The 144179-nt window shown below is 40.5% G+C and overlaps 1 long non-coding RNA gene across 1 annotated transcript; it reads right to left on the bottom strand.

Annotated features, from left to right (window-relative positions):
• Positions 1–26291: 26291 nt before the first annotated feature.
• Positions 26292–115699, bottom strand: LOC109285369 (uncharacterized). Its single transcript, XR_002093107.2, has 4 exons — positions 115508–115699; positions 45801–45909; positions 34023–34144; positions 26292–27503 (listed from the first exon to the last, which is right to left on the bottom strand). It is a non-coding gene; the product is annotated as an uncharacterized LOC109285369 (long non-coding RNA).
• Between the last annotated feature and the right edge of the window lie 28480 nt (positions 115700–144179).

Below are 144179 nucleotides of genomic sequence, written 5' to 3' on the forward strand. Positions count from 1 at the left end.
TAGAATTGTACAATATAAGTGTATAATTACAAAAGAGGAAAAAAACTACAACTCATCTGGTTATATTCTCATTTTTCCCTGGGCAAGAATGCATCTCTGACTTCCCACAATAACTGATATTTTTCATCAGTTAATCCCCTATGAATTAAGACATCTATAAGTGCATTACATGTTAGGATAAAACAGTGATTGAAGGTAGGTTGCAAATAATTAGTGTTGTGCATATCTCTATAACCCTTTAATTTCACCCTTACCTCTTTTCAATGTATTCTTAATTTATTCAGAAGTTAACTCTGGGTTATATTAGTCAAGGACATGTCTTTTGTAGTCATATGTGATGAGCCTGGATATCATCCCCCACACAGAACAAAGGTGACATCAGAGGTAAAAGTAAAAAATTCATAAAATCAAAGAATCATCCTAAAGCAGGGCTGGAGAGGATATCAGGAGGTCATCTAGTCCAACTCTCTGCTCAGGGCTGGATCACCTCTACCATTCTTTATTATATAAGTGCAGTTGAACTTATTCTTAAAACTGCATGAACAGCCCTCTTGCACAACTATTAAGTGCAATGTCCTCCAAACACCAAGAGCATCCTAGCTTGCCCCAGATAAAGCACTGTCAATGCCTGCTTCTGCCAGAGGAGCAGGTTGACATTGGAGAGGGAAGTTGACATTGTATACCTGCATACCTTGACTTCCAAAAGGCCTTTGATCTAGTATCCCATGATGTTCTTGTGAAAAAATTGGATGATTGTGGGCTTAAATGTGAGACAGTTAGGTTGGTAGGGAGCTTGTTGTGGGGTAGGACCCAGAGAGTTCCAATGAACAGATCTTTGTCATCTTGGCGAGAAGTGGCCAGCAGTGTCCCTCAGGGGTCGATGCTTGGTCCAGTGCTTTTCAACATCTTTATCAATGATTTGGATGTGGGGGTAAAGAGTTCACTGGACAAATTCACAGACAACACCATGCTATGGGGAAGCATGGGCATGCTTGAAGATAAGCTGCAGATATAGGTGGACCTAAACAGGCTAGCAAGTTGGGTGGATCGGAATCAGATGAAATTCAACATCGAGCAATGTAAAGTGCTCCACCTGGGGACAAAAAAACCCTACACACCTACAGGCTTGGCAACACCAAACTGACCACCACCGTGAATGAAAGGGGCCTGGAGGTAATAATAGACCACAGTATGAATATAAGCTGGCAGTGCAATGCTGTAGCCAACAGAGCAAATAATATCCTGGCATGCATCAATCAGTACATCTCCAGCAAAACTAAGGAAGCAATTTTTCCACTCTACTCAACATTGGTGAGACCGCAGCTGGAGTACTGCATCCAGTACTAGGCACCACACTCCAGCAAGGATGTGGTAAAGCTTGAGAGAGTCCAAAGAAGAGTCACCTGTATGATCAGAGACTTCCATGCGAGGAAAGGCTGAGGGACTTGGGCCTCTTCAGCCTAAAAAAGAGAAGGCTGAGAGGGGACTTGGTAGCAGCTTACTGCTACATCAGGGGAATACATCAAGGGCTCAGTGAACAACTGTTCACAAGGGCACCCTTGTGGAAAACCAGGAGTAATGGCCACAAACTTCTGGAAAACCTTTTTAGGCTTAACACTAGGAAAAATTTCTTCATGGTTAGGGTGTCTAGACTGTGTAATAAGCTCCCTCCAGAGGTGGTGCAATCACCCATCCTGGAAATCTTCAAGAAGAGACTGGACAGTCACCTTGCTGGGGTCACCTGACTCCCTGTTGTCTTTCCTGCCTAGTGCAGGGCAGCTGGATGCAACGATCTCCCAAGGTCCCTTCCAGCCTCTTACAATCTATGATTCTATGAAAGTATTTTGTTAAAATACTTCAGAGATCCAAAGAAGAGAACTATGGCATCTGCTGCAGAGGAAGGCAAAAATCCCCACAGTCCATGCCAATCTGTCCCTGTTGTAAACTTCCTTCCTAATCCCAAATGCGGCAATCAGTCTAACCTTGAATAGAAGAGTAAAACCCTCTAAACAATAACCTCTAGGTTTTTTAGTTCTAGAATACTATTGGCACACCTTGATCAAAGTCCCCAATCTTGGCTACAGCCAGCACTCAATGCTTCTGAAGAAGGCAGAAAAAAAAAAAAAGCCCTTGACACATGTACCAACAGAAGGGAATACAAAGCCCAGAAGCATGGGAAAACTAAACATCCTTCAAGCTGCGCCATAACATGATGGCTCCAAACAATTCCATGCATCACACACCCTGAGTAGAGAGCCAGAACTTCTCTTTCTGTCATTCTATCTCCTCCATAAATTTCTGCCAACTCTTTGATCACATTTCATACCCAAACTGACAATGAAGATGTGATCTCCTAGTGATGCTTATATGTGGGTCAGGGGGAAGATCAACAGGGCTTCTGCATGTTTGTTTTTCACTGCACTCTCCAGGGATTACTACTTTTGAATCATCCTTGACCATCCTCTTCTTGATAAGCCTTACTTCACTATTCAGTGAGGCAATTCCACAACTTCCCTAGGAAGTCTATTTCACTGATACACTGTTCTCATGAAGACTGCTCTCATGAAAAATTTGCCATTTCATTTAATAGATTTATCATGAGTCATCATGAATTCATATTAATATCTATTTTGCACAGATATGAGTGGACTCGTTTCTTAGAGATACTATATTTCTGTAAATTCCATGTTTTAGTGACTACCTGTATCTTTTTTGCTTAACTACTAATAATTAAAATACCATATGGTGATCATTTCACTGTGGATAAATGGGTGTAAAATACTGAGGAAATATAGAATTTGTATATTATTTCTCAATAAAAATAATTCAGTCATGACTGAGATGATGTCCAGGAAAAATCATACGTACCACAATAAATGGTGCAACAATGGATATATCTACATGAGTTGCTTTACTGACTAATTAGCTCCACAGTAAAGTGTCACCATCTACATGTGTGGTATTGTTAGGCTACAGTAAACTAATTAAGTCCACAGCTCTACATGAGTACTATCCTATAGTGGCATAGTTACATGTGGTGAACACATGTGTAGATGGTTATGGGGCTGGCTGGGGCAAGAGGGTGCTACAGTGTGGGGCTGCCTGCCCCACTCATGACCCAGCCTGCTCCTCCGCAGCACATTGAGCCAGGCTGGTGCAGCCCAAGGCTGGCAGGCTGACTACTGGGGCCCCTGCCAGCTGGGATTGCTATGCCCGGAATCAACACACAGCAGTCCAGGGCACATGTGCAAACAGTGCATCCAAGAGCAATAAACTCCAGCACAAACTGTGCTGAAGTTTATTGTGCTGGATTAATAACATGTGTGGATACACCCAGTATGAGAGAACTAGAGAAATGTAAGCATTTAGGGGAAAAAATGGAAAATGATATGCGGTGGTAAAATAAGATTGGAAGAGGCAGAGATTAAAATAGGAGAAAGGAGGGATCAGTGGACCAGAGTTAGAAGAATGAAAGTGGGATATAGAAGATGACTGGATATAGGAAAGAAAAAGGAAAAAAAATCACATGTGCGGTATATTAATTTGGTTTTTATTCCTATATATCTTATGGTATAGTCTTTAAAATACATAAAAGGAAAAGCATTATTCTTGTGCTTTAGACCTGGTAGATGAGGAATTCATTGTGCTCTGGAGAGAAAGAGGCTAACTGGGAGAGACAAGTAGAGGTTGTGGTGTCTAGATTGAGAGAGGGACAGGGGATCACAACTGAGCTCTGCAATATTTTTGAAGAGTTACTAAACTCTAGCTATTCTGTGTTACCTCATGATTCTACTGTGCATCTCACTAAGAATCTTCAATACTTCTCTTTTTTACTTCAGCACTTCTCTTTTTCTAATCTAAAGTATTGTAGCTAAGGTATGAATAGTATAGGTACTGATCTGATATCCATTAATGTCAATAGAAACAGTTTAAGTCACTTAAATGGGTAAGCAATTAGAGCAGATAATGTATAGTTATTCATTTCCTAACATATAGACAGACAGAGCCAATCGATCAATTGATTGATCAATCTATTGTTCTTTTTCCCCCTCTCCCTTAAAAACAAGAGATCCTCTCCCCTTCCAGTATCTGCTGTAAATAACTTTCAACAATCTAAACAAAAGTTCAGGCTGACAAAAGGCACATTTGAATTTCACATACTAGAACTTAACAACTCTCAGCTCTCATATATTTTCAACCTCAAGGCTAAAATGACAGCTGAAGGAATAAAAATTATATGTATTTTTGGCCAGAGTGTTACTGGGGATGGGTATTATGACAGATAAAGATATACTGGGTGTATCTATATTGATATGTATAGATAATCTTAGGTCATCTCAAAAAGTCTGTCATCTACCTCCAGGGTTGCAAACTGCCTTAAATTTACAGACAGTCCCTTAAAAAAAAAAAAAGACTAAAATACTCATTTATAAAGTCCATTGAAATAATGTATCTATCCTTAAAAAACTAAGAAACAGTGAGATTGATTGAAGATCCATCATTGGAATGAGGCTGGATGCAAGTGTTGATGGACAGGCAGAGCAGAGCAGCACCACCTTTTATCTGAGCTGGTGTGTAGCTCAGCACCCTTCTGGGATTTTTGGTCCATGGGGACCTCTGTAGCCTCTCCCCCAGCCACATGTTGCTGCTGTGTCCCATCTACCTGTAATGGCTGCTCACCTCAAAGGTAGGCAGGGCTACATAGCCTTGGGCAATCTGAGACACCAGGCAGAACAAGAAAGGGGTGATGTGGCTGGGATGGAGCTGCAGGCCTGGGAGGGCAAAGAAATGGTGAATGGGTGTCCATTCCAGGATGTGGGGGGCATGGCCAGTGGAGATAATGTTGGGGGTAGGTTGATGGGAACAGCCCAGTGTGTGCTGCAGTTTGGGCTATCCAGGTGTGGGGCTGAATTTTGTTCACTTTAGAGCACCGAGTTAAAATTCGTTTTCCCAGGTTTCTGGGTGGGGGCTTGAGCCAGATTTAGAAAGTTGATGTTAAATCTCTAAATTTGAATCCAGCTCTTGTTATAGCCATCCAGGGCCTGGCACAAAAGTGACATTTATGTCATGTTATATCATGAAACATATGTCACTAAAAAGTTACGTTGCCACTAAAAAAATTGCAGGGTTTCAGTAAAAAAAATTCTTGGGAAGTAAGAAATGCTGATAATGGTACAGGGCAATGGCCTCAAGTGCTACATGGTATTTTTTTTTTGTTTATTTTTGCTTCTTTAAATACTCCATTTCACAGTAAAATGAAATGCATTCTCATCCGGCTACCAGGTAAGGATCTTCACATTTTGTCAGGCATTTTTTCTTTGCCCTTGATATGGGAAATCCCTCTCCCCCGCCTCCCCCACCTCTCCCAATTCACGTAACATTTTTCTTCATCTTCCCAGGCATCCTTGTCCCAGACATACTGAGACTGTCCTCTGCATAATAACTTGAATAGGGATGAAATAACTTGAATAGGGGCAATACACTGGACACATATACGTGAGCATTAATGTGCTGTAGTTACTCCACATTAAGTTTAGTACCTGTAATAACAGATAGTAACTTAATGTGCAGTAACCGGTGCTACAGCACAGTAGTGCTGGTGCATGCCTTTTTTACTGGTGCTAATGCACAGGAGACTATGTATTAGCATATTAGCACATCTTTTGCCATGACACCCTAATGCACAGCAGAATTAGTCTACTGCGAATTTAGCATTTTGTGTTGATATTTGGGTAACTTCGCTCACTGTGAAGGGTCGTTAGAATGGTTTCTCATTAAATTCCAAGTCAGTAAAAACATGCTAAAAGTATTTCAGATATCTATTCCTTTCTTAATTCCCCACTGAGATTATGGTGTAGGTAAGTAAGAACTCCTTTCTTTATCCATTTACATCTGGAGTTAATTTGTTTGGTGGACCTGATAAACAATATATAACTCAAATGTAGAGCCTGAGAAGCTATTGCAACTTAGTGGTGTACTTTACAGAGCACCTTTGTTTCCAACAGTTTTGCAGCCACATTGTACAAAATCTTCTGGACAATTAATTTGGATGCAGAAGGCAGGGCTGACATGTCTCCACCTTCCTGTCTTATTTAGCTTTTACTGGGTCTTTCCTAGATATGGTAAAATTTCCCCTTTGCCTCTGACTTATGCCTTAAATTTCTAAGACATGGGAACAAGCCTTGAAGAACTCTGGGCAGAAGGGGTCCCAGGCATTCTCCAATTTCTTTTTTTCCCCCTGTTCAGTCAGCATTGCTTTATTGTAGGTAGTGCTGAAGAAGGTGGATGGTACTAGTCCCCAGAAGGTTTTTGAAAGAACTGCTTGTTAATTACTGGCCATGATGGCTTCCCAAAGAAACAGCTTTTAAGTTATTTATGCCATGACCCAGAAAACTATTGAAAGTATCCTGTGAGTACTTGAAATATGGATTGGATATTTAACCTGTAAATATAAAAAAGGTATCCTTCTTAATTGGATCTGATCATAATCAATCCACAAGGTCCGTTACTATCTGTTCCCTTATTCAAATTATTGCCATAAAAATCCCCACACTATACTGTCTTGGACCAAAGAAACCTGATAAATTTCAAAATAATTGCACTCAGGTAGCAGCACTAGGAAGAAAGACCCGAGGCATAGACTACGGAAAAATGATTTGCAGGTGGGCTAAAGTATTTCTAGAATTTGAGTTCACCATCTAGCACAGGAAGCTGAGGGTGTGAAAACATTAATGCTGACACACTATCCAGATGGCTAGTTAACCATGCGCAAGAAGAAAGTACAGCAGCAATTGTGAGAGAGAGAGAGCCAGAAATTACATGTGAAGAAGCACACACTCCATAAAGTCAAACTTTTAAATATGGGAAAGAATTCCAAGCCACAGATTCCTTTAAGCAGATACACTCACCTCTGAAAATGTTGAATATTCCTGATGGAATGTTAAATAGTGGATATTCTTAGATCACTTAGCATTACAGCCCTTCCATCATAGCTTCTGCTGTGAATAACTTCTTTAGGATCCTGTACCAGTTGGCAAACTTAAAAAAAAGCTTAAAAAATGAGATCCATACAACAATGAGCATTTGCACAGTTTGGGCTGATTATCATGACATCTGCAATGCTAAAAAGTAAAAGCCACAATGGTGTCACTTGGTCCTTTGATAATAATTTAGTGAAAATCCTCTAGGAACTGGCAGCAGTTGATACAATAGAAGTTCCAACATCAAGAAAAGGGAACACCTGCAGGTGTTTGTTGTTACACAACTCTAAGCAGCACTCTAAGTAGTTAGAAGTAATATGATTCCAGACTAAAAATCAGATCACTCCGTATCATAACACATCTTAGTAGTAGCCCTTGATACTTTGATTAGATTTGGGATAAACTTTGAAAAGTATGTCACAGCATAGATTTTGCAAATCTTTCAAATTTAACAAATCGTTAATTTCTATAAATTAGCTCCAATGAGAGAGATGCGTGGAACATCTAAGCATTAGAGGCTAAGAGGTTTTTAATACAAATGACTTATTTGGAGTAGGACCTCTGTTTTTGTTTTGTTTGTTATTTTGAGCTTGTACAATTATTTAGCACAATGAGCTTGCATCCCTAAATTACTGCAATGGGATTCTGAGAACTAACATGGGTGAAAGCACTAAGAGAGGCATAGTAGTTCAGTGAATAAAACTGGTTTAGGGTTCATACCTCCTGGCTCTGCTGCATGACCTTAGGCAAGTTGTTTCACTTATCTGTGGCTCTTTTTCCCTTCTCACCTTTTAGCCCTTGCCCATTCAGGTGATAAGTTAATTGATTCACATGTATCTATAGCAATTATTATACAGGAACTCCGGTTTCATTTGGGGCCTACAGCACTTATGATAAATAAATAAATAAATTATTTCCCTATTAAAACAAACACAAAACAAAAAAACCCCACCAGTACAAACCAAGGGAAACATTTACAAGACTTACTCCATTTTTGCTAATGTCCAAGAAAAATATATGGTAGCTTTCTGCGATCAAGCTCTAAATAAGGGAATTTCAAGCTTGAACATGGTCATCTCTGAAGTACAGTGCTTCCAGGCAGTGGCTGAACTGAGAGTATTTGTAAGTACAATATTCATGGTATATTGCTAACTAATGGAAAGGGGTGATTTGCAGAAAGAGATACAGAATGTGCACAAGGGGAGAGGAGATTTGATTTGCTTATATATTTGTGTATTACTGGAAATGTGAATGAATAGCCTGAATTTTGCAAGAACTTTATAGACACCTATCTGAATGTACACAGCAAGCTTATTTACCTAACCAAAAAAACCACAACACCTTCTTCAGAACAGCAATGTAGAAACTAGCCTGCAATCATAACAATGAGAACCCAGTAAACAGGGCAGTGGCGCAAATTCCTTCGGTGCAGGTTCACTTTCAGTTCTAAAAAAATTGCACAGTGCACAAAATGGACAGTGCTCATTAATGCAAAGCAATTCAAAAATTTGTTCTCTCCTTATTGCTCAGTGTGTGGGCCTAAGCCTTATTTATGGCACATTATTCATACCCTAGTATGAAGACAGGATTAGGCATTTCTTCCTGGCACTTTTAACAGAGATCAACACCACTAGGGTATGTGAATGATTCACAAACAGGACTTTATTTTCACAACATCCTTATGAAATGAAGATGTGTTGTTCTTCCTATTTTACAGATGTGAAATAAGGCACAAAGAGATTAGGTAAAAAATATCCAATAATCCGTACCACCCATTTTAAAGACAACAAGGACTTGATTTTTTCAGTATGATTTAGTACTTTTGGGCATTTATACACATGCTTCAGAAGTGGGGGGTGGGGTGTGTTTTAATTAGAGGGCTCCAAGAGCCATTCTAATTTTAAAGTGCTTGGAGCATCTCGTGTATTAGTGTTTCCGCACTTCAAAACAGCAGCAGGGGCGCTTTAACTAAAGCTCATTCAACAAGCTTTAGTTAAAGTGCCCCTGCTGCCATTTTGAAGTGTGGAGACACTAATACACAAAACGTTGGAGTCTGCCGGAGCATGGTAATTACCATGCTCCGGCAGACTCGTTTAATTGAGTCTGCTCTGACATGCTTCAATTACAGCATGTTGGAGCAGCCTCACTACTCATGTATAGGTGCTTTATATGTTCAAAACACAGCTCTCAATTATTTCAGTTGCAGCTGTCAATGCTCAGCACTCCCACAAATAGACCAGCAGTCTCAAGTCCAGCACCTAGAAAATAAAGAACACACAATAAATGTGAAAAATAAAATTACTTGCATGCCTACAGTAGAACCTTTGCTGTGGCAGAGAAAAAGGAAGAATTCAAATCTCCAGGGCAGATGTTAACTGCGTTAACTCTGAGGCCCACCAATTCTCTTCCTACAATCTCTGTCTCATCCAGGGGGCTCCTTTCAGTTTTTACAATAACTGAAAAAGTTCCTAGAGAAAAATTCTTCTGGTGTTTGACTTTGCAACCTTAAAAAATCTTTTTTAACACGGTATCATTAAGTAAAACTTCCTATGCTTTGAACCGAAAAAAATTCATCATGTTACATCATATTGATAGCTAAATAATTTGTCAGTATGTTTGAAATCTGTTGATGCACTGCACAGACCTCTGACACTTTTGCTAACCAAGCCACTGATAGAGAATGACAACTATTGCTATCTGGAAAAGCACCAGAAGGTGGTAAGAGACACCATTTATCAGAGAGTTTCACTGATATTTACTAACACCACAGAAATGATAGAATTTAACAATTTGTGTGTGGTTCTGGAGGCAATTGTGTATTCATGAACTCAGACCCCCACAGGCCTCCATTCCCCACAGACTTTTTTTTTTTCTTGGCCCCTTCCTCCTGAACTTATCCTAGTCCTTGCTTATCATTGCTTCTGTCATTTACTTTGTTTCTTCCCACCTACCTAATATCTATCTGCACTCAGCCTCCTCATACCAATTCAAGCCTTTTTACCAGGCAAGCTGGCTTCCTGACGTCTTGCTTAGCTAATCTCAGCAGCCCCTCCCCTTTGATTTTGTACCCAGTTGTATCTATCTAGCATCCTAGCCCTAAGTTGCATTACACCTGATTTTCTTCTGACTACTTAAGACTCTCAGGGTGCACCTGCATGAGACATTTATTGTGACGTCGCCTAATTAGTTCTGCAGTAAAATGCCAGCATCTACACATGCTGCTCTATTAGGCTGCAGTAAACTAATAAATGCCACTGTAGGATACTACTGCCCAACACAAGTATTATCCTATGGTGATATAATTTAGTGTGCCTCAATGCAAGTGTAGATGCTGACAGGGCTGGCTGGAGCATGAGGATGCTTCAGTGTGGAGACTACCTGCCAGCTACTCCCTCACTGAAGCACCCTTGTGCCCTAGCCAGTACCTCCATAGCATGTTGAGCTGGGCCAGAGCAGCCCCAGACTGGCAGGTTGACCACTGGGGCCCCCTGCCAGCCGGGGCTGCTCCACCCTGGCTCAAAATGCTGTGGTCCCAGGTGCACGTGTAAACAGTGCACCCAGGAGCAATAAACCCCAATGTGAATGCACCAGAGTTTATTCAGTCAAAATAATTTCACATGTACCCTCAGTTGCCTATTCTGAGTTGTCTTTCTCCGAAGTCCGTCCTTTGCCCCGCAGTACCTCTTCTCTTCCACAGATTCACCTCCCCTGCTTCTTACCCATTTCTTACCCATCACCTATTCATTCGTAATCCCAGTCTCCTCCCCTGTCCCTAGATCCAGTCTCTAACACCCCATTTCCTTTCTTCCTTTTCCAAGGAAAAACTCAACAGAGGTTTTACCAGAGGATTCTTTCTGCAAAGCTTCTAAAAGATTTACCCTTTCCTATCCAACCACACAGCCAAAACATTTGTCCCGACTCCTGTAGCCTCATGCATCCCTTACTGTAATGCCCTTTTCCTGGGTTTGGTAATACAATCTTGCCTCACTCATATCCTTGTACATTGCTACTCCTAGTCCCCAGTGCTCTGATCCCATCACTCCATTCTTTGAAGCATGCTCCTGCCTCCCATTTCTGTGTTGAATCAAACATAAATTACTTGTCTTCATTTTCAAGACAGTCCCTACCTATTTCTTATTTAGAATCAGAAGGTCAGATATTACCTCTGGTGAGCCTATAATGCCAGCCAATGTCATTACATTAAAAGAAAACCCTTTTGTTTTTACCCCATGTTGGTCCTTGCACTTGAAAGACGCATCCTATAAACACCTACAAAGTTGCCTCATTATGCTTCTTCAAATCCCTCCATATAACGCTCTTTTGCCTTGATGCCTTCAAGAAGCCTGTGAGCAATACAGTTGCTTTTGTACTTACACTACTTGGCAGTAAAATAACCAGGGTTGTCTCATCATTTCTTCATGCTCCTTCAGCTGTCTCTGTCTGTTGTTTCTTGCCTCATACTTAGGCTGTAAATTCTCAGCAGCAGGTATTGCCAGTCCCTAGTATGGTGAGGTCCTGGGGCATGACTGGGGCTCCTGGGCATAAACAATAGTATAAATAATCATTCATATTTTTGTAGTCACTTTCTTGGAAATATCTTCTTTTGTTCATGTTTTGAAAATCATCCGGTTAGATGCAGAATCTTTCAAAGTAGTAAATAGTTGAAAATACTGGGAAATATCAGGGACTTTAATAAGCACCCCATGTACAGTAAATGGAATGCTATCACCCTTTTTACAGTAAGATGCAAAAAAGAGCTTTTGCACACCAGTTAGGTGTATATAAGTTTAGACCAACATCTCCTCCCAAAGCCTCCCCTCCACCCAAAAAAAGGACCTATGCGTTTTCCAGAAAGATTGTTTTGTGGTTAAGGGTCCTGAACTAAGTGTCTGGAGGTCTAGGTTCTGTTCTTGATTTTGCCACAGACCTATTCAGCTAGATTATCTTTGGCTTTATGGAGCAACCAGATTTCCTCAGTTAATTCAGAGCAGCTTTCAGAACAGATCTCTGACTGTGCCTTCTGCATGGGTTCCCAAAGCATGTTGCATTTTTCATTGGTAGTTTCCCTAGAAGGACCTCCTGTTGAACAAGGCACTGACATTCAGTTTTTATTGCTAAATCTTAGCAGAGCTTTTCAGAATCTCCATTAAAAATGTCTCTCTAAGAAGCAGAAGTGAGGTCCAAATGAGCCAGCTAGGTTCAGACTCAAAAAAGCGCCTGGGCTAAAGTATCTGGATCACTTTGGTAGGAAGAACAGGGTGTTCGATGACCTGAAAACAGTAGGGGGAGCTCTAGAGACACAAGAGCTATCCTACAGTATTGTTTGGTAACAGGTTGGTTGTTTGAAATGTAAAGATGGTTAATTTGCATGAAGAGAATGTGATCAGACACTTCGCTGGTCTATGTTATATATTAGAAATACCATAGAAGGATTTATTTGGGGGTTTTAGATTTTCTTTTACTTAATGGAGGCATCCAGTGAACCTTTTCTTCTGTCATTCAGACCTAGCATCCTGCCCAAAAACACAAGCTGTATACATACTGCATAATGTTGATCATACAGAGCTACACAGTCTATGTTAAGGTATTTTATATCTGTAGTCACCATTAAAATGCCAACATTAACCAAAATCTACTACCCTGAAATTTTTAGTTTTACAGTATTTCTCTGTACTTTTGAAAGGAAAAAGATGCAGTTTTTTACCTCCTAAAGTGAGGCAGTTTCTGTTAGGTGCTGACTCTTTAATGGGGACATTTTTATGGATACAAATCTCTCTATCAGGAAGAAAGAGGTTATCCAAATGGAGCTGACATTGCAGTGCATTGCACTTCTTATTTAATCTTTTTTTTCGGAGTAACTGCTGAAGTAGACCATTTTTGCTTGCTCGTGAAGCTGGCATGTCATAAGTTAAGATTTTTTTTTTTCCAGATCAGTGTACACATTCACTACACTAACAGATCATAAAGATGACCTCATTGTCTCAGTATGGTGGAGCACCAATGTGCTAAATATAAAAGGATGCTCTTCTTCATTACTGAGCTGTCTCCTCCTTTTGGCCACTCCTTCACAGTTCCCTTTCCTGTTTGGTGTGCTGATAGATCTGTCTCCTATTCCAAGAAAGCATAGTTGCTCATTTGGTTTCATATTATATATTTCAGGGATCAGTGAGCACAAATGATCAATGTGACCACAGTAGTCACTCAACTGTGTAGGGACAAACAGTACCAACTGTGCCTTTAACAATATTTTATCACACATATTTTAGCTCATATAAAATATTAGAACCTCTTGCATATTGAGGGATTTTTGGTCAAGGAATAAATTTAACTAAGAAAAAATAAAACAAGTGTGCCTTGACTTTAGCATAGTGAATTTGACAGTAAAAGTTGACAATACATTTTCAGTGAATGTTATGCCAGTGTGTGGAAACATCATAAAGCCCTGTGTATCACTTAATTGCAGCAGTGGGGGAACTACAGCAAGGGGGACAGATGCCATAAAGGCTGAGAAAGAGCTATCTCTGGTGGCCCAAAAAAGACCAGTGTGGGGTGGGCTTTTGGCAGGACTAATGAGTTGATCCACACTATCTAGATCCAGTGGCCTTAAGTCTATGTAGGAGGTAGGAATGGAGTATTGGTTGCTAACCAGCTGCAAGACTTGGAATAGCCACTGCCAGTGGGTTGAAGGGGTGAATTCCACACACCTGCCATGGAGTTTGTCATAGAAATTCCATTGTAAAGCATTTTGAAAATTGAAATAACCCTGGTAATAAATATGCTTTATGACTCCACGTGAATTAAATTAAGCACTAGGGAGGACATAACACTGACAGTTCATATTGACAATTCATATTTCTTTACTTCATATATGCTTAGTAATAGCCTATATGTAAGTAGCAATACTGATTTTAAATCTATCAAGTAAATGGAGACAACAAGCCTAAATAAAAGCACCATGTGGATATGAAGATCTGTCATTTATATTCACTTTACTTTCTGTGTAGCCAATTTTACATAAGTATTGAGAAAGCTAAACTGAATTAGACCTCTTGACCTCAGTAGTCTTACACGTAGTTAAATATTTATGAAACATCAGAACATGATAGTGGCTATTACAGCTCCTCAATTTCAGCAATTAATTTTATTGACAGAACAATAAGGAATGCTTTTCTGTAAGAATGGCAACATAATAATTCACTTCCATTTGTTTAAAAAAAGTTGCATCCTGCTTAAGTGTGATGGGAAAAACTTCACTTCTGATGCAACTACACTAAAGCCAATGTAGTTAACCCAAGTATGAATTTGATTATTGTGGGTCAAATTGGCCCATTTTCATGCAACTCATATGTTCAGCTTTTATTCAGAATCCCATTCAAGTTAATCAATATTTTTTTAAAAATCCACACAATTGTCCCCTAAATCAACAAAGAATCTTTTTGATGCCATTTAATTTACATAATGTAACTCTTTCCAGCCAGTCTACAGTTATGTTTTGCTTTTACATAGCGGATTGAATGCCATGTTTTGTTTTCAACAGATGTGACTTTGAGTGCACTGGAGAACAATTTATGCATTAGACTCAGAATTTTAAATGAACATGCCCTCTAATGATTTCCTCAGCCTAAGCTGACACTTAAAAAGTGACACTGAAACCAAGAAAAATTACTTAAGGGATCAGTTACATCTAAAATGATGAAATCAATAACAATATTTTCTCTGGGATTCTTTCTCTCTGATAAGCAAAATCTTTACTTAAGTTAAAAGCCCCATTAAAATTTAATCACAATCTGTGTGCTTTAGCAATTGATAATTTCTGGACATCTGTCTTCTGCTTTGTTTAAGTCTTGTATTCCTTCTGTTTAAGTCTTGTGTTTTAATAGCAAGACTAGGTGTATGTGTTGTTTAAAAAACCCTTGATAATATGCTAATATTTAGTGACTTGAAAATTATATATCCAGTAGATTGTCACCCCCCCTTATACATATAAAACTGTCAAATGAAAAAAGTCAAAAAGCATATTACAACTGCAGGAAAAAAAATAACAGAGCTGCAAGAGAACAGATATATTTGCTTTAATATGATCCCAAACAAACAAGTGAGGATTATTTTTTTCAAATTATTTGTATCGATTCTATTGATTCCAAATCAAAGGAAGTCACATTACAGCTAGTTTATATGAGTTATTTTGTCTTAAGTGATTTTCTTTTACACTGTAGGTGTTTTTCACCTAGTTTGGGCTTAAAGTAGTTGTAAAAAGCTCTGCATTGATGTTAATTACATTTATACATGTTTCTGAAAACTTCTGCCTTTGAAAGGATAAATGCTAAATTGTTAAGATTTGATACTTCATAATTTAAGCACAGATTTTGTAGAAGCAACTACAGCAATTACTGGTATCCCTTGGTTCCTCTCTATCCATGTCTCAGAGGAGGAGAATAAAGAAAGATTATCTTTCCCAGAACTTCCTCTGATTACACTCCATTCTCCGATCACCTAACACGACTGCAGAGACTTGCAGTGATAATGTAGTATTTATTATAGAAGGACTATTTAGGAAAATCAATATGGTCAATGTTAGGCTGTGCATTTAAGTTTTGAAGGCTGAAATAGCTGACATAGTGGTCATACTATAGTGTCTTGTGGTAAAACATTTTTCACTCTATTTCAATGTGCTCAAGTAAATCAATAAGGTTAACTATACTTGCTAGGATTAGGGTCAATAAAATTTGTAGTTGTTCAATATCAGAAGTAACGTAAGTGCTTGTATTTACTTTTGTCTTATTTTGCATCAGCTATTAATTAATTAAACTACTGAAATTAATAAGTAATAATTAGATACACACATTAAAAAACATAACGCAAAAAGAAGCAGATTGCAGTTTCTTGAGAATATAAGTATCCATATAGTATGTCAATTAAGAGAAAAACTGAAATATTCCAAATATGTCCACAATATGTCCAAATATGTCTGCAATATGTCCAAATGTATGCACAATATTACAAAATTCAGACTATTGCATATTTTAGCATATATAGCATTTAGAACATTCACAATTAGGATGGTTATTCTGAAGTGACTAAAATAATCTGTATTGGGTTAAGAAAATACATTTAGGGATTTTTTATTATTATTTATGCCCTAAATAGCCCGACAACATAACAGGAATTTGTAACACATGCATGCAATTTATAATAATTTTGTGTATTATCTATAGATATTAAGTTATAAAAAATGTTTTTAGTATTCTTTATATTCTTTTGCTTTGATTTTACATACCTTCAAGCTGTCTCAAGATGTTTAGAATGATGGAGTTATTTGCATGGTAACATGTTTTATATATATTAAATTGTTTTTCAAATCATTTTTAAGAATAACATATATTCCTCACCAACATTGCTATTCTTTTCTGCAATGAATATATTTTGGGGCTTGAGGGGAACTATTTCTTACTATTTCTTCTTACTGTGGGTTTTTTTTTTCTCACTAAGCTGCACAGTTTTCTAGCTATCAGAGTAGAATTTGGAGAGACAGCGTCTGCTTTAGAAACAAACTTAGTACATTATTATCAATATTGACCATGCATTAAATGTTGAAAAGATGAAAACTTGGTTTCATCATGTGCTTTTTGTCAGTCTGCTATTTCACATAAACATTTTTTGCAAGATCTATGTGATAAAATGTAAATTGCAATCTTGTTAGGTATTCTTGCTTCTGAAACCTTTTTCTAATACTTCGTCTCAAGTTGTTACCTTCTATATTCTGCTGAGTTGCTTCCCACATAATAAATGTAAAGACTTTGATGACATGCAAGATCTTTGCTTTTTTAATACATCTAAATTATGCTATTGGTTAATATTTTCAAACAAACATACATGCATATAATCTAAATGATTTAGAAAAATAAATACCATCCACTTCTTGTCCTTTATAAAGAGTTAAGTAAACTAACTGCTTCAAATGAATACACAAAAGTCTGCTTTTCTGCAAGCAAAAGCCAAGTGACTAGTTAAAAATTTTGCAAGTTTGAAAAATGCAAATGGTGTTATCCAAATATGCAGCCATATGTCTACAAGACACTCATTTTTTGGAAAAAAATATAAAGCTATATACCAGAGGAATATATTTAAAGATGATGCAGACTTATTTTGTATTATATTTGTAAGGGATAACTGCTGAAGCAAAATTTCAGTGCATTCAATGGTGAATTTATATTTTGTTAATATTATATATTTTTCATGAATTAATAACAAAATGACTATACATTACATCTAATGCTTGGTAAGGAATATGCCACAAAATTCTATAATATGAAGCAGACTCTGCTTATTACAGCATCTTTCTTTTCTTAAGGGAGTTCTTAAAACCACAGATTTAGTGCATTCCTCCAGACAAGAAGTACACCAAACATTAACATAAATTAGTTCATGTAATTTATGCTGCAAAGTTTGTCTAACCTTTAAGCAACTTTGCTCTGCTGATCACAGCATCAATAACAATAGGGAATAGAAGGCCAAATCCAAATGGTTAAACCCCTAACAGGAAAATATCAATTAATCTTTTTCAATAGAGTTGAAGTATGGGTAATCCTCTCATTAAATAGTCTGAACTTTTCTCCCAGTAAACAAAAGAGGGATAATGAGTGATGTGGTCTGACTTGTTTACATGGAGAATCTTCAAGAGGCTTAGGCTCAACTTCTCAACATAGGGTCCTTCTTAGTCAATTGTCACTAATTACCCTTTTTAAAGACATTTGTGTCAGCTCAGAAATTCTAAAAAGAAAATATTTTCTATTTTTATGAGAAAAAAGGATGGCAATATCTTCATTTCAATATAAATTATTTTTTATTATGTGGAAGTATAATTATACTAATAAACTATTGCTTAATTGGTTGCTAACTTTAATAAGAATATTGCACTGTATTCTAGTGACTGCCCAAGATGCTGTAACAGTGACAGCTATAGTGACAGTGTTTTGTACCATTAGTACAGAATGTCTTCAACTGTTTTTATTGTGGAAACAGTTGATTTTTTAGATTATTGTGGATTATAAATCTAGCACAGGAGTCTGTAATCATTTGAGATTCTGATTGAGTGAACAAAGTATGGTCAGTCCATTCTTCTTTGAGTAACTCTGAAGTACACTACTAAATATTAATTTCCCTACTTAAGTTTGTATAAATAATAAATATATAATATAAATTATAAATAAATTATTATAAATTATAAATTATATAATATTATATAATATTATAATTATAATATATATATTATAATTATATATTATATATAATTATATATATATATAATTTGTACATACTTACATATGTATGTATGTACTTATGTATGTATGTATAGGTGTATGTATCATATATAATATAATAATATATACATATATTATTATATAGTGCTATAGATATATTGCAACACTATTTTCATTTACAAGTATTACTGTATTTACTTACTTAAGCTTTTCAAAATGAATGTTTCGAAAGAGTGCTCAAATGGGAAAAAATGAAGCTCATGCTGCTTTTAAAAAAGGCTCTTATTTTTCTTATTTTTTTATTCAAATCCAAGCAAAACCAGGATGCTTGTAGTTTCATGTCCACTAATTATATTTGAACAAGACACAATAAAAAGAATCAATTAAAAATGAAAATGCATTGTCACATTAGATTGTTTCTTTAGCTGTGTTATAATGGAAACTCCAATATGGAAGGAGTAATTAAGAGAAATCGTCACCTTCCCTTGTAAACTTTAAGAATAATAATGGGCCAATTTCTGCCCTAGGTCATAGAAACTTTTATAACAAGAATACCACTGAGATTTCCTGCATGAGGGAGTCATTTATAGAGAGACCTATGAACACTAATGTCCATAGTATGAGGTTATTTCAGAAAGTAATGTCAATTTTGAAATAAAACCTTTTTATGTGCAATGATCATTTACTGGACCACATCACTTCTCTACATAGTTGTAAATGATAAGTGTTTTCAACAATGCTGTCATTAGTGTTCCCCACTGCTGTGTAGTTTCCTAGTTGCTACATTCAAAATGAATTGATTTCAAAACTGCCATTACTTTTGAAAAGACCCTCAAACAAAGAGTAGGATAAGCTTGATTAATTAACTTTCATGAAAGTAGCAGTGGGCACATCTACACATGCATATTAATGCTCTCAAATAAACGAACAAAGTAAAAATAAATAATAAAGCTTATTGCACTGGAGTTTATTGCTCCCAGGCACCACATTTACACATGTTCCCAGGACTGCAACACATTAAGCCATGTCAGAGCATCCCTGGCTGGCAGGAAGCTCAGGGGGTCAGCCTGCCAGCCCAGGGCTACTCTTCCTAGCTCAATACACTTCAGAGGGGCTAGCTGGAAGTTTTGACTCCACAACAGGATAGTACCTGTATTTAAAAGTGCTATCCTGTGGAGTTAATGAATTTACTCCAGCATAATAGGGGTGCACGTGTAGACATGCAACATTTACTGTGCAGCTAATTAGTCTACTGTGCAGAAAACATCCTGTGCAGACACGCTTAGAGAAGACAAGGTTATTGGCCTTGGAACTGGGAACCAGGTATTGAACTCAAGCTACTAACTGGAATTAAACCCCAGGTTACCTGGTCTTCACTGCTGTTAACCCTAGTTAAGAAAGCATCTTTTTTTCCAATAGTTTTCAATGGTTCTTACCTAGTTAACCCTAATTTCTCTACACAGAAAAAGCATACCCTAGGTTTTAGAGGTGCTTTATGCCTAAACTAGTTTATTTGGGTAGAGGTTTAATTTGGACTTGGGCTATCCATATGTCAGCAAAAAATGAAGGTAAGATCAGCCAGATGAAGAGTCCTCCAATATGTCTCACAGTTGCCCCAAAGAACACAAAATCCCTTTCCCACTTGACTGAGTGGGAATTCCAGTACAGTCCAGAATGAAGACCCAGAGACTATGCCCTGTAACACATGTGGACAATTATAGACATGTGAGCTTTGCTGTAGGAACTGGATTTTGAACCTTCATTAGACCCAGATACCCTGTGGAAGCACCTCAGTTTCTCCCTAGGGCTCGATCTCAAGATTTTAAGGTTCTATCCCTGTAAAGATTTAAGCCCTCTGCCCTAATCCGATAAGCACCAATGCACTTGAACACTGCTTGCTTGGGACAACTCTTGTCCTTAAGTGATTTGTTGGATTTAGCTAAGAGAACTCAGCAACATACAGAACTGAAACCTGAATATAGTACTGGTTGGAATCAACCTCATAGGGAGGGTATTTGGGTCCAAGAAAATTGTGTGGAAACTGTTGGATTCATGGTTCTCAACCTTTATGACTCAAGGCATGCCTCATTAGACTGAAAACACATTTTGGAAAATGCCAGCTCTTAACTTTGACTCATTTTTTACTACAGAAAAACAATAAAGGAATTTTTTAGTTGCAAAGAATTTAGGAAGACCACAGCAGGTTAGGATGTTTTTGACACTGGATTTCTATTGTAAATCTCCAGGATTATCTTGTGAATCACGTGCCGTTATTTCAACACCTAACAGTACTAACATTGTGTGGCACCTTTAAAAGGATCTCATAGCACCTTGGTTGAAAATTAGTCTTCAATGTTAGACTTGGGCTTCCCTTATCTGATACTTTATAGCAGCATGATTTCAGGCCAAAAAAAAATATGCTCTGACAAACATCCAGTCAAAAAAAAAAAATGTTGTAGTATACCTATTAAAAGAATTTATTTTCTTATTTTTTTCATATGAAGAAGATAACTTGGTAAGGGGACAGTTCAATTTTAAGTGATTTTTCCACATATTCTGACATTTTTCATGTGGGAATAATTTTGGGTTCAATATACTTTGTGGTTTCCAGTTAAAAAATATCATTAGGCTAGTCTTTCTCAAAGCAGAGTACAATGGGTACACTCACAAATACTGTGTTAAGATACACAGATCAGGTAATTAAGCATTTAACTTGCCATCTGTACCTTTGCTTGTACAAATGCACAAGTGAATGCTTATTTATTTGTTTAAATTAGGGCTGTTTCAGGATCAGCACATACACATACATTCACTTTTTAAGCCTTTCCCACAAGACTCTGTGGTAAAAGAGGGAGGATAGAAATCTCTCTCAAAGGTGTAAATTACACATTTATAGAACAAAAGTGGGATAGAAATTAAGAATTCAGACATGCTCTTTTAAGATGATTTGGCAGTTGTCCTATGAGAAACAAGGTTGATCCAATTCACCACGATAATCTGAAAATCACTTTCCTTGAACCTGTTTCCCAAGGCCTGTTGTTACAATACGTACCCATGCAACTGAAAGTTGCCAGACTACTTCTGGACTCCATGGCAGAACTCCTAAATCTTGGCTAACGTAGCGTAATTATTATCTAGAGCTCTTTCTATCTTCTGCATGCTCTTCTCATAGAAATTCTAAAATGCATTTCTTTCTGGTAGCAGGTTGTGTCTTTGCATGACTTGTGAGCTGGCCAAATTAGCCATTCTTACATGGAATGTGTTATATTGCATAATCAGTTTGGACACTTGAACCATATTCCATATGCCCTGATATGAGTACAATAAATCTTTTACTGAAAAAAAAATCACAAGTGAAAACAAAGCCAAAGAATAATTTATTTAACTATTTTTGTTAAATGATTTCATGATTTCATGATTTCATGTTCAGAACACTGAAGCAGACTAAATTAAATTATTTGTCTAAAGAAGGAACTGCTTTTGGTGGAGGGGTTTTAATGTTAGATAACAGGAAGCTTAATAGACACATTAAAATTAAAATGCTATTATAATTTGTTTATTATTTTACACTTTATAAACAAGGACAAAAATCCTTTAGCTCTTATCTGAGATGGGGCACAAATATTGCTGTAAAGAGGGAAGACCTATCATAGACAACAGAAGAACTTTACTGTGTGAAACATTGTATTGTGAAAGAGAGTCAAATTCTCTCTGAGTTCTCGCTGAATGAAGTTTAGACACTCTAAAATGAGCTGCAGTTACACTTCTCTTCATTCTGTAGCTAGAGAAGATCCTCTTCTATGCTAGGTACAGAGATTCAAAAAATTCCAAGGCAGAATCAATCTAAGTTACATGGTTTTCTGTAAGCGACATAGATTAGATCAGTAGCTTCTTTCATACGACAAAAGATACGACACATTTTTGTCGTATCTTTATCTTTGTGTGCTTTGGCATTTTTGTTGATTCGTGAGCTCTTGGCCATCAGAATCATTACCTGGGATCACTACACAGAAATGGCTTTTGGTCGATCCCCAGATTGGTAGCGAACAGAACATATATTTGCCCTTTAGTAGGGGGCGCAAATCTTAGATCAGGTTTCACCATTTTTAACAAGTCTGTGTGTGCCAAACTTCTGTTCTGTCATAGGTATGGACTGGTTTCCAATCACTTATAGCAGTAAAAGTGTAATGTCCATACCTAGGACTCCCCAAGTCAAGAGCACTAGTTCCGCTGAGCCTGGATCTCCAGTCTGTACTAATGTGTTAGTGGCAGCCCTGATCCAAAAGCTGAACTGACAGGTTGATTTCTACATCTTCAATTTCCCACATATACGTGACTCCCTGCCTCCCCCCCAAATCCTGGGCTTATTCAGAGTAAACATGATTCATTTGTAAAGTTGGTAGAAGAATCAGGAGCACAATACATATTTTCAGAGTGCCAGTACTATGCCTTAACTACAAGTATCCTGGATGAGAGAATGTTGGACTCTCTATCCTGAATGCAACATTATGATGTAAATGTATAAGCATGACATGTAAATAGGAATATTTAAAATAATTTAAATACATGTTCATTAAACATAACATCCCATTCACAAGAATTTGTTTAATAATTTTAAGTTGTCAGTCATCAGCCAAGTGCCATACCATTCAGCAGGTGCCAGTAGATTCACACACTTTGTCTCCTTCAACCAGTCACAGAGGTTGAAAATATGTTACAACAGAAAGCAGTGAATTCTTCTCTTATAACATCAGATCCATCATTCATTTTCACAATTACTGTACTTAGGGAAGAATCATGTAACTGCCATTTTTGGCACATGTGCACAGTGGGCAATTCTACTTCATGGGCAGGGTAGACATATAAGCATGTACATGCAGCTACTGCTTTCTGTCTGAGTAGGTATATATATGGCTTCATAAATACATGCCTTAGTGTAAATCCTGAAATTCTGGCTCAGTAAAAACTGGTAGGGAAGTGAGAATGGCTTTTCATGTTTTAGCTCAATATCCTATTGGTTAGGGTATTTATCCAGGAAGTAGATGACAGAGGTTCTAGGCCCCTGTCACCCAGAGGGTTTTTAAATCTACATTTCTCTGACTTCCCAGTGCAGTTCTCTAATTACCAGGCCACAGGTTAGGCATTAAATAATATGTTATTCTGCTTCTCTGCTTTCTATTATCTTTTATTATAAGTTACCCTAACCCTCCCTGGGAAGGATTAGCATATCAATCTAATAAACAATCCAGCCCTTCTTTTGAAGCTAAGGCACCGTACTTAGGAAAAAGCTGATGGGGGGGGCCAGAAGGGAGGGGCGGGCAATGAAGACATTTCCTGCCAAACTGGAGTAGAAATTGCCAGGTACAATTTCATGACTTACAGTATGCTCACCATGGGTAAGCATGAACAGAGCTGCCTACCTGCCTGGCCAGCCTATTTACTATACTCGCTTAGCAATAGTATGGACATTAAGGCATCCACACTGCATAGGAAGTAAATTGAAAACTGTGTGTGTGCCAAAAATAGCAATTATGCATATTCAATGTATGCATTTGGGTGCATACGTTGAAATAGGATTCTGCTCTAAGTGCTCAATGTAAAAAAAAATCAGCATCTAAGAAACAGAAAAGAAAAGAAAAGACTTGTGCCATTATAATGACTGGTATTCTTATGAAGACAGAAAAGTGGCTGGGAATCAGGGTTCTTGGTGACTGGATATCAAATCTTGAAGAAACCAGTGAACTTCTTCATTCATTCTTCTATGAGATGAGTATACTACTACTTGACAGGATGCTTTATGAAGATGTTATATTAGCATTGTTATATAAGCCCTAATTTTTAAAGGTTTTAGGCCTGTAATGATGAGCAGACAGGGGTTTACTGGGGTTTTCAAAAAGGCTTAAGCAGGTTAGGTACATAACTGTCATTGAACTTAATGCAACCTCTGACCTGCACTTTTGGAAATCCAACTAGTCATTTATCAGGATCAGTCGTAACCCTAAAAAAGCTGGCTTTTAGACAGCTGTCACTGGATATTTTGTTGGCTGGGCATACAATTTTCATAAAGCACCTAAGTGACTTAGAACCACAAATTTTATTGATTTTTATTGTGACCTCAGTCATACACACTTTTAACATGGAACTAAGAGCCTCATGTAAGGTTCACAGGGAAGCTAAAATTCATCTCTCAAGCCAAAACAAATCTCCTAGCACATTGAAAGAGACCATAAAGCAACCTTAAAGAAACATTTTCTTATATGATTAGGCCACGTAGGAAATAGTCCAGTTAGGAAAGTGGGATCTGACCAGATACAAAACCACCTTCAGAGAAGCACTATGAACTTTGCCATACAAGTAATACTCTCCCACTTATGCCCAGTTGCTGTGGATACATTTACATAGTAGGGTAATGGGCAAGGTAAAAGAAAATAAACATTAATGAAAAAAACTGCAGCTGAGTCCCTGCCATTTCTTGTCTCAAATGATATTGCCTGAGGGAAGAGTAGAATGGGTCTGAAGAATCTCACAATAGCTTGTTTAGAGGGTATCTTTGGGTGTTTCTGCATCTTGTTCCTGGGGAGTAACACTCTCAAGCATACCCCACCTCTCCACTTCTGGTTGCATACACCAAACCTGGAAATGTAGTTATTAAACCACTTGGAGGGCAACTCCCACGGCCCCTGCCCCTCTTTGCCATCATCACTAACTAAAGACAGCAGCCTTGAGTGTGGCCAAAAAGAACATCCCCAGAGTGACTTCACCACCACATCTCCAGGTTTAGCAAGTGCCACCAGAAGTGACTGGGTGGGACATGTTCCTGACTGTCCTTCCCCAGAAGACAGGAGGATGGAGGTAGAAAATGTCTATAAGGTAGGTACAGATATTCAAAAAGCCTAAGGCAGCATCAATCTAAGTTACATTTTTCTGTAAGCAGCATAGTTTAGATCAGTAGTTAACAAAACACACATTTGCTCTTGGGGGGGAGGGAGGATCTTAGACCAGGTACCTCCATTTTTAACTGGTCTGTGTGTGCTGGACTTCAATTATATTACAAGTATAGATCAGTTTCCAATCACTTATACTGGTAAAAGTGTAATGTCTGGCCATAAGCTCTTCCTGGAGTCATAAAAAGGAGACGGAAGATTGAAACCTTGAATGCAGATTATCAACTTGCTCAGGTACTGAACTAGAAATCAAAAGCCCCGAGTTCAATTCTTCCATAATTTTTCTAACAAATTTTGGGATTCTTCTGCCTTCTCAGTGCCTTTTTTTTTTTTTTACGTTTATCTAAAGTTGGATTCATAATATTTACCTGACTTGTAAGTAGGCTTAATGCAATAATGGTTGCAAAGTGCTTAAAATCTTCAAATAGAAGTACAAAATATTATTGCTGAATGGACAGTAAGGAGTGGCATTTGGGGTAACAAAAGGTTGGTACTGGAATTATTTTAATATAGGGGGCTGGATTTGCAAACTGTCTCTGTGAAAGCTTTAGCTTACTTTATGGCCTATACTGCTTCAATTCTGTTCTAGGACAACATGCCTCTTCTTTCAGTATTTTTAGCATTTCAGGATGTTGGTAGACTGGATATTTCATACTTCTCTTTGTGTTGTTAGGATTTTCTCTACCCTGAATTCGAGTTCCTCACTCCCTGCTTACCATGGTATATACTATATAATAGGCCTGTGCGAAGTGGCTTGTATTCGATTCGGATTTGGCCGATTAAGGGGACAGTGATTCAATTTGGTGATTTAAATCTTTGAGTAGACTGTTCCAAACTGATTTGGCTGAATCCAATTCAGACGATTTGGCTGCCGTCTAGTTGTCTGAATCTCTGAATCGGCCCCATCCCCAGCGCGCTCTCCCAGCCCCATCAATGTCTGTCTTGCCCGGCCCAGCTCCTGCGGCTCTTTGAAAAGAAAAAGCCCGGCACTCACCAGCTGCTTACAGGTGGGGGCGGGAGAGGGTGATCCTGGCTGCCTCCCACTGCCCCGTGCTGCATGGGGGGGGGGGGGGGATTCTGTCACAAGCCCCCATCCCCCACCTGCTCTCCTAGCTCCAGCTCCCAGCTCTTTAAAAGAAAAAAAAAAAGCCCCCACTCATGTGGTGCTGCCTGGCAGGGGGGCAATCCTCACTGTTCCCTGCTGCATGGGAGGCTCTGCTATGAGCCTCTTGACCTCTGCCCACTCTCCCAGCTGCCCTCCATGCCTCCACTCCCCGCATGGCTGCAGTGCCTGCCCCAGCTCCTGGTTCTTTAAAAATAAAAAAAAGCCCTGCACTCACCGGCTCCTGCCAGGCAGGGAGCGCAATCCCCACTGCCCCACGCTATGTGGGGGGCTCTGTCATAAGCCCCCAGAAGCCCCAAGGCCTCTGTAGCAGCCAGTAAGTGGGTACTTTTTTCTTTTCTTTTTTTTTTTTTTTTAAAGAGCCGGGAGCTGTGACCAGGCGGGTCAGCCATGGAGTGGGCTGGGAGAGTGGGCAGAGGTTTGGGGGCTCATGGAAGAGCCCCCCATGCAGTGTGGGGCAGTGAGGATTGCCCCCCTGCCTGGCAGCAGCTGGTTAGTATGGGCTTTTTTAAAAAGAGCCGGGAGCTTGGGCCAGGCGGGGCAGCCATGGTGGGGGGCTGGGAGAGCAAGCAGGGGATGAGGCCTAGCAGGGGTCCCCAAATGGTCCCTTCCCCCCTTTCCAGGCCCCCCTCCCTCACCTCCTACTTGCCAGCATAGAGTCCGGGTCCAGCTCCCAGTGGCAGCCAGCAGGAACTGACTGAATCTGCAGAGCTCTCTGAAGCTTTTACGAATCGAATTGTAGAGCTTTGAATTGATTCAGACCTTTTAACTGGTCTCTTGATTCAATTCAGATTCAGAGATTCGGCCAATGAATCTGACCGAATCTCCTCCAAATCAAATCAGCACCCAAAGCTTCACACAGCCCTACTATATAAAGGTCTCCTGAAGGGCTTTGTAGAACTGTAGGCTTCCAATATAGATTGAACTTTAGGGTGGGCTGATTTTTTTTGCTTTATCAAGATTTTGACTGTAGCCATTGCTGATCAGCTGCTTGAAAACTGTACAGGGAAAGAAGACAGTCACCTGGCAGTCCCTGTAATCATTGGGATATAATGTGCCCATATACATAACACTGTACATTGGAATCACACTGAAGATATGGAAGATGGTGAATTTCTATGGCAATCGTGGAGGTTTTCCTGGGATTTGAGCCCAAGTAGTTGAGCAAAGTTGAATGGCTACCCATGACCATGTCCTGCAAAAAAAGAAAATCTGAGTCATTTGAACAATTAATGGGCTTGACTATAACTTTAATCGACTAAAAGGATAACTTATATTCCAAACTAGAAGCAGTGCAGAGTAACCCTATACTGAAAGGGAAGCATTTCCCATCTTCAAAGAACTTTATAGTCAAACAGGTAAAAATGTATATAATGACTACACAACATATGTCATGTAGTATTGATTTGTGCAAGATGAAGTTATGTAATTTTGAAAAACACATGGAAATGTTTTAAGATGATCTAGATGTGAATAATAACAAGGTGTTGACACCATATATGTCAGATAACAGTGGGAATTAAAGAAAAGCACACCAGCAAGCTTTTGAGATCATGACAGAAAGAGACCTTCATCTTGCAGGGTTACATAATTCGGAAAGTTTTATAACCCTTGCTATACTTCACTGCATTTATTACTTACCATGAGCCCAATTCACTCCTCATCAGCCCACTGCTTGAGTCGTGAAATAGTAATGGGAAAAAAAAATCATACGAAAAGCATGTATAATCAATGAGGAGTTTTGGAAGTGTGGACTGGAAAGAAATTACAAACACCCTGCTCTATTTTCTTGGTCCTTTAGGGTTTTGTGGGTTTATCTTCCTAATTCCTAATGGACAGTGATTTACATCATAAAACCACCATTTTTGGTATGTAATTCAGCATTATTGACTATTTCTGCCCCAGAATGGGCTGTCGGTAGAATAAGAGGGATGTCTCAGTACACACTAAAAGAGCTGCATTTTCTAGTGTTTAGTACTCACCATTGACCTAAGAGTGTCATAAATGTTCAGATCAAGCACCTAAATAAAGGAAATATATCAAGAGTGCCTAGCAGCCCCCATTATTTTATGCTGTCTAGAGTTTCATAAGTTTGGTTTATCATGATGAATTCTCCTGAAAATCTAAATCTAATGTTGGGGGCTAAGTACTTCAGAAAACTGCCCAGTGCCAATTCTTACTATGTCAATCTTTTAGGGTTGTGCAAAAATGTGTGTAGAATTGCAAATAAATTAAGTTTTACACTGGGTTTCAGTGCAATGATTAACATTAGCCACAATTTATAGAAGTCCCACATGTCTGACTCCTAAAGTTTGCAGTGCATAAGGTTGATATACACATCTGGAATTCCTACTTTTCCTGCATTAAATCCGTCTCCTTGTCTCCAAACCTTGAGAATGCTGTGCCAACTACTGAGCTCTTCAGAGAAACTGGTATCCTTAATGCTGTAGAATGAGAAGACCTGGGCACTAGTAAGATACATGGTTCTCTCAAATCCAAGCAAGCAGCTCCATATGGTATTTTTTTCCCTTCTGTGGAAGTCCAGCATCTGCTGGATACATTTTGGCTGCACAAAATCCTGTGGGATACATAGATATTCCTGGCAGCCCATAAAGCTAGAAGATGGAGCTACTCTGAATCTTGAAAAAGAGGTAGCAACCCCAGACACTGCAAGACATTCAGTCTTTCCTCACAGTGGCACAAAAAGGATGATGTGACCAGGGAAGCACCCCTGGACGGTAACTTGGCTGGGGAAGGGAGGGGGAGAGGCAAAAAAATAAATGCATTAGCAGTATGGCAGCAACTGGAAGTCACCACTGCCTATGTCTGTGACAGCTACTCCCAGAGCAGAGACATATCATTATGCCTCAGTTTTCTCACAATCTTTCCTTCCTGTTTCCTCAAAATCTAAAATTATTAAATGGAGATCCAGGCTATGTTGGTGAAGATTAATTGACATCCAGCAGGTTGTTTGTAAGTTTCACGAAGTTCTCTAATCACAGGAGCCAAACTTCCAAGTGAACCAACCGTTAGGTAAATCTTGTTTATGCAGCTCTCCTGAACTCAATCCTGGAGTGTGCCTGCAACCCTAGCAATTAGAGCTGCTGATTAATACCTCACATTCACAGCACTTGCATAAACATAAAAATCGTAAGTGACAGCAACACAGAGTGTCATTAGGACAAACTTAACAACAAAATACCTGTCACCTACCTGCTCTAGCGAGTGGGTCTGATTTTGTGAGGTGATGAAGTGTGAGTGGATGATAATATTTTTGGAGCTGGCTTTTGCTCATAATAGTACAGTAGTGGGGAAGATTTTTCATTTTTTCCTTGTGTCTGATCAGTTTTTTCTCATTCTATGAACTTGCCCATTGACAAGCTAGGCAGCAAAGAGTAGTTTCACCTCCTCACTCCCTTCTGTGGGTGAGACAGGACCACCTCAGCCTCCATCCCTCACTTCTGGCCACCACAAGAGAGAAGCTGAGGTGGAGAGGCATTTACCGCTGGGCAGCAAGAACCTGTCTGGGAAGCAGGATAGGTGCTTCAAGGGGGACACCTAACAGAAACAGGTGGGCAGAAAGAAAGAGGGACATCTGTGAGCAGAGAAAAAAAAACAACCTATAGGCTAAGTGAGTAGTGACCCAGGGAGAGGTGAAATGGGATGACAGGGGGCCCATTTTGTTGCTGGAAAGGGGAACATTAGTTACTTTTTAGTTAATAGATGGTGTGGTAAAAAGATCAGTTACATGAGGACAGAGGATCGGTTGGTTGTTTAGGCCTGGGGCAGATGGGCAGTGGAGGATTCCTACAGTGGGCTCAGACATTTGGGGTAGGGAGAAGAAAATGAGCAGGCTAAGAGGAAAATGAAGCATGGCAACAGAGATTGGCTAAGTTGCTAGTTAAGAAAAGACATATTCATGTTAACAAAAATATTTGGAACAGAATCTGTAGTGTTGTTATAGTCTGAGAACTGTTTATTTCCCGATTCAAACATACCTTTATTTATTTTTTTATCCCTGTAGATCTTCAGTCTCTATAAATGAAGCCACTGACAATGTAACATAATAGTGTATTTTATCCAGGGACCTCAAAGTGCACTATAAATTTAGCAAAATCTCACTACATGCCTGCAAAGTACCTAAGTAGTGTTACGCCCATTCTAAAGGCAGGTATATAGAGGCGGAGATATTTGTCAACCATGGAAATCCTTGGAGTTCTTCCTTCCAGGCATGTATACCAATTACTGGTTTTTACTCTCTGCATTTCCAAGAAATAACATGCATGGAAGAATGAATATATATGTTCTATATCACCTTCCTAGCTATATTGATTCCCAACCCCACAAACCTATGGGCAGCTCTACACATGATGGTAGAGCCATGTACATGTTACAAAAAGTGATGAGAAATTGTCATTTGTCTAACATAATGGCATCACTGTGTACACATGCACAATTTTGTTTGTGTTACAATTATTTGAGTATGGCAACCTAGACCACCTCAGACATATTTTAGTTTGATTGGGGCAAATTGTCCTATTGTGGATAAAAAAATTGTGCATGTATACATGTCTGGAGGCCAGAGAAGGCAGCAGGGATGGTGCACGGGCTGCTGGAAACCTAGGCAGGCTCACAGAAGCTCAGGTGTGGCATGTTTCCAGCACCCTGTGTACTGTCCCTGCTACCTTTCTGGCCACCAACACACTCAGCTGCCCTCCTGCCACTTTCCTGCATTGCACCAGGGGCAAGCCAGCCCCTTCCCAGGCAGTCTCAGGCAGCGAGAAGGTGGCAGGGACAGCATATGGGGCATTGCAAGCCCACCAAGCCCGAGCTTCCCTGAGCACACCTGGGCTTCTAGTGCACCGTGCACTCCTGGATTGGGCCTGGTGTTGCCTGAGAGCTGGGGCAGCACCCACCCATCTAGCACCCTGCCTGGGAGGCCGTGGGGGGGGACACCGCTGCTATGGAGGGAAGCACCAGGGGCCACCACAGCCCAGAGGTTGCACAGTCCAGTGGCAGCCTGCATGGGCATGGTCTGCCAAGACAAAAAAAAGAAAGCAGTGAGCCTGATCCCTTTTTCCCTTGTGGAGCCTGCCTGGCTCTCCCACAGCCAGGGGCCAAGCTGTGGGGGCCCTGGACCTTCCCTCCACGGGGGCAGCACCCACCCCCCCAGGGCCACCCAGGTGGGCTACTAGTTGGCGGGTACCCACCTGGGGGGAACTGCCACCATGAAGGGAAAGGACCGAGTGCCCCTGCAGCTCAGGGGCCACCGCAGCTCATCGCCTGGTCATGGGAAAGGCAAGAAAGCTCCATGAGGAAAAGAAAAAAAAGGATCAGACCCCTTGTGGCTTTTTTTCTTCCTGGGTGGAGTCTGCCCATGGCGGCAGGGGGGCAGTGAGCTGATGGCAGGCCATCACTGCTCCGTCACAGTGATGGAAACATCTAGGTGGAAATGGTGGGCCACAATTAAAAACTCACAAATTAAAAACCCACCATTTCAACTAAACCCCCCTCACATGTACAAGCACCCTAAGAGAACTTTTGAATCCCTTTTTAGGCAAATATGGCAACAGGCATATTGGAAAATTATTATGCTTACATGAAAGAATACAATTGGGAGAACTTGCAAGGAGACTGAATGATCTGTAAAATAATACTACTAACTATATATAAGATTTTCTCATAGTATATGCTGTTTACATATAATACCTAATAAACATATTCCATCACAAGTTAATATGTCCCCATGGTATAATTACTTAAAACAGACATGTAATCAACCTACTATAATGGAAAATGGGAATGATACAAAGGAGAGAAAAATGACACCGTTTAGCACAAGCTGTCTCATTTTCTAAAGTGTATAATATTTTCCTATTTTCCTATGCAAAAACTACTTTACAAATACCTTTAGAAATACTGATGGAACCAGTGATAATATTGTCTGATTTGTAAAGTTACAGCCCATAGTTTGTGTAGGACATTTGTAGTTTTAGTTATAAATCCAGTTCCTAATGATATCTGAAATAGTAATGAGTATGTTGCTCCAATAATATTGACTCAATCAGATCATATGGCAAAACATTTCCAGACATATTGATAAATTCATTGATTCCTCCCATTCTTGTAGTCACTGGACTAGAGAAGAAAGGATCAGTAGCCATTTGACCTTCATTGTGTATTAAATAAACACCAGATGGCAAGGATTCATTCAGTAAATCTATTCTTTCTTCTTCATAGTCATGTTCACACTGTTGCTTCCCACTGAGTCTTTATCTTTATTTGTCATGGTGCCAAAGCTGCCTCTATAGCACCTTTCATGCATCACAGCTTTCAAATCTTGTCCCATTAGTTTCATTTTGTTTCTATCATAAATAATCTACTACTTTCTCATACACTCTTCCATTACCTAATAATGTTCAGTCTTTGTACAAAAGGATAAAGTATTAAAAGGTTAGTGAGTACAGTTTGTCTGCTTAGTCTCTATGACACTATTTATTAAAGGGAAAAATGTAATCCGCAGGTAATAATCCATGAACTCCAAAGAACACCGGTAACTTCAAGCAACATAAACATTTTAATGTTGCATTTAAAATAAAAAGAGATGCATGTGTTTTAAGATTGACCCTACCCAGCAAAACGTACTGCCACAATATGAGCTTTTCAGGGTAGATTTTAAAATGCACAAATAGCTGTTAGGTGCCAGCTGTATTTAAGGGGGTGGGGGGTTGAAAATCCCTTATATTCATATTTTGAAAACTCTGGACATCAGGTATGTCTGGTCAGTCATAAGGGTAGGAACTATTTGCATCCAGGTTCAGTGTTCTAAAACACTGAAAGTTCAGGATTCGGGTTTTTTGTTCAGACTTGCACCTAAAATTATATATGCCCTAACAAACATGCCATCACAAATGTATTCTGCTTCTATATGCAGATGTCCATAAAACTGCCCTCTTTGTCTACCATAGTTGGGAGTTATAGGCATTTACCAATCATCTCACAAGTTTTAACTTATTGTTTCATAATTAAATGTCAATTATAGAAAAAAATATTTTAAGAGAATTCTTAAATGGGAAAATCTCAATTATAAAAGCCAAAAAGAACATCATTTTATTAAAAATATAATTCCAAAACACAAAACAGGGCAAAGTAAACAAACATATATAATTGTTGAAAATGTGTTGGTTATTGAACTCTCTAATGACTGGGACTTTCATAATGGTACAGTTTCATCAAGAAATTAAGTATCAAATTTTAGGTACTGCAGTGCGGATGCCCTGAAGGCTTTCTCCCTTTCTGTTGCTTCTACATCATAATCAACAGTTACATGGCTATATGTATTCCCTGAGCACAAGGGGATATTAATGCTGTCAGAAGAACAAACAATTGGCATCCCTGAGTGAGATAGGCTGTTCTGCTAATTGGAGTAGTTGCTTCAACACACCTTTCCTAAAGGGGATGGCAACAATTGTGACTGATCCCTTGCCCCATTATTGGTGCATTTTTTGACATTATGAAATAGATGCCAATTTTAACCTGACCACTCATCAGAAGAATTAGGACAAAAAAACAAAACTATGCATTGGGAAGGGAAAGGACTTATTGCCTCCCTGATTATTCTAACCTTCGGGTTGATTCTATAATGAGCCAAAATTACCAGCCAGATAGGGAGAAGAAAAAAAAAAAGCATTCGCCCACTTGTTCATCTTATTACCTGTATCCCATCATCAAGGTGACACAGTGGTTTGATCATCCATCTCAAGTGACGTGTCTGGTCAGTTCATCTGGTTCATCTGGACCAGTCTGTACTTGTCATCCTCAGCCAAGCCAATCTTCCTGAATAGGGCAGGAAAAGACAGAGTTAAATTTGAGACATCGCACTCCCAGAAACGTATAGTAAACACAGGGACTTGGGTGAAGCCAAAAAGAGAAGCTGTGTTCTGTGGAAGAAAAAAAAAAATCAAATATAAATCTCTCTCTCACTGCCAGAGGAAAAAATTTGAGTAGCATAAATAAATTTTAGATTTTAAGTACCATAAATAGATTTTTATTAGATAATTTTCTTACATAAAAGCTTGGCCAAAATAGAAGTTCTTCCAGTTAAAAAGGAAAAATATGTAAGAATCCTCCCCTACTGCATATATATTTTCAAATACAACTTCCCAAGCTTTTTCTTTAATGTAGCCCACATTAAGAAGTCCTGAGGTCACTAGACATCAGGCTAAATGTAACAAAGTAAAACAAAACACTTGGAGAAACGGATGACCTCTGTGTCATGCTTTTAACATGGGTGTTTTCTGGGGGGAGACCTGACTAGAGAGATTCAGAAGTTTTGTTCTCTTCCCAACTCTAACATACAGAGCTAGCAATGCAGCAGTTTGTTCTGTTTATTGTGACCTCTGTGATGATTACTAGTTCTAAATCTGTTTACTCTCAGGGGGAGTGATTTTAGTCATTCTGCTTACATTTTATTTTTAAATCACTAACAATGATACCGTGTATTTAAATCAGCCCGTTTATCCTAGGGACAGTCTCTCCAAGATTATATTTAGTGTGTACAAAGTATCCAATATAAATGCAGCATCAAAATCGTAGTTTAATTTAATCTCTTGGTTTTTTTGCAGTTATGATAATTGCAAAGGTTGAGTATCATGGCTGGGTCAGGGTTATTTCCTCTCCTTAGAGCTCAGAGTAAAAATATTTGCTGGAGGAGGGATGATGTCATTTTAAACCTGCTATTTATCTCTGGGAGCTGAAAAAGACAGAGTGTAACCCCCTCATGCATAAAAATATCACCTTAAGTTTATATTTCACTACTTTTTAGAAGTACTGAAGAATATGCCACAATATGTCTTGTTCTAGCAGCTGAAAAATTATGCTATGACTAAAATGACATCATTCTGCCTCCCACAGAATGTTTTGGCTCTGAGAGCTCAGGGAGCAGATGTAATTAACAGGAAATGTCACTGTCACACAGTTAGGAGGAAAAATATTAACATCTCCTGTGTTTCTTGGGCATCACCTTGACAAGTCTGAGAGGTCACTATAAAGCATCTCATAAGAACCTATAGAGAGTAAAATATCCATCCCCCCATTGCTGAGGGCCAGCATAAGGCATATGAATCACACACGTCTTTAAAATAAGGATTAAATGGGATCCAAACTGGTTTGTAAAATGTGTGTTGGGCTTTTCCACCAGGGTTTGCAAAGGTGCCACCATCTTCCTTCTTAGGACAGCCAGTGGCTAAATTTTGACTTAGTGCAAGTTAAAGTAATCAGCATTTGACATGTACATCAATTTATTTCTAATCCCCTTGTTCGGGTGTCGATACAACTTTTTCTGCAGTGTATTAGGTGCCTGGCAAGCCTAGGCTTTGGGTTTTGCTGGTCAGTTGGAGGGGCAGGAATGTTTTTTTTTCCTCTTGTGAATGCTGTATTTGCTTTTCTTTCCTCTGGGGGACTGGGCATTGGGCAAAACTAAGACTAAGATCACTGGTACTCCTGCCAGTGTTTACATACCTCCTATGTTCCTGGCTAGGTTTTGCTCTTCCAGTCAGGTAGGTTCTCGATGAGGAAGAGTGTAGCACCCACGTCTCCCACTCTCTGAGCAAGTTCTCTAGCCACTAGACTCATCCAGCATCCAACACAGGCTAATTGGTTTTACTGGTTCCCCCCTAACCCCCCGAGACCAAAGCTTTGGGACTTCTTACCCAACATTATGCACAAGCTTAAGTGATTCTGTTTTTCCCTAGGGGAACTTGATGGAGGGTTGTCTAAAATGAATTTTGACAGGGAAACTGAGGCCTTGATAGTGCATTATGTAAAAAAAGATAGAGTTAGCAACTTATTCAGAATTAATAATTATTCAGTGGTCACAGAATTAAATCACAAATTTATTGAAAGCTATGAAGAGGAAGAGTAGATATCTTTTCCAGAAACTAATAAAAGCATGAGTTATGGTCAGAGAGTGAAGAAAGTTCAAAGAACAATTACCCCCCTCCCGGTTCATTCATCATTCAGCTGTGGAAAATACTCAGGAAGCAATGGGCTGCTATTTTAGAATGGGTTCTACTAATACACGCTCCTCTACCACACACACAGAAGTACATTTACTCTGGTGGTAACAGCCTACCTAAAATATCAAATAAAAAGCCTTTGATATTAAAAACTGAAGTATGGGTAGTGACTAATATATAAACAGTTAGCAATGGAACGTCATTTAGTAAAATAGGAATGAGACATACCATGGGGGAAACGAATTGATGACATCTATGGATAAAGCACAAAATCAATTTTGAAATATGTTCCAGCTATCAAAAACATTTTCATTTGGTATTGCATTCCTTGGGGTTGCTTTACTGTGTTATTTTAAAGATGTACTTTTACAAGTAGCAGAGTTCCTGACAATTACTCAAACAGGGATCCTGTTTTTTTCCAAGCAATGCTTAGAAATGCTTTTTTAATCGACATTTTTTTGGCATCATATTATTTTTACTTTTCCAATGTCATTATAGTTTTATCATTATAAAACCTTAAAACAGGCAGTTATAGTTTGAACTTGGCATTAACTGGTGAGGATAAACCCTAGTGGAAAAACAAAGGATTGCTTTGATCAGGTAACATGTTCTAACTAGATTTTACCAGTTTACACTATGATTTTATCATAAGATAGTTATCACAGTGAGCAACTCAATATTTGATTGTATTTGCCACAGTAGGCAATATCGTCTTCCTAAAGCAGACTTGATCATGAAATGTTGATGCTCTGTGCTAAGTCACAGTGGAAGACCTTTAAATAAGGAATTAGTTCATTCCTCTCATTATGGATGATACATCTGCAGGACCTACTCAGAGTCCACCAAATATAGCAGTAGTATGCATGGCCTTGATCTCTTGTGGCTTGACATGTATGGTATGTGACCATTGGATATGCACAATCACATGACTATTGGCCATGTCCTTACCACGCCCTACCAGCATGCTACCAAGTTCCACTAAACTGTCTTCCATGAGCCAAACCATATAACAAGCAGGAGACTCTAGTATTTATTATATTATCATTTTTGGTCCTTGTCCATGAATAGGACTGTTATACCATGAACCATACAGAAATGGAACAACAAATGGAACCCAACCCAAAAAACCTTACAATATAAGTATAAGACAAGACAAAATAGAGTCAGAGGAGTACAAGGAAACAACGAAATGATGCTTACCAATATGATAGGCAGTGAAACCAACAGTTTAGTACAGGGACAAGCAATTATTTTGGCTGGAGGGCTGTTTAATTAGCTTTGGTGTGCTGTTGAGGGCTGCAAGAGTAGCTCCGTCCCTCCACAGGTACCCCTCCCCCTGGTTGCCATCTTGAGAACGGAAGTCCCTGCCCTACCCCCTGACCTTTGCCACTGGAAGTCCCTCCCCTTGCCCCCCAGAAGTACTCTTTTTGGGAGGGGAGAATTGCCATCTTGGAACCCACACCCCCCACCCCCCATCATATACTAAAAGTCAAACACCTACTATAACATATTTAAATTTTATTACAAAAAATATTTGTCATGATTTGTGTTTGGGTAGTGTATATAGAGGTGATTGCATAATAACTAAAAAATAAAGTTACTTTTGCATGCTGTGCATGGGGGGGTTGGGGTGGATGTGTGTGTATGGTGCGGTGTGGTGGGTTTGTGTGTGGGTGTGGCTGTGTATGGGAGGCAATAGGTTATGTTGGGGGGTGTATATGTGAAGGAGTTGAGGGGGCAGAGTGTGGGCGTGTGGTATTTGTGGGGCATGAAGGAAAGTAGGGATGTCCATAGTGCACAGCACCCACCACTGGTATAGCAGATATGGAGAATAATGTAAAGAGATGGGTTACATGGTCAAAGTGTTCCTGGAGAATAAGAGCTGTTTTTTAACAAAGTTGAGGTTAGGAGGACAGCTTAGAAAGGAGGAACTATCAAAGACAAGCTTGGTATGTCTACACAGGATGCTAAATGTGCAGTAGACTAATTCTACTGCATACTAGGGTAGCAGGCAAGAACTGTGCTAATGCGCTAATGTGCAGTAGAATTCATAGTTGGTAGGGTCGGAAGGGACCTGAGCAGATCATCAAGTCCGACCTCCAGCCATGGCAGGAAAAAGTACTGGGGTCAAATGACCCCAGCAAGGTGTTCGTCTAACCTCCTCTTAAAGACCCCCACGGTAGGAGCCAGCGCCACTTTGCTTGGAAGTTTGTTCCAGATCCTAGCCGCCCTGACTGTGAAGTAGCGCCTCCTGATGTCTAGTCTGAATCTACCCTCTGCCAGCTTGTGACCGTTATTTCTAGTCACTCCTGGTAGTGCTCGGGGGAACAGGGACTCCCTCAATGCCTGCCGGTTCCCTCTGACTAGTTTGTAACAGGCCACTAGATCCCCCCTCAGCCTTCTCTTGTGGAGGCTGAACAGGTTCAGGTCCCTTAGCCTCTCCTCATAGGGCCTGCCCTGCTGCCCCCTGATCATGCGAGTGGCCCTCCTCTGGACCCACTCCAAGTTGTCCACATCCCTCCTGAAGTGCGGTGCCCAGAACTGGATGCAGCACTCCAACTGCGGTCTGACCAGTGTCGCATAGAGGGGCAGGATCACCTCCTTAGACCTGCTCGAGATGCATCTGTGGATGCATGACAAGGTGTGGTTGGCCTTCCTGACTGTGTCCCCACACTGCAAGCCCATATTCATTTTGGCATCAATAATGACCCCAAGATCCTTTTCTGCCTCTGAACTGATGAGAAGGAAGTTCCCCTGCTTGTAGGTATGCTGCTGGTTCTTCCTCCCCAGGTGCAGCACCTTGCACTTGTAAGTGTTGAAACCCATCCTGTTCTCATCCGCCCACCCCTGTAACCTGTCTAGGTCCAATTGTAGCCTATTCCTCCCTCCTAGTGTGCCCACATCCCCCCGCATCTTAGTGTTATCAGCAAATTTGAATAGCATGCTTTTTACCCCCTCATCCAAGTCACTGATGAAGATGTTGAACAGCATGGGTCCAAGGACTGAGCCTTGGAGGACCCCACATCCCTCCAGGTTGAAAATGACCCATCCACCACCACTCTCTGGGTGCGACCCTCCAGCCAGTTAGCGACCCATTTGATTGTGTAGGTGTCGACACCACAGTCCCCAAGTTTTTTAATGAGAATGGGGTGAAATACAGTGTCAAAGGCCTTCCTGAAGTCCAGAAAGACTATATCCACTGCTATCCCTGTGTCTAAGGATTTTGTGACCTGGTCATGGAAGGCCACCAGGTTGGTGTGACAGGACCTGCCTCTAATGAACCCATGTTGGTTGCCCCTAAGCATAATCTCCCCTGCTGGCCCCTCGTGGACATGGGCCAGGATAATTCTCTCAAAAAGCTTACCCAGGATTGAGGTGAGACTGACTGGCCTATAGTTTCCTGGGTCCTCCTTCCTCCCTTTTTTGAAAATGGGGACCACATTGGCCCTTTTCCAGTCATCTGGCACCGCACCAGAGCACGAGTGCTCGTAAAGCCGTGCCAGACACCCCACAATGACCTCTGCCAATTACCTCAGCACTCTGGGGTGGAGATCGTCAGGACCAGCTGATTTAAATATGTCCAGTCCCTCCAGAAGTTCCCTGACTAGATCCTCACTGACCCTGGGCCTGGGTGCACCTTCCCTGGGTGCTATTAGTCTACTGCATGTTAGCATCTACTGCACATTAGTATCACAAAAAAAGCATGCACCAGCACTACTCTGCAGTAGTGCTAATTATGGCACATTACAATTAGTACCTATAACAACAGGTACTAAACTTTATGTGCCATGATACGTCACATTAATGAACATGTAGATGCGCCCACGGAGACTTTTATTTGGACAAGGGAAAAAGGTGTGGAGTAGAAAGGTAGATCCATGAACTGCCTACATAGAGATGGTGTTTGAATGTGTGTTTGCAGATGAGATTACCCAGGAAAAAGTGTGGAGACAGACGGCAAGGGACCAAGAGCAGAGCTATATAGGATGTCCTCATGAAGAGTTGGAGGCAGGATGAAGAGGGTACTCAAGGACTTGGTGAAGGGGTAATTATAAAGGGAGTGGAAGAACCAAACAAGGACATAGTTATGGAAGCCAACTGAGGACAACATTTCAAAAACATAATTGACTGGTACATCAAAGAGGAATTTCAGAGTACTGGTTTTGAGCTGTGCCTAGGGGGAGGCCATGAGGAAAGTTATTCAAACTAGTCTAATCTCTTCAGTTAGGATATAAGGGCACATTTAAACATGACAGACCTCCTCTTCTGAATAGCAGGCATTGGAGCAGACTCAATTAATCAAGTCTGCTGTAAGTCTGCTCCAGCAGACTCTGCATCACATGTATTCAGCATTCCCATGTTTCAAAATGGCAGCAGGGGTGGCTTTAACTAAAGGGGTGCTTTAGCTAAAGTGACCCTGCCACCATTTTGAAACACGGGATGCTGAATGCATGTGACACTGTGGACACTTTAATTAGAGAAGCTTCCAGAGCTGCTCTAATTAAAATGCCTCCACTCCATCATAGAGCATGTCTATAGATGCCCTAAGATCCTACATAGCATCCTGCACACATTTGCAGTAGGAATAGTTCATACTAGAGCCTTTAGATTGCTATAATACTGTTGTTCAATAAGGTGGATATGTATATGGTACTTCCTTCTGCTGAAATGCAAGGGTTTCTAATTAGGTTTCTTCCTAGTAAACCAGTAAGAAAATAAAAGTCCTATGTGCGGGCTGGGCTGTGGCCAGCAGCCCAGGCACGCGGGGTCGGAGAAGACCGGAGGAGAGCTAGAATTAGTCACGGACGCGTAGTGGTTGATTTAAAGATTGTTTACTTACACCAAAGATGGTCGTGGTGTAGGCTGGACAGTTTTCCAGGCACAGCTCTGCTTAAATCCTCATTTGAGGATTACGACAAATTCGCTCTCTCCAACGGAGTTGTTGAAGCTCCGTGGGTTCGCTTCTTTTGTTCCAGGAAGGGATACGTCTAGGAATCTATCGGCGATGGGGAGAGGCCAGAGGCTGTTCAGGCCTCTGTTGCCTTTTAAGAAATATGTTGGGTCCGTAAGGATCTGCAGAGCTTAGAGATCTTCACACAAGGTGAAGGTTTTTCTCTCTCTAACTCCAATTTCTCTCCCTCTCGAACTCCAATTTCTCTCCAGCTTGGGTGGAAACTACCCAAGCTCTTTATACGGCTAGCAAGCCAATTGCTAGCCGCCACGTGTGCATAATTTCACGTGAACCAATAATGTGGTTCGAATTTGAATACAAATGGTGGGAACTCTTTGCACCGAGCATTTCTTAGATGCAAAAAGAAATGCACCATGCAAAGAAAGCTACAAATTGGCGGGAAATTCTCCGTTGCACCGGGGTTCTCTTCTGCAGCAGAAAACTCCACCGTGCAAAGAAGCTGCAATTTAGTGGGAAAATAATTTAGCAGTGCCAAAGCACTCACAAAACAAAAATCACAACTTTGGGTTGTGACATCCTAATGCTGCTTCAACTAATAGAAATTTCTCTGTAGTTCAAGGGATTGGGGTCCTGTAATTTTTAGATCAGAACACCTTGATCTTTCCTTGCTAATGAACATGAAATCTATGCACACGCAGAATCACTGCATTATCCATAGCAATAACTGATTAACGGATGCAGACCCAGATACTGTGGTACCTCTGTTAGATGGTTAATGGGAATCTTCAGTCAGCCTGTGTCCCAAAGCACAATCTAGAGCAGCCTGAGTGCAGTTCTAAATTTCAATGGTTTGTAACAGCCCTAAAGGTTATTAGTAGCCAGATACTACTGGCATATATTTCCCTCTTTTCTGGTGGCAGTTATGGAAGCTATGCAGCTCTAGAATACTGTCCAATTTTAGGTTAATGCCCTGGCTGAATTGACAGTTTTAGGGCAGTTTCCTAGATTTCCCCAAGGGGATCTGAGTTATGATTTCTGCTGGGGTGTTTAGACAATGCCTAAATGGTGTAATTTAAATCTCTATGGGCTCGTCTATTACACAAGACGCTACTACACAGTGGTTACCATGCCTTGATTTAGTATTGGTATAATCAAGTACTAAATAAATGTGCAGTAACCAGAGTTACTGTGCAGTAGCTCTGTCTAACACCTTTTTATGATGCTACTGCACAGTATCCTAATAATACTACACAGTAGTGTATTCGCACTGTTTGTGCCGTGATGCACTACTGCACAGTATTATTCAGCTACTGCACAGTTAGCATCTCATGTAGATGTGCACAGTGGGTGCACCTACACATGCCCTTTGATGCCGAGCTGACTATCCAGGTCTGCAGTAAAGCACCAGTCTACATGTGCACCGGTATTAGGGCACAGTAAATTAATTAATTACTGTTGAGGACAGTACTATCCTACAGCAGAGTAACTTACTCCACTGAAATGTATACATAGGTGGTGAGAGGGGCTGGCTGGGGCACAAGGGTGCTAAAGTAGCCCCACACTTTAGTACGCTGGTGCCCCACCTGCCACTGCCAGCCGGAGCCTGGGTCTGAAACCCGCCCCATCTCCCCCAGGCCTCTTACCAGCCCAAGGCTGCTCCACCCAGGCTCAAAGTGCTGCGGTCCTGGGCCCATGTGTAAACGCTGAGCCCAGAAGCAGCTTTCCCTCACACAAACTGCTTTGGAGTTTATCACATCACCTTAATGGCACGTATAGATGCACTCTATGATTACCACTATATTAGCCAAAAGCTGCGAGTAATTTACCGTGCCCTTTATAACATCTCTTAATGATTTCTGTGTTACTTTATTAGACTGCCAAATCCCATGGTGCCCAGGGAAGAGAGCACCTAAACAGAAAAGAACAGTTTTCACCTGCAAGCTTTCTGAGCACACTGTCAGCTAATTGTTTAAACTATATATCTTGGCTCTGAAAGTGATCAGAGCATAATATTTCTCCGTAGAAACTTACCCTAGAATGGTTTAAACATGTGACGAGTTCAATCTTTACATTGTCAATGCCTGTGACACACAAATGTAGTAACTTTTCTGAAAATTTAAAATTAAGATGAAAGAGACTGTTTTGCTGTACGTAGACAAATAAAATTAGTCTTTAAAAAATCTGGCAAAATTCCATTTACATACCTGCATCTCACCTATTCCAAATGGATTTGACTGCACAAATATGCAGACAGTTCTTAAGCAAAGGTGGCAAGATTCTGATCGAATTACAGCGGTGTAAATCCACATAAATTTGCTACAGTTTAGATATTTTCCTCTGTAAGTGAGGTCAGAATCTAGCTCCAGAGTGTTTTATGATAATTGCAGCAGTACTGTTATGCCTTTTGATCTCTTAGTAGTGTTTTGAATCATGCTTCAAATTGCATCAGTTCTAACTTTCACTATGCATTATCCTTATGTCTCAGATGTGGAATAATTGAATTAAATACAATGTTTTAGGATCTGGAGAGCAGAATTTTCCAGTTTTATCATGAAAAGCAAATGATGCTGATTTTTAAATGTATTTAATGTAATTAATTATTTCAATCTTGCCATCCTTACCCAATAAACAACAAGAGTCTTACCTGAGTAAAGGCTTCAGGGTTTGGATGCTCATTTACATTTGAGTAGCATGCATATTCTTTAAGATACGTAAATTCAAGTACTTAATATAATGCTATTACACTGAGTCTTAATGTGCAAGTAGTAGGTTTTTAGCCTTACAGCTGCATTCAGAATGCAATGCAAATTAACAAAAGGCTTGTTTAAGTTCCTATTCTTAACTTATTCACACACATGTATATTTTACACATTCTATAATGCAGATCTATATTCTGAGTGTTAGAAGCCCTCTTATGTGGTTTGTCTCACAGCCAGATTTATCTTACTATTTCCCATTATAGCCTGAAAGAACAGCATTAAGGAAGCCTTTCTTTTCAGTTCCCGGTTGTGACTGCTAACATATCAAATTTATTCCTCTGTAATCCAGATCATTTTCCAGAAGCTTTGAGAACTGTATGTAGTAGTTTGTTAGAGAGCTCATAGAAACTCTATACTGACAGACCAAAAAGCCCTTCGACTGTCACTTTATGTCATTAACAATTTTCTAAAGCCATTACAGATGGGATGGACTGATTAGAACAGAGGAGGGAGGATCTTTTTCCCAGCCAGAAATATCCCTTGAGACTTTTCCTGCGTGTGAAGTTTCTAGTGATTAATGGGAGAAAAATAGGGCCGCCTGTCCCACAGTTGCCACACACTTTATTTGGGAAAGAGCTTATTTATATTTGGTGATCTGCCTGTATTGGATGTCCTTAGGAGCGAAACATTAACTGGGTATTTTTAAAAAAAGATCTGGAAAAATGCATAACAAGCTCTACAATCAAATTGCTTTCAGTTTTTCATGCTTTTTAACATTCACTTTTTAGTAGCTCCACTATAATTTGTATAAACGTTGCTAAAAGACTAAAATGTTTATCTTCTCCCCCCGCCCCCTTTCCATTCTGCTGTTTTATTTCTGTAAATGAAAGCTACAGCTGGAATATTGTTTTACTGCAAATCTCACACCAGCACTGTCAGTTGTGATGTGACACCAGAGATTCTTATCTGTAGGCTGGGTTGGAATTATTAAACATTCTCACATTGTGCAAAGTGTTGAGGATGAACAGCAGTGCAGTGAGGTGCATCCAACACTTCTGTCTTTCCCACCTGATCCTGGAAATATGACTCCTTTAAAAGGCTAATATTTGCTTTATAGAGAAGTGACAGTATTCAAGAACTAACATGTACTGGAAATATTGCTGAATTATATGTTCTTCTAAATAAATGTTTGCAAAAAAAAATTCTTTGGGGGGGGGGGGAAGGAGGATCAGGCATGAGCATAAATGAGAAAAACATACTTGACTATTTGTGGTAAAATGTACCAAAAGCAGGATCTACTGGGAGATGAGTTACCAACTAAGCAAGTAATTTGTTTTCTTTGGGCTGACATAATATTATAGTATATCATCTTTAAAAATGGGGAGCTAAAAAGGAAGCAAAAATACCTTTTTGAGTGTCTAGAGTTTTTAGATGAGAATGGCAATAGAAATATTGTATTATACCTTGCTTGTCTTCATTTTCCTGATAACACTTAAAATAAAAACACAGCACAACACAATTCAAGAGTTACCTAAATGTTTGAAGAAAAAATCAGTACTGTTTTTATGGAAACATCAACATGAGGTGTAGAGGGGGTGACAATAAACTGGTGTTTGTGCTATAATTACATATGCCTGAAATGCATGAACTAAACTTAGTGCAGTAGACTAATGCTGCTTATAACTGCATAAATTACACAATTCAGAACTCTCAACTGTAGCTGCTTCTAAGCAAAAGGCTACAATAGTGTAGCTATCAATGGCATGAAAGACTGCAGAGCACCTAAATGCTATGTTGATGGGTGCTATGCAAATGATTGAAATCATACTGCCCTATAAAGGTTGATCCTTGATAGAGTGTTTTACCTGAGGAAGTAGAAGGCTTGGAGAGTCCTTTTGTCTTGCCTACCCTGTTTGGGAGATAGGTTAGAACAAGCTCTTTTGGTTCTTTGAGTGCTACTTAGATTCAAGGTTCCTGAAAGAGAGGAAGGAAGGTTAATAAAAAAGAGAAAGAGCATAGGTACGACTTTGGATGCAAAAACAGAACTATGATTTTAGTGTATAATATCTGCCTTTCTAACCATTTATTGGAATTGCTATCTAACCCCCCCAAAAAGTAAAAGTCATAAGGTTAGCTCCACAAAATTTGGGAAATGATTCATTATATACATAAATTAACTAGCATTTCATATATAATACAAAAATACTTTTATCAGAATTTTTTTCCTCTTCTATATATGGGATATAATTATATCAGACTAAATATAAAGTAATGATCACACAGTTCCTAAGACTGTGGCATCAGATGCAGTAATAAAGCTCTAAGAAACTAGCTGTCAAAGTCAAAATCTCAGGAGCTAGGAGGATATTTTTCTTTCCAGTGTTTGATGTGGGTCAGAAATGTAAGGAAAAATGGCTTCTGCAGAGCTAGACTGATTTCTCTGTTCAAATGGAACAGTGAACCAATTAGAGACAGAAGAGAAACAAACAGCACGTGACTTCCACCTTGTTACCCACCCAACGTGATAAATCCCAGCAAAGCAATATCAAACTTCAATTATGCAGCTGTGTGAATTGATCAATACTGGAGAGCGAAAACATCACAAAAATCTTCTCTGGGCAGCTTGTGAAACAAACAGTATGTCATCAAACCTCTGCTGATTGATGGAATGATTTCAATTCGAACTGAAGTTGAGTTCAGATAATCCTAAAGGTCAAGTCAAAGAGTTCCTGGGTTGTTGGGTGTAGCCATATTGGTCTAAGGACATAGGCAGGCAAGGTTCTTTGGGTAGATGTGATATCTTTTATTAGACCAGCTGAATAGTTGGAAAACAATGATCTTTGTAAGCTTTTGAGCATAAACACCCTCATCAGGCATAGTTTCCCTATGCCTGAAGAAGGGCGTTTGTGCCTGAAAGCTTGCAAAGAACATTGTTTTCCAATTGTTGGAAAATTCTGGGCATTTTCTTTTTTGCCATGACAACTTCCAAACTAACCTACTACAGTAAAAGCTCTGTTATCCAGCATCCATGGGGAATGGGGGTGCTGGTTAATCAAATATGCTGGTTGTCTGAGAGGTTATCTCCAGTGGGTTGGAGGTGTCTTTGCCAGTGCACCAGGGTTTTCACTCCCTGGCATCAGTGTGCTGGGGGACAGGGATGGGGGGCCCATGCAGGCTGCTTTGCCCCAGGCCATGGTTCTCAAGGAAGAAGTGGGACTTGGCAAAATCGGAAGTGCCATGGTGGGATTTCTGGTTTCACTTTTGCTGTGTCAATCCACTGACGTAAACAACAGATGCCGTCTGTGACAGATGCCGGTTAATGGAGCATTCCGGATGGTAAAGTGCCGGATAACACAGCTTTTACTGTATTACTGAATTAATCTATTTTTCAGTATCATCCAAAAGACTCAAAAGATATATATCAGTGTAAAATAGACTCCTATTTCCACAACATAAGTCAATCTTCTTGCCCTTTAAAAAAAAAAAATTAACAGGCTTTTTCCAATGATTCCAGAATATGCTAAATATAGATTTATTTAGAATTAATTCTGCAGTCCATACTCATGCTAAACACACTCTAATTCCTACTTTGAAAACATGTGAAGATAGAAACAGGTATATGTCCTAACCAAATCCCCATGTCCCCAGATCCAAACTTTGGGGAAGTTCAGATGGATTGTCATTTGATGTTTACTGTTGGTTCCTAATGTCATATCTACGCTCTGCTGGACTGTAGTAAAAAAAAGTTCTATCATGAAAACATGCCAGACTAACCACTCCTCTTCAATGCATCCCAAATACTGAAAAAAAAAAAATCATGTTACTGCTATTAGGCTAGTGCTGGGCCCATCCAGTGCTGCTCTAATAAAAATACCCGATACTGAGACTGGACGTGCACCAAAAAACATTGCTATATTTGGTGTACTAGCAAGTGAACAGGACATGTCTTCGTGATTGCATTCCCATATATATTCGATGCAATATAGATATGTCTGATAATAATTATTCCAGTATGAATGAAGCATTTTGGGAGGGTTTTTAAAAACACTCAGCAAATAGACGGTCAATGGGAGCTGGGTTAGTTTGATGCTGCATGTACACTAGAAAATTCAAGTATTTTTATTTATTCCATGAGCCCCCTGTATGAACAGCTTTAATCTTGGGGGAATCTATCCTGGTTCTAAATTTTTGCATTTCTGGATCTGCTATACTCATGTTGTCTTTGACTATATGTGCACTTGGACTGTGGCCTCAAGGAATTTAATTCTATCCCTATCCCACTACATGCTTCAAAAGCATGATCTAAAGTCAATAACTTGTTCCACTCCTTAATGACATTGCTGTGGTTCTCCACTCCAGATCTGTGTTTCTGTTTTTTAATGAAGTAGCTAATGCAATACAGATAGTAGAATGGGAGGTGCCTTGTGGCAGACATAACTAGCAGACAAAGAGAATCAACTAAAGTAAATATGTAACAGTAAGAACAGAGAAAGATACAAACAAAAAGGGCAATATGCTACTAAGGTTTAATTTCACATATACTTCATTCTATTATTCTTGGCATATCAAGTTCCACTTTGGTATAATATTAGGAAAAAATCAGGACTGGATGGATAAGGATCATGCACCTTTGAAGTTAACTCTGTGAGATGTAAGCCATGAGACATACATCTAAAAGTTCAATTTCCTATTTAATCAAGCCTTTTAAAGTCAGCCTTGCAAAACTGTATTTATGTATGGCATGTTAAAATATCCTGGTTTTTTTTTTCTTTTTTTTTTCCATTACTGTTATTTTCGAAAAGTTAAGGGTTTCATTTTCAAAGGTGCTGACCAGTTAGAGTCAATGAGAACTGCAGGTGCTCAACACCTTTGGAAATCCAGGCTGAGGACTGCTGGAATTTGTGGTAAGCTTTTATGAGAAGCCTGAGCTAAGTGTATGAACAAATGTAGACCCTCAACCTATGGTTTTCTTCAGCTTCTGAGCTTTATAGAGATTTCATTTGCAGAAAACATTATAACCATTTTCTTTTGCAATGCATGATCTGATTTATATTCCTGGGTGGGTGGAAGGGTTCAATTTGTGCACTGCACTACTATCAATATGGCTGTTTGAGCATGCTTTTGTCAGCTTAATAGTTTTGTTTTTATAAACAGTTGGTGTCATTATACTACAATTGGTCCTGTTGAACTAATTTGTCCATGTAAATTAGGAATAGTTTAAGCATTTTTTATGGTGTGGTGAGGGAAAGTTAAAGTATCTTGTGTCCATTAATTTAATTTTTGCTAACACCCGAAGGAAGAACAATGTCTTAAAACTCATTTTTTAAACTAATATATAATCATGTTCTCTCTTCTAATTTAGCTTTAGAAGTATATCCTTTAAGGAGGTATTTACTGTGCATACTCACTAATATATATAGCAGTGCAATCAAAGACGACAAAAGGAGTATGTATGGCAAGCTAGTCTTTTGATGTTGTCACAAATCCATGCCTGTTGTTCTGTTACAAACATGTGAGAATGTTTCAAGAAAAATGGTTGAAACTTATAAATTAAAGGTTCTTCAATATTGCATCTGGCTGTAACATCTAATTAACATTTTAAAGGCTACAGTTTAATTTAAATGAATGGCAGGCCTTTGACTATACAAGACAGCTCATGAACATGATTACAACAAAGTAATTTCCCTTTGTCAGATACAGACTTTCAGTAATAGTGTTCTTTTGGCTTAATAAAGTTAAGCACCACTTACAATCGGCACTTCATTTTGCTTCTTTCTATTATATAGCACGGTGGTTGTTCAGTTCTTATAGCAGCCATCTGCGTAGGTGTTCATTTGTACTCTCCTACTGTGTGGGTACTCTGTCTAATTCCCAAGCTTCTAGCTTTATAATAGTTTCACAAAATGCTGTTTGAATTTTTATAAGCTAGTTTTCATTATCATTAGTTGAATGTTCCAAAGCTTTATACTGCCCAATATGGTTCTATTTTGACTTATGTTTGTATGCATTGATAAAGTCTCTGGGCTGTAATGCTAGTGTTACAATAACTACTGAAAAAACTTAAATTAAAATGTAAAACATCATAATCTATGCAATAAGACATGACACAAATGTTAAATAAAAATGCATGTGTTTCAGTATTATGATATCAGTTATTAAAAATATGATTCACTAAGTGTTTAGCTTAAAAAGTTGTACTGGTTAAAGATATCCTAACGGTACTACATAATACAATCCTATATAATTTTGTACTGCATTATCTTTATATAGACCCCTTGTTACTGATACCTTTTATATTTCCTCTGCTTAAGAAAGGAGACTCAGATGGAAAGATGTACCATGAGAAGATATTCTATAATTTAAATGTACAGAAAAAAGTAGAGTAATTGTATTAGAGTTGGACCAAATAACTAATATTAATATGGGCACCATCAGTCTAGGATGCTGAAATGCTTTACAAATATTAATTAGTCTCACATAATTTTGGGCATATACTTTCTGTTTATTAATTAGACTCGTGTTTCAGATAGATCCAACTGAGGCACAAAAAGGACAAGTGAAAATTACTTATGTAGGATCAAAAAGCAAATTAGTGGTAGACATAAGACAACATGGCTCCTAATCCCCTCCTCCACTTCATAAATCCATTATGATTTGGATTTATGTTTCTTGTACGGTTCATTCCTGGGGAAATGATTGTGCAAAATACATAGAAAAATGCAGTGACATCATTTTTAAACATGTCCAAACACTAGAAAATTCATGTAAGTTTCATTTTATCCTTTGAATAAGTTCTGTCTTGATCTGATTGCAAGATAGGTTACCTTTCCAAGGAAAATGTTCCAGTTTTCTGAAAATTTTCTCTGTTGAATTGAGACAAGAGTAAAAAAAAAATCTGAAATTTTTTGATAAAATCAGAAATCTGGAAAAATATTGAATGGAATCAATTGAAATATTTCTTTCAATGTAGACTTTTTCACAATATATGAACTTAAACTTAGAGTAAAAAGTCATTTCAACTGAAAAAGGAGCTTTTAGAAATGTGGAAACTGGTTGCTTTAACAAATTCAAAATGCTTTTTGAAAAAAATGTTCTGAAATAAGATAATTCATGGATACTGTCCTTTTCTAGGGAAATATTTGTTTTGAAAAGCTTTCATTTTCTGATGAAAAAGAATGTTGTCAAATAATTTTCCAGCTACTCTAGTTTTTATATTAGGCATTTAATCGTCCAATAACATACCAAAGAACTATACATTGTACTGAAATAAATTGACAATTAAAGTATAAGCCTCATCTTTAACATACAGCATAAATGACTTTTGGTTTTCCACACAAATGCTGAAATATTAGCAAGTGAAACTTATTTTCCCCATAGCTCATAAACTAACCAGTCTCAGAGATCTATATCTATATCTAATGTCCCCTTCCCCCATTGTCCTCTTTGCCTTACCTCTGTCTGACTAGGTTGGGACTGGGCCACATCCCCTTCCTCTCGCAGGACTGGGTCCCACCCCCTCCCCCTGCATAGCTGGTTTGGGGCCAGGCTATGCCTCCTCCCTGCCTCCTCACCCCACTTGGGGCCAGCCCATATCTCCTTCCCTCCATCCAGCCAGGGTGTAGCTGGGCGATACACCCTTCCTTCTGCAGGGCCAGGCCATGCTCCCTCCCCACTACATGGCTGCATCAGGGCCAGGCTGGATATAGCTGGATGGGGCCCCACTGGATCCAGCCCGCAGAGGAATCAGACACTTCTCATCCAGCCCAGTTGCCCAAAAGGTGAGCACCACTGGTCTAAGGTATTAAATGTATTAGTATATAGCTCCCCATCATATCTTAACAGTATTTTTTCATGTTGGGGTGCAGTAAACTGGCCTTTCAGTAATGTCACATTGTCTCTAGTTAACAAGGTGAAGTTACTGAAAGACCTGAATAAATTCCATTGCCAAGGGGAAGAATAGCTACTATCTGAAAATATCTTGGTGTTTTAGTCTAATTTTCAGTGGAGAATGTAACAATTTAATAGAATGATCATCTTATCAATAAAAGTGCACTAGTATAAAAATGAAAAATTCTGCTCGACATGTATCAGGAAATTGTCAATGATTGTCTGGCTGTAATAATTATTTGGGTAATCTAAGTGAAGAGAGTGTTCTTTGTTTCTGACTGGCAGTACTCCCAAAATGATACCTTGACCTGTGATTGCAGCACAAATTCTGTTGAATTAGAATTCATGCAATGATCTCAAACAGAATAACTGGACCTAGACTACTTAAAACTTTACGCTAAAGGTGCACTGATACATTGGTCCAATATTGGATTGACACCGATATAAAGAAAATTAACTGTATCGGAAATTGGGTTTTTTTGCCTGATGCGGCCAATAACGTGGCCAATAAATGTCCTGTGCATGCATGCAGCTGCAGCACAGCATGTAGACAGTGAGGAGCAGAGCCTGGTAGCTTGGAGAGCTGCATCCAGCTAGTACATCTGTTGCAGGGGAGGGGGAGGGGGAAGGAAAGAGGCTTGGCAGGGCAGATCAAGGCCCCTGCAGTGAGGGAGGGAGTGGGGCTGCGGCTGGGGCAGGCATTGTCCAGCTGGGGTGGGATGGAATATGGAAGGGAGCCACAGGTCATCTGGGGGGCATGGGGAGGGGGTGGCTCCCACTGCTGTGTGCACCCTGGGAGAGCGTGGGGAGCACGTGCCTCCGGATCTGCGCAGGGTGAGGTGGGCTGCTGCTGCAGGCTGGGGCCAGGGCTTCACCGAGCTTTTCTCAACAGGGGACTGGGCCAGGCTGTGCTCAGGGCATGGTAGACAGTGGTGCTGGGAGGGGAGCTGGGGAAGATACAGTGAATTTTGGGGTGGCTGCAGCCCCTCCATAACCTCCCTCCCAGTGCCACTGCCACAAGCACAGCCCGGCCCAGCCCCTACCAGGAAAAGCCTGGTGTATCCTCAGCTCACAGTGGCAGGCTGCCTTGCCCCATGCAGATCCAGGGGCATGCATCCACCCTGTGCCCTCCCAGGGTGCACGCAATGGGGGGGAGCTGTTCCCCTTCCCTGTGCCCCCCAGACAAGTTGCGGCTCCATCTTGCATCCCACCTGCCCCGTCTGAGCAGCGCCTGCCCCAGCCCCACTCCCTCTTTCACCACAGGGGCCTTGATCTGCCCCACCCCACACACTTTGCCTTTCCCCTCTCCTTCCAATACAACAGACTTACCAGCTGGACACTGCTCTTCAAGCTGCCAGGCTGTGTACTGAAATAATATCGGTATCAGCTAATATGCTTCCTTAAAAATTGGCTATCAGTATCCTCCCAAAAAATGTCTATCGGTACACCCACTCCTACGTTATGCACAGTTTTGCTGTAGACTAGGATTGCTTTGATTCTCTTAAAAATACCTAACTGATAGAAATTTTGGCCCCATTAGAATAAAAAGTTGTTTTGTCAGATTTTATTGGAGCAAAATTACTCCCCACATTCTTCCTCAAGTTTGCAAATGACAACAAGTAATATATAGTTTATATTCTGTTGGGACATTCAGTCATGTGGGTCAGATTTAATATGATTTTGAGGATTGGGTGCATTTATGAAAATCAGGCCCCAAAAGTGATTTTCAGTCTACTTTTTAGATCAGTACAAGACCTATGTGCAAATGCTATTTTTAGATCAGCTTAACTAGGGTTAGGTCAATCTAAGTGCCAATCTGTGCAGACATTTGGAGAGGTTAGATTGGGCAAAAAATATCTGGCCCAATCAAAATCAGTTCACCTGAGGATGTGAACTAAGTTCAGGAATGGGTTAGCCTGATCTACTGAATGGCTGTACATGTTTGGAGTGCAGCCTTGGGGTTGAGAAAGTTCAACCCTAGGGCTGTACCCTTCTTGCCTCTACCTCCATTCTGCCTGGGATATTTTTAGCTTCTTGACTACTCTGCCCCCAGATGGACAACCCTCTCTCCCTACTGCAGACCCACTAACCGCTCCACAGACCTTCCAGCCTCTCTCCCTAATTCTGCTCACCCCCTGCTCCTCCCCTGGACCCAGGAACCCCCTGCATAGACACTAACCCCACCACCCCAATCCCAGCTACCCCTCCTCCCACCCTGACTTACTTAGATCAGGTTCCTGGTGTGGCTCCCAGCACCGGCAAATGTGTGTACAAGCTACTCTCAGTCTATATTCTTGTAGCTTAAGCCATGTGATTGTTGATCAGACATGGTGAATGTCTGCACATACCCTCTCAGTGACCATTTTTACTCTATATATACTCCAGCCTGGCAGCAACAATAAGCAAGTGTATTTCAGCTGACAAAGGCCCACATATACTTTGTATTGGTTGAAGCAGTCTCAGACAAGAATACCCCGTTTTGGAATTTGCTTTTGTCGGTAGTCAAATTGAATGTGAATCATGCCATCTGCAGGGCAGACATACTGTAATATATAGATATTTATACAGATATTTTTGGATGAAGTAGTATAGTTGCTCTGAAACACTCAAGTTTGACCTTATAAATAAGAGGTTATGACATAGTAGGAAAGGAGAGAGCATAGTTATGTTCTCTTCATGGCTATTCTTTGCATAGGAAAATATATGCAGAAGGCTCCAGACACAATGACAATACAGAATGTTGTTATAACAATCCAACCACCTAGATTTATGTGAGAAGATCTGGAGTCCTTTTTGATTTTGGTTTGACTGGATTTTTTATCCTCTCTCCTAACTAATTAATTCTTAAGCTTTCCTTCTTTGTACAATTCCATAATGAGAATGTGTGTGATATCTTTTCAAACACTAGCTGAAAAGGATTAGGACTGTATCCAAATTAAAAAAAAAAAGTATGCATGAACTGCATACACTTTTTCTCTTAGAATTTACTCACAAAAAAGTGCAGATGGCACCACAAATAAATGACTGTCATGGACCAGGATCTTTTCTATCCAAATGACTAATGCATCACTACAATTCTGCCAGAGCAACAGAAAGAGCCTGCCAAAAAAAATCATATCATAATCAGTGAGTGTTCCTGATTGTTCACTGTTTGTGACACATATGGATCCTCTGAAATACAGAACACCTACCTAAAGAAACACTCAAATCATTATGCATCATGAACTTTTGCATGTGTTTAGAATGTTTTAAGGAAACTATTTGGTCTACAATAAACAGACATATTTTCCTAGTGTCATTACAGCAATAGCTGTGTTAAAAAAACACAATAAACAAGACACCAGTATCTATGCTTAAATTTATAAAGCAGAAATTAGAACACAAACTGAAATTGGTCTACACGCTATTCCAAATACTCCTCCGTTCATCTCAGTCTCCCTGAAACACAGATATAATAAAGTCATATAATAATGTATGGAATAAAAACCAAAAGTGATTCATTCTAGGAAAAGCAGTCAGTGTTAACAGATAAATATTTAAATGCCTGGTTGTTGTTGTTGTTTTATAACAGTTGAGTTAAATGAATCTCAGACTATTGTGTACTTTATGGGTTTTATTTTATGTTTATAGAATACAGCAGGCTTCCAAAAAACAGAGGGCCATTGTTAAATAAGACCACTGGACCCTTGATGGTTGGATGTCATGGGGCAGGAAATACAGTATGAAGCAGAAAAAATAACCTAAATTTACATGTCTTATAGGAAATAATAGGAAAGTATCACACAACCTCTTTACTAAGTGATACTACCTGTAGTAGAGACCAAAATGAGTGAGGAAAAACCAAGGGAAGGTAGACACATTATATTTTGTATAGCTTTGCACAAACCACATCAAAATATAGAGATGATAGTGATTCTGTTATTGGTTTGTGCCATAATCCATTGAAAAATTAAGAAGCAAGTTCTCAGTGCAAAAAGCACAGCTCAGCAAATACATCTATTTGAGATGATAAAAATATTTTCTGGCCATTCAGTTAAAGCCTAAAGATTATTATTATAATTAAAGATCTATATGGAACCAAACCTTTTGGGGAAGGAGGTGGCTCTTGGTTTTATTTTGGTTTGGTTTGGTTTGGTTTTGAGGGTTTTTTTTTAAGGTTTCAAAAGGTTGAAATAAGATCTTTTGGTTCCAGGCTCATGAGAAGATAGGGCAGGCAAATAACATTTTTGTGGGCTGTGTGGGAATTAAATCCATTGGCTGCCCTATATCCCAACCTAAAGAGCCCATCAGTCACTACCTAAAGTCTTCAGGGTGAGTGACAGACTGTTGAACCTCCCCCTCTATGCTCCAGAAATGAATTTATGACAGGAAGGCAGATGCTTGGTTCTGCTGAACAGAAGTTTTCTGTTTCTTTAGTGTTAAGTTTACCATAGATTGACTTTTTCACTGATTAGCTCATCCTTGTTAATCTTTAGAAATAGGTTACTTGTGTGAGGCATCAAAGTTTGAAAGTGATTCTGTACAGCTAGAGCAGCAACAAATTATCATAGCAATAATATGCAAAGACTTGGCAATACCCAGTTTAGAATATAGAACAGATTCCCTGTTGTATACATATTACTTTCAGTTGTCATAAGCACCACCTTTAGCTTCTGAAGTCAGGGTAGAATCAAACATGAATTATTTGAAAGCACTGGGCAAAGTGTCTTTCTTTGATTATTAGATTTTAATGCTAAAGCAGACAATTGTGGACATCTGGTCTGTACTCCAACACAACACAAGTCAGAGAACCTGAACCAATCATTTTCTGCATCAAATGCATAACTTCTACATGACCAATAAAAAAGAGACATCCATAATTACTTTCAAGTGATCATCTTTCCAGGTAAGAGGCTCCTCTGATTATTTACCATCACTGTTAAAATGTACATGTCTAGTTTGAACTTGAATAGCATCAGTTCCGAAAAGTGGATCCTTTTTGCTTCTTTTTCTAGAGTAAAGAACAATGTACTAGAAATCTCTTCCCTATCTAGGTATTTGTAGGCTGTAATAAAGTACTTTACACTGTTTCTAATTAGTTTGACCAATGGAAGATTTCTAGGTTTTTTGCAACACAGAATTTTTCCAAACTTCAGTCATTCCTGTAATGTTTCAAAGTCTCCCCAATTTATCAATATATATATATATATATATATATATTTTTTTTTTTTTTTAATTTGGACACAAGAATTATGCACAAATATTCTAGCAATATTAGCTAGAATATTCACTAGTACCATATATAGAGGCAATATTACTGCTTGTTTGCCACTTGATATTTTAATCTTCTTACATACAGCCTAATTTTGGGAGCTCTTGTTCCATTAGTTACCTACCATGACACACAAACCCTTTTCAGTGTCCTTCATACTATGATACTCTCTCTCATCTGGTAAGTGGGACTTACATTCTTTGGCCTAAACCTGCTACTTTGCACATACAAGTATAATATCTGGGTACTACAGAGATCACCCAAAATGTCACTCAGCTGGCTGCCTAATCTAGTAAGTTAGGGTGCCGACAGATGCGGGGGAAAATACACTTTAATGAAAGAAGCAGTATGTTAGTTTGACCTGGGTCCACAGCGTCTGTATAGTTTGGGTGCTTCAGCAAGGCTTTTTGATGCTTTTGTCTAAAGCGGATACAATCACCCATTAAATAAAAGTGCCATAAAAGTCCTGCTGAAGCACCTGATCTATACTGATGCTGGGCAAGCCAGGTCCAACTAATGTAATGCTTCTTCTGGGCTGTGCTTGGTGCAAAGGCGCACAGAGTTTAAACTAAAACGCCATTTTTGTTGGGGGAGGAGGGTGGGGTTACATCTGTAAGCAGCGTTAGTGTCTACAATTTTCCTTGTAGGATCATTTTTTTCTGGTGCAGCATTGTGTAGAAATGCACAAAACCACCTCAGCGTTAACATCACTGAACTGTTTGGAAATCTATTTAATGCCTAAAACCCTATTGGGATTCTCAAACTAGATAACCCCTGTTTGTGTATTAGTAGGTCCTAATCAATAAAGATCCTTGGAACATGCCTATAGAGTAATGCATTGCAGACTATTGGATTAGACCTATATAATGCATGTGTAAGAATAATCTGTTTTCTAATCATAATTCATTTTGAATTCAAATTTTGAAATGATTTCAAATTTGCACGTGTAATGAGAAAGATTCTTAACCTTAAGTACTCTAGAGCAGTGGTTCCCAACCTTTTCTTGCCGCGACCCGCTGCTGGGAGCAGAGTGTGGTGGTCGTGGTGGCCCGGGGCTTGGGCAGCTCCTGGCACGTGGCGTGACTTATCCTTTGTGTGCGGTGCTGCTGGCATTGACCCCACGACCCTCATTTGGGTCACAACCTGAGGTTGGGAAATGCTGCTCTAGAGCAAGGTCTTGTTCATCTTTCTTATTGCAGTAACTTAATTATGACACGTGCCAGACAGAAGGTGAGAATGATTGTATAATGGTAGTGAAGTCAACCAGCTAGATGATTTTGGTTCAAGTTCCCTCTCTAATAAAATATTTAAGTATTTTATACAAAGTTAACCAGTTTCAACAGACAATGATGGAAAGCTCCACTTTAGAATACTGTCTGGTACATTGGTTCCTGTTTAGTCTACCTCTTCTGTTTTCATGTGAGGCTTCATCTGAAAATTGTATTCTAAGAATATTTACCAGATCAGACCTCAGGAAGAGAGATGGACAGGAAAATACCTACTTTGAGAATTACGCTGAGCCTGGTTCCCAAGGAGCAATGGCCCAACAGCAGATCTTTAGGCACCTAGGGAACTTCAATGGAAAAAACTTGGGGACACACTACCTTGGACACCAGGTGAGTAGGAATTCGGAGGATCTACAGTTTGGACACAGGAGCCTGAAGTGGCAGTTAGATTCTATTTTTGTTGTGGATCTTGCTTTTAATTTCTCTCTGCTCAGTTTCTCATCTGAAAAATGTAGTCAGTAATGCTTTCTTCCCTGCTTCTCTGTGGGTGCAGCTACATGAGATATCTACTGATGTTTAGTGCGGAGCCTAATTAGCTCTTCACTAAAGTCTCTGCATCTACAACTGTGGCCCAATTAGGCTTCAGTAAACTTATAAGTGCCACTGTAGGTTAGTACTTATAAACACAAGTACTGTCTCATGGCAGCATTTAGTGCACCGCAATGCATGTGTAAACATGGACAAGGCTGGCTAGAGCATAAGGGTTCTTCAGTGAGGGGCTGCCTGCTGGCTAGTCCCACACCGGAGCACCTTTGTGCCCCAGCCAGCCCCTCTGCAGGACATTGAGACAGACTGGAGCAGCCCTGGCCTGGAAGGCTGACCGCCTGAATGCCCTGCCAACAGGGGCTGCTCTGACCAGGCTCAGTGTGCTTAGGTCCTGCAAACAGCATGCCCAGGAGCAATGAACTCTGGTGCAAACTTGTTGAATCTTAAATTTTTCAGGCCAGGGGCCATTTCCTCATTATATCATTGTATGGTGCTTAGAACAATGGAGACCTGCCCTATAGCCACCACCAAGATACAAATAATTGCTTTTAACTGCCTTGTATGTTTAAACTGTGAGGTCTTAGGCACAGGAATTCCCTCTTAGTAACATGTTTTTATAGTATTTAGCACAATGAAGTCCTGATTTCTCTTGGTAGCTATTGGCTTATCATAATATACATAACAAATAATAATAGCATCAGTAAAAATGAATTGGGCACATAGCATTTCTGAACATATTGTTTATCTAGAAGATAGAGTCCTGTAGTTATCAGCTTAGCCTGTTGTGCAGCACTATAATTCCTCACAGATATCAGTCAGAGTGTTTCCATGATGAAGAGGTTTACAGGTATCAGGCTTTTGTGTAGTAAGAATGGAAACAATGTGCTATTACGTGCTAGCAGCCCTGACACACAGTGCTATCTATCCAAGTTCTCTACTACCCAGGGTATGCTCAGGGTGGATCGTTAATGCTCTTAATGGCATTGTGGCAGACCAAAAACATTCCTTGCATAACCAGTGTTGAATGCTTTAATTTCTTAAAAATGAATCTGGAAACCTTCCCAGATCATACATCTGTCATGCTAATTTACAGAGGCTGACGAGAGAAAGCATTGAGAAGGACCTTCTTCTGTGCAACAACAGTGCATGATTATCCCCTCCTCAGGTCTCTGAAAAAAATGTTTCCTGGCTACCTGGCAAATACAAGCTCAAACACCTGTATGCCGGATAGCATTTTTTGCAGCTGTAAACTAGAATATGCTGCTTTCAGGCCACCCGCACAACATTTTTCATTAATTGTCTCATCTTTGCTGCGTCCGTGATGGAGATGGAATATGTCCATGTTCCAGTGAAGCAGTGTTTTTTTTCATTCTTTGTTACTCCTTTTAGAGTCCCTCTGTGTTATGTCTGGGGTTTGGGTTTTTTTGTTTGTTTGGGGCTTGGGGTTTTTTTTGTTGGGTGGGGAGTAGTTGCTTCCCAATGCAGTGGGTACAGTAGTGTGGGACAGTAAATGCTTCTATGACAATGGTCGGCTCATCTCTAATTCTGTATCACATTGCACTCACTGGTGACATAATTCTTATCTCGCTTAAACCTGTTTTAAAGTGACTTCAATAGAGTTATTCCTCGTTTTCACCAGTATAAGTGTAAGCATAATTGAACACATGTTTTAGGATGTTTATAGTACCTGCCTGTCCACTGAAATTACTAAAGAATTCATGAGTAATGAGGTGATTTTTTTTAATGTGACTGATCTTCAGTTAATGACACTTCAATGTGAAAAACATTTCATTTTCAGAATTTCTCTCTTTTTTTAATGTTAACGTGTATATGTATTGAAGTTCAATTAACTTTTGAGACACACAGCCAGTCTCGCAAACCTGTACTTTATTTGGGTTCGTACTATGAAATGTACTAACATTGCATCTAACACCAAATTAATTGCTTTGTACTGACTGATGTTTAGATGAGATTTTCATGCCATTCTGTTGACAATCTAATTCATTAGATAAAGAAGTATCTCAAATGAGGACTTGTGATGGCTCTAAATGTTCATTTGTCAATATAATCCTCTGACTTTAATCATTCATAATCCAGTTCTTAAGAAGGCTTAACTTCTCTCAAAACAATACCTCTTTTTTTATAATATTATTACAACATAAATTGCAAATCTAATGTGAGACCAAAGAGTTGTACCTGTAAAACTGTGACTTGATTTAAAAGCAAAGCTTAAACTGCAAGTGCCCTAAAGAGTGTGTGAGTGTGTTATGTAGCATTGTACTTTTGATGTTAGACCAGAAGAAAACATTTTCAAAAAGACCAAAGTCATTTGGAAGTCTGTATCTCATTTTCATAGGCATTGAGGAGTTTAGGATTTACTAAATGTCAATGTGATTTAAGATCCTAAGAACCAAATTCACAAAGAGATTTAGGCTCCATAACACTGTGGACAAGTGTGTCACAACACTGAGCTTTGACACCTCTTCTTAACTGTAATTGAGAAGTTCTTTGTGACCCAGGAAGTGCAAGAGACAACCAAAGGCACTGTTCTCCTAGACTAGGTCTTTGCCAAAGGAGATGATCTTGTGTGTGGCTTGAACATTGAGGGTAGCCTGGGCGATAGCAACCATGAGCTCATCAGGTTCACTGTCCACTGCAAGGCTGACAAATCAACTAGCAGGACTGAAGTCCTGGACTTCAAAAATGCTGACTTCAACAGACTTAGGGCATGAGTAGGGGAGGCAATGTGGGACCAGGGATGGAAGGCAAATGGGGTGCACAAGGAGTGGTAGTTCCTCAAGGACATGATCCTTGAAGCGCAAAAGAAAACCGTTTGCATGAAAAGGAAAGGTAGCAGAAGAGCTGGCAAGCCCTCCTGCTCAATAGGGACATCACAGTCCTCTTGAAAAAGAAAAAAAGAGGCATACACGCAATGGAAGCTAGGGAAAGTCCTCAAGGAGGACCATACAACAGTGGTCCACACTTATATGGAAAGAATAAGGAAGATTAGGTGGCAACTGAGTTTAAGTTAGCCAAGGGAGTCAAGGACAACAAGTGAGATAAGGATCACAGGAGGCATGGTGGGAATGATAGCCTTCCCACTGTGGATGCTGAGTTGGTGCAAAATCAACAAGAAAAGCTATACATTTATAAGCCAGCTGGACTAGACAGACTTCACCCAAGGCTGCTGATGGAGCTGGCTGAGGTTATTGCGGAACTCCTAGCAAAACTCTTTCAGAAATCGTGGCACACAGGGGAGTTCCCCGAGGCTTGGGAGAGGGCCAACTTTATACCCATGTTCAAGAAGGGGAAGACGGAGGACCTGGGCAACTATAGGCCAATCAATCTAACATCCATCCCAGGGAAAATCCTGGAAAAACACATTAAAGAATCTATGTGCGATACACTTATTGAGGGTAAGATTCTGAATGACAGTCAGCATGGCTTTTGTCATGGGTAGGTCTTGTCTTACCAATCTCATCTCCTTCTATGAACAGGTCTCTCACCACCTGGACATGGCAGAGAAGGTCGGCATTATATACCTAGACTTCCAAAAAGCATTTAATCTAGTATCCCATGATATCCTTGTGGAAAAATTGGAAGATTGTGGACTTAACTGCTCAACAGTTCAGTGGGTGGAAAACTGGCTGCCTGGTAGGACCCAGAGAGTTCTCATGAACAGATCTGTGTCATCCTGGTGAGAAGTGGCCACTGGTGTTCCTCAGGGGTCCATGCTTGGACAGGTGCTTTTCAACATCTTTATCAATGATGTAGGGTGGGTGCTTTTCAACATCTTTATCAATGTGGGTGTGAAAAGCTCGCTGGCCAAGTTTGCAGATGACACCAAGTTATGGAGGAGTGTAATCATGCCAGAATATAGGTTGCAGATACAGGTAGACCTGGACAGACTGGAGAGTTGGGTAGACCAGAAACAGATGAAGTTCAACACTCAGAAGTGTAAGGTGCTCGATCTGGGGGCAAACAATCCGCAACATACCTATAGGCTCGGTGGTGACAATTTGACCTGCACCACGGCTGAAAGGGACCTAGAGGTAGTGATCGACCATCTTATGAACATGAGCCAGAAGTGCAATTCCATGGCCAGCAGGGCAAACAACATCCTGGCATGCATTAACTGTTGCATCTCATGCAAAACTAAGGAAGTGATGCTCCCACTGTACTCTGCATTGGTGATACCACAGCTAGAGTACTGCATCCAGTTCTGGGTGCTGCACTTCAACAAGGATGTGGAAAAACTTGAGAGGGTCCAGAGAAGAGCCACTCATATGATCAGGGACTTACAAGACAAGCCATACGAGAAGAAGCTGAGGGACTTGGGCCTCTTCAGCCTACAGAAGAGAAGGCTGAAAGGGGACTTGGTAGCAGCTTACCATTACATCAGGGGAGTACATCAAGAACTCGGTGAACAGCTGTTCACCAGGGCACCCCTGGGGAAGACCAGGAAAAATGGATACAAACTCCTGGAAGGCTGCGTCAGGCTCAATTCCAGGAAAAATCTCCTTCATAGTCAGGGTGTCCAGGCGTGGAATAAACTCCCTCCAGAGGTGGTGCAGTCACCTACACTGGAAGACTAGGCGATCACCTTGATGGGGTCCTTTGACCCCAGTTGTCTTTTCCTGCCTAGTGCCTGGGGACTGGACCCGGTGGTCTACAAGGTCCCTTCCAGCCCCTAACAATCTATGAATCTCTTTCACAAAGCAGAATCCATGATCCTGTGTTAGGCTTCCTATCGTGGATTTGGACTAGGATTTACAATATAAATTAGCCAAATGCTGAAGAAAAGGATATGCCTTGCATCCAACTCTTCTCCAGGACTTAAATCTTAGAACTATGAGGCAGGCCCAGTTCTCTGTTTGGGATTCACTGTCCTGGACTTTGTTTTGAAGACAAGTACCAAAGCTCTTCTTTTAAAAAATCATGCATAAGGCACTCACTGGAGAAGAGTATAACCACTCCCAACAGGTTAGATCATTCAGATTCAATTCATTCCTTCTACCTGAGGTGTTTCTAACTCCCATCTCATAGTTCATCAAGACCATGCCAAAAGGGTGCAGGTTATTTTGGGGGAAGAGAGGGTCTCTGTAAAACAACTAGGTGTCTATACATGTGCTCTAGTGTGGGGAGGGAGTCAGTTCTTTGATTAGAGTGGCTCCAAGAACTGCTCTAATTAAAGTGCTCGCAGCATCGCATGTATTCAGCATCCCATGCTTCAAAATGGTGATGGGAGCACTTGAACTAAAGCTCGTTCAAAGAGTTTTAGTTCAAGCACCCTGCTGCCATTTAGAAGTGTGGGAACACTGAATAGACATGATGCAGAGGCTGCTGGAGTGCGTTAATTAGCATGCTCCAGCAGACTGGATTAATCAAATCTGCTCCGTGTGCTAATTAGCATGTGTTGGAGCAGACTTCCAGCATGTGTATAGGTGTCCATTGTTTTTTGTTTAAAATAAACCTGAAGCTTGGTCTAGAAAAAGTGAGATCATCTACTTTGGGGATTAGAATGCTTAACTGGGAAGAGGGAGATGGACCATGGGTAATAGACCCTGTTCCCAGGGCATCCTGTATCCTGGTTTAATGTTCTAACCATGAGCTACTGTATTAAAAGGACATAATAGTACTTCTTCTTCTGCCCATGGTTTAAACTTTAGACTTCAGGAAGGCCTTCGATACGGTATCCCACCCCATACTGGTGAACAAGTTAAGAGGCTGTGACTTGGATAACTACATAGTCCGGTGGGTGGCGAATTGGCTAGAGGGTCGCACCCAGAAAGTCATGGTGGATGGGTCGGTTTCGACCTGGAAGGGTGTGGGCAGTAGGGTCCCGCAGGGCTCGGTCCTTGGACCGATACTCTTTAATGTCTTCATCAGTGACTTGGATGAGGGAGTGAAATGTACTCTGTCCAAGTTTGCAGATGACACAAAGCTATGGGGAGATGTGGACACGCCGGAGGGCAGGGAACAGCTGCAAGCAGATCTGGACAGGTTGGACAAGTGGGCAGAAAACAACAGAATGCAGTTCAACAAGGAGAAATGCAAAGTGCTGCACCTAGGGAGGAAGAATGTCCAGCACACCTACAGCCTAGGGAATGACCTGCTGAGTAGCACGGAAGTGGAAAGGGATCTTGGAGTCCTAGTGGACTCCAAGATGAACATGAGTCGGCAGTGTGATGAAGCCATCAAAAAAGCCAATGGCACTTTATCGTGCATCAGCAGATGCATGACGAATAGGTCCAAGGAGGTGATACTTCCCCTCTATCGGGCACTGGTCAGACCGCAGTTGGAGTACTGCGTGCAATTCTGGGCACTGCAATTCAAGAGGGTTGTGGATAACCTGGAGAGGGTCCAGAGAAGGGCCACTCGTATGGTTAAGGGCCTGCAGACCAAGCCCTACGAGGAGAGACTAGAGAAACTGGATCTTTTCAGCCTCCACAAGAGAAGGTTGAGAGGCTACCTTGTGGCTGCCTATAAGTTCATCACGGGGGCACAGAAGGGAATTGGTGAGTATTTATTCACCAAGGCGCCCCCGGGGGTTACAAGAAACAATGGCCACAAGCTAGCAGAGAGCAGATTTAGATCGGACATTAGGAAGAACTTCTTCACAGTTTGAGTGTCCAAGGTCTGGAACGGGTTCCCAAGGGAGGTGATGCTCTCCCCTACCCTGGGGGTCTTCAAGAGGAGGTTAGATGAGCATCTAGCTGGGGTCATCTAGACCCAGCACTCTTTCCTGCTTATGCAGGGGGTCGGACTCGATGATCTATTGAGGTCCCTTCTGACCCTAACATCTATGAATCTATCTATGAATCTATAAAGGAAAGCATTTTGTGCCCTATAGCATTTTGTATTTTCGGTGGAACCTTCTCTAGTAGCTCTTCTCTGAACATGCCTACTGGATTAAGCTCCTCAGCAATATTAGTGGAGGAAGGCCTAGTTGCAGATCCCAGTTCACTTTAGGTGTGAACTAAATGCTGAGCTGCTCAGGGGAGACATTTCTGAATATATCCTAAAGCAGAAACCCAGAGAACTTGAAATTCGAAGTGAAAGTCTGCATATTTTAGATTTTTCAAAAGCAGAAGCTGAACAAGGATTTTGATGACTAAAATTTTGGATGCTTAAATCCTAAATACTAAATCTCTTTAGGTACATGCAGATGTTACACATAGATCAACCTAAGTATGTAAAAAATGGCTAGCTTGATCAAACTTAATTCACCTGCAGAGGTATACTAAATTAGATCAGGCACATGTTAGCCCAATCTACTGAATATCTGTACATGTTTGGTGTGCAGTGCCAGGGCTGGGAAAGTCCAACCACTTTTCCCAGCCCCAGAGATGCACTTTTCCTACCTATCCTCCACACTGACGAGGCAATTTTTAGCCTCCCACCCCTGGATGGACAGCCCTCCCCATGGACCAACCAACCCCCACCCTTGTAGACCTGCCAGCACTACCCTCCAATCTCACTAACCTTCCCCAGACCTGCCAACCCCCCTCATGGACCCATTAGTCCCTCCACCCCATCCCATCTGCCACTCCTCCCCACCCTGACTTAGATTGCATTCCCAGAGCAGCTCCCAGGACTGGCAAACATCTGCATAAGCAGGACCCAATCTACAATCATGTGCTTTAAAGTAAACTGTGTGGCCATGTCCAGAGAAGATCAGACATTTGATTCCTGGGGACAAGTAGCAGGGGTGCACCTTGTACCACAGTTACTTGTCCCCAGGGAATGCCTGTGCTGCCCATGCTTTGGCATGCAGCAAGTTACCCTGGGGGCAGTAGGGAGGCTTACCTGCAGTCCTGGGGGCCTCCGGGGGCTGCAGTGGTGATCCTGCCAGGTAGATCCTGGATGGCAGCTGCAGCACAGCTCCGGGCAGCCTGGCTCCAGTTTTCAGTGGCGCACGCTGTCCATGCATGCGCTGCTCCAGGGTTTTTTTTCGCATTATTTTTTTTACCCCTGGAGAACACCTGACTGTAAAGTGTGTGGCACTGCAAACATGTTAGCGGTGCTACATACCGCACAGCTGTGCTCATTTGGATGGGCCCTGTTATAGTAGATACAGTAAAAGGAATGTCTACATGAAACAGGGACTTGGACTTCTTAGCTGTTTTTAGGGGGAAAATAAAAACCCTCTGATTGTTAGTATCTAAAGTAAGATTATTTAAGGAAACTGTAGCACTGGTCTGAAAAGCATTTTCAAAATTCTTTGCTAATTTACAACTTTAATAATACATAAAAATAATATATTATTTTCTATGATTCCATAGCCTTGAGGTTAAGGACACATGAATGAGGAGTCAACACTCCACAGGCTTGGAGCAAATAGCACCATGACAGCTGTACACAAATGAGCAGGCTGTGCCTCTGAAGTGGGAAAGTGGTGCATTGAAGTTAGTCATTTTACAGCCTGACAAAGTTAGCCCCAACTCATCCCAGCTTAACTATGTCACTGTTATGGCAGGGCTACACAGCCTGGCTACACAGCCTGTAGAGGTTACATTTTATACTCAGAGTACTTTTAAATTGAGACTGCTTGACTTGCCACATTTAACATGTTTGTATGTCAGTGTCTTTTGTGTTCCAAGGATTAGGTCTAAAAACAACCAATACCAGAGCAACAAATTCAGAACTAATAGGGTCAATTCTGTCCTTTCTCTGTCCATGTAGAAAAATGAAGTGTACTTCATTAATTCTTCTGGAAATGCCTTTTAAAAGTGAATCCTGCTTTCTCTCTATGGGTATTGTATTTCCCATAGTACTCTCAAAAATAGGATGGGTTTGATTCAAAATAGTTGGCCAAATATTTTCCCTGGAACTCATCTACAGTGGTTCTCCATAGAGTTTTCTGTCTCTCTGAAAATTAATTAAAATTCACTGTTTTGTGAAGGAATATATAGGAGCATATTTTAAGGTGTTTATTTAGGGAAAATTTCCCTTATGAATTCAGAATCTGGCTCATAATTCATGATACACGTTATGATAAAAGCACTAATATAATATATTAGCAATTTTATTATTCTATTACAGAGCTGAATCATTAAAGATGTTATAATTAACCTTTAGCTTTTCAAGTTCTGGAAGAAAGATAAGAAATACTTTAAGGATAATTCTAATTTTGACTTTTAGAGTAATATATCAAACCTGGGTTATACCCTTACTCATGTATGTAGTCTAGTTCAAATGAATCACTAAAGACTACTCCTATGTGTAATGTTGCAAAGGAAGACTCATGTTCAGAAATATTAGGAGGTCCGTGGAAATTTAAATCCACATCCACTTAATTTGTACAAAACTTCTGAATTTCCTTGTAGAAAAAACGTTACAACACTTTCTTTTCTGGTGTAGCCAGACAAGTAATAAAGGCCTTTCTCATTGAATACTGCCAATGTCAGTTGCTGGCCTATACACACACATACACACACACATTTTATACACACACACACGTATACACTTACACACACACACATTTTATACACACACGCACATATACACTTACACACACACATTTTATACACACACATGTATACACTTACACACACACACATTTTATACACACACACATATACACTTACACACACATTTTATACACACACGTATACACTTACACACACACATACACACACATATACACTTACACACACATTTTATACACACACGTATACACTTACACACACACACATACACACACATATACACTTACACACACATTTTATACACACATGTATACACTTACACACACACACATATACACTTACACACACATTTTATACACACATGTATACACTTACACACACACATACACACACATATACACTTACACACACATTTTATACACACATGTACACTTACACACACACACATATACACTTACACACACATTTTATACACACACACATATACACTTACACACACACATTTATACACACACATATACACTTACACACACACTTTATACACACACACGTATACACTTACACACACACATTTTATACACACACATATACACTTACACACACATTTTATACACACACATGTATACACTTACACACACATACACACACATATACACTTACGCACACATTTTATACACACACACGTATACACTTACACACACACATTTTATACACACACATATACACTTACACACACATTTTATACACACACATGTATACACTTACACACACATACACACACATATACACTTACACACACATTTTATACACACACATGTATACACTTACACACACATACACACACATATACACTTACACACATTTTATACACACACATGTATACACTTACACACACATACACACACATATACACTTACACATTTTATACACACACATGTATACACTTACACACACATACACACACATATACACTTACACATTTTATACACACACATGTATACACTTACACACACATACACACACATATACACTTACACACATTTTATACACACACATGTATACACTTACACACACATACACACACATATACACTTACACATTTTATACACACACATGTATACACTTACACACACACATACACACACATACACTTACACACACATTTTATACACACACGTATACACTTACACACACACATACACACACATATACACTTACACACACATTTTATACACACACGTATACACTTACACACACACATACACACACATATACACTTACACACATTTTATACACACACGTATACACTTACACACACACATACACACACATATACACTTACACACATTTTATACACACATGTATACACTTACACACACACACATATACACTTACACACACATTTTATACACACATGTATACACTTACACACACATACACACACATATACACTTACACACATTTTATACACACATGTATACACTTACACACACACACATATACACTTACACACACATTTTATACACACATGTATACACTTACACACACACACATACACATATACACTTACACACACATTTTATACACACATGTATACACTTACACACACATACACACATTTTATACACACACATATACACTTACACACATTTTATACACACATGTATACACTTACACACACATACACACATTTTATACACACACATACACTTACACACACATACACACATTTTATACACACACATATACACTTACACACATTTTATACACACATGTATACACTTACACACACATACACACATTTTATACACACACATATACACATACACACATTTTATACACACATGTATACACTTACACACACATACACACATTTTATACACACACATATACACTTACACACATTTTATACACACATGTATACACTTACACACATTTTATACACACACGTATACACTTACACACATACACACACATACACACATTTTATACACACACACGTATACACTTACACACATACACACTTACACACATACACACATTTTATACACACACACATATACACTTACACACATTTTATACACACACACGTATACACTTACACACATACACACATTTTATACACACACACATATACACTTACACACATTTTATACACAGACACGTATACACTTACACACATACACACATTTTATACACACACACATATACACTTACACACATTTTATACACACACACGTATACACTTACACACATACACACATTTTATACACACACACATATACACTTACACACATTTTATACACACACATATACACTTACACACACATTTTATACACACACACGTATACACTTACACACATACACACTTACACACATACACACATATACACTTACACACACATTTTATACACACACATATACACTTACACACACATTTTATACACACACATATACACTTACACACACATTTTATACACACACACGTATACACTTACACACTTACACACATACACACATTTTATACACACACACATACACACTTACACACACATTTTATACACACACACGTATACACTTACACACATACACACTTACACATACACACATTTTATACACACACACGTATACACTTACACACATACACACTTACACACATACACACATTTTATACACACACACATATACACTTACACACACATTTTATACACACACACGTATACACTTACACACACATACACACTTACACACACATACACACATTTTATACACACACATATACACTTACACACAATTTATACACACACGTATATACTTACACACACAGACATGCACGTATACACTTACACACACATTTTACACACGCATAAACTTACACACACACACATTTTACACATCCACGTATACACTTACACACATATAAACACATTTTATACACACACACATATACACTTACACACACGTATACACATATTTTATACACACACACATATACACTTACACACACACGTATACACTTACACACATATACACACATTTTATACACACACATACACACACACATTTTATACACACGCACATATACACTTACACACACACATACACACATTTTACAAACACGCACGTATACACTTACATACACACACAATTTACACACACATATACACTTACACACACATTTTCCACACACGCACGTATACGCTTACACACATTTTACACGCACATATACACTTACAAACATACACACATTATACACATGCACGTATACACTTACACAACACATTTTACACACACACGCATACACTCACACACATTATACACACACACGCATACACTTACACACAGAAATACACACATTTTACACACACATGTATACACACCTTTTACATACACGAATACACACACATATACACACGTATACACTTACACACAAATACACATTATACGCACACACGTATACACTTACACATATACACACACACGTATACACACACATATACACTTTCACACACACATACACATACACTTACACACACAAATACACATTTTACGCACACACGTATACACTTACACACATTTACACACATTTTACACACACGTATACACACATTTTACACACACATATACACTCACACACACATATACACACACTTTACACACACGCGTATACACTTACACACACACGTATACACACACTTTACTCACACACATATAGACTTACACATACAAATACAAACATTTTACGCACACACGCATACACTTACACACATTTTACACACACGTATACACTTACGCACACACATTTTACGCACACACGCATACTCCTACACACACATTTAACACACGTGTACACTTACACGCACACATTTTACGCACACACGCATACACTTACACACACATTTACACACGTTTACACTTACTCATACACATTTTACGCACATGCATACACTGACACATACACACATTTTACACACACACGCATACACTTACACACTTTACACACGTATACACTTACACACGCACACACATTTAACGCACACATGCATACACTTACACACTTTACACACGTATACACTTACACACGCACACATTTTACGCACACGCATACACTGACACACACATACACACATTTTACACACACACGCATACACTTACACACTTTACACACGTATACACTTACACATGCACACACATTTTACGCACACATGCATACACTTACACACTTTACACACGTATACACTTACACACGCACACACATTTTACGCACACACGCATACACTTACACACTTTACACACGTATACACGTATACACTTACACACATTTACACACATTTTACACACACATATACACACACACACACATATACACACACTTTACACACACGCGTATACACTTACACACACACGTATACACACACTTTACTCACACACATATAGACTTACACATACAAATACAAACATTTTACGCACACACGCATACACTTACACACATTTTACACACACGTATACACTTACGCACACACATTTTACGCACACACGCATACTACTACACACACATTGTACACACGTGTACACTTACACGCACACATTTTACGCACACACGCATACACTTACACACACATTTACACACGTTTACACTTACTCATACACATTTTACGCACATGCATACACTGACACATACACACATTTTACACACACACGCATACACTTACACACTTTACACACGTATACACTTACACACGCACACACATTTAACGCACACATGCATACACTTACACACTTTACACACGTATACACTTACACACGCACACATTTTACGCACACGCATACACTGACACACACATACACACATTTTACACACACACGCATACACTTACACACTTTACACACGTATACACTTACACACGCACACACATTTTACGCACACACGCATACACTTACACACTTTACACACGTATACACTTACACACGCACACACATTTTACGCACACACGCATACACTTACACACTTTACACACGTATACACTTACACACGCACACACGTTTTACGCACACACGCATACACTTACACACTTTACACACGTATACACTTACACGCACACACGTTTTACACACACGCATACACTTACACACTTTACACACGTATACACTTACACATGCACACACATTTTACGCACACACGCATACAGTTACACACTTTACACACGTATACACTTACACGCACACACGTTTTATGCACACACGCATACACTGACACACACACATTTTACACACACGCATACACTTACACACATTTTACGCACACACGCATACACTGACACACACATACACACTTTTTACACACACGCATACACTTACACACTTTACACATGTATACACTTACACACGCACACACATTTTACGCACACACGCATACACTGACACACTTTACACACGTATACACTTACACACGCACACACATTTTACGCACACACGCATACACTGACACACTTTACACACGTATACACTTACACACGCACACACATTTTACGCACACACACATACACTGACACACTTTACACACGTATACACTTACACACGCACACACATTTTACGCACACACGCATACACTGACACACTTTACACACGTATACACTTACACACGCACACATTTTACGCACACACGCATACACTGACACACACATACACACATTTTACACACACACGCATACACTTACACACATTTTATACACACACGTATACACTGACACACATATACACATTTTTACACACACATGTATACACATTTTACACACACCCACATATATAGACACCCATTTTACACACACTCACGTATACACTTACACACACACACACTTTACACACACTCACGTATACCCTTACACACACATACACACACCCATTTTACACACTCACGTATACACTTACACACACGCATTTTACACACACTCACGTATACCCGTACACACACACATATACACACCCATTTTACACACTCACGTATACACTTACACACACATATATACACACCCATTTTACACACACACACCTATACACTTAAACATATATACACACCCATTTTACACACACACACATATATACACCCATTTTACACACACTCACGTATACACTTACACACACACATGTATACACACATTTTACACACACTCACGTATACACTTACACACACACATTTTACACACTCACATATACACTTACACACACATGTATACACACATTTTACACACACTCACGTATACACTTACACACATTTTACACACACTCACGTATACACGTACACACACATTTTACACACATTTTACACACACTCACGTATACACTTAAACACACACTTTACACACACTGACGTATACACTTACACACACATTTTACACACTCACATATACACTCACACAAACACTTTACACACTCACGTATACACGTACACACACATTTTACACACACTCACTTATACACTCACACACACATTATACACACACTGACATATACAATCACACACATTTTACACACATTTTACACACACTCACGTATACACACACACACACATTTTACACACTGACATATATACTCACACACATTTTACACACATTTTACACACACTCACGTATACACACACACACATTTTACACACTGACTTATATACTCACACACATTTTACACACATTTTACACACTCACGTATACACACACACACATTTTACACACATTTTACACACACTCACGTATACACACACACACACATTTTACACACTGACATATATACTCACACACATTTTACACACATTTTACACACACTCACGTATACACACACACATTTTACACACTGACATATATACTCACACACATTTTACACACATTTTACACACTCACGTATACACACACACATTTTACACACTCACATATACACGTACACACACACATTTTACACACATTTTACGCACATTATACACACTCACATATACACTCACACACACATTTAACACACATTTTACACACACGTATACACTTACATGTCACACATTTTACACACATTTTACACACACTCACATATACACTTACACACACATTTTACACACTCATATACACTTACACACACATTTTACACACATTTTACACACACGTATACACTTATACACACATTTTACACACTCACATACACACACACATTTTACACACATTTTACACACACTCACACATACACTTACACACATATTTTACACACATTTTACACACACTCACACATACACTCACACACACATTTTACACACACTCACACATATACTTACACGCACATTTTACACACATTTTACACACACTCACACACACACTTACACACACATTTTACACACACACACATACACTTACACACACATTTTACACACATTTTACACACACTCACACATACACTTACACACACATTTTACACACACACACACTTACACACACATTTTACACACATTTTACACACACTCACACATACACTTACACACACATTTTACACACATTTTACACACACTCACACACACACTTACACACACATTTTACACACACACACACACGTACACACACATTTTACACACACACTGACACACATATTTTACACACACTCACACATACACTTACACACACATTTTACACACACTCACACACACTTACACACATATTTTACACACATTTTACACACACTCACACATACACTTACACACACATTTTACACACACTCACACACACTTACACACATATTTTACACACATTTTACACACACTCACATACACTTACACACACATTTTACACACACATTTTACACACACTCACACATACACTTACACACACATTTTACACACATTTTACACACACTCACATATACACTTACACACACATTTTACACACTCATATACACTTACACACACATTTTACACACATTTTACACACACTCACATACACACTCACACACATTTTACACACATTTTACACACACTCACACATACACTTACACACACATTTTACACACATTTTACACACACTCACACATACACTTACACGCACATTTTACACACACACATACACTTACACGCACATTTTACACACACTCACACATACACTTACACACATTTTACACACACACTCACACATTTTACACAACTCACACATACACTTACACACATTTTACACACACACTCACACATTTTACACAACTCACACATACACTTACACACATTTTACACACACTCACACATACACTTACACACATTTTACACACACACTTTACACACACACTTACACACATTTTACACACACTCACACATACACTTACACACATTTTACACACACTCACACATACACTTACACACATTTTACACACATTTTACACACACTCACACATACACTTACACACACATTTTACACACACTCACACATACACTTACACACATTTTACACACATTTTACACACACTCACACATACACTTACACACACATTTTACACACATTTTACACACACTCACACATACACTTACACGCACATTTTACACACACTCACACATACACTTACACGCACATTTTACACACACTCACACATACACTTACACACATTTTACACACACACTCACACATTTTACACAACTCACACATACACTTACACACATTTTACACACACACTCACACATTTTACACAACTCACACATACACTTACACACATTTTACACACACTCACACATACACTTACACACATTTTACACACACACTTTACACACACACTTACACACATTTTACACACACTCACACATACACTTACACACATTTTACACACATTTTACACACACTCACACATACACTTACACACACATTTTACACACATTTTACACACACTCACACATACACTTACACATATTTTACACACATTTTACACACACTCACACATACACTTACACACACATTTTACACACACTCACACATACACTTACACATATTTTACACACACTCACACATACACTTACACACACATTTTACACACACTCACACATACACTTACACATATTTTGCACACATTTTACACACACTCACACATACACTTACACACACATTTTACACACACTCACACATACACTCACACATACACTTACACACACATTTTACACACACTCACACATACACTTACACACACATTTTACACACACTCACACATACACTTACACATATTTTACACACATTTTACACACACTCACACATACACTTACACACACATTTTACACACACTCACACATACACTTACACATATTTTACACACATTTTACACACACTCACATATACACTTACACACATTTTACACACACTCACACATACACTTACACATATTTTACACACATTTTACACACACTCACATATACACTTACACACATTTTACACACTCACATATACACTTGCACACACTTTTTACACACACTCACATATACACTTACACACATTTTACACACTCACATATACACTTGCACACACTTTTTACACACACTCATGTATACACTTACACACACACGTATACACTTACACGCACACATATGTACACAGTCATATACACTTACACACACACGTATACACTTACACGCACACATATGTACACAGTCATACACTTACACACACGTATACACTTACACGCACACATATGTACACAGTCATATACACTTACACACACACGTATACACTTACACGCACACATATGTACACAGTCATATACACTTACACACACGTATACACTTACACGCACACATATGTACACAGTCATATACACTTACACACACACGTATACACTTACACGCATTCATATGTACACACACTCACATATACACTTACACACACACGTATACACTTACACGCACACATATGTACACACACTAACATATACACTTACACACACGTATACACTTACACGCACACATATGTACACACACTCACATATACACTTACACACACGTATACACTTACACGCACACATATGTACACACACTCACATATACACTTACACACATATACACTTACACGCACACATATGTACACACACTCACATATACACTTACACACATATACACTTACACGCACACATATGTACACACACACACATATACACTTACACACACACATATACACACACATTTTACACACACTCACGTAGATACTTCCACACACACATTTTACACACACTCACGTAGACACTTCCACACACACATTTTACACACACTCACATAGACAGTTCCACACACACTCACGTAGACACTTCCACACACACATTTTACACACACTCACATAGACAGTTCCACACACACTCACGTAGACACTTCCACACACACATTTTACACACACTCACATAGACAGTTCCACACACACTCACGTAGACACTTCCACACACACATTTTACACACACTCACATAGACAGTTCCACACACACTCACGTAGACACTTCCACACACACATTTTACACACACTCACATAGACAGTTCCACACACACATTTTACACACACTCACGTAGACACTTCCACACACACATTTTACACACACTCACGTAGACACTTCCACACACACATATATATACCCACATTTTACACACACTCACGTAGACACTTCCACACACACATATATATACCCACATTTTACACACACTCACGTAGACACTTCCACACACATACATTTTACACACTCACATATACACTTCCACACACACATTTTACACACTCACATATACACTTCAACACACACATTTTACACACTCACATATACACTTCAACACACACACACATATATATACCCACATTTTACACACACTCACGTAGACACTTCCACACACATACATTTTACACACTCACGTAGACACTTCCACACACACATTTTACACACTCACATATACACTTCAACACACACACACATATATATACCCACATTTTACACACACTCACGTAGACACTTCCACACACATATACACTTCCACACACACATTTTACACACTCACATATACACTTCAACACACACACACATATATATACCCACATTTTACACACACTCACATATACACTTCCACACACATACACACATTTTACACACTCACGTATACACTTCAACACACACACATATATATACCCACATTTTACATACACTCACGTATACACTTACACACACACATATACATACACACATTTTACACACACACACAGAAAGAGAGAGAGAGAGAGAGAGATTGAGTTTTTCAAAATGTTTTGTTCAATTTTGATTCTAAAAATGGGCATCGGTTTAGAGTCAGAGGACATAGGAAGAGCCTTTTCTCCCCAGACAGATTCACCTATTCTTGAATACATTCCCTAAAAGTAGAGCATGAAATAATTAAGAAATGATACACTTGAATACTTATTTCTTGGACAATTTAGAGCTGATGCAGAAATGTTAAACTCCAGTGTAAGAAGATGTTTTGGCCCCTTAAGAAAAGGCATCCAACCTTGTTAAGGACATTCACCTGTGGGGCCTTCTGCTAATGTGAGGGTGTCCCACTGGAAACTTGAAACCCCAGAAGAGTGTGTTGAAAGGAGGCAAATTGAGGGAAAAATTGCAAAGAGAAAGGAAGCTGCCTGTGTGCCAAACAACTAGATGCACAGAAGGCCAAGCTGCTGTGCTAGGGCTAGAGCCGAATGGCTCCTTCCTATTGCCCAAGAGAGGACAAGGACAGAAGGTTTTGGGTTTGTTTGTTTGTTCGGTACCTAAAGACTGTGCTTCATTTGGGAGGACTGTCTGAAGAGCTCCCCAGGGAGCTACAGAAGCCAGCAGGTGAGGCAACCCACTTACACTTACACCCAGTTTAACACATTTCTAATTCCATTAATTTCAAGAAGATTTCAGTTAAATTAATCTAGCATAACACAATGATTTCATGTCTCTTATTAATAATGTTTGATTTAGTAAAAATTTTAGACAATCAGGGCTGTGGTTTGAATTTGTAACTATGGATTAAATACATTTCCATCATGTAAATGTACTGGAATGAATGAGAATTTGCCTACGAGAGAATCACCCACTCTGTAAAATCAATACGGTCATTTACATTTTTGACAGATAAATGAGCCTGGGGAAATAATAATTTTATTTTTTTCTTTATTATAGAATATTTTGTGCCTTTGAATAGACCAAATGACACTTTTTTAATTACCCATTGGAAAGCTGTAGTATCTCCATTAGAGTCTATACGTTTGGTTCTTAAACACTTTCCACCTTGTGTCCAGTGGATGTAAATTCCCACCATTTTGATTTTACTTTGATCAGTGTAAAGATAAGGGAGTAAAGAACATATTTTTTAACAGTATGTTCCCATATTTATAAATATGCAAATTTGGAGTGTTTAAAAAATTAAGTAATTTATGGTGCAATTTGTGTGTTATTCATATAAGTTACTATGGTTATAATACATAACTGTAGTCCATAGCTTGCATACTTTTGTGACCTCTAATATGCAAAAAAAATCAGGCTATTAATAAGAACCTACTTAATTAATGGTATCTAAGATCACCAGGAAATGTTCCACTAGCCACGATTTCCTGTAAAATTAACCCTGCCAAAGCATATTACTTGTATAATACACTGTTTCAGAATCTCCCAATCCTTACTGCCATATTTAGACAATGCAGCAATCCCTGCAATCACTTTCACATACTTGAGACTTACTGGGTGAATCTACAGTTTGCCCAACTGCACAGTTGTTACCACAGTCATTTGGTACTTGCTCTAGCAAGTACCAAATGACTGCACAGTAACTGCAGTTACAACACAAGTCATTTCTGATCCTACTGTGCAGTAGCAATGAGCTACTACACAGTAGCTTGTTTTTACTGTGCAGTAGTGTTGGCATCATGGTTCATGCCTGCCAATGCTACATCACCATAGCTTGTCACTACGATGATGTAGCATTTTGTGTGGACACACCCATTAAATATCTGCAGTGATGGTGGGGGCAGCAAGGGGTGGGGTTACTGGGAAATGGTCCCAGAGAGGGAGAAGCACTTTCTATTAGTGGAGGAAGACAGGCCAGGCCTCACCAAGGTGGGAAGGATCAAGATGACTGCCACAAAGAAGAAGTGATGGGTGGTGGTGGCTGGAGACTTCCTTCGGCAGAGGATGGAGCGAGCAACCTGCTGACCTGACCTGTTATCTTGAGAGGTCTGCTGCTTGCCTGGAGCCTGGATATGAGATGGGCTCATCTGGCCCTCTGACCACTATCTCATGCTGCATATCCATGTGGACACCCATGATACTTCCAGGGGAGACCCTGGGCATATCAAGAGTGATTATAGGGCTCTGGGTGCAAGAGTAAGGGGATCTGGGGTTCAGGTTGTGTTTTTGCTGATCCTTCTGGTCAAGGGAAAGGGCCAGGGCAAGAGCAGGTGCATCCTGCAGATCAACACCTGGCTGGTCAGGTAGTGTTAATAGCAGGGTTTGGCTTCTTCAACCATGGGATGTTGTTCCAAGAAGAAGGATTGCTGGGAAGAGATGGGATTCACCTAATGAAGAGAGGAAAGAGCGTCTTCACAGACAGGCTCACTAACCTAATGAGGAGGGCTTTAAACTAGATTTGCTGTGGATGGAAGCCTTGAGGTAAGTGGGGAAGTGGGAGACCTGGAGGAAGAGCAAGCAGGAAGTAGAAACAGGGGAGGTGCTCTCATATTTCCTGAGAAATCAGGGCAATCAACTAGTTACCTCAGGTGCCTGTATACAAATGCACAGAGCCTGAGAAACTAGCAGGAAGAATTAGAAGTCTTCACACAGTCACAGAACTGAGATGTGACTGGAATAACAGAGACTTGGTGGGAGCTCGCATGACTGGAGCACTGTCATGGGTGGGTACAAACTGTTCAGAAAGGACAGGCAGGAAAGAAGAGGAGGTGGAGTTGCACTTTACATAAAAGAGCCATATGATTGCTCAGAACTCCAGTATGAAGCTGGAGATAGGCTTGTTGAGAGTCTCTGGGTTAGGGTCCAAAGGGAGAGCAACAAGGGTGGGGATGTCATGGTGAGGATCTACTATAGACCACAGACCAGGAAGAAGTGGTGGATGAGGCTTTCTTCAAACAGCTAGTGGAAGTTTCCCAATCACATGCTCTGGTTCCCATGGCAGACTTCAATCACCCCGACATCTACTGGGAGGGCAATACAGCAGTGCGCAGGCAATCCAGGAAGTTTTTTGGAGAGTATTGAAGACCACTTCCTAGTGCAAGTTGTGGAGTGGCCAATTAGAGGCCATGCTCATCTTGACCTGCTGCTCACAAACGGATGAACTGGTGACCTGCTGCTCACAAACAGGGATGAACTGGTGGGGAATGTACTAGTGCATGGCAATTTGGGCAGCAGTGACCATGAGATGACTGAGTTCAGGATCCTGAGAAAAGGAAGGCTGGAGAGCAGCAGAATAAGGACCCTGGACTTCAGAAAAGCAGACTTTGACTCACTCAGGCAACTCATGGGCAGGATCCCCTGGGAAGCCAGACTGAGGGGGAGAGGAGTCCAGGAGAGCTGGCTGTGCTTTAATGAAGCTTTACTGAGAGTGTAGGAACAAACCATCCCAATGTGTAGGAAGGCTAGCCAGTATGGCAGAAGACCAGTTTGGCTTAGCAGGGAACTTTTTAGTAAACCGAATCACAAAAAGGAAGCTTATAAGAAGCAGAAATGTACAACTAACTAAGTAAAAATATAAGAGCATTGTTCATGCATGTAGAGATAAAGTCAGGAAGACCATAATGCAATTGGAGTAGCAGCTAGCAAGGAATGTGAAGGGGAACAAGAAGGTTTATACAAGCATGTCAGTAGCAAGACAAGGATCAGGGAAAGTGTAGGTCCCTTGCTACAATCTTGTGACAGAAGATGCAGAAAAGGCTGAAGTGCTCAGTGCTTTTTTTGCCTCAGTCCTCACAGGCAGGGTCTGCTCCCAGACTATTGCACCAGGCAGCAGTTTGGGGAGGAGGTGAACAGCCCTCAGTAGTGAAAGAACAGGTTAGGGACTACTTAGAAATGTTGGACATGTCCAAGTCCATTGGGCCAGATAGGATGCACCTGACAGTGCTCCAGGAGGTGGCTGTGATTGCAGAGCCATTGGCCATCATCTTTGAAAATCCATGGTGATCAGGGGATGTCCTGGATGATTGGAAAAGTGTAAACTTAGTGCCCATATTTAAAAAAAGGGAAGAAGGAGGATCCAGGGGAATACGGACCAGTCAGCCTCACCTCAGTCCCTGGAAAAATCATGGAGCAGATACTCAAGGAATCCATTTGTAAGCACTTGGAGGAGAAAAGGGTGATTGAGAGCAGTCAGCATGGATTTACCAGTAGCAAGTCATGCCTGAACAACCTGATTGCCTTCTATTATGAGCAGACTGGCTTTGTAGATGCAGGGAGGCTGGTAGATGTGGTGTAGTTTGACTTTAGCAAGGTTTTTGATAGGGTCTCCCACAGCCAGGCTCAGAGAGTAATAATCAATGGCTTGATGTCTACTTGGCAGCCGGTATCAAGTGGAGTGCCCCAGGGATCAGTCCAGGGGCTGGTTTTGTTCAATGTCTTCATCAATGCCATGCAAGATGGCATAGAATGTACGCTCAGCAAGTTTGTAGACGACACCAAGCTGCAGGGAGTAGTAGATATACTGGAGCGTAGGGTTAGGATTCAGACTGACCTAGACAATTTGGAGGATTGAGCCAAAAGGAATCTCATGAGGTTCAACAGGGACAAATCCAAAGTCCTGCACTTAGGACGGAACAATTCCATACACCAGTACAGGCTGGGGAGTGACTGGCGGGGCAGCAGCTCTGCAGAAAAGGACCTAGGGGTTACACTGGACAATAAGATGAACATGAGCCAGCAGTGTGCCCTTGTTGCCAGGAAGGCTAATGGCTGCACTGGTAGGCCAGTAGGTCAAGGGAAGTGATTCTTCCCCTCTATTCAGCACTGGTGAAGCCACATCTGGAGTATTGTGTTCAGTTTTGGGCCCCCACTACAGAAAGGATGTGGACAAATTGGAGAGAATCCAGTTCAGTGCAACAAAAATGGTGAGGGGTCTGGGGGACATGGCTTATGAGGAATGTCTGAGGGAACTGGGCTTATTTAGTTCAGAGAAGAGAAGACTGAGTGGGGATTTAATAGCAGTCCTCAACTACCTGAAGGGGGGTTCCAAAGAGGATGGAGGTAGACTGTTCCCAGTGGTGGCAGATGACAGAACAAGGAGTAATGGTCTCAAGTTGCAGCAAGGGAAGTTTAGGTTACATATTAGGAAGAATTTTCCTACTAGAGAGTAGTAAAATACTGAAACGGATTACCCAGAGGTGGTGTAAACTACATCCTTGGAGGTTTTCAAAACCTGGCTAGACAAAGCTTTGACTGGGATGATCTGTTTGGGAATGGTCCTGCTTTGAGCAGGGGGTTACACTAGATGACCTTCTCAGGTCCCTTCCAACCCTAACTTTCTATGATTCTATTATTCTATGAGAACTTTCTTTCACTCCTTTTGAGTCTGTTCAGAAATGAACATAAGAGTCAAAGTGGGAGCATGACTTTGTAGCCCAGTAGTTGAGGCACTCAACTAAGCGTTAGGGAGACCTGAATTTTGCACTGTGTTCCAGTTACTGTTTATGTAACTATTTAAATGACTGTTTAATATCAACTATATAACAAGCTTTGGAACAGGAACCTGTTGAGACGACCTAGCCATTACATTAGTGAGTCATATCCCTCTTGCTTTCACCTTCTGATAAAAGAAACCTTGAACTGTTCTCTGCACCGTACACAGCTTCAACAAAAGATTAAATGTGCACCCCACTCCTCCTCAGCCTAGTCTACAGCCTGGTAGTTAGCATATTTCCTTGGGAGGTGGGATATGTGTGCTTCAATCCCTCAGATAGAGGAAAGATTGGAATCCCTGTTTCCCACATCCTGTGTGAATGCTTTAAACAGTAGGGTATTGCTTTAAACTGTGTGAGGATGGTGGTGATACTACCATCAGTTATGGTCAACTGTGTATATGCAAATACTTCCATGCAATCTTCAGTAAGCACCTAAGCCCTAAGAGTTACCTCTGTGTGTGCAAGCTCCAATCCAGAAGCAGTATTACTGCATTAGCTGAGGAATGCTGTGAATGGGTATATTTTGCTTCTGGTTCCACAGTTAGACTGGGGTATTTCTGCACAGCACTGCCTTCCATTACCTAGATATACCCCAGGTTCTTTTGCTTTGGGGCTACCTCTGTACCAGGTTCCATTTCAAAGTTCATTACCATCAATTAAATAATTTCCATTTACATCTATACACTTTGGATTAAGCCTTTACAGCATATTTAAGACAGTACTGCAAACCATTCCACTTACCTTTACTTACAAAAAATGTTACACACACACACACACACACACATGCGTGCGCGCTATTTTTCTGTATTCTTCGCAGTTCTTTAAAATACTGTGTTAATCTCTAACAGTTTACAGGCTATTGGTAGGTGTAAAAAAATATGACCATAGTATTTTAATAGTGCAAAGGTTCAAAAAGTGCAACAATACTTAAAATAATACAGAAGGCCCATGTCTGTTTTATCAAAAGAATTACTGAACTGCTGTTTGCAATGTTCTGTTTTTGTATGTAACTTTACTTGGCAACGGATGCAATATTTATAGTAAAGTCTATCACCGTTTATTAATGTTATACATTAGAGTATTTTGCTACTCTAAAAATGATATGCTAAAATATGCCGAAACATTTTCAAATAAAACAAGAAAAATGATCTGACAATTTATTAATTGCATTTCATTGTTTAAATAATAGACCATGATAAACCATTGAATAAAGCAATGTAAATATATTGATTTCATCTAGCATAATTGTGCTAACCATTTATAAAGCTTTAATGAAGCCTCAAAAGAGCACTTTTCCACTTTGTTTTAAAATTACTAAAAAGATTTTTTTTCTAAACTACAGTTTTCCAGTAATTTATATAAAAGCAGAGTAATAGACAAGCAATAATGTGATGTACATACGTCAGTGTTACTGGTTATCAGATATTTCTGTGATGTGGAATTTCTATTTGAAATGTTTTGAAAACCATTGCACATAGGGTACACCTCTTTCATTTTAAATCTATTGTAGGAAAATATTTTTCCAATGAATAATCATAAGGCTTCCAGTGCACAAGGTGCTAACAGTTTAAATTGCATTTTTTTCTAATTTCTTGAAGTTCAGGGTACTATAGTTAGAAGAACATAATGTTTACCTAGTAAATCATTCAAGTAGATTTAAAATGGCTGACTATATCTATCCAACATTATCTTCAGGGTTTACAAAGGAAATATAAAACTAGCAGGGACTATACATAACAATAGGGGACACAAGAATGTTTACTTATCACAGAGAGCTTAGTTATAGAAAGGTGTATGTGTTACCAGGTACCTTTCATATACAGCTTTAAATAAATCTATTTTCTCTTTTTACAAGTTGTTATTTATATTTTTGCAAAAAAAGTCAATTTCAGGTTCGTTTTTTTTCTTGCACTGGATAAAGCTAATAGCTATAAAATATTTTCCCTGGAAAACAACTTTCAAACAGACCCATGCAAAATCTGCAAAGCTAGATTTTAATTAATTCTAATGAATAGAACCAGAAGATTGCACTGTATGAACAATAATTAAATCCTATTGTAGTTTCTTAGAGTTTTGAAAATAAAAAACTGCAGCCTTTAAAGCTGCATCACCTATTCCATTAGAAAACATATATATGGCCAACCAGTGGGTGTTTTCAGAAAATCGTTCCCTAGAGTTCCTCAAGACTCATTTTTCTCATCAAGTCCCTTCGGTCACTGTAGAAGTTTTACAATTTCTGTTGCAAAATACAGGAAGGCAGGCTAAGGTGGATGAATTTTAGCCAAGGGAATGGCGGTCAGATGGCTGGCAGAGAGATATTCACATAGAATGCAAGGATTATCACTTCTGTGCAAATATCTTTTTCAGTTTTAACAGATGTAGGCTATGGGTGCCTATACATGGGTATAAAGGCTGTTCGAACATGCTAGAATTCCAGTGCATCAGAGCAGATTTGATTAAGTGAGTCTGCTGGAGTGTGCTAATTCCCGTGCTCCAGCAGCCTCCTCAGCATCATGTATCAGTGTCCCCACATTTAAAAATGGCTGCAGGAGTGCTTGAACTATAGCTTATCAAATGAACTGCTTTAATTAAATTAGTCTGCCACCCCCGGCACACATGTAAAAATGCCCCAAGGTTCTACTTTGGAAAGTGACTATGAAAATTATCATTGTTCCATATCTATTGCTTATTCCTGGACTCAAGATCAAATCAGTCTAGTTGAGAAGGGAAAAAGCACTTCCTAAATACCAACTTTGTAAACTCTACCTTTAGATCTGAAAGTCAGGCAGTGACACATATTTCCAACAATAAAAATAAAGTCCCTGCTGTGAGGATAATTTCTTTTTTTCATAAAATAACATGTGCAATGTAAAAATGCATAAATAGTACTACGAGCAAGCAAGAGAAAGTATGCAATTGTAGTATAATGGTTATGGCAGTCCTCTGGGCTGGAGGGCATGGTACAGACAGTCAAAAAGCCCAGGGCTGAATCAATTCAGTCTTTGCAGATTAGTCTAAGATGCACAAATTAAATTGAAACAGAAGTGAACAGACATTTATCTTTGATTCAGAAAATGTAGGCACATGCCTGCAATGGCTCAGGTCAGAAGTCAGGGGCACTAGAGTATGGACCTCTGGCTGTGTATTCACTTCCTCTTCCTGCTGCCCCTGAGGTCTCTGAGATTTGCAGTCCAGACTTACAGCAGCAGGACTCTGTAGGATTTCTCATCACTTCCTCTTCCTGCTTCCAGGTGCCTCTGGGGTTTGTAGTCCACAGTTGCAGCCAGCAGTAATTTTGAGCAGAGAAAGGGGTGTTAAACCCCCTTCCCTGGCCCTAGTCCTCAGCTGGGGTTTGCCTAGGGGGAAGGGCAGTCCTCCCCACAGACTGTGCTGCATCTCTAGCTGGGCTTGCCCTCCCCTTCCCTGCCCCTACCCAGCCCATATCAGCCAGGCCTCACTGCTTCAGCTAGGGAGTACAGGGGTAGGGCCAGCTCTGCCCTGCTCAGCCAGCCCAGACCATGGCTGGAAAACATGCTGGGATGCTGGTGGACTGTTATTTAACTTGAACCAGGAAGGGGTCAGGGACAGAAATGTCATAAACTGGTTTGACCCAAATTAGTTAAGTCTCAATACTACTATCAACAAGGTTTATCTTAAACCAGTTTCAGCCATTTTGAAGCTGCTTTATGTGCACTAAACTTCTATTCTGTTACAGATTTAAATCAGTTTCTGATCACTTAAACCAGTTTATGTGTAACTTCTATTCCTGGCCAAGGAGTCCTGAATTCTAGTCCCTGCTGTCTGATAAATAATGAGCATATCAGAGGACTTTAAAAAAATAAGAATGAATTTAGGGACTTTGAAAAACGAGACTTAATTGAAGTCAGAAGGGCATGATGGAATTCACTCAGAATGTCTATACATGTGCTACAGGGTGGGAGGGTCTCTTGGGATCCACTCTAATTAAAACATTTACAGTGTCTCTTGTATTCATCATCCTGTGATTCAAACTGGCATCAGGGACACTTTAACTAAAGCTCATTGAATGAGCTTGAACTACGAGTTTTAGTTAAAGTGCCTCTGCCACCATTTTGAAATGCAGGAATACTGAATACATGTGATGGTGAGGCTGCTGGAGCATTTTAATTAGAATGCTCCAGAAAACTCAAGTAATCAAGTCTACTCCAACACATACTAATTAGAATGCATCAGAGCTGGCATCCTGTACATGTACAGGCACCCAATGTGCTGCCTTTCTCTAGTCCTCTGGGATCTCTTGTTATCCATGAAAACATTATTGCAGAACAGTACCATGGCAAGAAAGTTAGGCACATGGAGCAAAGTCTGCAGTGGTAGCCTGCCCTCACCCCATGAACAGGTTCTGGGGGCAGAGTGCCAACAGGAGCTGCCCATTTGGGGTGGGGCACAGGACAGAGCATGGGAATGGAAGGAGGGTAGCTTCCACTGCTGCTTGCCTGGGAGTGCATGCAGCAGTGGGAGCCACCCTCCTCCCATCCCCATGCTCCCCCAAATAAGCACCTCACAGCTCTGTCCTGTGCCTTGCCCCAAATGGGCAGCTCCTGTTAGTGCACCTTCACTTAGGCATCTGGGGCAGCTGCCCTACTCTCTCCCCACTTGCTACTGCACTGTTTCAGAAGCTGAGTTGCTGTTACTACAGGGTCATTCTTTAACACTTCTTGGAATGTAGATGCCTAAAACACACCTAAGTCTCATTTAGGTGCCTAAAGAAACCAGTCTGAATATGGTCATTGAAATGGCTGTCACCTACAAAACTTTTTGCTTCTTTGAACCAGGTAGTCCCTAGCATGCTACCCTACCCTGCCTTCTGCCTGACTTCAGACTAACATGGCTACTAACCTCTTTCTAATTTTGCCTTGTGCTTTTGGACAAGCTGCTTTGGGATATAAATTCAAATTCAATTAAAATTCATCCACACTGCATGTGGTGTAGGATCATAAACTGTGTAAGTGCCAAAAAAGGCAGTCATACAGCTATTGTTTCTGTTTTTCAGAAAAATAATGAACTTGCCATGTAGGTAAATAAAGAAAAATAGAATTAAACCGTAAATCTTTCAAGATTTTAGAATGATTAGATCTCAGCTTCTTACAGTTAGGTTTTATTCCTGGATTGAAAAATAAAAATAAAATGTCCTGCTTTTTCAACTGCCAATAAGATTTTCAGTTTCAAAAGAACTAGTTACAGAACTAACCTGAATAAATTGAAAGGATTTAAATATTCATTTTACACCTGCAAAGGAAGCTATAGCTACTGGGCACATCCACACATGTGCTTTACTGCAGACTAAACTTGTTTACTGTGCAGTAAAGTGTCACTGTTTACATGTGTGTGGAAATTGGGCTGGTGTAGACTAATTTACAGTGCCATCAGATAGTCCTGTCAGACACAGGTACTATCTGACAGTGGAGTAAATTACTGTGCTTAAAGACACATTTAGATTATGATGTCAGGATTAGTTTACTTTGGCTCAAATTGCACAGGAGTTAGTTTATTTAGTCACATTAATTGAATGTGTACATGTACCCACTGAAAACTAATTTATTATTTCAACAAACTTTGTTTTTATATAGGAATGTCTACATAAGATGCTGACTGCATAGTAGCCAAAAAATACTGTGCAGTAGCACATCACAGCATGGCCAAGATAACATGGATGGCAGGATGCTCTGTCACCCCCTCCAGACCATTGAGTCAGTTTTGGGCCCGCCCCTCCAGCACTGACTGGTTGGGAGCAGATTGATCTGGACACTTTTATGATGACAGTGGCTCCAGGCCTTCTTATATGCTGGGCCACCTTCATGCACATCGTTACCTAGTTGCCCCCTCACTCTTCACCCCCACAGTGCACACTAGGGCATTGGTGTGTGGCCACCCCTCACTTAGCAGAATATGGTGGCTATCACCATCATGAAGCTGGCCACACCCCTCACCCCCATCGCCTAGCCAACCAGTTCAATGTGGGCAGGACCATGACTGAATAGGCCATCTGGGAGGTATGCTTGGACATCCAGGACATCCTGGACAGCCAGTTCATCTGCCTTGTCAATTTGCGGATGGTCACCGACTTCTGCCAGATGAGCTTTCCAATTGCTTGGATGGCACCCACACCTGCACTCCATCCTTTGCCTGACCCAGGCTACCCTGTACCCATGATGCCCAGGTCCTTCACTACTCCCTGCTCCCTTAGCTGATGGAGAGAGTATTGTCTGGACCCATATCATACTTATAGTTTTGGCAGTACTATTTTCACTAGCACAATGACTGAAAGAGACTTGGGGGTCATGATTGACCACAAGATGAACATGAGCCACCAATGCAATGCTACAGCTGGCAAAGCAAATAGAATTCTGACTTCCATCTACCAATGCATCTCAAGCAACACCAAAGAAGTCATCCTCCTGCTTTACTCAGCCTTGGTGAGGCCACAGGTGGAGTACTGCATCCAGTTCTGGGCTCCATACTCTAGAAAAGATGTGGAGAAGCTTGAGAGAGTCCAGAGGAGAGTCACACATATGTTTAGAGTTCAAGAGAGCAGGCCTTATGAGGAGAGACTGAGAGGCATGAGACTCTTCAGCCTGGAGAACAGAAAGCTCAGGGGGGACTTGATGGCAGCCTATAAGTATATAAGGGGTATGTATCAGGAAGTGGGAGAACATCTGTTCACTAGAGCATCCTAAGGGAAGACAAGGTCTAATGGTCATAAATTGCTGGAAGACTGTTTTAGACTGGACATTAGGAAAAACTTCTTTACCATCTGAGTCTCCAGAGTCTGTTCCAGACTCCCCCTAGAAGTGGTGCAAGCACCTACCCTGGATACTTTCAAGAAATATTTGCATGCTTATCTTGCTGGGGTCATCTGACCCCAGCTGACTTCCTGCCCTTCGGGCAGGGGGCTGGATACAATGATCTCGTGAGGTCCCTTCCAGCCCTAATGTCTAAGCAATCTATGAAATCTGCAAACCCCTGGTCAACTACCTCCTCACCCTTGTGGACTGGGATGAGTAGGGCAGGAGGGCTTCAAGTGCCTATGCCCTGGCACCAGGCCATGGGTGTCCTGCCCTGGGTTCCTCTGGCTGTGCATCTTGGGCAACACTGCCCACAACCAAAACTGTCTGGGCACCCTTTCCCTTCCCCTCTCCCACCCTTCCCACCCCCCCCACCCTCCTCCCGGGGCATACATTGGGGTGCAGAGAAATGCAGCATGAGAAAGAGATGTGCTTCCATTTTATTAAATGTTACAGCTGATAAACTTTAGTGTATTTAAGAAAGAAAAACTGTTGAATATTGCCCAGGGCAGAACTTGGTCTGTTTTCCTAATTAACACAAACCAGAAAACATATGAAGAGGATGCAGGGAGGGGTTTGAGAAAGGAATGGAAGAACCTGGATGGAAGGGAAGATTAGGATCCAGGGCTCAGTCTCACCCTTTGAAGACCCTGGACCCACCACCCTTGCCCACAACCTGGGGCTTGTATATGGCAGCTGGCTCAAGCCCAGGGCCTGCCTATACCTGCCAAAGTGGTGCTGCTCCCCCACAGTGAGACCTAAGGCAAGAGTGGTGCCACAGGGAGCAGAAGAGTTCCCACCTCCAGGCCCTATGACTGGCAGGTGGACAGCTGGCAGGCTTTGTTACCAGATGCTGGCCTAATAACAGCCTAGGCCAGAGGGCTGGTGGCCCACACTCTCCCTCCCATTCTGAGCACTCCTGTGCCCAATTGGGACTGGACTGGAAATGCTTGTGGGGCTTGCATGTATGGGGTGATTGCCAGTGGTCAGGGTAATGAGTCTGAAAGTGGGGCAATGTCCCAGATGGCCCTGGCATCAGGTTTTGGGCAGCCCAGTCCCATTTTCCTCACCCACTGCGGCTCCCCAGAGTGGGCCCCACAGAATGCTTTCCTGCCTCGAGACCATGGGTCAGCAGCTCCCATGGACTGCATCTCCTGTCCCAGCATCCCCTTTCCCCCCAACATGTCCCAGCCAAGGCACAGGGGGGCCACCGCCCCCCCTCCACAGCTGCCATGCAGGATCCCCCCCACCATGGGACTTCCATTCCTGTTGCCTCAGAGAAGAGTCCCTGGAGCAGGGCTTGCCATGCCATTGGGATCTAGGTGTCAGCCTACCACTCATGCCCAGGAGGGCTATGGGTTCTCCATGGGAGGTGCCAGTTAGGGGTGTCATACATGGACCCCAAGTGGTATATGACCCTATACATAAACTCCTTATCCTGGCACCACAACTCTCACCTCTGCAGCAATATGGGTCATCACCTCCAAACAGCAGGTAGCCATCTGGAGACCCCATTCCTGTGCCTTGGCAGCCTGGGTATAAGCATCCTCCACCCTGTCCATTTCCTCTCTCTACATGTGGAGTCTGCAGACAGAGCTTTTGTACAACTAAAATGAAGTATAAAGAGAAGTGTTTCAAAGGCCTGTCATCATTCACCTGGGCACTCATACAGACACACCAAGGGAGCTATGGTGAGCTCCCTGTCTGGACCCTTCCCTTGCCAGCTGCTCTCCAGCTTGCACGGGTCCCAGCTGTGCTGCAGGTGGGAAGCACCTGAAACAAGGCAGAGGAAGAGTTCCAGGGAAGTAGGGCCTGGGTCTCTCTGCAAGCACTGTGGTGGGCAATTGCTCTGCTCCTCAGCAAGGGTCCAGGAGCCCTGGTTCCCATGGGAACATGGAACATTCCTGGAGTGGGTAGGAATGGACCACATTGGGGAATGCTGGCGGGACTCTTACAATGCTGTCTTCTGCAGTCCTTCCCTTACAGAAGAGATGTGTCAGTGCTCAATCACTATGGGAGCAGCACCTAGATCCTCTCATTGCCATGGTGAAATGCACCTTGGATGGTATGGTTCTTACACCACCACCTTCCCCTATGCTCCCCTATCTAAAGAGACATTTTGGCTCTACATCCCTGACTCCCAACATCTCCCTGGTGAGTCTGCTGGGCCTGGAGGGATGAGTTTTTCCAGTTCTCCCAGGGGAGCCCCAGGCAATATGTCATGCTTTCAGTCATGGTCCCCTGGAAGCATCTTGACAGCTGGAGAGGGGTCACTCACTGTGACAGCAAGCTGGGGAGCTCCAGGTTGCCACTCAACATGAACAAGCACCTTAAAATGTTATCTGTGGCTCCACTATGATGAGCTGATACCCCTGGAAGAGTTGGTAATCGCCAACACTATTGATACACTGCTCAGTCTGTGATCTGACCTGGAGAGTATTTCCCTAGACCCCGGCTGCCTAAACAGAGTCCTGCTGTGGGCCACCCTTGGCTTTCCAGCACCGTTCTACTGAGAATACTTTTAGAAGGGATTAGAAGGACGGAGGGAGGGAGTTACAGAAGAGTCAGGGGGTTTTTTGCTAGGAGGATTTTTTCTTGTTCCTGCTGCACTGCAACTGCACCCTGACCTCAGAGAACTCTCTGTCAACTGGGCCTGTAGCAATGGCAACTGGCGGTCATGCTGTTGCATCTGCAGTTGTAACTGTTTTTTACACTTTACCTTCAGAGCTCAATAAATACTTTCAGTGCCTTTCGTTTCATGCTTGGGGGAGAGTAAGGTGGCTCTGCATGACTGCTCATGGCAGCTATGGTGAGACTTACTTTTCCCAGGTGGTCATCTTGGCCTTGAAAGATAGGGCAGGGAGGTGTCAATTAGGTAGATTTATGTTTCCATTGAATGGGACATGGGCTGATAAGCAGCTGAGGCTGGTAAGGGAATTTGGTGCCCTGGTTTCATTCCAGGATGTTAGGGTGAGGGCAAGAGGATGGGGGGTCACTGCTCTGCTGAGGACTGAAGGGCAGAAACCTTTTAAGCAATTAGATATCTGGGGTCCCACACTGTGATCAGGCAAGGTGGGATGATCCCTGCCCTGCCTCCCCTGAGCCCCTTTCTGGCCTTCTCTCTCATGGCATGAGCGAGAGCTGTGACCATGGTGACAACCTATAGCAGCTGCAGATCCCCCCCCCTCCCCTTTCCTTTCCCTTCCTCTCTTCCTCCCAGAGGTTCCCCATTTCCCTCAAGGCACCAGTCCTCATCATAGGCACATGAATCAGGGGTGAACCGTACCATCCTGGGCTGCACAGCATCCTTAATCAGGGCATAAGTCATCAGGAGAACTGGGGCGAAGGCTGACAGTGCCTTGTGTGGGTTGTGCTGCAGCAGTGACTGCTGTGCTGATGGGGGGGGGTGGGCAGTATGCACTCTGTGCCTCTGGGAGGGGAGCAATGAGGTGTCTGCAGCATGGGCCCAGGACAGCCATGGCCCCTGTCTGGGGAATGGTGTCCCTGGGCCCATGACTTCTGCTTCAGTCTGCATGGCCAAGGTCCAGGGTCGGGGGAACTCCCATAAAGTAGATGACACATGCCCAGATTCCAGATCCTGGGTCGCAATGTCCATAGCTTGGAGCTCTCATCCCCTTCCTCCATCCCATTCTGGGTGCCATGGGTGAGAGGATCTCTTTGGACTGCACTTCCAGCTATAGCTGCACTTTGGCTCCTGAATCCTGCGATGATGCACGGACCTGCAGCAATGCACCAGACTCCTTGAGGACCAGCTCCAGCAGCTGTCCTCTTACCCTGTGGCCCCTGGTGACCTGCTCCTGTGCATCCAGTTGTCATGCTGTGCCAGGGCCTCCCTGCACCTCCTCCATCTTCTATGGAGGGTTCCCTGCTGGTGACTCCTCCAGTCTCCCAGTGGTACTGTAGGTGTGCAGGCAAGGAAGTGGGACAGCTTCTTGTAAAAAGGTGCTGTCTGCCTTCAGCCCCTGGACCTCTTATTGGTGTCAAGCATGTAGTGACGCTAATTCCTTATCACTTTGGTCTTGCAGCCTTGCACCTGCCTCTGCTGGGTGATGTTTGAAGACATCTCTGTTATGGTGCTCTTTCTGGAGCTGGATATTTTCCTTGCCTCGGATGGTGATGAGATTTCTTATTTCCCCATACTTCCAGTGGTGTGCCCTAATTTGGCTGGTAGAGGATGACCAGGCCATGTCATCCATGGTCCATGATGGTGCCTGTGGGGCCTCAATGTCCACCAGTGGGTGATGGTCTGGCTGCAAGGAAGTGGATGGAAAGCTGGAAGGGTACCAGGTAGTTTGGTGGTGGATGGCTCGAAGAAGCAGAGGATGTGCATGGGCAAGGATCCCAGCGCTTGCTTCTCCCTCACACTTCAGTGGGATGTGACCTTTGCTCCAGAGTGACCAGAGCTCCAGTGGTCAGGCCATCCCCACAATGTAGAACTTTCCAGGGGCTTAAAGCAGACACCATGAAATTCTGACAGTGCCGTTTCACCCAGGTAGGAAATTTCTATTGTCCTCTAGCTACAACACAGAAAAAAGTGGCCACACCAGATCTGGTCCTGAGACTTCCAAGGGTATCTCCCTGCCTGCCTGAGCCTGCATGCTTAGTGACCCTGCTTCCCATCCTATTATTCTGGGACTCTATAGTTGCAAGCCAAAGAAGCTTTGAAGCATGCCAGATGCCCATGCGTCCAAGCCATGGAGGTCACGGGGCTGCTTTAGTGTAGGCCCAGGCCAATTTTCTGCCTTCTGTTACTCTGGCCCAGCAGATGTGGACCACCCACACTGGCTCCTACTCAGGGAGCAGGGTGCCATGCTGGGATCTGGGTGGTAGGGTGCCTGGCCCTGGGGATGTGTTCTCATCAATCCTTCTGGTCAAGGGAAAGGGCCAGGGCAGGAGCAGGTGCATCCTGAAGATCAACACCTGGCTGTGCAGGTAGTGTCACCAGCAGGGATTTGACTTCTTCGACCATGGGATGTTGTTCCAAGAAGAAGGATTGCTGGGAAGGGATGGGATCCACCTGATGAAGAGAGGGAAGAGTGTCTTCATAGATAGGCTCACTAAACTAGTGAGGAGGGCTTTAAACTAGATTCACCAGGGGATGGAGACCAAAGCCTTGAGGTAAGTGGAGAAGTGGGAAACCTGGAGGAAGAGCAAGCAGAAAGAGGCAACAGGGGAGGTGTTCTCATACTTCCTGAGAAATCAGGGCAATCAACTAGTTATCTCAGGTGCCTGTACACAAATGCATGGAGCCCAGGTTCATCACAGGTAGATCCTGCCTGACAAAGCTTATAGCCTTTTATGACCGGGTCACACACTGCCTTGACACAGGAGTGGAGGTTGATGTCATCTACCTCAATTTTAGGAAGGCCTTCAACACAGTTTTGCTTCCTAGTCTCATAGGGAAGCTAACAGGCTTTGGAGTGGATGCCTACACAGTCAGGTGGGTGGCTAACTGGCTTAGGGACTACACCCAGTGGTGGTTGATGGGTCATTTTCAACCTGGAAGGAGGTGGGCAGTGGGGTCCCACAGAGTTCAGTCCTTGGGACTGATTTAATATCTTCATCAGTGGACGAGGGTGTGTTGAGCACCCTCTCCAAGTTCACAGATGATACCAAATTATGGGGCAAAGTTAATACACCGGAGGGCAGGAAGCAATTATAGGCTAACCTGGACAGGTTAGATCAATGGGCGGAACACAATAGGATGCAATTCAACAAAGATAAATGTAAGGTACTCCACCTAGGAAGGAGGAATCCCCAGCACACCTACAGGTTGGGGGATGACCTCCTCAGCAGCTCAGAGGCTGAGAGAGATCTTGGAGTCATAGTTGACTCCAAGATGAACATGAGCCGGCAGTGCAATGAGGCCATCAACAAAGCCAATCACACCTTGTCATGTATTAGCAGATGCATGACCAACAGATCGAGGGAGGTGATGCTCCCCCTCTAGGCAGCATTAGTCAGGCCACAGTTGGAGTACTGTGTCCAGTTTTGGGTGCCGCACTTCAAGAGGGGCACAGAGGATCTGGAAAAGGTTCAGAGGAGGGCCACCTGCATGATTAGTGGTCTCCATGAAAGACCCTATGAGGATAGGTTGAGAGATCTGGATCTCTTCAGCCTATACAAAAGACGGCTGAGGGTTGACCTTGTGGCCGCCTATAAATTTATCAGGGGAGGACAGCAGCGAATTGGAGATGTGCTGTTTTCCAGAGCTCCTCAAGGAGTAACTTGGAATAATGGGTGCAAAGTAGTGGAGAGTAGGTTTAGGTTAGATATTAGGAAGACATTTTTTACAATAAGGGTGGCCAGGATCTGGAATGGGCTTCCAAGAGAGGTGGTGCTATCACCTAACTTGGAGGTCTTCAAGGGGAGGTTTGACAATCACCTGGCTGCAGTTGTCTGACCTAGGTCCTCTTTCCTGCCAGGGGCAGGGGGTCAGATACAATGATTCATTGGGTCCCTTCTGACTCTATAATCTATGAATCTATGAGCCTGGGAAACAAGCAGGAAGAATTGGAAGTCCTTGCACAGTCACGGAACTACTACATGATTTGATTAACAGAGTCTTGGTGTGATAGCTCACATGACTGGAGCACTGTCATGGATGGTTACAAACTGGTCAGGGAGGACAGGCAGGGAGAAGAGGAGGTGGAGTTGCACTTTACATAAAAGAGCCATATGATTGCTCAGAGCTCCGGTATGGAACTGGAGATAGGCCTGTTGAGCAGCATTCTCTCTAAGCTACATGGTATGCGTGGCCACACAGGTGCACCTGGCAGTGGAGCATTAGTGTGCCTGTGTGGCTGTGCACACTACACAGCTTAGAGTGAACAATGCTGTTGACAGTCTTTGGGTTAAGGTTAGAGGGGAGAGCAATAAGGGTGATGTTGTGGTAGGGGTCTGTTATAGACCACAAGACAAGGAGGAAGTGGTGGATGAGGCTTTCTTCAAACAGGTAGTAGAAGTTTCCTGATCATAAGCCCTGGTTCTCTTGGGGGACTTCAATCACCTTGACATCTTCTGGGAGGGCAATACAGCAATGCACAGGCAATCCAGGAAGTTTTTGGAGAGTATTGGAAAGCAGAGGAAGGAGCCTGGACTTCAGAAAAGCAGACTTTGACTCGCTCAGGAAATTCATGGCAGGGTCCCCTGGGAAACTAGACTGAGGGGGAGAGGAGTCCAGGAGAGCTGGATATACTTTAAGGAAGTCTTACTGGAAGTGCAGGAACAAACCATTCCAATGCATGGGAAAACTAGCAAGTACAGCAGAAAACCAGCTTAGCTTAGCAGGGAACTCTTCAGTAAACTAAATCCAAAAAGGAAACTTATAAGAAGTGGAAATTTGAAGAAATAACGAGGGAAGAATAAAGACATATTGCTCAGGCATCCAGGGATGAAGTCAGGAAGAGCAAAGTGCAATTCAAGTTGCAGCTCATGAGGGATATGACGGGGAACAAGAAGGGCTTCCATGACTATGTTGGTAGCAAGAGGAGGATAAGGGAAAGTGTGGGTCCCTTACTGAATGGGGGAGGCAATGTTGTGACGGAAGATGCAGAAAAGGCTGAAGTGCTCAATGTCTTTTTTGCCTCAGTCTTCACAGGCAGCTTCCAGACTAGTGCACTAGATAGCACATTTTTAGGAGGAGATGAGCAGCCTTCAGTGGTGAAAGAACAGGTTAGGGACTATTTAGAAAAGCTGGATATATACAAGTCCATGGAGCCGAATGAGATGCACCTGAGGGGGTTGGCTGATGTGATTACAGAGCCATTTTCCATCATCTTTGAAAACTCATGGCAATAAGGAGAGGTCCTGGATGATTGAAAAAGTATAAACATAGCACCCGTATTTAAAAAAGGGAAGAAGGAGGATCCAGGGAACTATGGACCAGTCAGCCTCACCTCAGTCCCTGGAAAAATCATGCAGCAGATCCTCAAGGAATCCATTTGTAAGCACTTGGAGGAGAAAAGGGTGATTAGGAACAGTCAGCATGGATTCACCAAGGGTAAGTCAGGCATGACCAACCTGATTGCCTTCTATAACAAGGTGACTGGCTCTGTGGATGTGGAGAGGCTGGTGGATGTGGGGTACCTTGATTTTTGCAAGGCTTTTGATATGGTCTCCAACAACATTCTCCTTGGCAAGCTAAGGAAGGATTGGCTAGATGAATGGACTGTAAGGTTGATAGAAAACTGGTTGGAGCGTTGTGCTCAGAGAGTAGTAATCAATGGCTTGGTGTCTAGCTGGCAGCCAGTATCAAGTGGAGTCCTCCAGGGGTCGGTCCTGGGGCCAGTTTTATTTAGTGTCTTCATCAATGACCTGCAAGATGGCATACAGTGCACCCTCAGCAAGTTTGCAGAGGACACCTAGCTGCAGGGAGTAGTAGATATGCTGCAGGGTAGGGCTAGGATTCTGAGTGATCTAGACAATTTGGAGGATTGGGCCAAAAGGAATCTCATGACGCTCAACAAGGACAAGTACAAAGTCCTGCACATAGAATGGAACAATCCCATGTATCAGTATAGGCTGGGGACTGACTGGCTAAGGAACAACTCTGCAGAAAAGGACCTGGAGGTTATAGTAGATAATAAGCTGAATATGAGTCAGCAGTGTGTCCTAGTTGCCAAGAAGGCTAACAGCACACTGGGCTACCTTGGTAGGTGTGTTGCCAGTAGTTCAAGGAAAATGATTATTCCCTCTATTCAGCACTGGTGAGGCTGCATCTGAAGTACTGTATTCAGTTTTGGGCCCCCCACTGCAAAATGGATGTGGACAAATTGGAGAGTCCAGAAGAGTGTGACAAAAATGGTGAGGGGGCTGGAGGACATGACTTATGAGTAAAGACTGGGGGAACTGGGCTTATAGAGAAGAGGAGGCTGAGAGGAAATTTAATAGCAGTCTTCAACTACCTGAAGGGAGTGGGGGGGAGGGGGGGCATCGAAAATGGATGGAGCTATAGACTGTTCTCAGTGGTGGCAGATGACAGAACAAGGAGCAATGGTCTCAAGTTGCAGCAAGGGAAGTTTAGGTTAGATATTAGGAAGAATTTTCCTATTAGAGAGTAGTAAAACACTGGAGCAGGTTATCTATAGAGGTGGTGGAAGCTCCATCCTTGGGGGTTTTCAAAACCCAGCTAGACGAAGCTTTGGCTGGGATGATCTAATTGGGGATGGTGCTGCTTCGAGCAGGGGTTTGGACTAGGTGACCTCCTTAGGTCCCTTCCAACCATAGCTTTCTGTGATTCTGTGATTCTGTGCCTGGGAGGGTGTTCCAGTGGGACTGGTGCTCACAGGGCTGTGGCTGCTCACAATGGGCTCTCCCTGGTTCTTACACAGAGTGCCGGTGCCCCAGGGCTGGAACTGGTGCAGGAACATAGATCTCTTCCCCACCTCCCCACCAGGCTTCAGGTCACAGCTGGCTGGAGTGAAGAAGGGGATCTGGGAACAGAGGAGTCTGTGACAACCCACGGGCAGGGCTGCCTCGGTGCCTGCAGGGCTGTGCCTGTATGCAGTGGGTTCTCCTGGGGTCTGCATCAGGTCCATGGGGTGGTTTCTGGTGGGTTAGGGTAGGCACAGCCCAGGAACATGGATGCCCTAGTGCCAGGGCTGGTGTAAGAACACAGACCCCTTCTCTCCTCCAGCTGGGCTGCAGATCACAGCTGGCCGGAGGAAAGATGCAGGGCTGGGAACAGAGGCTTCACTAACTCCTGTCAGTGACAGCCTGGGGCAACACCAGCCTGATGTTTGGCCAAAGCAATGAGCTCCAGCTGAGACTAGACTGCTGCCCTGTGAGGAGGGTGAGCAAGGGGCTGTGAAGCCCCATGGGATACTGGTGGAATGCAACCTTGATTCACAGCGGGATCTGGCAGTCGTTCGAAAAGCCACAGTAACCTACAGTGCTTTAATCTGAAACCACATCCATCCAGGGTTAATTAAGAGCAGGATCTGCCATTTTTAAAGTAGTCTATGTACCATGACCATCTATTCACTTAGGGCAGTAAAGCACTTCCTGCGTCCTTATTCTGCAATAAGTATAACGTCTATACCTAGCCAATGTGCGCATAACATATCTTTGTCTTAGATTAACTATTAATATAAGTGTTTAAGTGAAATATACAAGAAACAGGATACAAATGTGGCAGTTGTTTGCACATTTGAGTCCTGCAAAAAGGGTCCACAAGGTTATGAAGTAAACTAAGCTCTTATTTTTAGTTTATTCAGTGGTATAAAATAAAATAGTTTAGGTTCAAAATCTTGGAAGAGTCATCTGTGCTGAGCAGCATTCCTTCCTAAGATGCTGAATGTTCCTTTAATGCTGTAATAATATTTAGGAAAGTTGAGATATTTAAACTCTCACAAGGATTAAACTAAATCTTTTGTTTTGGTCAAGTTTCCAAGTGTAGACAGTATGTGCCACTATGGAATGTCATTTCTTTTGCACATAGCTCTTTTTGACTAATCATGAAAGCATGCAAATTGATACTTATTTCCAACACTAACTCTATTGGTCTGCTGATCTCATACTTTCAAGGTCATTTCACGAACTCATTTATTTTTTGCTAGGTTCCTATGATAAAGTTCTACAGGGATTCTCTGTTAAGATATTCATGGGAGTACAAGAACAGCCTGGAATTACTAAGGCTTATAACTTCATGTTCTGCTATGCACGGGCACTTTTGCTATGCAGGTGCACACTGCATGCACTTCAGCATTTGTTTTCTCTTGAATGATTTTGATCTATCCACAGAACATATAAGTACTCTTTCTTTCCTTCAAAAATTAGTAACAGCTGAATACCCTCAATTGTTTCTCTAAATCAATTTTAAATGCCAAAATTATTCCTACAACATACAAAATTGACTGCTGCATGGAAATTTAATTGCCAGCAAGTGCCTTTTAGAGCCTCCATGAAGCAGAATCTTAGATACAGGTTTTTGTTTGTTCTTACTATTTTTATGACAAAATGATCAAAGCACCTCTTGATTACTATTGTTGGATTTTTATATATTTACCTCAGTTCTTATTTCAAGGATCTCCACAGAAATGGATGTAATATTAATTAGATTCATAAAGCTTGCTTATAAGTTATAATTTAATTGGCAGACTAACAGCACATGCTCAATTCTGCAAAAACGTAGGTTTCTTCCAATGTTACCCTACTATTCAACCCTGGCAACTGTCACAAAAGCTACCTGTTGAGAATGCATCATCCAACCATTGGTTCCCACAAGCTTCTGAGCCATAACTGGTCATAGTCTCTGGTAGGGCTGTGTGAAGCTTCAGTGCCTGATTTGATTCAGTGGAGATTTGACCTGATTTTGTGGCCAAATCTCCAAATCTAAACTGAATCAGAGGACCCTTTAATCTATCCGAATCGAATCAGAACCCTCTGAATCAATTCAGAGAGATTCGGAAAGATTCAGTGATTGAGACATAGACACAGGTTTAAATTTTTTCTTCTATATACCTCTAGGTTGCAGGCAGCTCATGAATGCTGTGATGCTGGGGCACATGGAGTGTCCCACAGAAACGTGGGACGCTCCCCAGTGCACTCAGTACCAAACCCGGAAGTGGACCAGAAGCACTTCCGGTCCACTTCTGGGTCCTTCAGAGAGCATGCTGTGGGGCCCCCTGCACCCTCCCAGCTTGGCAACTAGTGCCTCCTGGGTCTGGGGAGGCATCCAGGGTCCCCCCAGCAGCCAATTGCTCAGCCAGGGAGGTGGAGGGGGGTGGCTTAGCACACTCTCCAGCAGACCCAGAAGCGGACCAGAAGTACTTTCAGTTCACTTCTGGGTTTGTTGCCAAGCACATGGCAGGGAGGGGGCGTGCTCCTGTGGGACCCTCACAGCATTCATGAGCTGCACCTGGTACCTTGAGGTATGTAGAAAAAACATTTAAAGCTGTGTCTATGTCCAAATTGCTGATTCTCCAAATTAGCATTAAATTTTCAGATTTGGATTTGGCCGAATCAAATCAGAGACAGTGATCGGAATCAACCAATCAAATCACTATGCCCGATTTGGGCCAAATCCAAATCCGAATCAAATAGGGCCTGTTTTGCACACCTCTAGTCTCTGTCTCTTATCTCAAGCATGCTTGCAGGTACAGGATGCTCTTCTTAGGCTGTTGGACCCCACAATCCAGGTCTCTTATACCTTTAATCCTGTGTCCCACTCCTTCCAAACTTACGATATCTTATTAAAGAGAAGAGAAGGGGAATGATAACAACCTTGAAAATATCTATATGGGAAACAGAAACTGCATAAGATAGAACTTTTCAATATATAAAGGTATAAAAGTAGCTGTAAGCTGAAACTAGACAAATTCAGGACAATAAAGAACCCATTTTTTCATGAGCAGTGGGAGTTAGCCATTGCAGGATGGATTTTATTTTTTTTTAAATTGAGTTGAGATGTTTTCCTAAAAGTTATGCTGCAATTCAAATAGGATATAATTCAGAGAAGCCCTATGACCTCTTTTAGGCAGAAAGTCAGAATAAATGTTTGCAACCGTGCTTTCTCACTTTATATTCTATGAATCATACCTATGAATAAAGACTTCCTTGGTTTTATCTTGCTATGGGTACTCTCAGCTCAATTTATCCCTTCAAGGATGATACAGCAGACTAGGAAGGACTACAGTCTGAGCAAAAAAAGTTGCTTAACAAAGCACAAAAGAAATCACAAATCTGCCAAAAACAACAGAACCATGGATCTGGTGCCTACAATGTGATTTCATCTTGTCTGTGAATCCTAGTCAGTATCCAGAGTCTAAGCACCCTTCCTGTCTTCTCTCTCCTAGAGCTCTGTTTTTCTGATAAGTGGCAGTAGCTTCACTTCTTACTTAAAGAATAACGCCTTCTTTTAAAGCAGCCTCTGTTCCCCTTTTGCTCTCATATTTCTGTTCCTGATCACATCCAGGCTCCTGCCCTCCATACTATTACCTCCTCTCTGTAAGAAGTATTTCAGAAGCAATGGAATTTCCAGTAGAAAAAACAAAACTCTTGTTTGAAAGTGTCATTCAGTATAGATGGCCCTTGATGACTCTGTCATAGCTACTCAGACTGAGGTCCCCTATACACATGCAATTAAAGGTGTAATGGGAGCTAATGTGCAAGCCACAAAATTGTGCCTCCTGTCATACTACATGTGCATGGCAGGAGGTGTGATTTTGGGATTGCACATTAGATCCCATCACAGCTTATTGCTGGTGCAGGGGGAACCCAATTCTAGGGTTTTACATATCATGAAGGCTTGGAAATTGGCTGCTGGGACCCAGCTGTGTGCAGGCACCAGGAGGCACACTGCCGGCACCCAGCATCCACAGCTATGGGACTCAGGTTCCCAGCAGTGTGATTCCCAGTGCTGGGACCCAGAGTCAGCAACTACTGGGCCTGAGAGCGCCCTTACTTGTGAGACTCCTGCCCAAGCTGTGCATGGTGCAGCCCTGTGGCTTGGAGCCTCATTAGCTGAGACCCTGCTACGTGTGCACATCAAAGCTTGATAGCAACAAGATCTAAGTTTAGCTAGTTGGAGCTTTTTATGGCATTATAAATACTTTGCACATGAACCTGGTCTCAAGGTAATTGCACAATAAATCAGCTAATTGTTCAATAGCTGTAATGTGAAGAGGGGGCCATAGTCTTTCAACAAGGTATAAAGTTGGATGTTAACATGAATACTTCAATTCACAAAAAGGTTGAAATGCAACATGAAGGTCACAACATGAAACACAATAAAGTAGAGCCCCTGAAAGATAATGACCTATCGTAAATAAACAAAAATACTCCCAGTCTGCCACGTATTCTTATTCACAGAATTTAAGGCCAGAAAGAGTGCCTCAATCATCTAGGATGACCTCCTGTGTATCATGGGCTATTAAATTTCACATGGTTACCTCTGTAGTTTTCTGTGTTTGCCTAAAGCATATCTTCCAGAAAAGTAGCCAGTCTCTATCTGAAGATATTTGAACAGGGACAATCAAGCATTATCTTTGGTAGCTTGTTCTAATAGTTAATCACCCTCTATGTGAAAATTTTAAACTTAATTTTCCATTTGAATTTGTCTGACTTCCATGTGCAGACATTGATTTTTTTGTTATGTCTTTCTTCACAAGAGAAATATTGTACTCAATATTTTTCCCTCTAAAGGGCTTATTCCTTGGGACTAATACAGTTCTTGATTTTTTTGCTAAGCTAAACAGATTTCAGTCTGTCAACATTAAATATTTTCTCTGGTCTTTTAATCATTTTTGTGGGGCTACCTACAAGTTTTCCGGGGTTTTAAAATAGTTTATTATATTTAAAAATATAAATATAAATATAAATATAAATATGGTGCAGGGGGCTGGACTCGATGATCTTCCAAGGTCCCTTCCAGCCCTAGTGTCCATGAAATCTATAAAATAAATCCTGTTCTGCATTAGTTTCCCTAGTACCATATACAGAGATAAGCTAGATCTAGATTTACACATTACTATTCTGTTTATACAACTAACAGTCATATTCACCCATTTTGCCATGGGGAGCACATGTACAGTTGTTTAGGATATGGCCAAATCCTTTCCATAGTCACTGCTTTCTAGAATGAAGTTCCCTTTCTGTTAGTCTGAATGCCGTGATCCAAGATGTTTTAATATGTCCAAATGCAAGTACATACATTATGTTTAAAGGGGACCGAAGCTTACCAAGAAGTCAAAATCACTCAGATTCATTGTCTGGTCCTTATCATTATTTACCATTCCACAAAGATGTTCAGCAGCAATCTAATTTTTCCTTCCAGATCTTTGATGAAAATGTTGAGTATGAATATGTAGAATATGGCCTGATATGTATCCCCACAGAATCCAAGTAGTTATACTCACATTCATAATTATTTTTAAAATCTGTTTGTTAGCACTTATTAATTCAGTTTACATATGCTCTGCTGCTAGTGTATGGTGTTAATTTTTTCATCAGACCTCCCTGAGGTAGAAAGCATATGTCTTCATTCCCTCCCAGGTGACCCCAGAGAGGAGGCTGTACTGCACACTCTGCCCATTCACATGCTGGAAACATGGCAGTGAAGCTTTTCAGAGGATGCTCCCTACCAACCACTCAAGATCCCTTTCACCAGTATCCTTGAAAATGGCCATGAGGGGTGCCTTTGGATTAGTATTAACCCGACATATCTGGGTTTGGCATGTGCAAGTGAGAGCAGGTGGGCAGGGCATGCTAAAAAGCATCATACCTAGGGGTGCTGGGGGCACACCTCTGCCCCCTTATAGACTTTCTTAGGATATAGACAGACATGCCATTTGTATCAATATCAAAGAATGCCAACGTAAGCTGTTACAAAGCAGTTGTTACCTTTACATGATTGTGTAGCAATCCAAGCTCAGCAAAACTGCTTCGGTGTTAACCTTGCTTCGTTCCAAGCCACAGTTAGGGTGAGGTAGTTCACTGGTATTGCTGTAGGCTCATGCTGATGTAACAGCCAGCTACAGTGAAATGCTTAATTCAGACTCCTGAGCAAAGCCCTTTTACAGCACCTAAAATGTACTTTCTTCTATACTTTTCACTGTTCAAGGAGGAGCATCAGTCAAATACCCAACAAAATGTTAAGGATGTTATATGTGAGCAGTTCCCTTTATCAAGCAAACCTGTACTTCTCATCAAAAAAATAAAAACAGATTTGTTTGAAAAGGCTTATTTTTCATAATACTATGCTGACAGGGATTAATTAGATTCTTCTCATTTAATTTTTTGCCAACTCAATCCCGTATTAGTTTTTCAGTTTTTTTTGCTTGGAACTGATATGTGGCTAGCTGGCTTTTACTTATCTGAGTCATCCTGTTTACCCTTTCTCAAATATTAGAAATCCTTCAGTCTTCTGGAATTTCCCAGCTATTAAATCTATTAAAACTTAAAGCCAGCAAATAAGATATCTCCTCGGCATTTTAGGGCCTGTTTACTTAAAACATTTATTCCTTACATTCACTGTCTTATGTCCCCCTCAGTTACTAATGGGACATCCTTTTGTGACTCAAGGTCTTCACCCTGCTTCTTTCCAAATGCAGAGCAAGTATATTCATACAACATTTTTGCCTTTTTTGCCTCATTATTAGTAATTTTACCATCTCAAACTTTCTTGTTGTTAGGCTTTCTTTTGTTCCTAATATATACAAAAAAACCCTCCTGCCAGTCATGATTTTTTCCCTGATGTTTTAGTTTCCCTTATTAATTTTTATTTCCTAATTACTAATTTATATAATGGCATCTATATCTCCCCTTTATAATTTATTATATAGTTCTTTATTTCTAATTGCTGAATCAAGTTGGAGTAGCCACTTGAACCAAAATAGAATTTTAGCTATAGTTGATCCCATTCTGGATTGTATAATCCCTGCATTTTGGCCATCCAATAAATAAATTCATAAAGACAACCATAAGTCAATTTTGCTCTTAAATTGCATAGTTTGGGGAAGTTAGCCCCTTCGAGGAATCAATAAATAATTAATAGTTATGACAATCTTCTGACAATATTTTTATTCCATTTTTTAACTAACATTGATCCAAATGCATTAACTACATTTCTGAGTTCTTGATAACTCTAAAACAAGCAAGGGAGTGTAAAGTACAATGTCATCCTTACACATCTATCTTTTACCTACTTTATCCTTCTTGAACATGTTATATCCTACCAAGGTGGGGGCTGGGGCAGAGGCAGAAGCCTGGGCGGAGGCTGGGGTGGAGGCCAGGGTGGAGGCGGAGGATGAGACAGAGGCCAGGGCGTAGACCGAGGCAGAGGTGGAGGCCATGACAAAGGCTGGGGCAGAGGCCGGGGCGGAGCCCAAGGGCGAGGTGGCCATATAGCTCTGGCTCCATTTCTCTCTGGCTCCATTTATCTCTGGCTCCATATAATGATCCTACCTTCCTTCAAGGTAATATTCCACTTATGTGAATTTCCCACTAGGGTCCAAGGATAGAAATTGTATCAAATTTCTTCTCCTTAATGAGAAATCCCATTTTCTCTTTCTTTGACTGTGTACAGACATTCAGGCAGCCTGTCAGGAAGGCATTCTACCTCATGGTGCTCTACACAAAGTGCCATGAGTTAGAATGCCATTGAACCCAACAGGTGTAAAAGAGCCCCAGACAGGGGAAGGAATGGAGCCCAGCACCATGTGGGCCTAGCTGGCTACCCCTGCTCGCATCTTGGAGAAAGACAGGCCAGGCCAGACAGGCCTCAGAGGCAGGGGGGGGTTCAGTTCCCCGCCCCCCCCATCCCAGTTCCAGGCATGGCAGCCTCTGCTACTGTCAAGATGCTTGCACAGCGGCAGGGGGGAATGGTTCCCCCATACCTTGTGACCTATATTCTTAGTCCTGCCTCTACAAGCTTTGCACTGTGCAAAAGGGGCACCTTCAAATTCCTTGCTGTATATACCTTGCTTTTATTAATACCTTGCTGATGCAGCACTTGCCTGTGGTTCACTGCAGATGCTTCCTTTTAAAGGGTCTGCTTTAAATCATTCTGGGGTATATTTCAACCTCCCTGTTGAACCAAGTACAGGGAATGGACAAGTAGCTTAGTGCCAACATTTGTTGCCATGCTTCTTGGTGCATCAGGTATAAACAGAGTGCAACTGACTTTCTAGCTCTATGTCTCTGAAAAAAGGATCCCACCTGCATCACCCACAATCTTCTTGTCCTTATCTTCAAAAATCTTCACAGTTTAACCTAAAACTATCCATCTGACTTATTAGCTTATCCCATTAACTTGCCTTCATTCTATGTCAGCCTCAATAGTTTGTTTAATTGCTTCTTTCTGCAGCACCTGTATAATGCCTTCCCATATTGTACCTTAATCATCATAAAATGTCAAAGAACTACAATGATCCTACCTTCCTTCAAGTCACCCCTTGAAACTTGCATCTTTTGTAACGTATAGGGGAAAAAATTGCAGTCTGGTTATCTTTAGATAGCTAGCAAGTTGCAATTATGTCACCTGGTATGCCCTATTATTTTAGGCAATGATGTCACTTACCATGCATAGCATAATCAGACCCATATTTGATTGCCTTGAGCTGCTCCTGGAATACAAATATTTTGTAATATTTAATTTAAAGACAGCTAGCCTAGCAAAAGCCTGGCCCCCAGCTGTTTACTCAGTTGGCAGAACAGGTTATTCTTATAACCTTAGCTATTCACAGACCTTCAAGTACTATAGCAACAATACAAAATATGTCCTCTTCCAGGAAAGTTCATAAAACTATTCTTTATAGTCTAGACGTCCCTAAGCATAGCCATGTCTTCATTATCTCTACATTGCCTTACTCAAGGTACTTAACATGTAGACTACTTCTGAAATGCAGCTATGGAGAATGAAAAGGCCTGCCAAATTGGCATGTATATAGCCTATAGCTGAGCAGCAACACCTCCTCCCTTATTTGCTTCTTAAAAGAAATAGTAAGTCTTGCTCAGTTTTTTGAAAGGTGTCTATTTTCAGGAACAACTCCCAGCCTGCATCCTTGATTCATGTGCTCACACCTAGGTAGCAGTTAAGATGTGTTAGCACCTATTGGCTAGTACTGAGTAGCTCCTCAGTCAACCCACAGCATTTTTTAATTACCTTCATGAAGCACCTAACTCTCCACATAAATTGTTTAGGGCATTTAGATGTCTACCTAAGCCTTGGATTTTATTCTGGATATTAGAAACCTAAAAATTAGTTCTTGTAGCACCTTAACTGTAGGGCTCTAGTCTTTTTTTGATCTAGCAATCTTTTTTGTTTTTTACAGTTGGAAGTATCACTGATACTTCTAGCAGACTCATTTTAAACAAAACAATGGGTCCACACAAGTATGTAAGCTACTAAATAAGATAGAACAATAAGGGGTAATCAACATATACTGCAGATGTTTTTCCAAATATCTCCTATCAATAAAAAGCTTTTCAACTAACACTGTTTCTATAGATGTTATGAGCCAAATTCAGCTCTGCTGTAAAGAAATCACATTAAACCTGGAATTTATTTGGTTCTTTAGTTTCCAATTAATATTTTTTTTTTCATTTTCAAATCTAACTCCTTTATTATTTTAGTTACCTGTGATTCATACATTTCTAATAGACTTTGTACTATTCTTTCACGAGAAAGACTGGGTCTATTCTTTACTAACATTCTTTGCTAAGAATTGATTGGGTTTAGTCAATGTTATTGAAAATGCTCAACTAGATAAAGGTTACCACTTCAGTTTAAAAAGCCCCATCATTCATCCAGCACTTTTAACTGTTAGCATCAATAGGTTTTATTTATTTGATTTTTATCATGTGAATTTTTTTCCATTGATAATAAAGGGACTTGTCATTTGATACATATAATGGTGAGATGAAAGCAGTTGATAATTCCCCTCCCTCCCACTCGCATAAGCTATACTAGAATGTTGTTATAAGAAGGTACCTACTGAATTCATGGTGGAAGTGAGCTGCATGGCAGCTCCTTTAAACTTGCAGGTTCCCCTGTGCACCTTCCTGTCAATTGGTGGAGGGCCCCTGCCTCTCACTCATAGATTCATAGATGTTAGAATCAGAAGGGACCTCAACAGATCATCGAGTCTGACCCTCTGCCTAGGCAGGAAAGAGTGCTGGGGTCAGATGACCCCAGCCAGATGCCTATCTAGCCTTCTCTTAAAGACCCACAAGGTAGGGGAGAGCACCACCTCCCTTGGAAGCCCATTCCAAATTTTGGCCACCCTCATTGTGAAGAACCTTTTCCTGATGTTTAGCCTAAATCTGCTTTCAGTCAGTTTGTGACCATTGTTCCTTGTTACCCCAAGAGGCACCCTGGTGAACAGAGTATCTCTGATCCTTTGCTGTGTCCCCCTAATTAATTTGTAGGCAGCCACAAGATTGCCTCTCAGCCTTCTCTTGTGGAGGCTGAAGAGGTCTAGGTCCCTCAGTTTCTCCTCATTGGGCTTGTCTTGTAAGCCCCAAACCATATGAGTGGCCCTCCTCTGGACCTTCTCAAGTCTATCCACGCTCTTCTTAAAGTACAGTGCCCAAAACTGGACACAGTGCACCGACTGCAGTCTGACCAATGCCGCAGAGAGGGGAAGTATCAACTCCTTGGTTCTATTTGTCATGCATCTGCTGATGCACGATAAAGTGCGCTTAGCTTCGCTGATGATTTCATCACACTGACAACTCATGTTCATCTTGGAGTCCACTATGACCCCGAGAACTCTTTCTACTTCTGTGCTGCTGAGAGGGTCACTTCCCAGCCAGTAGGTGTGCTGGATATTTTTGTGCTCTAGGTGCAGCACTCTGCATTTGTCCTTGTTGTACTGCATCCTATTGTGTTCTGCCCAATTTTTTAACCTGTCCAGGTCTGATTGGCAGGGAGGCTGTCACAGGGCACTAAGGTGCCTGCTCCTCTTAGAACAGAGATTGCCCAGGGAGGGAACACAAAGAGCCAGATAAGACCCCAGGTGCAGGTTGCCTTGACAACTAGCTAATGAGGGAATTGGCTGGCCCTCCACCAATTGACCTGGTTAGCTGGCCAGAAGAAGTAGGGCCCTAGGCCCATATAAACCCTAGGGCTGGGTTCAGGCAGTTCAGTTCCCTGCCAGCAGCCAAAAGGGAAGGAGCCTTTGGGAAGAAAGGGCTCAGAGATGCTATAGCCATCGGATATGCCACACTTAGAGCTAATGGGGCACCAGGACCCCATAAGGTACCCTCGCCTACAGGCACCTAGTATTACAGAAGAGGTTTTATTCTTTTAAAGGGGCAGAGCATGCCCCAAACTTTGTGTTACATTATAGTCCCGGGGCTCAGGTTTGATTGCTGTTTGTTTGCTGTCTGATAACACCGGTGGTTTGAGTGAGGCTATTTGGGGAAGGAGGAGGCCTCATTGGGGGCCTACTACAGTGTGGGGACCCCGGCACCAGAGAGGGCATGGCATTTGGGGCGCGCAGACCCGGCACCAGAGGGCATGGCATTTGGGGTGCAGAGAGCCCAGCACCGAGGGGCGCAGCGACAAGGTGCAGACAGCCCAGTGAGGACAAGGGGCCAAATTATAATGAGGCCTAGGCAAGACAATGCCAGTACCACCTGTGAGGCTTGGGGCATGATAAAGGGGCGGTTGGAGCCACGCATATAGCCCATAAGTCTGAGAGACTCAGGAACCATCCACCATAGCGTGGGACCGCAAGGGGTCTAGGAACCATGGGGTTCCGTAAGATCTAGCCAGACCGTGTCTAAACCCAAAGATCAAGGGCAGCTTCCCTATATCAATTACTCCAACAAGATGTGGTGGGCAAGATAGACAGTGCCTGTAGGGCAAGACTGGCATGGTTAAGGAGCCTAGGGGTAACACAACCTGCTACATAGGCGAAAACCACGGTTTTAAATATTGTGCCATTTTTACCTCCTGGCCAGTCAACAGCAAACAGCAGAGCCACAAGGGCTCCTCAGCCAATCAGCAATTGGTGGGGGGTACATGGGTGAACATGTAAGATTAAAGGAGCTACTATGCAGCCCACTTCCACTGTGAATTTAGTAGGCCCCTAGTTATAAGGATTGAAACCATTGCATTAAAATGTAATTACTCAGATTTAGAAAGTTCTTCTCTGAAATGAACTTTGGTAACATTATGTTTGCACTTACTGGTGTTGGAAAAATACTTCATTTAGTCCCTCTAAAGCACTGGTTCTCAACTTTCTTGTAGATTCAAGGCACCCCTAGTAAAATGCCAGCTCTTAATTTTCACTTATTTTGTGACTATAGAAAATAATAAAACAATTCTTACATTTCAAAGAACCCAGAAAGACCGTAACAGGTTAAAAATGTTTTTGACATTGTGGATTCCTCTTTGAAATCTTGTAAATCATGCATAGGTATTTGCACACCTAACAGTGCTAATATTCTGCAGCACCCCACAGTACAGCAAGTGCCATGGCACCTTGGTTAAGAATCACTTATTTAAGTTACCCTTTATTTTATTGTTAGTAAAGCTATATGTGCATCTCCAGTATGGCTTAGCAAATATTTGCCCTAAAATAAATGTAATCTTTACTTTATCCAAGAAGATAGTACGTCTGATTCTCCATGCCTTCCACTTTAGACAGTCCTTCAAAAGATTTGAAATCACTTTCCAACTTATCACAATTTTTAGCACATATATGATTAAGCTGATTGGACAAGAAGGGCCAAAGATGAATCCTTGAAGTCAAGCCAGTGTTACAAAATCCCCCTTTAAAAAGTATCCAGAATTGTATGGATGACATTCAATATCAGATAATAATGTGCTGTATTTATATATTTCTTTTCATCCATCACTATCAAATTAGAATTTTTACCTTGGAATGCTGAGGCACAGAAAAGTTAAGTGACTTGCTCAAGATCATACAATAAGCTGGTAGTAGAGGAAAGAATGCCCAACTCTCTGTATATTTAGCACACAACACAAGCACTGCAGATAGCGAAGTGATGAGATGCGCCCACATTATGCCTGATCTGTCAAATGCAGTGACTGATTTAAGAACAACCAACCAGGCAGATTTTGACATAAGTTCATACATTTTTAATTTACTGCGACACAATGGTGAAAAATCATATAGTCTGGGAGTTTTTCTGCCTGTCAATGTAAAAAAGTCCGGCAAAAGCTGACTGGATAAGTACAACATCCTATAGCAAGGCAGTGTCTAGAAATTCCACAACATTAAGTAGGGACTGAGTGATAAGTTTAATTTTCTGGTGCCATTTTTGAACTGACATTCAATATCAACATTTTCTAAATTGTTTTATAGCTTTGTTAATAAAAGAACAAAATCCTTGATATTATGGCAACTGCAGAAAATAATCTGGTAAATATACTGTCTTAAGTCCTAAGATTCTACTTTCCTTGCAAGAAAGAAATAATCTTTTAACAATAACCTGATATTTATCACTGAGATTAATCCTATGGAGCAGGAAATAGCCTGTAAGACAGACAAAATGAAGGTTTTGGTGTAGTGGGCTGATAAACTCAAAATTCTGTATAATCTAATTTATAAAGTCACATCACTATGTTCCCATGACTGTAGATAAGATGTTGCTTTGTACATGGAAAAAAATAATCAATTGAAAGCTCCATTTACCACTTTATTCAAGAGGAATTTTTACTGTAATCAAATTTAATTACAATAATAGATTAACAATTAATGCAGCATATTAGATACAAAGAAAACTAGAGGATTCAGACAGAATTTATATGTTGATCTACATCATTAAGAAAGTCTCATTTTTAATGTGAGTATACCTTTAAATGACAAATGTAATTAATATATCTTTTTTGTGACAAATAGGGTAAACATAAGGCATGGCATCACTAATTCATTGGGGTTCTTTTTCATCTGGCCTATTTATATGAATGCAAGAATAGATGAAAAATGTAGTTTATCTGTACAGGTCCAACTGTTCTTATATACAACTTTTAATAAAAACATGTTATTTGTCTATATTAGTAACAACAAAGTTATACTATCCAGTTTTGTTAAAGGTTTTTCTGGTATGGATACTTTGGCTCTCTTTTGTCATCTTCTCACTTAAATGTTGTAAATTCAGAAAGTGCTAAACTTAGATTCTTTATGTAGTGTTACACATGCCATAAGACAATATTATTTTACCATGTCAAAGATGTTTGCACCATTTGGAGCACATCTATCATCAAAACTCAATTAAATAGAGCTTTTCTATCTTCAGCTAAAACAAACTGTTTACTTACATTTGCTCAGTGTTTACTTCACGAGAGGTAGAAGACCCAAATATAACAGTAACATAGGTGTCTTGGGATATAGCACGGGTCAAAAAATTTAACCCAAGGAAGAAGGCCTAATCTTTTGGTTGCAATAGGAGACTTCTTTTTTCTTTCACCAAGTAAATGGCAGCATTATAATGTTATTCATACCTCACGTGGTGTCCTAACAATTCCTCTATTCAAGCTGAAAGGGATATATTCCCTTTGTTGCAAAGTATTAAATTTGTCCCTTGAGATTAGTGTGTAGGCAGTTTTAAAGGATGAAACAGGATTAGATAAGGTTTCTTACTGAGAATGAGTTCTGAAACTGTGCTGCAGAAAACCTCCTGTGTTACATGTACTGAAAAAAAAAACCCTTTGTTTTAACACTTCAAGTCACAAGTCAAATTTATTCAATTATTAGTTGACAAAATGTTTCTTTGTGGGGCTTTGTGAAAGGCAGACAAGTTCAAATAGGGGGAAATGACATTTGCTTTAATTGTATTTGAAATTTTAAATCTGAAATTCCTCTATGCCATTTATAATTTTAAATATGTTCTAACAGGTTGATATAAAAAAGATTACAGTAATTCTACTTATCTTCTAAAATATTCAGAATGTTTCTGCCTTTCTTGCTGTGATGTAGAGAAAAAAATATTATCCCCATATAACTTGTGAGCTGAGCCAAGCATTTAAGTCAAAAAGTGTCAAAAATCCATGTCAAGGAGAGTCCTAGAAAATGTCAGTAGTTCAGCTGCGCTCCACTCACTTGCATATAATTAATAGTGTTGTGTACCACACGAAGACTTAAATGAATCTGATTACCAGGCTTTCAGTGAACACACTTTGAGGTTTTCAATTTTTCTTCTTTAAATAAAAATCTACAGTATTTCCTTACTTTTCAGGATGCAAATCTTTTGTGATTAGTAACATGGGGGTTGTTTGCCTGATGTACATCATAAAACGAGAACAGCCTCTTTTTTTTTTTTGACAGCTGGGTTCACAAGCAAGAGCAATCCCTCTCCCCATTTTTTATCCTGCTCTTGGACTTTGACCCAATCCTTCCTCAGATCCCTCTGACGGGTTATCTTCCCTGTGGAGGAAGGCAAGATAGAATTCCCTTCAGGATCTATCATCAGGATTCCTTGACTAGTCACAGAAGCCACTGCAGAGTGATGTAAGAGACTCCCTTTTCAGTGCTACCTGTCTAGAAAAATCAGCCTCTGTTAGCTTCTGGAGTAAATCAAATTAAATGACTCCACAAAGAACATAGAATCACCATCCAGGGTGTTTCCATTCTTCAGTACAACCCATCCTTTTTTCTTTCCATCTAGTTGACCATGATCACCCTCAGGAGCTGACTCATTCCATGTGGGGTAGAGGCAAGCTGCACAGACATTTCCAAGACTGCCCTGTGGTTTGCAAGAACTGATAGAAATTCCTACTCTCTCTATTCCAAAGCATGCCCTACCATATGTTAAACTATGGACTAAGGTTTTAACTCCTAAATTTGTATGCCCAACGTAACTGTTATATCCCTTACTACTGCTGCTCAAGAAATGTAACCTTCTAGGGAGTCTCAGTGAAATATGTTGACATTGTAGTAAAATCATTTCATCTGTTTTCTTCCCCCATTTCCTTTTTAAAAATTGAAAATATTACAAAAACGATTCAGCAGATTGACATAAAAAGAACAAAAAAATATCACCTGCAATTAGACATTTTTCCGCACCTACATGAGAGAAAATGGTGCATTGCAGCCAACTCCAAGCCTGGTGTTAAAATACATTTTTCACAATATGTACCAAATAAAAGTTAAACTATAAATATTAATGAAGACTGAAGAGAGAGAAAGAAAAAGATGTGCTGCTGCTCAGTGTTCCATGCATTCAACAAAATCAGCATACTTTAAAATGAGTTTGATGACTTGCCCCTTTTTCCTTTATATTAGACACAGCAAAAAGTGATTCCTTCCCACACAAGGCTACTGGCTCATGAAAATGTACATCATTAACCAAGTTAAATGGCACTAGGTTTGCAATTTTCAAGGCACAGATACAAATGGTATGCTGGTATAATTCATGGACCATTATAACAGATATATTACCTTAATGTAATGCTCTGAAATGACTATCTTCATTTTCTATAGTTGGAAGAAAGCTCACTTACTTAAAAGAAAAAAAAATCCCTTAGAGTCACCTAATAATGTTTTCAGGCATATAACTCAGTAACTTTACTTTCTGTGTCTATCACTGAGGCTACATAATGCCATTTTACAGAAACTCCTGCTGTGCCTAACAGCCTAATATGGCCACACACTGAAGTAGAAAGGAATGGGATTGTGGGAACTTGTCCCATATTTTTCAGCATCATAAGATTGTTGTATTAAAATCATGTTTAGGTCCTGATTCCTACAGTTGAACCTAGACTAGCCAACCTTTGCACCCTCGGGAAACCCTGTGGACTCAGGAAAGCAGAGAACTCTCCCACCACCTTACTTTAAGACTGAGGTAATAACGTTTATAGAGGAATACATGTCTAAATATAACGCAAAGCTATACAAATTGTGTGGAAACTTGGAGTGTCAGAGGCATAAAGGATAAGCCAGCAATTTGGTTGAACTTTCATAGCCAAATTAGCTTTTAATTAGACTGATTAATTATGGAACAGGGCTAGGAGTAGTGTGTACCTCCCAACAGTACTGGTGACTGCACTGTCAGGGTCAGGATCTAGCCACTCTCACCAACAAATTCCCTCCCCATTCCCCAGGAACTGTAAATGTGCCCAAAGTCACTAGTCACCCTTCCCAGGTCTCTAGCAGAAAAAGGTTCATGGCTGGGAAAAGGTCTCAGTGCCCTTTTTTCCCTATAGCTATCTATTTCTTGCAAAATAGAAAAAGATCAGCTAATATTCTTGGTATAATGTCTCTGCTACTGTCACACAGTGCAGCATGTGAACAAAATAATAAAATTTGATCTGTCAAGAAGCTGCACCCTTAAGTTGGTAATTATTTTGAATGACGTAGTATCACTATCTAAAATAAATTTAAACAATACCAGTGAAGTATAAATACAACAGTTTTACATAGCTAAGATTAACAACTATAACTCTCACTCTAGTCAATACTTTTTGTAACATTCAACTATTGCCTACAAAAAGCAGCAAGCAGGTTTTTGTATTATATATACCCTATAGTTTTATTTAAACATATGATGTCCCATATTATTCTATCATCTTACACAGGAAGTTATATTTATACATTTAGGCATTTAATTTCTTGAATTAGAGGACACAATGAAAGTAAAGATATTCCTATATTTTCAAGTTCTCTTTTGATTGGTAAGGGACAGTGGAGGCCCATCTGTTTTGCAGCAAAGAAAGCCCCAAACCATCTGTGTAGAACCACATGCCAGCTAAAACACAGAGATATGCACAGTTTTTTGTTATGAAAAATTTTGCAGTATTTTTTTCCTGTATTAGTGTGAATAAATTAGCAACAACTAAATTAAAGAAATCTTCTGAGAACATATTAACTTTCTAGTGCACACTGGAAAATGTATCCATTTAGAAATCATGAAACATTCATTGGTTATATATGTCCATCTGATTATTTTCTTATTATTTTCAGTCATTTGTTAGTGAACCCTTTATCTGTAAAATAAAAGTACCTTTTGTTAGTTTGATAATGGAATTTATACTGAGTTTATTCTCTATTCTTTCAAACCCATAATTACAACTACAGTTATATATTGGCCTATGAATAGCATTAAACACTTGGATCCATATGTTCTCCCTGCCTCATGTAAAAAAGCCAAGAGAGAGAAACTTACCCAAAATCTCTGTGGCTTTGGCTAGTCTACAGGTCTGTCACATCTTCCCCTTAAACAGATAGAAAAATAAGAATTTTAAATGAGGAGTGGCCCTGAAACCATCAAAACCAATATAAATCAAAATACATAGTGAGGTTCTTACCTATTTCTACTTTTTTTTCTTCCTTCATGCACAGGTTATGCTCTGGCTCATTGCAATAGCACCATTATAGGTGTAAGTGTTGTGCTGCCATTGATGGCATTATCAATTGAAATTCCTCTTAATGAAATAGTTCTGATCCACATCAATTTATGTAAGGATTTCATATTCATGAGCAAATTTCCAAGTAGGGCATATCAGGTAGCCAATGGAGAGAAATAGAGAACACATATAATTCCAGTCATTCTTAGGAATAGACTCAAGAACTGTTAATACCAAGAGCAATGCTCCTACCACTTGGTATAAAGGAGCTATAAATGTCAACTTCCCATCCTTCCTGAGACTAGCCATTAGATAGGGTCATATCACACATATGCCAAGCCAGCTTTATTATATAATAATTATTATTTTTTCAGTGCATAATAGAAGCACTGCAGGTAAAATGATAATGAACTCGATTTTCCAGACCCCATATTTTGCAACTCAATAGCTATTTATATAGAGATGGAATTAGATCATTCACATAGTCTTCCTAATAACTTTGGCCTATATTCTGGTAGTCTGTAGACTGAGAAAAAGGCACAAGAGTTAATATTTTCCATAATGTTGGCAATCTTGTTAGAGTCTACATCCTTGACTGGGTAGGTGAGGATCAATGTCAGATTTTGCTTTAGACAGTCATAAAGATAAATACAAGTAATGAAAACTGAACTTTGGATTTGTGTTTGAATACTGAAAATTTCCCAAAGTTAATGGAATATTTGAATCTTCACTTTTGGGTTAGCCCAAGTCTTATAAGTTGGTAAACAAGACTTTGTTTCCAATGACACAATGATACTATAATATTAAAATATTATATATCAACTGTGATTGTTATTTATGGTTCCTAAGATAGTAATTCCTTCTGGCACACTAACTACAAGCTTTATTTTAATATCCCATCTTTGCTTCCTTCTCACTTCGGGTGCTGGAATAACAGGCACCACCAATTCCCTAATTTTACCTCAAATTCAAACCCAAACTTTAACCCTACCCTACCCTAATTCTATGAATAAAGACAATGATGAGATGTTCCTAGTGTGGGATCAACCTATTTGGGTTTGGAGAGCTTTAAAATCATTTACAATGTATATGTTTGGGGGAACGTAAGTGTAAGCGTGTTTGAGTGTGTGCTGCCATGCAGACAAACTTTGCCCCCTTAGAGGTCCTTCAGACAGTCCAAACCAGGGTTGCTCCAGCCCCAGCCCATGGGCCAGATATAGCCCATGGTGACATGTCATATGGCCCACAGGGCTCCCCATGTGTCTGGAAATTTGGTGGCAGATTTCCCTGGCCCTATGTAATTGTTCACATGCCCAATCCCAGTGAGCAGGGCCAGGTAGGGGTAGCACCAGGCCCTAGGTGCCAATTCCAGTGGGAGAGGATGGAGCCAGGCCCCAAGACCTAATCCTGGCATGCAGAGCTTGATCCGGTCTACATATTGGCCCTACCCCAATTATCTGGCCTTCAGGGCCAAAAGCTTGAGTACCACTGGTTCAAACAGTAGTCCATAAATGGATTGTGTGCCTGCAGACTTCCTGTCCGATTTTGTTCCCTTGGGAGCTCCTCAGCCAATCCTTACAATCCAAAGCAATAATCTTTGATCCAAGCAAATAAATGAGTAAATGAGCAAACCTTTGGCTTTTTTCCAGGCAGCTGGAGAGAGCCCTTCCTAGAGGCAAACTCCTCTGGGTTCAGTCTGCTTCCTGCCTGCAAAGTGCTCCTTCTCCCAGCCCAAGCTCCTTACTCTCTCACTGCTTGGGCTTTTAGCTGCCAACTAATCATTCATAGCTGGGCTCCTCCCCACAGCTGCCTGCCCCACTTAAAGGGCTAAACCTCCCTGCTACAATAAGTTTATTGAAATAAGGAAGCAGAGAACAATGGCAAAGGCATTTTCTAAAAGAGGGTTGTGATGATATTTGTGTTTACTCTGATATATTTAGGGCTACATCCTGGTAAGCAACATACATCCTGAACAAATGGGTCATTCCCTGAGTTGAGAATTCTTATTGATTCATAGATTGTACAGCTGAAAGGGACCTTGCAAGATCATTGGATCCAGCCCCCCTGCACTAGGCAGGAAAGACAACTGGGGTCCAGTGACCCCAGCAAGGTGCCTGTCCAGTCTCCTCTTCAAGATTTCCAGGGTAAGTGATTACACCACCTCTGGAGGGAGCTTATTCTACAGTCTGGATACCCTAACTATAAAGAAGTTTTTCCTAGTGTTAAGCCTGAAATGGTTTTCCAGGAGTTTGTGGCCATTACTCCTGGTTTTCCCCAAGGGTACCCTGGTGAACAGTTGTTCACCAAGCCCTTGATGTATTCTCCTGATGTAGCAGTAAGCTGCTACCAAGTCCCTTCTCAGCCTTCTCTTTTTTAGGCTGAAGAGGCCCAAGTCTCTCAGCCTTTCCTCGTATGGCTTGCTGTGCAAGTCTCTAAATGGGTGGCTCTTCTCTGGACTCTCTCAAGCTTTCCCATGTCCTTGTTGAAGTGTGGCACCCAGAACTGGATGCAGTACTTCAGCTGCAGTCTCACTAATGCTGAGTGAAGTAAAAGAATCATTTCCTTGGTTTTGCTTGAGATGCATTAGTTGATGCATGCCAGAGTATTATTTGCCTTGCTGGCTATAGCATCACACTGATGGTTCATGTTCATACTATGGTCTATTATTACCCCTAGGTCCCTTTCAGTCATGGTGCTAGTCAGTTTGGTGCCACTGATCCTATAAGTATGTTGGGGATTGTTTGTCCCCGATGGAGCACTTTACATTTCTAAATGTTGAACTTCATCTGGTTCCAATCCTCCCAACTTGCCAGCCTGTCTAGGTCCACCTGTATCTGCAGCCTATCTTCAAGCATGGCCACGCTCCCCCATAACTTAGTGCTGTCCACCAACTTGCCCAGTGAGCTCTTTATCCCCACATCCAAATCATTGATGTTGAAAAGCACTGGACACTTCTTGCCAGGATAACACAGTTCCATTCATTAGAACTCTCTGGGTTGTACCCTGCAGCCAGCTTCCTACCCACATAACTGTTGAGCAGTTAAGCCCACAATCCTCCAATTTTCCCATCAAAGGACTTTTAGAAGTCTAGGTATACAATGTCGACTTCCTCTCCCTTAGTCCAGGTGGTAAGTTACCTGGTTGTAGAAGGAGATGAGATTGGTAAGACAAGACCTGACCACAAAGAAGCCATGCTGGCTGTTGTTCAGAATCCTACCTTCTGCTTGCATATTGGACATAGACTCCTTGATGAATTTTTCCAGGATTTTCCCTGGGATAGAAGTTAAGCTAATTGGCCTATAGTTGCCTGGGTCCTCTCCTCCCCTTCTTGAAGATGGACACAACATTGGCCCTCTTCCAGTCTTCAGGGATCTCCTCCAAGTGCCACGAGTTTTGGAAGTTTTGCCAGAGATCCCCTGATGACTTCAGCCAGCTCCTTCAGCACTCTCAGATGAAGTTCATCCAGCCCTGCTGACTTTAAATGTCTTACTTTTCTAACTGATCACACACTAGCTCTACCTCAACAGTAGGAAGGTGGTAATCTACTATGATTTTCCCCCTTAGTCCAGTGAACTTCAGAAGCAAAGTAGTCATTCAGGAGTTCAGTTTTCTCCTGAGTGTCAGGAAACAGCTGTCCTGAGTTATTCAGCAATGGCTTCACACTCCCATATGTTTTCCAGTTCCCTATATACCTAAAGAAGACTCTCTTATTGTCCTTGATTTCTGTTGCTAGTTTAAATTCAGCCACTGCCTTAGCTTTTCTAATCTGCTCCCTACAAGTGCAGGTCATTGTTGTATAATCCTCCTTGAAGACTGTCCCAAGCTTCCATTTTTTGTACGCCTATTTCTTCTTTTTCAAGAGGACCATGATATCCCTATTAAGCCAAGAGGGTTTATCAGCCTTTCTGCTACCTTTCTTCTTCATGGGAATGGACTTTTTTTGTATTTCAAGGACCGTGTCCTTGAGGAACAACCAAGGCAGGATGGAAGGGATCATGCATATATAGGCCATACAGTAGTTGAAGTCACCCTGAGATCATAAACATAAAGACCAGTTATGGTCTTACAGCTCTGGCCATCTATGGTCTTACAGCTATGAAACTGCAGAAGTTTCCAAAGCTCTACCAAGCCTTTCTGTGAATAGACAACAATTGATGCAGCCCTACAACTTTAGATATATGAATCTAAGTCCATCTCTTCAGATAATCTGTCTCTGGCTTGCCATTAAGCAAATATGAAGTACAACACTGCTTGTGGGGAATGCTTCATGCAGCTCTTCACCCCAAATCATGTACACTGGTACACAGGTAACATACTACTACTTCTACATTCAGGTACCACCTCACCCAACTGGAAGAGTATTTTTTCCCCATAATATGTGTCTCATATTTTAATAGAAGATGACATCCTTTTCCTAAAAATGCAGATCATACTGCACTAACCCCCATGTAGTATTTCTCTAGTCTGGGGTGGCCAACATGCCACCCATGGCACATCAGGGAGAATGCAGACAGCACAGATAGAGATAGGAAGAGTAGATAGAGTAGGAAGCAAAAAGCAGAGCATCAAATCAGGAAAGGGAAGTGGATCAGAGTGGCACTCAGGGAAGGTATGGGGCTAATTTGTGGCACACCTGCCAAAAAGGTTCCACTACTCTAGTCCACTACAGTTGAGAAACTAACACTAATACTTTCTGCTTAGCTTACATCACCATAAAGTTTCATGCCCAATAATAATAGGGCAACACACATAATAACAATACACATTCTGTTTATTGAACACTTCAAAGAGTTTCTTGACTAACTAGTTCCATCAAAAATAATGTAATAGTAATTTTAAAATTGTGCATATACAACTTAGACTCCAGAAAATCATGAGAGAAATATGTTTTGGGACATTTTTAGGGTTTATATATAAAGGTTCTTCAACACTTGAATATAAGGTGATTGACAAATCTTAAAATGCTTAAATTAGAATATTATCTTGAAAACAAGTGCTACCTGACATAGTGCTAGATCCTAATTGATCTCTGAGGTGGCTCCTCCACTTAGGCCATCATAACACCTAAAGGGTAGTTACCTCACCCCAGGAGCACAATTCAAATTGATAGGTTAGGCAAATCAGCTATCTGTACAGTGAATGGGAAGACTTAAGTGTCTCCAAAGGCAATCCAAATCATTTCAACCGTCAGCTAGAAGGTACCTACAAGTAAGTAATAGGTACATGACATACAAGGGTGCTTAGATTCAGACCATTTAGAGGAGAAGACACCTACCTAAACTGAAAGTAACAATGGCACTGAATTCAGTATGAAGCACAGCGCTCCTCATTTACTCTTCAGCATCTTGGAGTGCCCACCTTTTCCCCAACAGGCAAATACAGCGTGGTGGAGGAGAGGAATGTCCCAGAAATTCAGAGACCTGGAGTCCAGGCCTACCTTAACCGAAAGTGATTCAAACCCACATCTTCTACTTCCTTGGGGGGTAAGTATGTTGGGCATTCTAAATAAGGAAACCTTCCCCAAAGTAAGGATTGCACACTGAGGCCACATCCAGATGAGCATTGACCTTGTGCTGCCACTAGATGTCCATGGGGGATGCCCATGTCATGTATGTTCTGGTGCATAGCAAATTACCTGGGCTGGGGTAAGGGAGGCTGGGGCCAGCACTGGGATGGCCCCAGCAGCCTTACTTGGAGGCCTCCTGGGGCTGCAGCAGTGGTGATCTTGCTGCTCAGAGCCTGGTTGGCAGCCGCAGCACAGCTCTGGCCAGCCAGGCTCCAGTTTTGGAGTTTCCCACTACCCCAAAGTGCACCGCTCCACTTATTTTTTGTGCTGATTTCTTTGACCCCTGAATATTCAGTGGCCCCCCCAAAAAACCCCTGTGCTGCTCCCTTGCAGCATGGAGAACATCTGAACATGCGGTATGTGGCACCACAGATGTGTCTGTGACACCATATATCACACATCACATCCATGCTCATCTGGATGTGGCCTAACAGTAGGACAAGAAAAAAGAAGTATGACTTTGTATCCTAGTGGTTATGGAACTCCCCTCAGAATGAGGAGTCTGGGGTTCTGGCTCCTGCTGCCAGGGTTAATTCTGATTTTGATCACTAACCGTCTAATATAAATTGCATAAATTGACCTGGTAGCAGAGATCAGAACTCAAAGGCCGCAGTCACACTCTCCCTTACTTGTTCCCTAGACTGCTTATGCACTACCTCCTCACTTTGCTGCGGCTTGTACTAAGTAATAGGCATCAGTTTCAGCATCAGTGGGTGCATCTACATGTGCTCATTTACTGCACAGTAACCAAAATTAGTGCTCAGTATGGGCATGTGTCTACATGTTCATGCCTGTACTTCACAGTAAATATAGTGACTTACACTGACTGGAGCATAAATTTGATACTTGCATCGTGCAGGTATCAAAATTATGCCTGATTAGTTACTGCGCAGTAACACACTTGTAGATACCTTACTTCACAGTAACACTGTGTGTCAGTCAGTCAGTGTACATACAGCATTAAAACGTTTTAATGCCTGCACATGTAGATGCCAGCCTATTCCTGCTTACTGTGTGGTAATTTACTGCTCAGTAAATTTAAGCTGCTGTAGACACACCCAATTAGTAGGTGTGCTCTACTCTTGCCTAAAGATTTGGTGACTCAGGTGAAGTTTAAGTGAGTGGGTGGTGAGTATGAAAATATGTTGAGCATTCCTAAATAGAGGCAGCTAGGGGCATGGTCAGGTAAAGGAGAAACACTTAATGAATCAAGGTGTTTAAACAGTTTTGTTGTCTGAATGGTATGAGTTGGAATAATTCTGTGACTCAGCCACTTAAATTCCAACTAAATCTTGATTTGGTAACTTATTAGAAGTCAGTTAGGTTCTAGTCCAGTGAATGGTGCTACCTCAAGTCATTGTTAACACCAATGAAAAGTGAATGCAGTACCTGTGTAAAGTGCAATATCTGTGGTAGACTCCTATACCCATCTTCTATGGATGGAAATGTTCACATACAAGGCACAATGTGATAAATCAATTGGCCCAGATAGCCAATAACAAGTGTTTGTAGAACTAAGTCAATCAACAAACCCAAATTATGATTGAGTGCTATGACTATTAAACTCTTGCTACTTCATTATATATGACTTAAGAGTAGATTAAAAGACTAGGTAATGAAACTCCACATTTACACATTTTATGAGTATAAATAAACAAAATCAATTTCAAGTTGTTAATCTAAACTGAATTCATTTCAGAAAGTAATTTCCCTGATATGAAAGATACAGCTTTGTATGACTTGCTCCTTGTCTAACACTTTTTGTTACACTATGCAAGATAACTTTGTGATCCTATAATTATCTTTTACATTCATTATTTTAAAATACGTAGGTTTTCCCCCTCCTGTTAAATAATGAATGACCTGTTTTGAACTACACCAGAGTTTTGAAAGGAGAAACTATTCACACATGAAAGAGTTTGGTAAAGCTGTGATTTTCTGCTCGACTTGAAATCAGTTTATGATTCAGTTATAAAAAGGTTAATCAATCTAAACTAAAATGAAAAAGAATATACATAAAATATATAAAGAGATCATTCTTGTTTCAGAGTAATATATCTATATGCATACAAAGTGGTGACAAAATTTCATTATGTCCCTATCATAGGATCTTTAATAAGTTTGTTCATACCATCTCAAGTTGCCATGGCTGTAAACCATTAGCTTTCAAGAAGATACTACTTTTGCTATATGGCAACCCATATCATATTCCTCAGGGGAAGTATATATAATGTCATAAAGTAAGGAAATAATATATTTTACCACAAAATTCTTATTAAATAATCATATAGAAAAGATTTTTAAAAGCAATGTAAATGAATATGTTAGTTATACTATATTTGTAAAAATCAAAACAGATTAAAAGATTTTTCCCCCTTTAAAAAGAAAAAAAAGCTTTTCCATATTCTTACAGAGTTAAATCTCTTCAGAAAGGGGATATAATTAATTTCATTTTTTTCAAAAAACAATATTCTCCTCCCCTGCCTCCTGCCTCCCAGCTTTAAGAAACTTGGGGGGGGGTCATTAAAAACTTTATAAAACAAAAATCTTTAATAAAACATATACCTGTATAAGTCAAGACTATATGTACAAATTACAGTGCATGTGCTTGTTAAAGTCTTCCAGTCATTCTAGACTTAGGGAAATAGTGTCCAAATGTACCATATTTAGCTTCTATCTCAAATTCTCCCGAGCTGTCAATTTAGGTGTTAAAGAGACCATTTGTAAAGCTTGGCTGGGAATTGCCATTATTGACTGGAATGTGTGTTTATCATTACATTCAATGATGAAAGTGGAACATGTAGCATATGAATAAATGTCAGCAGATGTTTCTTTTAAATGGCCTGATTTCAACCTCCTGTTGTTTGTCTTGAATACAAATATTAAAAAAGGGAGAAAAGGCAGAATTTTTTATGACATAAGTGCAAGGGTAGTTATATTAAAAACAACAAAAATAATTGTTAGAGTCAGAACAGAGTGAGGAAAGTAGAATTAATAAGAATTAGTTTGATACTGCTAGGCTAATGTTTTGTTCAAAAATTAGAGAGCTGAGAAAGAAAACATTTTAGTATGAGCTAAATCCTGCAGGCTTCATTCCATAAGAATTAAGTATGGGTTGCAGAAGCTGTTTCCATAAGACTATTTCTTAAATTTATATGATTATAGAATATTTTACATTTTCTATTATTATTAGATAAATCCCAAAATAAATGCCAAAAAAGAGGTAGCAAGAGAGGAGAGGCCCTTATTTAGAATAGTCCCAGTCATAAAACAGAATATTCCTTTGAAAAAATGGTGTCATGGTTTCTGGAAACCTTGAGAAATAGTCAATAATACAAACAGCAGATATTCACCTTGGCATGAACATCTCAGCAATGACCAGAAATTCTAACAGACTTTGCACGGGCTTTTTCTTTCTGCTGTTGTTTTTCTGCCCATAATCTTTTTTAGGCATAAAAGAAAAAGGTTAGTATAGCTGTGTACCAGCTAAGAGATGGATTCTGCCACCCTAGCTCGCATGGCAAAGTCCCACTGAGCTCCATGGAACTTCTCATAGAGTAAAATACTACTCCTGTGAGCAGGGGGATACAATCTGGCAAAAACAAGGATACAGCAGTGTAAACTCAGCAGTATTCCATCCAAGTCAATATAGTGAACAAAGACAAAATTCAATCCATCCTGTGTTTATTGGAATGTGCTACATTTTTGTATGTGTCTAAATGACAACATGCTATTGGCCTGATTTTTTTAGAGGTATTGAACATCTACAGCTCTTCATGAATTCAACAGATGTAGGTACTAACTATCCTGAAAATCAGACCGCATATTCAGTCAATGCATAACTTACCATGATTACAATAAATATTTAGATGCTATATCAGTAAATATTTGGGCCTATTGAGTAGAAATATATTTTCAACAGGCAAAACTCCCATTAATTTTACATGTACACTGGATTCGGCCCTTGGAGAATAATTTATCTAAAGATTGTACATAGTCTATTTTATTGTACATTCCCAATGTGTCTACAATGGAATGTCTATATTTTCTTAAATATGTGTTCTGTAATTAAATGATAGGAAAATGGTTCTATACACTTTGTAGGATATATTATCAATACATGTTATTAAAAGTTATGCCACTTAACAGAAGCCATGCTCACAGCAGATTATTGATTACCAAAAAACAGTATGGAATCTCCATCACTGGAAGTGTGGGATGAATTGGTTTAGACAGGGGTGGTCCTGCCTTGAGCCTGGGATTGGATTAGGTCTCCTGAATTCAATGAACTAGAGTTTGAGAGAAGCTGAAAAGTTCTGATATTAATAGAGACTGAGCCTGACTTGTACTCCAAACTAGTTAGATTAGAACATATAAAAAGAAAATAAGGCTCAGAGCACTCAGAGGCCACATCTACACAAGCGGCAGACTGTGCAGTTGTTACTGCTCAGTCATTTAGTACTTGCATAACCAAGTACTAAATGACTGCACAGTAACCAATGCTACTGCGCAGTAGCATCCACAGGTTTTTTTTTCTAATGCTACTGTGCAATAGCAATAAGCAATACCTCGTTAGTACTACACAGTAGTGTCACATCACAGTTAGTGCCTGCCAATGCTACTGCACAGAAGTGTCTGGTGTAGAAGTAGCCAGATACTAGGTGACACTACATAAGTAGACTGCTGTCACGGCTACTATGTGGCCTGTGATCCACCCCCTAACTAGTAAAGTAGGATTTGGATGTAAATGTCCAAAGGAAAAGGGTGCTCACATTTGTTTACAGTCTGACCAGTAATAGCTGATACAGGCCAGTTGTCAATTTGGGAGCAGTGAGGAAATTAAACTGTATTTATCCATCCTTTCTCTATAGGCATTTAAAAAGGATGTGAGATTACACCTAGGAAAAAGGAGAGTACCTTTAACAGGAAAAAGTCACTGCTTATAAGACTAATTTTATGGGCCTGTATCATGTTGCAGTAAGAAAGAAAGAATTAACTGGTTGATGTTTGTAGCAACATAAATAGATTAGAGTCTTATCTAACTGTTGAAAACAAACTACCCTATTTCTATCTTGTTCTAAGAAAGTGAATTGAACAAGCCACAGACAATATGATGTAAAACTCAACTTAGGACAGTTTATTCTTGTGACTGAAATGCTAACTGGTACCAGAAAAACTAAAAATGTAGCAACCCCTGCAAATTGAACCCTCTACTCCTTGCTGTGGTGCTGGCTGCATCTCAAGGGAGAGCAGATAGAATCTGTCCAAAACCCTTTACAATAAAGCAGGCTAGATGCTAGAGCTTTGCAAGAATATCACCACCTTTTAACTGTAGGATGTGCTAGGCAATCACAAGACTTAGTGACAAATACCAAGGTGAATGTATGTAAATGCAAAATCATACGTTATAAACATCACAGGAATTGAGTCTTACTTAAGGATTTCTGTGTGGTAGCTAAATATTGTTATTCTCCTTTGACAAAAAGGGGAACTGAAGTAAACAACAGTTTAGTAAGTTCACACAGTGAACAGAGCCAGGCATGAAACTTCATTCTCTTATTACTCCTTTTGTGATTTAATTGTGAGATTATTATATTATCAAGCTAAGGACATATAGTCTATACAAAAATACTATAAGGTGGATATATAATTATTTGGATCATCATACCCAATAGGTAGTGCAATGTCTAGTTGTGAGATGATATCAAGTGGGGTTTCCCAGGGGGCTGTCCTGGGTCTGGTTTTGTTTAATGTCTTCATTAAAGATTTGGAGGATGACATCAAGTGAATAGTTAGCAAATTCACAGATGACACCAAGTTGGGGGGATTTGCAAACACTCTGGAAGGTAGAGCTAGGATCCAGAATGACCCAGATAGACTGGAAAAATGGTCCATAATCAATCAGACAAGATTCAACAAGGACAAGTGCAAAGTCGTACGCCAGGGATGGAATAATTGTACGCATAAACATAGGCTTAGCAGTGCCTAGGCTGCAGTACTGCAAAGAAGGGCCTAGTGCAGTGGCTCCCAACCTTTTTTTGCTGCAACTCTAAATCTGGGTCATGACCCCTGCCCCTGCCCCTGCTGCCGACTCACTCATGCCCAGCAGCACCAGCAGAGCCCTGGCTGGGCTGGGATCATGGGGGGCAGCATCAGTGAGAGCCACATGGACTGGAGAGCCCAGCAGGGAAGAGGGGTGGAGAAAGGGGCGGATTCCTCACAACTCTGATTTGGGCCATGCCCCGAGGCTGGGAGCCACTGACCTAGGGTTACAGTAGAGATAAGATGAATATAAACCAGCGATATGCTCTTCTTGAAAGAAAAGTCAACAGGATACTGAATTGTATTAACAGGAATGTCACTTGCAAATGAAGGGAAATGATTCTTCTACTCTACTCAGCACTAGTAAGGCTGTATCTGAAGGACTTTGTCCAGTTTTGGGCCACACAACTCATGAAGGATGTAAACAGTTTAAAGAGAGTCCAGCACAGAACCAGAAAAATGATTGGGGCCCAGGAGGAAAAGATGAAAGAATTAGGATTATTTAGTCTGGAGAAGAGAAGATGGTAATAGTCTTCAAATACCTGAAGGGTGATTACAGCGGATTAAGATGAGCTTTTCTCTGTGGTGCAGGGGACAGGACTAGGACAAACTGCAGCAGAGGAAATTTAAATTGGAGATTAGGAGGAGCTTTCTGACTATGAAGGAGGTCAAGCACTAGAACAGGGACACACAGAGAAATTGTAGAATCTCCATTCTTCAAAGTTTTCAAGACAGATGCTTGGCTGGCAAGGCTTAGGGATGATCCTGCCCTGAGCAGAGGGCTGGACTAGATGGCTGGCAAGGTCCGTTCCAGACCCATTTTTCTATGATCCCATAATCTTTATTTCAAAGGCGGCAGGATATGAATATCTATTTATTCTTTTACCTTATCCACCACATGTTTGCATGGTTCAAAGTTTTTTCAGATTTTTTATAATCGTCTCTGAATCTTGAGCCATGATTCAGTCAAGCACTGAGCACATACTTAACTTTCTGTTTATGGCATTTAATGTCCATTGACTAAAACAGAATTTACACATATACATATGTATTTTGGTGAATATGGAAGCATATAAAGTGATTTGATAAACAGGGAGATACTAAATAACACCTCTTGGGTTTCCAAAAACAAGAAGATTCCATCACAATTAGAAGCTCATCCGTTGAGAACATGTGGATTCAGATGCCTGATGTGGGTATATGTAATATACTTGATATAATAATCTCTTCAAAATTCAAGATTAATTTATTTTCCACTTCATCTTCCAGGGGGCCATAGGTACTACCACCCTTATTACTTAGAAATCAAAGACAAAAACTAACAAGAAGTGGGCTTACGGCTTAATACAACTTCAGTTGCTCTGTACCCACCAGATAACCTGTCAGCGCCATGCACACTCCATACATTCCTTCACTTCAGAATTAAACTCTTACCTTCTTCAAACAAATCAAATTGAAAAATGTAAAACAGAATGGGAAGGAAGAAAAAGTAAAGACAGAAAAACCATTTCCTCTTCTAAAGGTCATTTTAAATGATTTGTTTTTAATGAATCTTTGTTTTCCCCTTCCTGTGAATCTTTCCATTTCTGTTTTTCCACTCCAAAAAAACACAGATTTCCAAAATTATGTAATATATCAGTCTGATCTATTTGTTCCAGATAAATTTGGTGTGTTTATTACGTTTCTGTATTATATTGGAAGTGACAAGGAGTGTCTTGTGGAGTTGCAGAGTCTGTCAAGCAGTTGATATGACATGTGGGTGTGATAGTACAAGAAATAAGATTGCTTTAACTGGAGAGTTGTGTTTCAGTGATTGTGTTAGTTTTTGCACTTAAGCAGTCCTAGCTGTAAGCCAACAAAGTTTTTGGATGATGGGCTGAATATTAATTAAACAGCTTGTTGTTTGGCATAGCTCCAGGAAATTTCCTTCCTCTCTTACCCTGCCTCTGCTTTATTGAAAGGGCACTATGAGTAGATTGTTACTTCCCATTAAATCTGTTTCTCTTTCCACTTCTTCTTGATAAACTACTCCTAGATAATGCCCAACATACCATCTCTTGGATTTCAGTCTATTAAAAATAAGTCTTCATATTCTACATTGCAGAAGTCATTGTATATAGCCTTTACACCTGAGTGACTCTATTTATAAAAGATTATTGGTCTTTTGTTTACTCCCCTTGTCTACATCGTGTTGTACTTCATACTTTCACAAAGATCATTTTTTCATACAGGTCCACTCCTTTGAACATACAAAGGTGACTTCTTAATATCAACTCCTTCTTCATATTTTTAGAATAATAAAAAATATTCATTATTTCTTTCACACAGCCAGGGAATGATTTTGTGAAGTATGGAAGTTCTAGTGCTAACACAAATAAAATAAAAGTATGAGACTCTAATCCTTCTTCCTTCTTTTTCCTTTCTTCCTTTTGGTTGCATTGTGATGTCAGAGATTCTTCCACTGAATCTTAAGACCATAAGCTATATTGTATGCTAACCAGGGTGCTTGAACAAGCTATAAAGTTCTAGTGCACAGTGGGCAACTGATACAGACAGTGTAATCAGAGAAACACTAATAGGGTAAGAACATGTATTCAGCCCATCCCCATATAGCTAAGGTGCAGGGTTTCTCCTGCATTACCCTATGGCTAGGTACAGACATTCAAAAACATTTTTTAAAGGAATTTTTCATGTTCCAAGCCAAATCAAGTCCAAATCCAAGAGCCAGTCCAGAACCATAAATGGCCCTACAACTGGCAAACATCCTCCACCCCCACCAGGGGCTTCAGATATTTCCAAAGTTTTTTGGCAGGTATCCTACATGCAGGCCCAAGCCCAGAGACTTGGTGTTCAGATGCCCCCAAGTTTTGCATGCCCTCAGCCATTTGGCCACAGAAGCAAGCTAGGGAGGAGCCTCCCATTTCCATAAAGTGGTCTTTAAGCCCCAACACCTCTTCGGGTATTAAACCACACCAGAAGAGCAGTTATCCCTGGGAGCACTTAAGGAAAACTGCCTTCATGGACCCAGATACACGGTATTTTTCCTGCATTCAAAAACCCACAGTGGAATCAATTCAAGTAACATGGTTTTCTGTAAGTAGCATAGTTTAGATTGGTAGTGAACAGAACACACATTCGCCCTTTGGTGAGCTGAGCTTCTGTTCTGTTACAGGTATAGACTGGCCTCCAATCACTTATACCGGTAAAAGTATAATGTCTGTACCTAACCTGTGGGTACTTGGATATGCACTGTGAAGAATTAAAGAATTTACTTATACTGAAATAAAATGCCTGTGTTCACAAATACAATCACCTTGTTTTCCACTCTAATAGTCTATATGCAACAATCTGAATACATAGGTATCTCACTCACAATACATCTCGAAGGGCTAACACCTGATTTCTTTTCTCTGTTTTTATTTTATCCTGATGCAGGCAAATCTCCCACTAACTCTTATGAGAATTTTCTTGAGCTAAGGGCTTACAGCTTTATTCTTAAGTAATAGCAGTGCTTTTTCTTTCACTTGCTGGTCTTAATCTTTTCAGAGATCTCCCCACTTACATTTGAATTCTCTTGTCTCTCTTGCAAGGTATCTGACACATTGCAAGATCCTGTTGCACACTTAGGGGTCTATTCTTCTTTTAATATGCATGCATAACTCCCCTCCATGCTCAGGGCAGTTATGTATGCATACCTAAGGAAGAATAGACACCTTAATCCTGCTTGGCAGGATTTCCCTTTTAAGCTTTGGTCACAAGCAGGCATGTGTAGTATTTGGTGACCTTTTGCACCAGGCCAATCAGTCCATTGTGGACTAAAGTCAGACTTCCTTTGCTTGGCATGCAGTAAGGCAGAGTTTGATCCTAAAGTCTTTGAAGTGTAGCATCTGAAGCCTGTAACATAAAAGCTCCTTGAGCAGCAGTAACATCAGCATCACTACAACAGCTTTCTTCAGTGTAGTTTCAAACATGTCAAAGAGTTCTGTTCAGGAGAGGGGTTATGAATTTGTCTGCAAGTCATTCCTAAACAAGGATATGTATTTTCATTTAACTAAATACACTTACTGGGCCTGCTTCTCTGTGTATTGAAACCAGTGAAAAAAGATGGGTGACTTCAATGGGAGCAGGATAAGATCCTCTATCCCCTTTATGGTGTTATCTAATTTGTGAACCTCAACTTTCATAAGAAATAGGGCAGGGGGAAGATAACTTAAGAGGTTCTTAGTGGAAGGGATTTGTGTACTTAAATGTTATTAATCTTAATGGGGTTTTCTCATTCCTGTCATCCCAATGCCCTAATTGGAGAATAGACATCTTAATATTTTGGGAGACAAAAAGGTATTTGTCTTCTCTTTGTTCTGCAGTGAAATTGTGCAAATTAATTACATTTTTTCAGTTTAACTAAATAAAACGTTCAAGCTTGCATTATTTTGGGGAGTGGAAAGGGGAGATTGAAATCATATTGAATTCGGTCTTAAAGATTAACCACGTGTATAAAAAAATGTTTCCAAAACATTCATGATCAATTTACATACAATAATCCAACAGAAACCAGGAAAAGATTAATTTATATCACAACACAGCCCAAAAAAATGTGATAATGATTCTCAGGTTTGCTTATGCTGTAGTTAAGGCATTGGCATACCTATAGCATCAGAAAAAAAATCTAGAGCAATGAATTGCTGCTTTGCAGCATCTTTAAAAAGATGGCTTGTTACCACCTTTAAAAAGAAAAAGATTTCATTAGCCAGAGATGTAGTCAACCATGCTGAAAAATGTAAAGCTAACTAAGGAGCCTTGTGCTGAGTTTAGTATAGATGTAGTTTGTGTACAAAATCTTTCAACATCTATTTTGTCAAGGATACATGATCTGGTTTAAATGGACAGCTTGGAATGTAAGAAGGAGGATGAACCAGCTGTGTTTTTTGGTTTACTCTAATTTACAGCTTTTTAATGTTGAATATTCCACATTCTATAGGAAGCTACAATATAATTCTAATCTATTTTAATGGTGGTATTCTCTAACTTTTATTGGAATTTCCCTCAATTCAATCCCAAAATGTTAGTAAAATAAACTCTATATTGAGTGTACAATCATGGACTTCATGACACCCAAGTAAGTATTATTCTTGTTCTTTAGTTTTAGAGCATGGAGACAGAAAGTAGTTAAGTGATTTATCCAAGGAGATTTTAAAGTCAAATAGTAATGGAATTGAGAAGTCACAGTTCTCCATCTTGTGCTCTCCCACTAGGAGCTGCAACCAGACCTTTCCTGCTTGGCCTCAAAAGGAACCCTTACCAGTAGAATCACAGTACTACTTTGTGAAGAGCAGTCCACATGTAGATGAGGGAGAAAGGATGAAAGAGGCCAGCATGAATCCCTTTTCTGAGGGAGGTTTATATGCCAGCATACCAGTAATGTATAGAAGTAGAATGGGAAAATCCACCACTACCTGGCACCTCAGATTCCTGCCCTTCTTTGAAGTGTTACAGATACATAGAGCTGAAACCATCAGACTAAATTATCCTCCCAGAGCAGCTTGGCAGCTGATCCTTGAATTTTTAATAGGATCATAGGAAAGTAGGGATGGAAAGGACATCATAAGGTTATCTAGTCCAGCTCCCTGCTAAAGGCAAGAGCAGTTTAACTAAACCCTCCGAGCCATTTGCATCTAAGCTGCTCTTGAAAAATTTGTAAACTCTTTACAAATCATACCCAGCAAACAGAAATTCCATCTTTCTAGAATAGCAACCTCCTCAAGAGCAGAAATCCTAGAGAGAACCACCCTGAGTTCCTCATCTCACTTGGGTGAGATCTGAGAATGGCTCAAGGCAGCCAGCCCCAAACAATAGCTTGCAGGTAACAGGTTGCCTGCGAACAGATGTCTAACATGGCACATGGCCACTGAGAAATGAGGTTGACATAAAGAATAGAACATGATATAGCCCTTAGCTACTTGCTCACTGCTGTTGTTTTCTGAGGCCCATGGAGGAGTTAGGGTATCACAGGCTGCAGACATAAAGAATAGGAGTGACCTTCAGGGAAAGCAGAGAGAGCCCAAGGGAGGGAGGTCCCTTGAAAGGTAGTTATCATCTCAGATGAAAGCTGGACCTGAGTGGAACAGCCTGGGGAACTGATGGATAAGCTACTGATCACTTCACATGCTCTTGGCTTTGTGTCTTATTGGGAGCTAGTATCTCCCATGTCCTTGTTGTTCCCCATGTGCTTGTCCAGCCACATATCTGACACCCCAACTAGAGTCAAAGATCATGGAATGACTGATCTCCCTGGTGACCAAGTAGTTTTATACAAAACCCACTCCAATATATTACACAGATAGCAAAGTTCAAAATTCTGCAGAAAAAAAGCTTGACAGAAGTCCTAGGCTGTTGTCTAAAGTGATGGGATTCAATGGACATTAATTTAGCTATCTTGTGATCTCCAACTCTGGACATTCAATTCTATTCTGCTTTCCATATGCATAAGTCAAGTCACTAGACATACATAAAGCACTTCCTTGAATAAAGAGGGAAATAGCATATATTTAATTTTTGATCCACAACCAACATTTAGAATGTTTGTTATCTGATCTCTAGATGCATGTTCAGATTAATAGTTTTGTGATCTGAATAGGTTGTGCAGCATTTTTTCCGCTCATACCCTTTGACCTATGCTTTAAAGTATAAATCCATGGATGAGCTCCCAAATTCGAAATGTGTTTGCCTACAAGGGTTTCCTGCACCTCAGTGATGCTTATACTGGATGATACAGTAGGAAACTGCCAACTACATAAATTCAGCAAAATTCTCATCCAGTGACCATGGAGCAGCTTTGCTGCCACTTGGTGGCTTTCAAGAAAATCATTTCTTCCTCTATCCCACACCAATCCCAGTTGCTTTGGCTCAATACTCAAGACAAGATTTGTCCATTATCCTTTTTATGACATTGCTTTTCCAAATTTCAATCTATTTATATACAGGAGGAACTGAATAAAATTAGCTAATCACCTTTGCTGCACAGATACTATAGGAAGTACATTTTTGGAAGTACATTTTAAAAGCCATAGATAGAGCTCCATCCATATAGCTCCCATTCACTTTAAAAAGGAGCTGCCAAGGTAACCCTGCATGCAAAGCTCTAAAAGATCAGAAATTATAGTTTCTATAAGTCTCTACTCCGCTCCTTTGTTCCAGCCCCTTTCTTATTCAGCTACTATACTTCTAACTCCATATATTGTTCAGTTATATTATCCCCTTTTTTGGCACTTGTCATTCCATGCCTTCCTATTTCTAGACAGTGTGGTCACTTTTCCCCTTTTTCTCTCAAAATTGCTTTCCAAAATATTTTTGGTTTTATTTATATCTATGACCAACACTGCCCAACCATATCACTTGCACAGTGCCTTGTTTCTACCCCTCTACTTAGTAACATCAATTAGGTAAGTGCGGATGTATCTAACACAAGCTAGCACCACACATTCATGGTAAATTATGAAGATAACTAGGATCTAATCCAAAAATAAATGCATTTTCATGTGATGGGGAAGATTCTCTCCAAGTTTGTACTTCTGTGTGCTACATTGAAATCATACTGCATGTGATACAATGCAGCAATGAAAGATTTTGTTATAACAGTCAGCAGTGTGGCATACATGGGCTTGTCAAATGTAAGAGTAGGCTACAAGTAAATGGTCCACTACCATAAAATTAAATGTTACACTACCAATGTTATTGAGCTAAATTAATCCCTGGGACAAATCTATTTAAAGGAATGGTGTTATGCCAGAGATGATTTTGGCCCATTATTTCTATGAACTATTATGGAAAGTGTGCCATATTATACCAGATGCATAGAATAATAAGTTGCAGTCTTTCTGACAGCTAGTGGGATTGGGGGAAGGGGGAGGAATGCACACACGTTCCCCCTGGTCTCATATAGCATACCATTTTTACTTATTTCCCCACATATTGAAAACTGATTTTTTTCTATAACTTTTCCTGTGTATTATAATAAAAGATAAGCTTTCATACAATAACATATTTTGAAATAACAATGGGAACCTCAAGTCATTTTTCTTCCCATTACAGGATAGCACTTTCAGCACTACGCAAGCACAGTTGGCTATCCAAGGACCCTGATGCCAAGTTGCGAGGATATTCTTGTAGCAGTGACAAATAGCTTGCTGATAAGCTGTGCAGTGTTGTTCTGGCAGCAATGAAGTTGTCTGTGTGTCTGTCACTTGGTGAAGCTACAGAAAGTCTAGGAGATTTGATTGTTCTCCTTTTAAGAACTTTGTTTTAAACTTACACAGGCTTGTGATGAATGGGTTCAGTTGATAAGGCTCTCAGCAAACCCTTCACAAGTGTTTCATGTGAGTACCTATATGATGAGGAAAAAAATGTTCACAGTGCCATACTTGTTTCCCATACAAACCTACATGCTGCCATTACAGCCACCCACATACCGTTTGACAACTCACATATGCATCAAGAATCTTAATGAATCAGGACTAAGCAACACTGCATCCCTGACACACAGTAAATCCTTGTATTTTAATGTACTTCTGCCTTATAATTTCTTTCTCTCCTATGCACATTTCAGATGGACAGTGTCATATGAACACAAGAAATCCTAGAAAGGTTCAGTTTCAGCACTAACTTTTTTCAAATGTACGTATTTCATCTATTGATTTTAAACAGTTAAATAATTAGTAATGTCTGCTAATTATAAAACAAAAATATAAAAAGTAGACAAATCATAGTAAACAAATTAGTTGTAGGCATAGTGCAAGCAATCCCTACAGAGTCTGTTGACTACCTATGAAGGTATATAATTTCATGCTTCTAGATAATTTATGGGTAAAATACAAACCAGCTGACATTACCGGATAAAAAATAAATAATCCTCCTATTTCACTTCTGAGTTTATAATTAAGTGGAAATCTGAAATTTAAATAAAGCACAAAACAACAACTATAGATATAGGAGTTATTGCATTTTAAAATTAGGAAACTGAAAAAGGCATCAATATATACAATGACGCAGGATGTATTTTAAGTCTCAAGGACTCAATAGACATACCATACAAAACAATTCTGTTGCATAGATGAATGATTTAAGACTCTGGCCCATCTGAAAGGAAGTTAATGCTATTTTCATGAAGGACAATATACAATGGCCAAGTTTTAAAAGGGGCTAACAGGCTTTTAATCTTATGAAGGCAAAAATGTTTATTTTTGTTCCTTCTCTATAAAAGTGTATTTGCTGATTTGATTATTCACATTGGCATACTGGGTTAAATGGACTTCAATGCAGTCCTGCATTCTTTAATAGAATAAGGCAGTGTATTGATTTTGGATTCACAGAAACATTTGTAATATTTTTTTCCGAGTAAAAAAATCCCATTGCTGTTAATTAGAAAAAATAATCACAAAAATTTAAGTTTAGGAACTTGGAGAGATGTTGAAAGGTATTTCAACATTGTAGATTAAGGGTATGAAGAGGCAATTTTCAGCTTGAAGTGATGTTTGAATTAGTTTGTTTTCATTGTGACCAGTGATAGTACTTAAGTCAGCCTTCTGGACTGCATGGGTATTACTAAACTAAACTTACCAAATTTGCAACTATAGCTTTGCCAGAAACATTTTTAAAAAGAGCCGACAGCAGAGATTTTCTAGCTTTCATCACTTAGGAGCACAAAGTGAGGCTATTGATCCTAAAATTGCTAGGATTTTCCAAGGAGACTGCTTGTTTGTTCTGCACTGTTGTCACTGAAGTGGTTAAAGCTTTGTTTGTTTGTTTTGGTTCTGAATGGCTCTTAATGGATTAAGCTTTAGAGCTTTCACCAAAGCCGTAACTGTCTATTAAATATCAAGAAATAAACTAACCACATAGAATTTTAACAAACTATATGAATCCATGCTGTCGTAATGATCTGACCATGTGGATCCTTTTGCAGGACTCAGGGTATTTGTTTTTTCAACTCATACCATACTGAATTACTGTTGAAGGTCTGGGGAAAACAAGTTTATGTGAAGATGAGCAATATCATTAAATAACATTACTTTTACCTCAGACTTTCCATGAGTACATTGGATGCCTGTGCCTACTCTATATATAACATTGGTAAAACAGATTAGCATCCATATGTATAGAGAAATTAGAACTAATGATTTATACCAATTTTAAAGGTACTAAAACTGTTTTTATTAGCCCTCAACACATTGTATTTGTTAAGTATGTTATAGGAATATTAATACTGATAGACACTGTGCAAACACAGTAGGCAGCCTGTGTCCCAAAGCACTTACTATCTAAATAGCCATGCAGGGGAAAAAGGGATAGTAGAACAACTACTAGTAGAGTGAGTAGAGTAATGGCTTATAAATGTATGTTAGTAACCCATTTATTCTGGTTCTTTTTTTGTTTGGATTTGAGGGTGAGTTTATGTTAACAACGACTATAGATGTGCATGTAGATTTTAATTTAACCTTGACTAACATTGGTTAAATATGTAATTATTTGTAGGATTCATCTCTTGTGATATTTTCCTTACCATAAAATCCTCCTAACAAGAGTTACATGAGAAATGCATTTAGAAAACAGTTTAAACATGATGCTCTGTTTATACAATCAGATTTAAATATAGATGCAAGAGCAAAAAGGAGGTCTAATAATCTGCCTACTGAAACAAAACAATAACATGTGGGAGATGTGGCTGGTGCAGTGTAGAATTAGCTAGGGAATAGATTGCAGGAGATCCAACAGAACTCTCCTACTTCAAAACTTTTATCAGCTTCTTATGTTCATTGTGACCTCACAATTCTAGTTTCAATTGTAAAAATATATCACATTACTGTTCTGTAAATACCAAAAGTTTATCCAATTGGTCAACTACCTTTATGGAATACAACACTTCAGATTAGCACAATTCCAGGTTTTGACTGCCATCATGGCAATGTCCTATGCACTGGGTTCAAATCATCCTCTGATTACTGGGAAGTGATACCTGCAAGCTAAGTGATGCTGCAAGCAGCATTTACCTTCCCCACAAGGTATTCGAAGACATAGTGTTTCATTTGTAGAGAATATCTTTAGACCTTTGACTACAGAGTTTTTCTGGAATACACCTCATATGGAATCTAAGGGCCCTGCTATGCATTCAAATGAAAGCTGGCTAGAAACTAGCTGTAGAGCTGCTACACATCTTCAAGCACTAACTTTATAACTGGTTGGCTATTTTTATGGCCAGATAGTCATTTTTATTGTATGATGATTACTTTGCATGGGTGGCTGGTCTAAATTTAATGAGCAATTAACCAGACAATTGTGCAATATATGTAATGTGTAGTGGGGGCCTAAAACAAAAAGAAAAATGGAAGTCAATAATAGGAAAAATGAATTAACTCCTGCTATTATTATTTCAAATTTAGATTACCATAGTAAATATTTGTAACTGTACAAGAGTCTACTCATAATAGTAACCTATTGCACTGGGCAATGTCCAAACATATATGAAGCAAATCCCTGCCCCAGGGAGTTTAAAGCTTAAGTCATGGTTTTGGTAACAAATAGTAGAAATAAAAAATAAAACAGGTGTCATTCATTTGATAGGAGTTGTTATAATTGAGAACAGAATCCCAGTATAGTATGCACAGTGTATATATCACCAGCATCTATAGAACAGTTTAAATATGCATATACACAATGATAAACATATGTACATGCTGAGTTCTGGTCCTGCTGAACTGTTTGTTTTGTCCCATAACAATTTGTGCTGTAAAGCATAAATCATGTGTCTGAAAGTTTGGAAACTGTGGGACTAATACAGTGTGCAAAACCGTTGAAACCCTAGTAAAAGCTTCTAACTTTCCTTTGTTTTCTAAAAAGTATCTATAAAGTTCATAGAAAAAAACATGGTAATTTAAAATATATGCTAGAATGAGAATGCATCTGAAGAGGAGAGAATGATCAGTTTCAGTATATGCTTATTCTGTCTCAGTGATGACTTCATAAATTTAAATATTTTGATGAAAGCCCTATTCTATTGATGAGAGAAAAGTCATTGTCACTGCAGCATTTCAAATCTTAGAATATTCAGAGAAGGTTTTTCAATCAATACAATACATTGATATTATACATTATTTTGTACATGTAGTATAATGCAGGAAATATATATTCAAAAGTATTCCTTAATATTTGTATTGAGGTGACTCTATAGAAAGAATTATCCCAAAGCCAATATAATATAATCTTGATGTAGCAAAAATAGAGAGTACAAGAACTGAGAGAACAGGGGAAGGAGAGTAACAATAGCAGTAAAGGGAGTTTGTCGTTATGAGGACCAACTATGTTCCCAATATCTGGTTTTGAGTCATCCAAAGGCTGTTTTTCTTCATAGCGTCAAGATATAAACAAACAAGTAATATTAGCAATATCATTAATTTCTGTTGGCCATATGCCCATCCATGATCAGCTAGCAATTTATTATAAACATCATATTATAAATCTGTTGAAAAGAGTAGTTGGAAACAGGAGTGATATAATAGCTTTACAGTCTACTGCTAAGAAGACTAGGTCAAACCAGAGGCATCCAGAGCTAAAAGGATATGTCCAGATTGTATGGACGAGGAAGACGGCAGGAGAACTGCATCAGAGAGACCAACTGGCGGCTTCGGCAGTGGTGTCTCGAGGCAGGCTTCGGATTCCTGGACAATGACCTGCACATCACGACGAGGGAAATGCTCAGCTGGGATGGGCTTCACCTGTCCCCCAAAGGTAAGTGTGTGTTTTCTGCTAGGTTGGCGGATCTCCTCCAGCGGGCTTTAAACTAGGCTTGTCGGAGGGAGGGGAGTACGAGGGCAGGGGAAGCTGTGGACCACCAAACCATGTGGCACCCACAAGGACAGCCCAGCCTGAAGAAGGAGAACATTGGAAACCTGAAAGCCATGGGGAGACCAGCACTACAGAACAGGTAAGAAACAAGAAGGTAAGAAACAATGGGCCCCTTGGGACTCGGAGCAGGGGGGGGCAGCAAAGGCA

The sequence above is a fragment of the Alligator mississippiensis genome, chromosome 2 (assembly GCF_030867095.1).
Source record: "Alligator mississippiensis isolate rAllMis1 chromosome 2, rAllMis1, whole genome shotgun sequence".
Taxonomy (NCBI): Eukaryota; Metazoa; Chordata; order Crocodylia; family Alligatoridae; genus Alligator; species Alligator mississippiensis.